General features: G+C 30.4%; 12 protein-coding genes, 1 long non-coding RNA gene and 2 pseudogenes across 18 annotated transcripts; 9 read left to right on the top strand and 6 right to left on the bottom strand.

Annotated features, from left to right (window-relative positions):
• The first annotated feature begins 572 nt into the window (after positions 1–572).
• On the top strand, positions 573–8791 carry LOC112751940 (cellulose synthase A catalytic subunit 2 [UDP-forming]). Its single transcript, XM_025801276.3, has 14 exons — positions 573–1412; positions 1736–1931; positions 2103–2317; positions 2409–2511; positions 2597–2768; positions 2951–3217; positions 4373–4718; positions 4817–4954; positions 5065–5190; positions 5294–5506; positions 5621–5891; positions 5990–6186; positions 6288–6638; positions 6785–8791. The coding sequence occupies exons 1-14, from the start codon at positions 1332–1334 to the stop codon at positions 7364–7366; spliced, it is 3258 nt and encodes a 1085-aa protein (XP_025657061.1). The 5' UTR covers positions 573–1331; the 3' UTR covers positions 7367–8791.
• On the bottom strand, positions 7821–8735 carry LOC112751942 (chlorophyll a-b binding protein, chloroplastic). Its single transcript, XM_025801277.2, has one exon. It carries the CDS (start codon positions 8733–8735, stop codon positions 7941–7943), a length of 795 nt encoding a protein of 264 aa, XP_025657062.1. The 3' UTR covers positions 7821–7940.
• A 5030-nt stretch (positions 8792–13821) lies between the features above and the next one.
• LOC112747296 (peroxidase 12) lies at positions 13822–17592 on the bottom strand. The gene is made up of 3 exons (XM_025795247.2): positions 17311–17592; positions 15665–15850; positions 13822–14553 (listed from the first exon to the last, which is right to left on the bottom strand). The coding sequence occupies exons 1-3, from the start codon at positions 17584–17586 to the stop codon at positions 13927–13929; spliced, it is 1089 nt and encodes a 362-aa protein (XP_025651032.1). The 5' UTR covers positions 17587–17592; the 3' UTR covers positions 13822–13926.
• A 5787-nt stretch (positions 17593–23379) lies between these two features.
• On the top strand, positions 23380–28016 carry LOC112751943 (protein S-acyltransferase 8). The gene is made up of 5 exons (XM_025801278.3): positions 23380–24001; positions 25536–25721; positions 26243–26542; positions 26711–26944; positions 27154–28016. Exons 1-5 carry the CDS (start codon positions 23960–23962, stop codon positions 27649–27651), a joined length of 1260 nt encoding a protein of 419 aa, XP_025657063.1. The 5' UTR covers positions 23380–23959; the 3' UTR covers positions 27652–28016.
• Positions 28017–28715: 699 nt separating this feature from the next.
• Positions 28716–29593, top strand: LOC112751944 (uncharacterized). The gene has a single exon (XM_025801279.3). The coding sequence runs from the start codon at positions 28856–28858 to the stop codon at positions 29375–29377; it is 522 nt and encodes a 173-aa protein (XP_025657064.1). The 5' UTR covers positions 28716–28855; the 3' UTR covers positions 29378–29593.
• A 739-nt stretch (positions 29594–30332) lies between these two features.
• LOC112751945 (mitochondrial import inner membrane translocase subunit PAM16 like 2) lies at positions 30333–33648 on the top strand. Its single transcript, XM_025801281.2, has 4 exons — positions 30333–31154; positions 31732–31819; positions 32984–33117; positions 33208–33648. Exons 1-4 carry the CDS (start codon positions 31152–31154, stop codon positions 33349–33351), a joined length of 369 nt encoding a protein of 122 aa, XP_025657066.1. The 5' UTR covers positions 30333–31151; the 3' UTR covers positions 33352–33648.
• Positions 33649–42186: 8538 nt separating this feature from the next.
• LOC112751946 (uncharacterized) lies at positions 42187–45399 on the bottom strand. Of its 2 annotated transcripts, none has more exons than XM_025801283.3 (2): positions 44106–45399; positions 42187–43244 (listed from the first exon to the last, which is right to left on the bottom strand). In XM_025801283.3, the coding sequence occupies exons 1-2, from the start codon at positions 44710–44712 to the stop codon at positions 42412–42414; spliced, it is 1440 nt and encodes a 479-aa protein (XP_025657068.1). In that variant the 5' UTR covers positions 44713–45399; the 3' UTR covers positions 42187–42411. The 2 variants fall into 2 exon arrangements, with proteins under 2 accessions (XP_025657068.1, XP_025657067.1); XM_025801282.3 differs by having other exon boundaries at positions 42187–43247; positions 44106–45258.
• Positions 45400–65371: 19972 nt separating this feature from the next.
• On the bottom strand, positions 65372–68282 carry LOC112751947 (5-formyltetrahydrofolate cyclo-ligase-like protein COG0212). The gene is made up of 6 exons (XM_025801284.2): positions 67824–68282; positions 67481–67571; positions 67030–67256; positions 66796–66871; positions 66145–66270; positions 65372–65933 (listed from the first exon to the last, which is right to left on the bottom strand). Exons 1-6 carry the CDS (start codon positions 68208–68210, stop codon positions 65779–65781), a joined length of 1062 nt encoding a protein of 353 aa, XP_025657069.1. The 5' UTR covers positions 68211–68282; the 3' UTR covers positions 65372–65778.
• Positions 68283–70162: 1880 nt separating this feature from the next.
• LOC112751948 (polypyrimidine tract-binding protein homolog 3) lies at positions 70163–74434 on the bottom strand. Of its 3 annotated transcripts, none has more exons than XM_025801285.3 (15): positions 74271–74434; positions 73790–73856; positions 73397–73468; positions 73224–73300; positions 72971–73049; positions 72526–72649; positions 72186–72250; positions 72041–72090; positions 71905–71946; positions 71745–71796; positions 71576–71633; positions 71443–71459; positions 71047–71154; positions 70802–70945; positions 70163–70725 (listed from the first exon to the last, which is right to left on the bottom strand). In XM_025801285.3, the coding sequence occupies exons 2-15, from the start codon at positions 73844–73846 to the stop codon at positions 70336–70338; spliced, it is 1335 nt and encodes a 444-aa protein (XP_025657070.1). In that variant the 5' UTR covers positions 73847–73856; positions 74271–74434; the 3' UTR covers positions 70163–70335. The 3 variants fall into 3 exon arrangements, with proteins under 3 accessions (XP_025657070.1, XP_025657071.1, XP_072074299.1); XM_025801286.3 differs by having other exon boundaries at positions 71585–71633; positions 74271–74427; XM_072218198.1 differs by having other exon boundaries at positions 74143–74325.
• A 693-nt stretch (positions 74435–75127) lies between these two features.
• Positions 75128–79210, top strand: LOC140173093 (uncharacterized). Its single transcript, XR_011872916.1, has 4 exons — positions 75128–75596; positions 76253–76312; positions 76615–77164; positions 77887–79210. It is a non-coding gene; the product is annotated as an uncharacterized lncRNA (long non-coding RNA).
• Positions 79211–79628: 418 nt separating this feature from the next.
• Positions 79629–85108, top strand: LOC112751949 (SPX domain-containing membrane protein At4g22990-like; annotated as a pseudogene). The gene is made up of 7 exons (XR_011872915.1): positions 79629–81732; positions 82331–82612; positions 82713–82814; positions 82923–83420; positions 83537–83817; positions 83976–84178; positions 84427–85108. The product of XR_011872915.1 is annotated as an SPX domain-containing membrane protein At4g22990-like (transcript).
• A 3731-nt stretch (positions 85109–88839) lies between these two features.
• LOC112751950 (uncharacterized) lies at positions 88840–90374 on the top strand. The gene is made up of 2 exons (XM_025801287.3): positions 88840–90029; positions 90132–90374. Exons 1-2 carry the CDS (start codon positions 88940–88942, stop codon positions 90212–90214), a joined length of 1173 nt encoding a protein of 390 aa, XP_025657072.1. The 5' UTR covers positions 88840–88939; the 3' UTR covers positions 90215–90374.
• A 5056-nt stretch (positions 90375–95430) lies between these two features.
• On the top strand, positions 95431–99849 carry LOC112751952 (uncharacterized). 2 transcript variants are annotated; one of them, XR_011872917.1, is made up of 3 exons: positions 95458–96692; positions 96778–97309; positions 99404–99849. XR_011872917.1 is itself a non-coding variant. In XM_025801288.3 (2 exons), exons 1-2 carry the CDS (start codon positions 95570–95572, stop codon positions 97221–97223), a joined length of 1569 nt encoding a protein of 522 aa, XP_025657073.1. In that variant the 5' UTR covers positions 95431–95569; the 3' UTR covers positions 97224–97435. The 2 variants fall into 2 exon arrangements, 1 of the variants encoding a protein (XP_025657073.1); XM_025801288.3 differs by lacking the exon at positions 99404–99849 and having other exon boundaries at positions 95431–96692; positions 96778–97435.
• Positions 99850–101581: 1732 nt separating this feature from the next.
• Positions 101582–103391, top strand: LOC112749450 (uncharacterized). Its single transcript, XM_025797703.3, has 2 exons — positions 101582–102723; positions 102809–103391. The coding sequence occupies exons 1-2, from the start codon at positions 101589–101591 to the stop codon at positions 103303–103305; spliced, it is 1632 nt and encodes a 543-aa protein (XP_025653488.2). The 5' UTR covers positions 101582–101588; the 3' UTR covers positions 103306–103391.
• A 4360-nt stretch (positions 103392–107751) lies between these two features.
• LOC112749451 (thermospermine synthase ACAULIS5-like) overlaps positions 107752–107921 on the bottom strand; it is a 6311-nt pseudogene continuing 6141 nt past the window's right edge.

Below are 107921 nucleotides of genomic sequence, written 5' to 3' on the forward strand. Positions count from 1 at the left end.
CAAAATTCGAAAAAAGATATTCTTACCTAAATATAACAATAAATTAAAGCGGGTATATAATAAACATACTTGGGGCTAATGAGTAATAACTCAAATGACATAGTCTCCCCATACTTAATTAAGAGGTTGCGAGTTCGAGTCTCATATCTTTGGTAAAAAAAAAATAATAAACATACTTGGTTGTTAACCTAATAATATATAGGTTAATTTTCATTTCAAGTTATATATATATATATATATATATTAAAGGTACCAAACGGATCAAAAGAATCTTCTAATTTAATCATTCATCCAAAGCATCATTTTGATCCAAATAATGGAGATGCTGAACTAATTCAAAACAAGCACACTTAATATTTTTGAGTTGACTTAGTTAAGTAAATTATTTACCTGACTGAATTTTACATTCTCAAATAGTTTCAACTCCTCTGCTCCACCAACATCAGCATTCAGCACCATCCACCCAAACAAAACATAGGGACCCACCGAAAGTTCCATCAAGCTTAAAAGTATTAATATTCAAATCTAAAAAATATATATATTTATATATTTTCTTATATACAAATATCATTGAGACAGACACAGTTAGTTAGGCATTGATATTCACGAGTGCATTATTATTATTATTATTCTTTGATAACTATTAAGATGTTTTACCTTGGTTTAATATAATTGGCTAGATTACTTAATATAACATATATTGTGACATATTTTTTTAGTTATTTACAGTATTTTTTAATCTGGCATGTTAAAAATTAATTCGTTGTAAATTTAAGTTCTATTTAAGAGTTTGTCGCTCATCAATGAATTACTGCATGCATAAGTTGAAATTTTCGAATCTTCAATACTTATTTAAGCGGACGAGTGAGTTAACTACTCGACCAACCCAAATTATTAAGATATTATGACATTATTAGAATAAGAAAACACTTGTATATGTATCCAACTAACTACGGTACAGTTGACAACACACATGTACAATTGTACATATACATACGGATACATAATAAGTTGTTGTTTTTGGTCTTGTTCTGTGTGTGTATGATGTTTTCACTTTTTCCTTTTCTCCCTTTTCTTTCTCTACACTCCTCTCTTATAAACGTGTTTTGCTGCAACTTTGTGTGTGTCTCTGAGAGAAAAAAGGGAGAGACTAGTTAAGTTTAGTACTACTAAATTAGTAGTAACATGGCAAATATGTTACAAAACTGGATTCTGCAAGAAAAGAATCGTTTTAACAACTTTCTTTAGTTGTTAACAACCAACTCCTTTTGTTTTTCTATATTTGCACAAGCTGTGTTTGTTATATTGTGTGTGAGAGCTGAGAGGTGTTAATGGATACCAAGGGAAGACTCATTGCAGGGTCTCATAACAGGAATGAGTTTGTTCTTATCAATGCTGATGACACTGCAAGAGTGAGTCTCTTCTCTTTCTTATACATAATAATCTTCCAAAAATGTGTGTCTTTTTTTTATTCTTGTGCACACTTCACAAAGCCACGTGGAGAGTTTGAATAAGAAAAACAAAGATCTCCATTGGGTTTTGTTTTCATGGATTTCTATGCTAAAATTGAGGCCTAACTGATTCTTTTGCAACTAGCTTCTGAAATAAGTGTTGTAATTGAAGGTTATCCTTTTTATACTTTGAAATCTTGTGTCGGTGAAGTCATCAACCATCCAAGTTTTTTTCATGAAACGATGTTGCTTAATTAGCATAACTGCTATCATGATTTATGCAGGTGAATGCTGTTACAGAATTGAGTGGACAAATATGCCAGATCTGTGGTGATGAAGTAGAGGTCACAATTAATGGTGATCCATTTGTTGCTTGCAATGAGTGTGCATTCCCTGTTTGCAAGCCTTGCTATGAGTATGAAAGAAGAGAAGGGAACCAAGTTTGCCCTCAATGCAAAACAAGATACAACCGCATCAAAGGTTTCATCTTTCAACTTTGATCCCTAGTTAGTAACTGTCTCAGAATAGAAATATAGAAATACTAAAACATCCAAGTCAATCTATCTTGATTGTCTCAGTGTCTCTGTATTTTCTGTTCCAAAACACTTACCAAACATATATATGTTTTAACTTCTTTTGTTTATATATCAGGTTGTCCTAGAGTTGAGGGTGATGAAGAAGAGGATGGTGTTGATGATTTGGAGAATGAGTTTGATATTGGCAGCCACCCTCATCATCATCACATTGCTGAAACAATGCTATCTTCTCGCCTTAATGGTGGATTAGGAATCAGTACCACACCTTCAGAGTTTGATGCAGCTTCTGTGGCAGGTTCTGAGATCCCTCTACTAACTTATGGTCAAGAGGTAAAGTAAAATGTAAAGCATAATTCTCTAACTCTTGTAGCTGTTCATTTTTGAGTCTTTTTCTCTAATATTCTTTTGTGTGTCAATTAAGGATGTTGGAATCTCTGCTGATAAACATGCCCTCATTATTCCCCCATTCATGCCTCGTGGAAAACGTGTTCATCCTATGCCTTTTCCTGATTCCTCTGTGCCCGGTAATTTTTTTAAGGTCAAACTTCAAAGTCAAAGTTGTTTGTGTGTATCCATTAATGTGACAAGTTAATGCTGCTGGTGATGCAGTTCAAGCAAGAGCTATGGATCCTAAGAAAGACTTGGCAGTTTATGGATATGGAAGTGTTGCATGGAAGGAAAGAATGGAGGACTGGAAGAAGAAGCAATCTGAAAAACTTCAAGTGGTTAAGCATGAAGGGTGTAAGGATCTTGATGAGTTTGATGACCCTGAGTTACCAAAGTAGGTGAAAAATTCTTATAAAACAGTTTTACACGTGTATCCAACTACGTAACGTCACATCAGCAAAAATAATTATCTTTTATATTGATCGCGTGAATGATTGATGTGATCAAAATTAAACTCTATAACTTTAAATTACATTTCTCTTACAATAAAATTTTCACTTGAATTTCTTCTAATAGAATGGATGAGGGGAGACAACCACTATGGAGAAAGTTGCCAATAAGTTCAAGCAGAATAAATCCATACAGAATAATCATAGTTCTCAGGATTGCAATTCTCTGCCTCTTCTTTCATTATAGAATTCTGCACCCTGTGAATGATGCATATGCATTGTGGCTCACATCAGTCATATGTGAAATCTGGTTTGCTGCTTCATGGATTCTTGATCAGTTCCCAAAATGGTGTCCAATTGAAAGAGAAACATACCTTGATCGTTTATCTTTAAGGTAGTTCTTAACTAGTATGTGTATCTGTGATTATTCATTACTTCATTGCTGTCTCGGTTTCAAAATAAACTAGATTTAGAGAATAAATAATTAATTTTGTATATAAAAAACTGTTTCATAAATAAATTTTTAAAATTAATACTAAATGTATTTTGAATAAGTTAATTTAAGAAGTTGTATTTAATTAAGAGTAAATTTACTTTTACATATATTAACTAATTGTTTACATGTGTGAGTTAAGAGTAACTGCTTATGCTATTGTCCATTGTAACTTATCTTCTAATTGCAATAATAAGTTAATAACATCAATATATGAATGCAATTTGGAAAAGAAATAAAGTCATAGTTGTATTTGAAATTATACATCCAAAACTTGAATAATAAGGTATATAAATTATTACGTGAAACAACTAAATTGTGAATTTAAATATTGTTTTAATCAATATGAATATAATAATAATGATTATTCTCAACCATTGCAGAAGAATACACACTTTCTAAAATCTAAATAAAAACTTAGAACATTTATTGAAAATTATACATTTGTTTGCTTAATGTTTCTAAATTAGTTTTCTCTTATTAAGATTTTATTCTTTACGGTAAAATTTTGAATTTAAAATTTAAAAATATAGTGATAATTTTTATCAAAAGAACATATTAACACATTATAAATAATTCTTTTGAAAAATTTTAAGATCACAATTGTGCTAAATTGTTGTTCTCTTATTTAAGGGTTTTTTTTTCCCTATCTTTATGATCAAATTAAGTTTAATTTTTTTTTTTATAATAATGATTTCTTTTCAGAGGAATAAATTAGCACATATGATTAACTTTTTTATTGTGATTTTTTATAATTTATTTTTAATAACTATCCTTTAAATTAAATTTTAATAAGTATTATTAATTATTGATGGTAGTTTTTCTCATAACCTATTATCATTAAATTATATTAAAAAAAGTAAATGAAAGAAAAGAATCTTAGTATCATAGATTCATAACCTATCATCATTAAAGAATACTATACCAACTAAAAAAACTTATCTTATAAAATAGAGTGACATCAAATATCTAAGAATGATGATGAAACTACTTTAATTTCTTTTGTAATGGAGGGAGTACTGATTATTCTAAAGCTAACGGTTTACAATGTAACAGGTATGAGAAGGAAGGGAAGCCATCAGAATTAGCTTGTGTAGATGTGTTTGTTAGTACTGTTGATCCTATGAAGGAGCCTCCACTTATCACTGCAAACACTGTTCTTTCAATCCTTGCTGTGGATTATCCAGTGGAGAAAGTTGCATGCTATGTCTCTGATGATGGTGCTGCCATGCTTACATTCGAAGCACTTTCAGAGACATCTGAGTTTGCAAGGAAGTGGGTTCCATTCTGCAAGAAGTTCAGCATTGAACCCAGAGCTCCTGAATGGTACTTTGCACAAAAAGTTGACTATCTCAAAGACAAAGTTGATGCAGCATTTATCAGAGAGCGTCGCGCTATTAAGGTTCGAAAAATATCTTTTCATTTTGCTTGTGTTTCAAGTAATCTAAAATATGATCTATTTTATTGAGTTCTAAACATTGTGTGCTGAAAATTTGACAGAGGGAGTATGAAGAATTCAAGGTGAGGATTAATGCATTGGTTGCGACGGCACAGAAGGTTCCTGAGGATGGTTGGACAATGCAGGATGGGACTCTATGGCCTGGAAACAATGTTAGAGACCACCCTGGAATGATTCAGGTGAGTAGTATATATATTGTTTTTCAGTTTCAGTCATAGTTCATAATCACAAGGCTTGTTTGGATGAATTTTGAATTCAATTGTGATGAATGATGATACTCTTTGTGTAGGTTTTCCTTGGTCAAAATGGTGTTCGCGACATTGAGGGAAACGAATTGCCTCGCCTTGTTTATGTTTCTCGTGAGAAAAGACCTGGATATGAGCACCACAAGAAAGCTGGAGCTATGAATGCTTTGGTAGAATCCATTTTTATGTGTCTATCAAAACTTTTTCTCAGCTTTCTTTTGTGTCTTCATTTCTCTAACCAGCTTATATGATGTTTTTTTTTTTTTTCAAAAGGTGAGAGTTTCAGCAATTATCTCCAATGCTCCTTACCTGCTGAATGTTGATTGTGATCACTACATAAACAATAGTAAGGCCCTTCGTGAAGCCATGTGCTTCATGATGGATCCTACATCAGGGAAGAAAATTTGCTATGTACAATTTCCTCAAAGATTTGATGGGATCGATCGTCACGATAGATACTCGAATCGCAATGTTGTGTTCTTTGATGTATGTAACAATTTTAATGTTCTCTTCTTGACCCTTTTTTTTTTTTTGTATGTGTCTCTGATTGTTATTTTGATTTGAAGGAAGAACTAATCTCAGGTTTCAATTTCTGTGTAGATCAATATGAAAGGTTTAGATGGAATCCAAGGACCAATATATGTGGGAACTGGGTGTGTCTTCAGGAGGCATGCACTTTATGGATATGATGCCCCCTCTTCCAAGAAACCACCACGGAGGACGTGTAACTGTTGGCCTAAATGGTGTTGCTGCCTCTGTTGTGGATCTCAGAAGAAGAAGAACAAAGGGAAGTCAAGTATGAAAATGTTAAAGAATAAGGATGATACAAAGCACATGCATACACTAGAAAACATAGAAGAGGGAATTGAAGGTAAGGAACACTTAAAATTTGCAGTGTGTTATTGTTTGGAAATAAGTATTATAAGATACTAAAAATAAGTAAATAACACATACTTTTGTTGCATCTAGGAGTTGAGAGTGAGAAGTCACTATTGATGTCTCAACTGAAATTTGAGAAAAAATTTGGGCAATCTGCTGTGTTCATAGCTGCAACACTTATGGAAGATGGAGGCCTTCCAAAAGCAGCAAGTTCTGCTACACTCTTGAAAGAAGCCATTCATGTAATTAGTTGTGGTTATGAAGATAAGACAGAATGGGGTAAAGAGGTATCTCTTGATTCTCTTCTATACTTAAAGATTTTTCAACTATGGCTTTTTAAGCTTGATAGTGTTATGTGTATTTAATCCTGTGCTAAATTGGGTTTCAGGTTGGGTGGATATATGGCTCAGTTACAGAGGATATTCTAACAGGTTTCAAGATGCACTGTCATGGCTGGAGATCGGTTTATTGCATGCCGAAAAGGCCTGCTTTTAAGGGTTCAGCCCCTATAAATCTTTCTGACCGTCTGCATCAAGTTCTCCGGTGGGCGCTTGGATCGGTTGAGATCCTGTTTAGTAGGCATTGTCCTCTATGGTATGGTTATGGTTGCGGCTTGAAGTGGCTAGAGCGGTTTTCTTACATAAACTCAGTTGTTTATCCTCTCACTTCAATTCCCTTGATTGCCTACTGCACTTTGCCTGCTGTGTGTCTTCTCACTGGGAAGTTCATAGTCCCTGAGGTAGGATTACTTGCGTTACAAGATATTGTATTCTCATGTCGAACGTTGCTAACTTAGTTCTTAAGAGATCAACAAATTAGTCCCCGAAAGAAAGTAGATTTTCTTTTACATAGTTTTTCATTGATGCTTCATTTTCTTGTTCTCAGATTAGCAACTATGCCAGCATAATTTTCATGGCACTCTTCATCTCTATAGCTGCAACTAGCATACTGGAAATGCAATGGGGAGGAGTTGGCATACATGACTGGTGGAGGAATGAGCAGTTTTGGGTGATCGGTGGCGCCTCCTCGCACCTCTTTGCCCTCTTTCAAGGGTTGCTAAAGGTCCTAGCAGGAGTTAACACAAACTTCACTGTGACATCCAAAGCTGCAGATGATGGAGAGTTTGCTGAACTCTACATATTCAAGTGGACATCATTGTTGATTCCTCCATTGACATTGCTCATAATAAACATCATTGGAGTTATTGTTGGTGTCTCTGATGCCATAAACAATGGCTATGATTCTTGGGGTCCTCTCTTTGGGAAGCTGTTCTTTGCACTTTGGGTCATTGTCCATCTTTACCCCTTCCTCAAGGGTGTTATGGGAAAACAAGAAGGTGTTCCTACAATCATTTTGGTTTGGGCTATTCTCCTTGCTTCAATCTTGACACTTCTTTGGGTGAGGATCAACCCTTTTTTGGCCAAAAATGACATTGTTTTGGAACTTTGTGGATTGAAGTGTGATTGATGACTAAGGCACATAAACAAAATCAAAATTTGCATAAACTTTTTTGTCAAATAACATCAGTAGATGCAGAAGAATCTCTTGGTGAGAGACACTGCTACAGAAAGGGTTCATTGTGGTGGATGTTTGTAGATATACAAAAGGGCTGTGCATAAAACAATTTAGAGTTTCATTATTCTTTTTTTATACATGTGCTTTCTGTGGGTTACATAAGCTTGGATTCAAGGTTAGTTTAAATTCCCATAGATGAGGTGAGGAGGTTGTAATTTATAGTTTCTTTCTGAATAAGGCATCTCATATTTGTAACCAAAAGTGATTTTGTTCTAGCTTTTGCACCAAGTGAATAAAACATGATCAGTTCATAGCATCTCAAAATCTATAGTTGTTAAGCTATTGCTTGTTATTATATTAAATATCACTATATAATTAAATTTCATAAAAAGTGCATAAAAACATATTAAAGAACACAAATTAATTCACATTTCACATGTTCCAATAGATACCTCACCATACAACAATATGATCATAAAATAGACACTGGAATTTCACTACATTTCTCTCTATAGTATGAGCATAGTCACTTTCCAGGTACAAAGTTTGTAGCATAGGCCCAAGCATTGTTGTTGACTGGGTCAGCAAGGTGGTCAGCAAGATTCTCTAGTGGGCCCTTTCCAGTGACAATAGCCTGAACAAAGAACCCAAACATAGAGAACATGGCCAGCCTGCCATTCTTGAGCTCCTTTACCTTCAGCTCCGCAAAGGCCTCTGGATCATCAGCTAGGCCCAATGGGTCAAAGCTTCCACCTGGGTATAGTGGGTCAGTCACTTCACCAAGAGGCCCACCAGCAATACGGTAGCCCTCAACTGCGCCCATCAAGATGACCTGGGTGGCCCAAATGGCAAGAATGCTCTGAGCATGGATCAGACTTGGGTTTCCCAGGTAGTCAAGCCCACCCTCGCTAAATATCTGAGACCCGGCCTTGAACCACACCGCCTCGCCGAATTTGACACCGTTGCGGGCCAAGAGCTCGGGGAAGACACAGCCCAGGGCCCCAAGCATGGCCCACCTGCTATGGATTACTTCAAGCTCACGGTTCCTGGCAAATGTTTCTGGGTCAGCGGAAAGCCCAGCAGTGTCCCATCCGTAGTCACCAGGGAATTCACCAGTGAGGTAGGACGGGGGCTCACCCGAGAATGGGCCCAAGTACTTGACACGGTCTGGGCCGTACCATGGGCTTCCAGAGGAAACTTGCTTGGTGGCTGCTTTCCTCATGGTGACTCTTCCAACACCAAGCTCTGGGTTGGAGGGTGAAAGCTTGATTGCTTGGCCAGCCAATGAGGGAGAAGAGAGAGCCATTGTTGAAGCAGCCATTAATGAAGAAAAGAAAACTTGTGAAATGAAAGTGAAGAGTTAAGAGAATGGTTGATGCTTTGATAGGTTAACACTTAACACTATATATATGGCAAACGTCCTTATCTTATGAAATCTATATCCGAGATTCTATTGGCTTGAAAAATCTGTTTTGTTTTATAAGCTCATACCTACAACTTATCATTCATGATTTTTCTTTTATTTTTCCTTGGGAAATATATCAAACATCTTGAGAAATAACTATACCGTCCAATAAGGAATTGCCATTTGTGATTTTGGATATGCTATAATATCTCTAATGTATCTTACATTGGTAACAAAGAAATGTGTATAGTGTTACGTATAGTGTGTCTCATCATTATTAAACACCAAGTTATATTGTAATATTAGATTATGATTTAATTTTGATGCACTGGTATTGTAAAATATTTTATACAATCGTATAATAACATCCATTCTTTTAAATAATTATTTTGTAGTTAGATATTTATTTTTACTATATAGCGTTATATAATTATATAAAATTATTTTAAATTGAGAATGTATCAAAATTGAATTCTTAGATTATTAGTATTTCGCTTCAATCATTATTTTAATCTCAATGTCAATAATAGATAGTCTTATCTTCTTTTTATGGTTCATGCTATGGTTACCAACGGCATAAGAATTGTGATTTGAGATCATGATATCTAAAATCTAAAATTATTATTACAAGTTCCAATAATTGCTTAATTAATAATAAAATCTTTAATTCAGATAACTAAGGCATTATATATTATTGTCTTGCATGCTAAATATTTATTTTTTAAGTAAATTAATATTTAAAAGTTTTATATATATATATATATATATATATATATATATATATTTGCATAGTCCAAAAGGATAACAACAGTTATCAGCGAAAGATATATGAATCACAGATAACAAGCTCAACAAATCATCTCCATTATTGGACCATTAACATTTATTTGTTTATGTCTTGAATAATAATCATCTTATAAAAATAATGTTGATATATATATTTATGTAATTATATCTCTCGCCATAAAATGTTGCTCTATTTGGAGTCGACAACCATTAGTTTAATTTCTATCATAGTCAAAAGAACTCATGCATCTATCTATTCATATTATATAAAAATTAATATTAATATTATCACCATTAATAGTTAACATCTTACCACATAAGAATTGTTGTATAATTTAAATTTAGAATATTTTTATTTTCATTTTGGTAGTTACTCATGCAAAAGTTAAGGAAGGAGACATGCAAAAAGTTTGCGTTACTCCACCATTACAAGCATAAAAAAACAACACAAGAACTCATTCAAATATAATGATAAAAGGATAGAAGATATGTGGTAGATAGGAAGGAAAAAAAAATGAAATGGTGAAATTAATTTGCATTAAATAATTCCATTATATTCAAATGACTATTATTAAATAACAACATTGTTTCAACTAGGGTACTAATTTTTGCATTTAGCCATCGACTGTTTTTTTTTTAGGTACAAATACTTTGATTGGTATTCATTTCGAGTAAATATTATTTTTGTTTCATTATATATAAAATTATGTTTAATGATTTTGTTGGTTTTTATAGTTATTAAATTTTTAATTAAGTCTTTATATATTTTTTTTAATTGAATCCCTAAACTAGTCTTAATTTTGTAATTAGATCTTTCGTAATGTAAAAAATGTTAGAATTAATTGAATATTTTTCCGTAAACTAAAGATATCTACTATTAAAAACTTAATTAGATTTTTAATTAAATAATTTTTGAAAAAATATTTTATTAATTTTAACATTTTTGATATAAAAATGACATAATTATAAAATTAAACGTAATGTAAAGACTCAATTAAAAAAAATACAGAAACTTAATTACAAATTTGATGAAACTATAAAAAGAGAATCATTAATCTATAAAATTATAATATCATATTTATACGTATAAAATATTATTTTATTACAAAAATTAACGCAATTTATAACAAAAAAAATAATGTTATTACAAAATATTAAAATATTTTGTAACAAATTATTATGTTGTTATAAAACATTCTTATTTTGTAATTATAATAATTAATTTTTGTTACAAAAAACAACACTTTGTAACCATTTGAAAATTGATATAAAATTTTTGTTATAAATGCTTCATTTTTTTTTATAGTAATAATCAATGGGTTGACCTCAAATATAGCTCAGAAAAATTAGTATGTCTGATTCTTGAGTATCTTCTTCATGGCTCAGCTAGCTACAAAAGAGACAATAAAAAAAAATATATAAAAGAATTGAATTATACCTTATTTATTTGTTTATATAAAGTTCATTGACCCTACACTAAAGAGAAGGAAATACTCTAATGCTTTTATTTGTATCTATAAAATTTGTGATAAATCAATAAAATTAAGCTATATATAGTATTTTGACTAAATCTTGAGAAACGAGTACCTAGAGAGTAAGTGTGAATTATTAGTATTGCGCAACATTATATATTTGATTAGGTCTCTAATTTTTTAAAAGTTATTTTATTTATTTTAAAATTAACAAAAAATTAGTTAATATTAATTAACTAAAAAATTTAATCATATTAGATATATAAAAAAATAATTATTAAATTAATTATTGATATAAAATATATATTAAAATATAAATATATATTAAAAATAAATTAAAAAATATATATTTATAAACAAATATATAATAACTAAATTGATAATTAATTTGCGTAGCTTGCTCCAAGTCTCAATTATTTATCCATTGATAACTCAGCATCAGCATGAAATTTACAAGGATGCCAACCTAGAGTAATACCTACCATTCAACTTGTATTAACCGTCATAGTAATACTATAAGAATAACAACTCTAATTTCTTTGTCATATTCTCATATATGATACCTTGTGTGTAACCTTTTGAATAATCTTGTTGCAAACTTGCAATTAATTAATAAGTTACTTAAGAAAATCTATTATTGTTTAAATCTATTATTAATGTTGTTAATTTTTTCTTTGTTTCTGATGAAATATATAAATAATTTAATTATACCTATTTAAAGGAACACTACAAAAATGCTTTTATATAAACTTTAGTTATGCTTAAACAGCTAGTAAGAGGAAGAGATACTCTAATACTTTTATAATTAGGGGTGTGTATGGGTCGGATGAAACAGGGTTTGATGTGACCCAAACCCAATTCGAAATATATATCGGGCCTATTTGTTAGACCTAAATCCGGCCCTAGACTCGATGAAACCTATACATTTTCGGGCTACGATTATACCGGGTGAAAACCTAGACATTATATTAACTTGATATCTTCTTGTAAGTTAGCATGTAAAAATATCTAAATTTCCAAAATTTCAACCATTATTTGACATAGTAAAATTCACTTAGAAAAATATAATAAGAACCAACTCTTCTCTAAAATTAAAGCATAACCATAATCAATATTAATATTGCCTAATAACACCAAATATTTAAATCAATACAAATAACACAATATTATGCATTAGTCTAAAGTCTTATGTATTTTAAACATAAAACATTAACTTATAGTCTTATATACAATGACTAATAACACAAAATATTAAGGTTTACAATACTTAAATTCCACGTAATAATAGCCATCATCCATCACTAATAATACAAAATATTAATTGTGTATGATGACCGGGGCCACCGGGCCGATTTCGGGTGACCGAGCTATGGCTCGGACCCGACCCGAAATAATGATCGGGTATATTTTTGAGACCCTTATCCGACCCTAAACCCAATAAAATTACACTAAATTAACCTCTAAAGTGTTCAGGACCGGACCAGATCTTTGGGCCTAACCGGGCCATGCACACCCTAACTTTTATTTTTATCTCTAATGCATTAAGAAGGTGCAATGTAATGTGAAGGCTTGGGCTAAGTAGGTAACCGAAAAATTTGAAGGTTTATATTGGAAAGAGTTTACTTTTATTTAAACATTGGAATTTAGACCAATTCATTCATTTTGGATATTTTTTTTTGTTTTGTAATGGTTGCTTAATAAAACTATTAAACTATAGACAAAAAACTGTATATATCACTCCTTTGTGTATATATATTTTATGTGATTGTTTATCAGTTTCAACGGATCTTGTTCATTAAGGACTGTTATTATTTCAGTTTTAATGATGATTTCCATTTAAAGTGTTGTAATACTTTTCTTTCACATTTTCAATGGATTTTTCTGTGAGAAAAGGTTGCTTCAAATTGAGCGGGAAATAGGGAAAAGATAGTTGTAAAATTAATTCATTTCTTCGGGCAGTGGGATTGGGTTACACAACATCAACAAGACCTAAAAATGACGAGAAGCCTAATTATCCACTCCCCATCGTCGTATCATCATTCTATTGCTTTGTTTTGTCATAACCTCATCCTTGTAACATTGAGGTGTGAATTGATACACTCAAATACTTGGAGAGTTACTTGATTGTTGTCCAAACTTGCCAAAGTAAAAGATATATAGTGAAGCTTATAACACATCTACTCTAAATACACAAGTAGCAAATAAATGAGAAATCTTGATGTTTTGATAAAAAAAAAATTATGAGAAAGTTTAAGTACTAACATTTTTATTAAAATTTAGTCAGTATTTAAGAATTAAAAAATATGAATAATTTTATACTATTAAATATAATTTTACATTATTAAAAATATTAATAATAATTAATTAATAACTATAAATCATAAGACACTCCTCTAATCCTCTTCAAAAAATATATTTGTTTTGAAAAGTATTAGGGGTCAGTAATTTTTGTGATTTGTAGTCATCAAATAGCTATCAATGATGATTTTAATTGTATGAGATTGGTGTGAGATTTTATCTAATGACTCATTTTTCTTTACTGATTACATGCTGACCATCATTTGAAAAAGTTGCTGATTCCTAAACTTTTCCATTTATTAGATAATTATTCACGTTATTAATGTAAAAGGTGGTAATTATTTTTATTGATGTGACATTGTATAATTAAATAATATTTGTATAAAATTACTTTGCCCTATTAATATATTAAAATTAAATTATATTTATTACTGCAAACTCCCATAAATAAATTAGACATTACCAATACATAATTATTGATAAACCAAGATACAAACTAGCTTTAATTTTGGTACTCATTAACAACACACAGAAAATAATTATTAACCAACTTAGATGTTGTTTGTCTCAGCCGAATCCACAACCTCATGGAGCACAGAAGACGAAGAAGAAGAAAAGCCATCATTATTAGGAGCAAAACAAGTCTTACGAATCTCAGCATTAACATCATTCCCAGTCAAAACTTGCAACTGTGAAGCCTTCACAAAAGCATTAGCAAACTTGTCAAAGAAGAGTTTCTGATTAGAAGAAAACTGGTTCACAATCTCCCTCGTCCTAGGATCACTAGCAAGATCTTGGTCCGAGGTAAAAACACCTTGTTGGTTCAACAAATCAATGTAATACATATTGTCGAACTTGTTTGGTGTCCTTATGTCTAGGTCGATCGGGACAGGGCTGTCCTCGTCGGGACATTTTCCGATGAGGCCATTCCTGAACTCCGGATCGATCGGCGGCTGTGTGTCGGTGGTCCGGTTGAAGAGTGATCCACAGTGGGCTAGCCCGTATGTGTGTGCGCCGGAGAGTGCAACCAAATCTGTGGCATCCAAGTTTCTATCGCTGAAGGATTTAACAAGCTCTCCGGTTTTGAAGAAAGGTTTTGGGAGATTTGCGGCTGAGGATTTGTTGAAGAATTTGCTGTCTTTTCTTCCCAATGGCACATCAAAATCAGGGCCTCCAAACTAAATAAACATGCAAGGTTCAAAATAATAGACATCAAATGCATGTGAGATATGGTAAAAAAAAAATCTACGTGGAAACCAAAATAAGTTACTAGAATTAGTCACTGTTATATTTATATATAAATACATGTGAAATTTAATTTATTTTGAATATATATTTATATTTTTAACATGTATATAGTGATTGATTTTGGTGTGCACGTAGTATAATGTAATACAAGGTATGCATCAAATGTTAGGTTTGGTATGGTAAAACTTTTCGAAGAGATGCTTGTGCTGTTTAAAAGCTCAATATTCTCATTTTATGTTTGATAAATAAAAAAGATTATGTGCTTGTACTGCAGTTTTTAAAAAATCAGGGTACTTTTAAAAGCAACTAAGATAGAACTTTTTAAAATTCACTTGTACTTTTCAAAATTTAAAAGTCTAATATAATATTTTTTTTACCAAAGATATAAGATTCGAACCCGCAACCTCTTAATTGAGTATGTGGTGACTATGCGATTTGAGCTATTACTCATTGGCAAAAGTCTAATATAATAACCTCATGTGTTAAGTAATTTTTAAATTTAATGCTTGCATTCATGTCTATTAGAGTATTTTTTAATTTTAAAAGCTATTCTACCAAACGTAATTGTTGTTGCTTGTGTTTATTGAAAAGTATTTTTAATTTGATTTACCAAACATAAATACTACAACTTTTAAAAAATTATCTTCCAACGAAATATAGCCTTAAGAAATAAAAACTTTACCAAACTAAGCCTTAACTCAACAAAAAAAATTATCCTATTTAATATTTATTAATTCTAACAATAATTAATAAATATTAAATAAGACAAATTTTAGTTGTTTTTAGCTATTTTTTTGTTATTAAATATTTCTGCTAACCAATATTCTAAAATACTTATGCTATTAAAATGAAAATTCACGTCTAGTTGTTTTTATATAAAATTAAACGTCAAAAATTATTATACAATAACTTAACCAAATCTATCAAATTATTTAACTATTATAAACTATTAACTTTTCATGAAAAAAGTATTTACCTTCTTTATTAATTACACTTAAAATACGTTACACGTCGAATTAGAGGTTGGTATAGAATATATACCTGGCGAACAGCTTCGCGTGCTGCAATAACAAGGATGTCAGAGCAAGAGACAACCCTAGGGCACTGTTTGCGAACAAGAGCTCTAAGATTTTCAATGGTCTCAATGGCTTCTGGCCTTAGTCCAAAGTTTTCATCTGTGTCCTGTTCTCCACTTGCACCGCTCAAAAATATAGACGCATCGCATCCCTGATTTATTTCAGGGCATAATAATATATATCAATTCAACTTTGCTATATATATTCAATGATGAATTAATTCATCTATATATAGTATTATTTGCATGATTGCATCATTTTATATGTTTATGAAATATATGTTGAAATAATATAAATACACGTAAAAAAAATAAACAACACATATTTATATATCAATATATAAGTGGTTAGTTTTAATATACAAATATCATTTTTATTATAAAGAAAAGTATAGGATACTAACATATTATCTGTTAATTTATTGTCAATAATAATTAATTATTATATTTTAAATACATATAAAGAGACACATCTAGTAAATATATCTATAAAAACACTTTTATTAAATACAGCAATAAAAAAATATTTTTATTAGACACATCCACAAAGACATTTCTATTAAACACAATTATAAATAAAAATTGGCAGAAATTGACAGAAATACTGTTGGTAACGTAGCGGAATTGCTATTATAAATATATACGAATGATCTCGGTGAATGAAATCATATTGATCTGTTTATTTATATTTTTTAATTTATCCAATACCTAAATCAGATTTAATCTCAATAATGCTTCAAATATATCGAACTCGATGCATAATAATAAATTAGTGCATGATGGTCTAATTCATTATATTTTTTAGGTTCAATAATATTGGATCATCGCTCATGCTTCAGACAATACAGTTCAGTCTATATAATACTTTAGTTTACAGATTGTTAACATACATATGTTAAATATTTGAATAAAAAAAGCTTTATGTTAAGGTATATTATGTAAACTAAATAATTTGTTATTGATAAACTCACTAGAAATATAATTAAATTAGCCATTATTGTTTACATGTGTGATTAATTTCTCAAATATATAATAATACATTTGCATATATCAAAATAAAAATATACAAAATATCAAATCAAAATTATCATTTATTTATATATATACATACTTATCCAATTTAATTAATTTATTTTTAATATATATTTTATATTTTAATATAACTAAATAATTGATTTTTTGTATATACATAACATTGTCGATATATAAATTAAATAATATTCAATATGCAACAAGATTAAGGATTATAAATATGAATGCTAAATAACATAGTACTGAGATTAATATTAAGTTTATGAGTTCTGTTAGAGAGCTAATAGAATATTTGTATAATGTGTACAATAGGCTATATGAGTTATAAAATAAACATCACCCATAATATCCATAATAACTATCCGGTCACCAAGGATCGAACTCTTGATCTTTTGGATCTAGAGCTCTGATACTATATCATGATACCACTCATTCCAAAAGCTTATGCTAATGAGAAAAGATAACACTAATGGTTATATTTCTAATACTCCCTAAACTTCTATTATACACATTGTACAAATATTCCATTGGCTCTTCATATTTTTCCTAAGTTTATTAATATGATATATAATAAATGTACCTGAGAAAAGCAATCATGGAAGAAGAGACGAAGAATTCCAGGAGCTTGGCCAGGGTCCTTTTCAAAGACATCTTCAAGATGCTTCCTTATAATTCTTTCAACCCTAGGGCATGATATCCAATAGAAATCATAGGATAGTCCCTTTGCAGTTATGGGAGCCTTTCCTAATTTCCTGTTTGAGGACATGGACCCATTGATTTGGGGAACAAATAGTAATAAGGAAAACAACAAAACAATCAAGAGCCTATTTGCACTACTAATAATAACCCTAACCATATTTTGTTTTTGTATGCTACTGAATTGTGATTTTAGCAAAAGTTGCAACACTTATTTATATAGACACATTGGATTATTAGAGGGGCTTGTGGCTTAGTTGCCTTCTACACATTTCCAATTATTATATGAGTATAATTTTGATGTACTGATAATGATAATGTAAAATATTTTATACAATCGTACAATTACATTCGTTCTTTTATATGACTATTTATATGGTTAATGTGAAAAGTAATTATTTTTACTAATGTAATGTTATATAATTAAATGTATCTGTAAAATTATTTTATAGTGACAATGTATAAAAATTAAATTCTTATAATATTTTATAATAAATTAATTAATGTTGGTAGATGTGTAATTGTGAGATTTAGAATTGAGTAATTATTTTTCATGTTTTGGAACAAATGTAAAAAAAAAATGTATCCAAACTCCAAAAAAACAATTTGGTATAAAATTATTATTATTATTATTATTATTATTATTATTATTATTATTATTATTATTATTAGATATAAAACCCCACTATATTATTTGAGCAATAATACTTTATGTTACTCGTGGATATTCCGTATCTTAGAGGTATGGAGTGGAAAAAAATAACGTGTATTGTTTAGAGGAAAGCTCATCATGAACCCAATAACGTTCCATATTGTGTATGAATTGATAATAATAGAATAGTAACTTTTCAAAATTATATTTTTAAAGGATAATATATAATAACTTTTATGTTACTCAGATTAATCTTCTAGATCTCTAAATTAAATTTTTGTGTCTTTTATTTATATCGTTCTCTCTCTTTTTTGTGTGTCTTTGTTTAATAATTAGCTATCATTTGCAATAAATTAATTCGTGAAAGGCCATGCATGTGGCGAACACATGCTATTATTGAGATTAACATATTCATCTATTTATTTTTAATTCGTCCTCGTGAAACTGACGGAGGTTTATAAAATTATAACAAGATCAGAATATGAGAATAATCTTAATGAAAAAGAAAGAAAACAAGAATAATCTTTTATAGGTGATTGGTGTATATACTCCTGTCTATTGATATTTGAATATCATTTGTATTTTAATTATAAGTAGTTATTGATTTTGAACTTAAAATAAAGTAACAATAATACATAATTAAAATTTTATAACATACATTATTGTGTAGAAATTATATATTAGTGGTTGTTGTATATTTATTTAATTTGTACATTATATTATTATACTTTTATAAAAGGAAATCTTATGTATATATTATATTGAATATTATGCCAACTTTGTATATACACTCACTAGAAATATAATTGAAAACTAATGCGCGCCATATCTGTTGAAATTTATTTTTTTATTGTATTTTTTAACTTAACAAGTTAAAAACTAATATGTTGTGGATCAAATTTTTTTTATAGTATTTTCTAACTCGACAGATTAAAGACTAATTATTACAGATCAAAACTCTCTTTAAAAGTTTGCTGTTGGCCAATAGATTGTTTCGTATATAAAGCGGGATTCGGACTTCCAATATTGGTTTTAGCGGACTCGTGAACTAACTACTAAATTAACCCAATTTAGTTCGTTGACTAATAAATTATTGCATACACAAAATAGAATTCGAACTTCTAACATTTATTTCAATAGATAACTAGTTAAGTGAACTAAGGGTCCGTTTGGGAAACTCTAGAAGTAGTTTTTTTTAACTTTTGACTTATGAAAAGTAGTAGTATTAATGTCTGGTACAATTTTCAAAACCAAATTGCAACTTTCTAAGAAGCTATTTTGGAGCTTATAGAGAAGTTAAAAAAAAAATAACTTTTCTCATAATACTTATACTTTTCATTATATTTCTATAAAATAAGCACTTTTAGAGTTAAAAATCCAAACACAAAATAACTTATTTATAAGTTACTTTTAACAGAGTCATTTATTATTTAAGTTATTTTATCAAAAGGAGCTTAATTAAATTGGTTACCCAAACTGGCCTAAGTAGTTAATTATTTGACCAACTCAAATTTTTTTTTTTTTGTACAACTCAAATTGTTTTTTATCAAACTTGAAAATGAGATGTTCATATTTTATCGTTTTTATAAAAAAATGATCTTGATCCTAACCGTGGGCCAAAGATAAACAATAAGCCCAACAGTTTCAACTTTTCAAGTGGGCTATTATCCACCCACATAAAAACCGAGCCAAATTTCTTCTTCTATATTGAGGTCTGCGCTGGAAGGTTTGATACTTTGATTTAGTGACATCTGTCATCTCATTTTTTGAAAAATGAATAATGCTACGTGTACACTAAAATCAGCTATCAGTATAAAATATATGCTAAAATACAAATATACATTGAAAATAAATGAAATAACACATATATTTATATACAAATATATTAGTAATTAATTTTAGTGATTGATTTTAGTGTACAAATAACATTTCGCTTGAAAAATACACCAACTTTTAATCTTAGCCGACACTAAGAAGTGATTATATATAAACCAGAAAGAGAGAGAATGTATCATATACTGTTAGCTAGGGTATATATATATAGATCTTTTCCACTAAAACATGAAAAGGAATTAAGGAGAGGCTTAGCTCCATTTTTATTTAAAAAAATGAAAAAAAGGATATTTTTCTCCAAATAAATAAATAAATAAAGTTAATTTGTGTTTTAAAAACATATTTTAAGAATATAATATTAGAATTTTTTAAATTTTTTATATATTTAATACTTTAAAAATATAAAAAAATTTACATTTTTAATAACTTTTAATAAAAAATATTTTTATAATATTTTTAACATGTGTCTTTAAATCATATGTTAGCAAAATCATTCCTAAGACATTTTATTTTATTTAAGAATACTAATGTAGTACATTTTGTAGAAGTGATAAGATTTTGAATCTTTTCATGAATACAAATATATTTTTTGTTCGATAAAAAGTTCCACATTAATAAAAAGTATACAACCTAAAAAAGAAAATATAATATAGTACCTGTACTTTATTTGACGTTATAATTATTCTTTTATGACAATTAATGCACAAAGTATAGTCTTTGTCCCTTTGATTTGCTATTGAATTGGGTTTCAGTGGATTACTTATTGGCTTTCATTGTCGTTCATAAATAATTTCTAGCCGTTCATAGGATAATTATGAATTATCCATCCATTTAAATATTCCAACATCAAACTTTACCAGCTTTGGCACAAGTTTTTTTTTTAGTAACGTTTAAAAAAATAAATAAATAATACTATTTGCATTAAATTTAGTTATTAATATATTTGTATATAAAAAAAATTCAAGATCAGTATAATTTATTAATTTTTTGTTAGTATTTTTATTTATCAGTCTAATTTTTTTAGTCTAACAATTTAAATATATTTTTTAGTTCATATTTTTAAATATTATTAGTTAAAAACTATTCAAAAACAATAAATTTTGATAATTTTATAATATTTATTTATTAAATATATGTGTTATCTAATTTAATATTTATATTTAAATATGTATTTTATATTAGTAACTAATTTTGATAATTAATTTTAATGTATACCTAGCTAGTATGATTGAAAAAACAATGATAATTTTTATTTGTATAATAATTTTTTAAATAATCAATTTTAGGGAAATCAATTTATGTTTTGATATTTTAAACAAGTATATACTCTTTTTTTTTCATACGGGAATGTATTTTAGACCTACATTTTCATGTAATCTTTTACCTAGAAAAATTACTAAGCAAGAGCAAAATTCATGATTAAATCAATGCAATTATAATTATGTAATTATAATAATCTATGCATGTTTTTGCATGGTGGCTTAAGAGAAAGGAAGAGTGTCTGTGCTTTTTTGGTCCCAAATTTTCTTGGTTGGTCCAAGCACACATGAAATGAAAGTAAAAGACACAATTTAAGAATCATAGATCTCCCAAGCAAATAAAAAAGCTGACTTTGTTACTTAAGAGAATACCTAGTTCTTGCCAAATGCTTTAATTAAATTGAACAGCCTTGGAAAGGAATATCTAGTTATCTACTTTTATTTAAACAATTTGTTTTTTTGAATATGTTAATATATTCACTTTTAATAAGTTTATGATTTTTTTTTGTTTCCCACGATATCTTTCAGTTCGACAGGTTAAGAATTAATCCGTCGCGGTACTGAACTTCATTTAAGAATTTGCTGTGCTGCACATAAAATATGGAATTCAAACTTGACATTTATTTAAACGGACTAATAAGCTAACCACTAGACCAACCTAATTTAGTTATAAGTTTATGAGTTAAAAAAACTACTTATTTTGAGAAAGATCATCAAAATTCAAAAGCTCAATTATTTGCAACATTTGTATTTGGAGAGAAATGGTATGGAGTCAAAGTATGTTTGAAAACCTACAAAGTAAGAAAAAAGTCTTTTACCAATGAATAGTCATGTTTGATAAAAAATTAAAATTAGATTATAATTAAAGATAGTAATTTCAAGTTAAAAAAATAGCCTATAAACGAAAATAATATTTTGAAGCTTATGAATATAAGCAAAAAAACTATTATTTTTGAGTTATAAGGTTTTTTCAATTTGATATCAAATATCAAATATTAATTCACATAAACAATCATTTCATATTCATTTATGTGATTATACCACTTAAAAATAGATTTTTTAAAGCATTCTAAATATAATAAATTATTTAAATCACTTTTCATCTAAAGTATGGAACATAAATCATTTTAAAAAGATTATAAAAATAAAAATAAATTGAATAAGTTAATTTTTTTAATATTTTAAAACACAATTTTAGTGAAAGTATATATTCTCATTCTCATGGTCAAGGCAAAAGGAAAGCCAGGTTGGCACTTGAGACTTCTCTTTTGGCCAATTCACTAATTTCTTTTTGTATTATTTATGCTAACCTGCTTCTATTATTTCTCTTTTTCCAATTTGAATTTTTCTATTGAATGAGGTGTCAAGGTGAATAATGGTGGATGAATTATAGACAGAGAAAGAATGAATGAAAGAGAGAGAGTGTGAATGGACTATCTCTATCATAAGTCATAACCCTTTCAAAGCAGGTCCACCCTTGTAATTAAAAACCATGATAAACCAATAAAGAAATGTGCAACTCCAAAACTAGGATGGAAATGTTTTATGAAATGTTTTTCTATTTAATGGTAAAGCTAATACTTTCATATTTATGAAATGAATAACAATCACACAGTTTATATAGCAACAATTAACAATCAAATTATATTTTTATAAAATATATATTAACATATAAAATATACATTAAAAATAAATAAATTCATATGCATTTGATTTATATCTTAGTGAATTTTTTTTTGATCTATTTTATTGTTCCAATGAAAATATATTTTCTTATAAAAAAACATGTATATTTATACATAAATATATTATAACTAATTTAATAATTTATTTTTATTACATATAATATTTTTGTATAAATAATAAAAAAAGTTATCAAAAAAGTATCATTTATTACTTTGTTGCTGTCTTCAAATTTAAATTTTGAAACAGAGGGATAAACATAAAAATTAAATAAATTGAGTTAAACAAAGTTAAACTAATTTAGTGATTAAAATTTGTTAAAATTTAAGTATTTTATTAATTTTTTTTAGAAACTGATTTGGTTACTCAAATAAATTTGATCATTTTTTTTATTACAATTATGTTTTTTTATTAAAGATAAGGAGACTCGAGTCCACCACCTCTTAAATGAGTATAGAAAGATTATGCCATTTTTTTTTATTACAGTTATGTTTTTGAGTGGAGAAAAGAGGGTTGAGATCATAAGTTTACAACTAATAACATAACACAAAACAAAACACAACACACCTCACAATTTTTTTTTAATTCATAACACCTCACATTTTAACAACACTACCTTCCTCTTCTCATCATTCTTCAATCTTCAATCTTCTTCTTCAATTACTGCTCCTCACTTTTCTTTTTAATTATATTTTATTTGTTTCCTCTTCATTTCAATTTTATTCTTCTTAAAAATATTAATTAGGGAGAAAAAAATATTTAAAAAAAAAGAAGAAAAAGAAAAGTGAGCTTGCAAATTGGAAACACATAAATCGCTATCTCTGAATCTCGCACCCTTTCTTCGTTTCTCTTTCTTCTTCTTCTTCTTCTGCTTCTTTCTCTCTCCTAATTCTCTCTCTCTGTGTCTCTGGTTGAAGAAAGTTGCTGTTTTTTTTGGGGGTTTTTCAATCACATTCGAAGAAGGAGGCGTAGCATCGTTTTATCCCCAATGAATCGCTGAATCGAGGGATTCGATTCAGTGGTGAGAGACATGAGAAGAAGAAGTTGCATGTTCTAGGTGTGAGAAGCTTCTTCTTCTTCTTCCTCTTTCATATTCCTTTTTCTTCATGGCAGCGAAACGCGTCTACGAAGCATGGAAAGGAAGTAATGTAATGTTCTTCTTCAAATTTCTCTCTGCTGTTTTCTTCATTAATTTTCAGCTTCTAATGCTTAAATTTGTTGTTTTTTTTTTTGTTTGTGAAAGTGTGATTTGCTTGGTTTTCTATATTCAAGGGGTTTTAATGCTGTTTATAATTGTTGATGCTTCAGAGTGAAAAGTTAGGAGTAAAGAGAAAAAATGTTATGAATTTCAAAATTTTGGAAGAGTGTTTATGGTGTGTTAGTTCAGCTGGTAGAATAATGTGAGGTTCTTTGAGATGTGTTAGATGTGAAACTTGTAAATGAGCAATTTCGTGTGGCTTCTGTAACAGTTTATGTCCATTTGTCTAAGGTTTTGTGCAAGAGTTTGTCAGTTTCAAACTGATACTAGCTCGTTTAGTGCTGCTGGGTTTATTTTTCATTTTTATTTCTTTTTTCTAGTTATATAGCGGGAAAGATGATTGTAGAAGCAATAGTTTAGTTTTGTTTCTCTTAACAGTCTTAATTGATTTGGAGCGTTACTCTCAAGTTAGCAAATTGCTCTGAAAGATGCATAATTCGACGGTTCTTTTTTCATGTTTTGGGTTATGGAATTAAGCAAGATAGGAAGATGTATCGCAAGATTTGAGCTGGGGATTTGTGTTATGATAGTTTCCATGTTCAAATAATAAATTGTGTTGATGGTTTCACAATCATTGCCTTGCTTCTTTTCTATGTTCTAGATGTATGGTGAATTGGGATGACATTCAATTCTGATAAAATTTTTCTAATTATGTGCTTGAATGGAGCTACCATGGTTGGAAAATAAAATATAAAAGAAAGGCAAGCATAGGCTTAGGGTGCATTAATAGGTCAGAGCATGGGGAATCTTGCGCACAGCAATTGTTAATGATATGCTGTAGTATCTGCAGTTTAAATGATAACTTTCCTGAATTTTTCTGAATCCCTCCCCCCCCCAAAAAACTTTTCTTTTTTTCCTGTGTTTTATACACTAGGACATGCATTACCCTCTCCCTGGTTGTACATTTCATTGTTATTTTTGTTATAGAGTAGCTTGTGTTGATTTTGGGGCAACCAAACTGGGGATTTTACTGGAGCCTAGTAGTAGAAGCCGCAGGACTAGGTCAATAGGCCTGGGACCAGTTGCTACATTTCATTGAGAGGTCGCTGTCCTTTAAATTCAATACCCTTGTCTTTTATATTTTGTCCCTCACACTATCTTTAGTCATAGAAGTTATCCTTGCTTAATGTGACAAGTAGCTGATCCATCTTGTATGACAAAAGCTAGTTGCAATTGTTTGACAAGTAGACTGATTGAGGCCCTAGTGAGAAAGTGAATCAAACCGAAAAATAGTACAATTTTGAAGCTCCTCTTGATTTTTATTGTTTATTTTATTATTTTTAAAATTTTTTTTGTTGTAATTGTTGATGGCAGACACTTGAATGATGTGGCATCTTCCTAATTTCTTTTGTGCTTTTGGCTAGTTTATCATATTTTCACTTCTATTGAGTTTCACTTCAAACATCTCTCTTATGTTTATGCAGAAATTCTTTTGTGGAGGAAGGTTGATATTTGGACCTGATGCTAGATCTCTGCTTGTCACCTTATTACTGATTATTGGTCCAGTTGTCCTCTTTTGTGTATTTGTAGCAAGGCATCTTCGGCATGAATTTCCTTCATACGATATTGGATATGCTATTTTGGTGCTCGCAGTTCTCTTTAATATTTATGTAAGTTGCATTTTTTTCATTCAACTTTGTTTTTCATATGATGTTTTCATGCGTATATGCATTATGCATAGTTGAAACTTATTATGCTGTAGCTGCATATCCCATACTCCAATTTTAAAAATAGGTGAATGGATATTAGACAGAACTTGCTTTTCACTGTCTCATCTAAATATTGTTTTTGGTTCTCTGTTCGTTTATCCATTTATTGTCCTTCCTTATCTGCCTTTAACCTAAAAAATTGGCAAGAATTTACTGAGAACATCAATGTGATGGTGAATCAGCAAATATATAGCTTTCCCCTTAATTATTTTTATATTGAGTATATCTGGATTTATCCCCCTCTGTTCTTTATCTCACTTTCTGCTTCTTTACCAGTTCATTTTGCTTTTATCATAGTACATAGTAGAAGAAATCAAATATTTGATGGAATAAAACTTTACTGTGTGATTACAAAACTTTAGTTTGGTGCTTTGAGGAGATAATTTAAGGTACCAAAAGAAACTCCTTATGAATGTATGTAGGTGCTGATTCTTCTATTTCTAACTTCCTCGCGTGATCCGGGCATTGTTCCAAGGAATTCCCATCCACCAGAAGAAGAGTTTCGTTATGACTCTTCTGTTGATATTGGGGGACGTCAAACGCCGAGCCTTCAGTTCCCTCGAACAAAAGAAATAATGGTCAATGGCCTCCCTGTAAGGGTGAAGTATTGCGATACTTGCATGTTATATCGTCCCCCTCGTTGCTCACATTGCTCCATTTGCAACAATTGTGTAGAACGTTTTGATCACCATTGCCCTTGGGTGGGCCAATGCATTGGACTGGTATGAAAGTTGATATTCAGAAATGTTCTTGGCTTGTTATTTCTTTCCTTATTCTTTCTTTTATTTTCTCTTTATTTAAAAGAAAAACTATGTTTTTGGTCATTTATTTATTTTGGGCGTTTTTGGTCATTTACTCATTTATTTATTTTGGGCTTTTGCAATGTGCAGAGGAACTACCGTTTCTTCTTTCTGTTTGTGTCTTCCGCAACCATTCTGTGTATCTATGTGTTTTCCTTCTCGGCTTTTTACATCAAAGTTCTAATGAATCATTACGACGGGACAGTTTGGAAGGCAATGAAAGAATCCCCTGCATCTGTGATACTAATGGCATATTGTTTTATCTCTTTATGGTTTGTTGGTGGACTAACTGGCTTTCATTTGTACCTTATTGGCACAAATCAGGTCAGTAAATCCCTTCTGTATATCTGAATCTAATATCTTGCTATTTATTGTATCTGTTGATAGCTCGTTACTATGTTGATAACGATCATTTGTAGAATTATTCTCCATGTAATGAACAATAAGGACTTTGAAAATGCAGAAATTGTTCATAATTGTTCCTTTGTTTAAAGAATGTCTTCACCGGAGGTTATTGTACCTTGTTTTTGCAGACTACCTATGAAAACTTCCGGTATAGAGCTGATAACAGGATGAATGTTTACAATCGGGGTTGTCTTAATAACTTCCTAGAAGTATTCTGTACAAAAGTAAGTCCCTCAAGGAACAATTTCCGGGCTCTCGTTCAAGAGGAGGTACAGAGGCCAACCATTCAAGTCATTTCCCGGGACCCCGAACCAGATTTGAGTGGAGATCGGCGACCTAAGGTTGAAGATGATCTAGATATTGGTGAAGACCTATTAAAGATATCACAGCGTCGGAACATTGAAGAGATTGTTGATGAGGATATCCGAAGCAGAGGGAGCAATGGACCCCCCCACAGTACATCCGAAGTTGATTCAGCTATGGGCTCGGATCGAGCTCCCACAATTCGATCTGAGGCAAGGCACTCAAGTTGGGGAAGAAGTGAAAACTGGGAAATCGCATCTGAGGTCCTTGCCAATAATGCCCCTGAAAGCAGAAGTACTGTTGCTTCGGAGGCACGCCAATGACCAAACCTTGGGGGTTGCCTGTCTGATATTTGCATAGCAACAACATAGATGATGTGGGGAATTCTCCTTGACTAGAGCTTACCATTGTAGGAATGGAAATTGAACTGAATTCAGGATAAAAAACTTGTTTCATCTTTTTGTGGTAATCTTAGCTCTTTTGGAAGGAATAGAACTATAGAAGTGTGTGCATTGTTTGAGAGAATGGAATAGTGTCTTTTTTTTTTCTCTCCTTTTATTTTTATTTTTCCCTTTTTACTATAGTCCAATATGTACTTTGCATCTTTACTTGGGTTTATTCTTTGTGTAAATAACCAGTTGTGATGCTCAAAAGTTTCATCGTATATTGTGATTAGGCATTGTAAAAACTGGTTCATCTGTGAAGTTGCTTCTATCCATGCTATTGATACAATGATATCTCAAGGTGTTGACCACTTAGAACGCTTTGAAGAAAGATTTTGGTTTTAATTCATGATTATGGATATCTTAAGGTGTTGATGACTTACACTTTTTGGAAAATGGAAAATTCGTCCGTTCATTTTGTATTGGTTTCGGTTTATTTTTCATCAAGCAAACGAAACTTACCATTTACTCATGTACCATCTACCATTTGATGAAATGACTTTCCTTCTAAGTTATGTTCACATTTTATTCAACATAAAATCTAGGTGAACAATGGTAAATAAATTATGAGTCCACATGATATTTTAAGAAAATTTAAGGTGGAAATACATGATAAAAAAAAAATCTCTTTTAAAAAACTAAAATATGTGATGGACAACTAGAAATCACCAAGAAAAAAAAAATCACTATTGCTTTGCATAAAAATAACTCTAATTCTTATCACTACCTTAAGAGGCTGATGGTGATTATTCTAATTTCTAAATGATTGCTTGGATACTCAAATGTTGCTTTCTTACAACTACATAAATATTTTAATGCCAAAGCCTCAGAAAAAAAGTGAAAAAAAAAAAATAGCAAAGACATGATAGAGATGCACCTAAACCAATCATTATATAGCTACATTGCTAAAATTACACTCACCATCCTAAAATTAACAAACTTTCCAATGACTATAAAGAAACTCAAACACATTTCAAGAATCCAACCCTCTCCACAAAAACCAATAAGAGAGAGACCTTGAATCCATCATTCTTTGTCTCCACAAAAATAGAAAACAAAAAATTACAAAAAAATAAAATAAAAAATGAATGCCTCAAAGTCCTTGTTGTTCACCCTTTCATTGATCCTTCTGTCTCATGCAGCAACAAGCAGCATCAATTTGTATGAATCTGTGTGCAAAGATGCTGGTGAGGACAGTGAGAAGTGCCTAGTATTTCTTAAAGATGATCCTAAGATTTTAGCAGCAAGGAGCTATAAGAAACTTGCAAAGGTTATATTGGAAATGGGATTGAAGAAGGGAGTGGAAGGACAAAACTTCCTTAAGGAATTGGCCAAGTCAAATCCTAATTCAAAAGCCATTGCACAATGTGCAAATGAACTCTATGATGGTGTGGTTGGATCATTCAAATCCTCATTGGGTGAGTTGGAACAAGATGCGCTAACGGCTAGCTACGACGCCAAGGTGGCCAGCGACGGACCAACCACTTGTGATAGAGCCTTGGCAGCCGAAAACATCAACAATCCTTCCATTGCTAATCTCAACAAAGATGTCTTGTTCCTAAGCAGCCTCTCTTTCTTCGCCGTCAGCAAGCTCCCTGTGCCATAAAGTACTTTCTTTAGGCTGTGTTTGCGAGTTGGAATTTCAGATACTGAAATCAAAACTCGCAAACACAACCTTGATATGATGTGGTAATTGTGATTGTGGGATGGAAAAACCTTTTAGAGTAGTTAACAAAGTTTGTGTGCAATATGAAGTGACACAAAATAAAGAACAATAGTCATATGTATATATATATGTATATATAAACATGGTTTTTATGTAGCCATTGAGTTTTATATTTCATTTACTCTTTTCTTTTGTCTGTTTTTGTTGAATTGCAGAGGAAAGTGTTATTGTTTTCATGATTAGTTAAGGCAAACATAAACGTTAATATCATTTAGAAATCCTAATTGCTAGTTCTTGTAGTAGATGCATGTGTATATCATAATAAGGTGATTAAGAAAATAATGGATTTTATGGCTTAACAAGGTGGTAACAAAGGAAAGGATGAATTCTTTAGCTTATATTAATGCAGACTGTTAAAAGGTGGAAAAATCATAGAGGAGAAATTGAATAATTAAAATGATCATTTTTTTTTAATATAATTATATAATCTCTTCAAAGGATTTGCTTGATTCTCTACTAAGTATTAACTTCAAATTTAGAAATATCATTCAGCTTTTCACATAAGAAAAAGTATAAGTAACTAACAATATTTTTTAACAATGTGTGAACAATGTGAATTAATAGAGTTAAAACAGTAAATTAATTTTAAATTTAATTAGTAGCATTAAATTAGGATGTAATGTATTTTTATTTAAGGCAACTACTCCCATGAAGATGGCAAAAACATCTTCTCATGATGATCCTTGTTCAAAAAGTGTAACTTATTTATTTAGCAACATTTTAAATAAAAGTAACACTTTTACTTCAAATCAAATCAAGCCCTACAATCTATCATCCAATGGTCAAAATGATGTATCTTCACATGATGATAATCATTAAATCTTCATTGGAGTAGCCACCTTTATTTAATTGGTAATTGTTCATATTGTTACACTCCCCTTCACATAAACAATCACTCGCTTCTCTCAGTTTTTTTCTCATAGTTTTTTTTATTTAATACAAATTAAAATTAACCTTAATATCATTTCATAATATATTTTAACATATTTAAAGATTATACTTTTCCTTCATAAGTAATAGTAGCCAATAATAATAATAAAAATAAAATAAATAATAATATTCTTTACTTATTTTAAAAGAAATTGTTCAATAAATAGATTCCAAAGAACTGTGTTATTAAAACAATACAAAAAGAATAAATATTAGTTGTTACTAAAATATTTGTGTAAAAATAATTTCTTCACAAAATTAGTATTTAAAGAAGGATATTGTAAAAATAATTAGGATGATATCCATGAGCCAAACCCTTTTATTATGTTTAAAAAAAAAAACACACTTTTTATTAGCATATGTAATTTTTAAGGATTTGATTATTTTTATATGTCTATAGTAGTAATTACACAATTTCTGGAATATTCTAAAAAACCAATTTTGTTTGTGAATGGTAAGAGACTAGTTCCACAGAACTCATTTTGGAGCCCTAGCTTCCGCCATTGTAGCCGTCGTTTCTTTCTCTACACGTTTCCCTCTTTTACTTGCAAAAAATCGTGCCTTTCCTTGTGGCACTGCATTCATTATCCCTTCTTTGATAAACCCACAATCCAATTTCACCTCCCTCTTAGCTCAATTAGGGGTCACGTAACCCTAAAATTCCCATTCCCTCTGACGAAAAATCTAAGCTCTTGCGGTTCATCGCGTCGTTTGTTATTAAGCTATGGTAACTTCATCTTCTTTCCTCTTCCATTCGATTTTATTATCTGATTTTCTATTGGGATAGAGCAGTAAGGGAATTTTTTATTTTCCATGGTGTTAAATTTGATTTTTTTTTGTTTTGTTTTGTTCTCTATTTTGGAACGTTCTAGGTTTTCCCATAGGTTTTTGCTGTATAATTTCAATCGGGTATGCATATTTTAAGAGGATGTTTCTGATGTATTGTTGGCCAACCTAGAATGATTCTAAAGGAACAACCTGGTGATAGGAGAATTTTCATTGATCGTTGTGTTTGTTGGTATCATATAGCCTTGAACATTTGATGTCTTTAATATGGTGTGATTTGCCTTTAGGTTTATCTCAGTTTGTTTTGGGTATCTAGGGTAACTTTGTGATGTATCATGTATGTGCCAAAAAAATGAACTAAAAGGTGAATGAGAAATACATTGATGATGAGGATGGATCTTGGAAAGTAGTTATAGTCTGCTATCTGTAAATGGTCTTTCAAAAATTCAATTTTTCTGTATGCATTGTTTCCGGCTTCTCGCCTTAGGGTTTTAACGTTACCTGAGCTGTTTATGCAGGCAGCAAAGATTCTTGCAAACTTGATTGTGATGGGAGGGGGCATCTTGGCAAGAGCAGTTGTTCAGGCATATCGCCAAGCGCTTACTAGTATGTTTTATAAGTTTGTGATTGATAGATTTGTGACTTGGGTGAACAGCATATCTGCATTTAGTTTACCATTCAATTCCTGTAATCCTGTGATTTTGTCATATTCTTTATTTATAAGTATTGTTTGTTCCCCTGATATTTACCATATGCTAATATTGCTCAATTATCATCCAGCAGAGAAATTATTTTATCATTTAATTGTTACTCATTCAGTTTCTAACTAGCATTTAAGGGGTACTGATTGGTGTCGAATGATTTATATCTGTGATACCACCCCCCCCCCCCTATGAGCTTTAGTGGGCTATATTGGTGTTCATTGCATCAGAACCTAGTTTTTGTTTCTACACTCTTCCATGGTTCAGTTCAGATTTATCTTTTTGAAGTTCCATGTTTGGAGATTGATGACCTAGTTGTGTTACTGTGCAATATGATTCCTTTTATCTCTCTTTTTAGCCTCCAGATAGATGGATTTTGTTGTTAGACTGATATTGGTTGCCCCAACATGAGTTTTAGGGTGAGGTGCTAGCCATTGGAGCACCACGGGTTGTCTAGAGCATCTGGGGTTGCCCCATTCCCCTTCCCCCCTTTTGTCCCATGGGTGTTGGGTGTGCATTAAAGTAATGGGCACCAAGTTTTCTTGTCAATCAAAAACTACATAGAGAGAAATGCATGTACCAAAACTTAATCTTGAACATTACCTAGCGAGCTCATCTATAATGAATATAAAAGTGATGGCCTTGTTGTTGAGCCCTGATACAAATGTGTCGGAAAGCTGAATTAAATGGCAAAATGCTGAATTGCATAAACGTATGAGTTTCAATGCATATTACATGCCCCTTGTTTTGCAAGAGTTACCAGAGAATGTAAATGCTGTAAGATCTTTCTACAATGGCAACACTGAATATACGACGCTTGACCTATGTCCCCCTACCTAAATCTACGTTATTTCTTTTGTATTCATGGTGTGAACTATATCTACTGATTACTTTGTAAACTGTATGCAGACACAGTTTTCTTTTCCTCTATTTGTTATCTTTTTTATTTTACCGAAATGGTTAGAAGGCTATTGTTCCTTCTTGTCCTTTGCATTCTATGATGCATGAATCAATGGGGCCCTAAATGCCCTTTTTCTTTGACCTAATCTTTGTTATTGTCATGTTCCAGATGCCTCGAAAAATGGTGTTGCGCAAGAGGCAATACAAAATACGATCCGCAGGGCCAGCAAAGCCATGAGCGAGCAAGAGGCTCGGCAGATACTTGGCGTGACCGAAGAAACTCCCTGGGAGGAGATTGTGAGGGTTAGTCATCATTTCTATATCTTCCAAACTATTACTCATTTCTTTTAGTAGATTTGGTTGCTTCAACATTGTTTCTTGCCTGGATCGCAGAAATACGACACATTGTTTGAGAATAACGCGAAGAATGGGAGTTTCTACCTGCAATCAAAAGTTCATCGCGCCAAGGAATGTTTAGAAGCTGTTCATCAAAGCAAGGGTCAGGGTCCCCAGGCTAGTAGTAGTACTCCTAGTTGAGTGACATATTCAGTTTTGTTCCATACACTTTATGTATTAGTTTTGGGCTACTTTGAGATGTGCAAATTCATCAGAGTTGTATACAATTTGTGGAATTGAAGAGTTTTCTGGAAGCTCGGATTTCTTACCATCAAAACTAATCTGTAAATGATTAATTAGATTGGGATTGGCTACAAATAATCAAAGGCTAGCTACATGAAGCACTGAAGATATGTTGTTACTTTATTATGAAGTGTGCACAAAATTATTATATTGATAATAAATATATGGAATCCTAACATGTTATTTTGCTGATCATGTTCATCATGGGACTTTTTTTTTCCAATATAAATAAGTAGAAACATTACACAAGGAGCAAAATCACAATACAAAAGAAGTAGTTGCATTTGAAATAAGTAGTTGTAAGTTCATGAGTTCCAACACATTACTCATGTATTACATATTCACACAACACACTCACACACACTACATGAGTTCCAACACACTCACACACACGAGTTCATTTAAGGGTTCATTTTTCCTCTCATAGGACTTGAACCCGGGTGCAGCTACTTGCGAGGCAGCAGATCCTGCCACTAGCACCAAGCCTCGGCTGCGACCAACTCAAATTGGTTTAAGTTTAGGCAATCAATAAATTCGGGTAATTTGAGATTTTTGTAAATCAACATATGTTTTTTGAACATTGATTTTGGTACTTTTGTTTTTTTTTTTGTAATGTAATTATCCAAATCAGAAGGTTACTTTGGACACATTTTTTTGTAATGTAATAATCCAAAACAGAAGGTTACTATTGGACGATGGAAATCATAAGACAAACAAATACCACGTTTTTTTCAATTTATGCTATCATGGAACGATAACATTTAAATCATCGTCACACAACAACTGATAAAAGAAACATCATATTCATGCTTATCCGTTAACTATTCACATATTTTCAACTTCTTATGACCATTAAAAAAAAAAAAAACTACATTGGTGGAAGTTATATTATCAAAGAATGATCAAGTTGCATATGGTTGATGATGACATTACATTAATGTGACATACAATTTTTAACGAAGAAATCATTTGTACCACATATATCAACTTTAAAATAGACACAAAACACTTGTCTTTCATAGCTTCCTTCCTTACCCAAAATGGTACCCAATCATCCTCATTCCTCAATCCTCATCTCTAATCTCAAAACCAATTATCCAAATCAACCCATCCAATTTCTTCCTTTATTATTATTATTATTTTTTTACACATTACTCTTATTTTATTTTTGGAGGTAATTGTGCTATGACATACCTTAGGATAATATATATAAAGGTGAAATAATGTACATTTTAATCATATTATATATATACTAAAAAATAGCCACTAAATCAATCACACGTATAAAATATATATTATATAAAATATATATTAAAAATAAATTAATAGCTAATTTAGTAGTTAGTTTTTTGTGTTTAGATAGTATTTTCTTAAAAACTTAGGTGAATTTTGTTTGCACTTTAGATAGTTAAATTTGATATTTTATTTTAGGGATACTTCTACAAAACTATCTAAAAGGAACAAATAATTAAAATAAAAATTGTATATTTCTGATTGCAATTGTGGCAAGCCTAACAATTATTCATTAGTTAACGCCAAAGATTGTGAATTTGGGTTTGATTTCTGAATTGAATAATGAATGTAAGTTGAAAGGACAAATTCCAATATATTTTATGTAACATCTAGAGTTTAAAATTATTTTATTGTACTCAAAGACTCAAAGTTAGGTATAGAGTATATTCCACGTGTAAAATATTTTGGTTTTGATCTCTATTCTCTATTCTCTAAGCAGCACATGCTACGTGAGAATGGATCCTTTTAATTGTTAAAAAAAATTAAAAAAATAAAGTGTAATTTATAATTTTTTAATACATTTTTTTTTTATATTTTTTTTTGGTTTTACTTATAACAATTAATAATAAAAAAAAAATAAAGAGGATCCATTTCCATGTTACGTCTTTGTTCTATATCTGTGCTTTACGAATCCTAACGTCACTGTCCTTTTCCTATTGTATGATTATTTTTCTATTTTTAATTAAAACAATAACTCTCATTTATTTTTTTTCCAATTCAAACAAGTTTTAAACCCTGAAATTTACTCAATAAAAGTTCTTTTATTTTTTATACATTAATGACACAAAATTATTTCATAAAATTTAATAATCAATTAATTAAGGTATATAAAAGTACATATTTAATATTTAATAAATTCGTTATTAAATAAATTTGATTTCTGATGGTAAATTTAGTTAAAAAGATATATAAAAATGTATATAAATATATAATAATTAATTTAATAGTAAATTTTAAATATATATTAAATATTTTTTAGTTATATTTAAAATCTAATTTATCCAATAAACATCGACTCATCATGGTAAGATTGCCAAGTATTAAGTGGCCTACGTTATGGACCACGTCATCTATCTTTCACAATACACGTGGAATCAACTTCGGAAAATTCAATAAAAAAAAACGTTAGATGTGAAGATATGAAATAATAATATTAAATTAAATCCAAAATGGACAAAAAAAAAATCATAAAACAATGTTTTATGTAATTTTCCGGGAAAAGTACGTTTGAGATGAGAAAAAAGAAAATGAAGTTTGGTACTTTTAAGAGGGAAGACGTGAACCTTAATGACACGAAATCTCATCTCGTTATCATTATGATCTTGTAATCAAAGATTAGATAAAGATAAATATGAAGACAAACACAAAGCAAAATTAAAATTTTACAGCAACTTGTTTTTCTTGTTACATGTAATTTCTTGTCTTTTTCAATAAGGAGCGAAAATAAAAAATTTTGTACAAATGAAAAGTGTGCTTTAATTAGGATACTTATTAGTGTAAAAATAATTTGTGGTTAGCTGATTAATTTGAATGGTGAGGTATGTTAGGTGTGCAATGTTTGAGTAAATATTTTACAATTATATTTGATAACATGTCACTATATATATTAGTTGACAAATATGAAATTTAATTTTGTCAAAATTGTTAGATAGTATAACAACATATAATTATTTAAAACGAACTTGGTCCTCAGAGAAATTAAAAAAAAAAATGAATTTGGGTTGTATCTGCATCAATAATTTTAATATCATAAATATTTTGGGTTGTATCTGCATCAATAATTTATAAAAAAAAAAAAAAAAACAATTTTTTTGTTCTTCCATCATTTTATTCATTTTACCAGCATATATAAGTAATTATATTGTTTCTTGCATCTAAATCAAAATAATACTTTTACTAATACTAATTTTACCAAGTTCAATGAATATTAAATAAAACCAGTGATGCTTTTTGCACCTAATCCTAGCCCCTTTTCCACAGTCAAAGTGTTTTATTTTAAAGAAATGACGAAAACATTAATTATTTTAGCCAATAATAATGTCTCTCCTTTTATTATTATTTTAAAATGGCATATATAGCTCTAAAATGAAAACAAAGCTTTTGTTAGTTAAATGATAATTTTTTAGGTGCTTTAAGAATAAATTAGAATTTTATTTTACTCTATTATATTAATATTGTGACATATTGGTAGTGTAAATCATTTTTATCATTTAAAATTAAATTTCAAAAACCACTTAAAAATATATTAGTCGTAATTAATTTAAAAAATAATAATTCAAAGGTGGGTGGGATCAACAATGTACACCGTACATGGACCAACATATGGTACTTTAAATAGAAAAAATATTAACTAAATGACATAAAACAATTAATTAACATATATATATGCATGATACTAGCTATAACTACCGACCAAAAATAAAGAAGCATAATACATAATTGATGATGAAATGAGTGACATACATGGATTCATTTTTAGGCATAGCTCACCGAAAACGAAAATAATGTTTCAAACAAATTTTAATATTATATCATTTTGCACGTTTTTTTATGCACAACAAATCTTTTTTATTCTATATATCTATATATTTAAAGGAAAATAGAAACAAAGTTAGGTTTGTTAGGAATGGGAGTAAACGGGAGAATGTGACTCCAATATATGAAACATTGCAGGTTTTAATTGGACTAATGATTTATATAGGGGTAGCAATATGTACGGGTACTTAATTCGATTCCATTGGATCGGATAGGGTTGCTAATCTGATTCGTAGCGGGTAGAGCAGGATGTAGATAGGGTTTTTGTGTGGGTCAGGTAGGGTGCGGGTTGAGCCTCAATCCTATTCGATCAACACGCACTCTATATATGTTTATGTTATATACTTATATAAAAATATGTTTTAAGTAGATGTTGAATCAAATATCTCTCACTAAATGCAAAAGATCCTTAACCATTAAAAGAAAATCATTAATTGATAATTTAATATTTTTTTTACATAAAAATCAGTTCTATTTTAAATTAGAGTGAATACCCCATCCGGCCCCTGACAATTATCTCGAAAGGACAACGAGGCCCTCAAGAAAAAAAAACACCCAATCCGGCCCCTGATAATTTTTTTTTGGGACTGATTAGCCCCTGTGCCAAAAAAAATAACATTAATTTTTTTTGGCACAGGGACCTCGTTGTCCTTTCGAAGTAATTGTTAGGGGCCGAGTTGGGTTTTATTTTTTTGTCAGGGGCCGGGTTGGAATTTTTTTTTTGTCAGGGACCTCGTTGTCTTTCGAGGTAATTGTCAGGGGCTGATTTGGGTTTTTCTCTTTAAATTATCATCAAGTTATATAATAATGTTGTATATTTTTTGTAACCCGCGGGTAGGGTCGGGTACCCGCGAATTAAGAGCGGGTAGGGTTAGGGTTGAGATATTCTCAACCCGCAGGTAAGGTAGGGTTGAGTTTATATAAAAATCTCAACCCGCGGGTAGAGTTAGAATTGGATCCAAACCCTACCCTACCCTACCCATTGACACTCCTATATATATATAGTTTCCGCTAATATGTGTTTTGTAGTTTGCACAATGTTCAAGAAGTATATAATATAAGAAGAGTTTTAAGTATACTGGAAACATCGGTGTTCCAGTTGTTTTGATCGTTCATCTGAATTATAAAAAATATATATAATATATATTAATTGAAATCAACGGTTAAAATAACTGAAATATCGGTATTTTCTGGTACACTTAAAATTTTTCTTATAATATAATATATAGTAAAATAAAATAAATAAAATAAAATAAATAGAGAACACAATAGTTTTAAATAATTAATAACTATTGCGTTTTTTTTTAATTGAAAGACGGGATTAAACTCACTAAAGTCCAGACAAAAGAAAACTAAGCTACAAGACAAAAGAGAAATTCCTCTTAAACTTAACACGAGTTAAGAGGATTTTAATTTGAGTAAAACCCATCTAATTTTTTGATTTAGACAACTCATACCTTATCGATTAAAAATGACAATAAAAATTTTATTTTTTTTTTGTTAGACGCATAAGTTTTTTTTTATGAGAATATCTAACAAAAAATAATAAAAAAAATACTTACGTATGACATTAGTTTATATAATCTAACTTTTATCTATTTTACATAAATAATAATTTGACATTAATTTATAAATAATATTTTTTGTTTGAAAAAAATATTGAATTTGAGAGTTTGGTAATGATTATGAGAAAAAAATGATGAAAATTTAATTTTACTATATTTTAATAGACTTACTTAAAATACATTATCTTAATTATTATAAATTAAATAATATTTATACTTTCATATTGAGACAATATATTAAAATGAAATAATATTTTTACAAAATTAATGAAGAGTTTAAGGACAAAAGAGTTTAATTGAATTTTGTTTGGTTTTATTTTTATTTTATATTTTTATGTGGATTAAAAAATAATATTACTAATATATGAATAATGTTAAAATATATTAAACTAATTTTGTAAAGAAAAAAAAATTTAGTTGCTATAAAAGACGGGTGCATAAATAAGTACTAACATACCTGTTAATATAATTTTTTTAAAATATGTATAATAATAAATAAAATATTAATTAATATGATGATTATTTCATATTTTGATTGAGAGAATTTGAAATTGAGTTTTAGAAAGAAAAAAATGTACCTTTTTATAAGTTATATATAATTAAGGTTATTTTAGGAAAAAAAATTATTTTAAAATAGTAAAAATATTTGAGATAAATCATAGAAAGATATAAATAATATTTTTATACTAAATGCAAAAAATTTTAATAAACATTTGAAAACTGATGCACTTTCAAACAGAATTTACAAATGATATTATTTTCGTCTCAAATTTGTTGGAAAGAATTTTGGCTACTTCGAAGGCTTAGCTATGGTAAAAGCATTTAAGATTAATTATAGACAAATTTAGGATAGAATTAATATTTTTCGAAATTCCCAAATCTGTATGAATACAGATGAATTATAATTTTTGTCCAAAATGTGTTGCTAATCTGTATGAAAATTTTGGCGTCATCCAGAAAAAATTTGACGCCAAAATTTGGGACAAAATTTAGACCAATTTAGGACATAATATATTCTTTCATAACATCCACTAAAAGTTGTTCAACATTTGTCTCAAATTTGTTTAAAATTAAAAAGTCATTTAGAATAAAGTAGAGCATTATTATATAATTTGATAATAATTTAAAGTAGAACTGACTTTTTATAAAAAAAAACGTATTAAATTATTAATTAATAGAACTGATTTTTTTTAGTGGTTAAAATTTTTTTGCATTTATTGAGAAGTTCTTAGTGCAACATTTATATCAATCCGTAACTATTCTATCCGTTGCGAATCGAGTTAACAACCTTACCCGACCGAATTAGATTGGATTGAATTTTAGAATGAGAGTTGTATACAAGTGAAGATCGGCTCATTAAGAGGCAATAAAATATACTAGAGCCATAGAGTTAAGTTGGAAGGAATTTTTATAACAAAATTTTGTTGCAATTTTAAACTTAGATCTATCATTTGAATGTGTATTTTTCTGTTGAATCTTCTTTTTTAAACCAATTTCATACCCTGAAAAGTTTGTTCAAATTTGATAATTTCATAAAGAAACCTTGAAACCTAAGCTAACTTTAAATTTTAGATAAGCCTACCTTTTGACAAGGTGATTGTTTGAACAAATATAATAATAATGCATAAAGTCCTTCATGTTCTTAAACTAAATTTGGTTTGACTGGTCTGTATCTCTTGAACTTCTCATCTTAGAAATTAACACAAAAATCAGTTACATTTTCATACCATCAATCAGCCAAAGTTAATAACTAACTACCCACTTCAATGGTGGGGTGGTCTTGGATTATTTTAGCCAACTATTGAAATTCAAATTCCATGCATGCCTTTGGCAAATGGCAAGTGGAAGATGCATGTGTTGTGACAGAGAACTAGGAGTGGAAAAAGTAAAGTTGACCTAGTAGAAGTATGCAGTTTGACCTGTATTTAATCTGATAATTAATTTAAGTTTAAAATTGTTTTAAAAATTTAATAATGATTTGAATTTGTTTTTATGCTATTTAAATATTTTTATCATTATATTATGTATCCATTAAAATTAACCATTAAAATCAGCTATCAGTATAAAATATATATTAAAATATAAATATGTATTAAAAATAAATTAAATCAGATATATATATACACAAATACATTGATGATTGATTTCAATAATTAATTTTGGTGTAGGAATAGTGTTTTTGATATTTTTATTTGCCAAACTACTTATTTCTTTATTATATAACAGTTTTATGTTTTAATATCTTTAATTTTATTTTATTTTATTTGTTTATTTTGCTATTTTAATTTCTTTAAATTATGAGACATTTTATTAGGTAAGTATTCTTTAAATGTGAAGTGACCTGTTTGGCTATTTCTACTCCTGTAGGAAATAATTTACATACATTGCCTTCAATTTAATTAATTAATATATACCAGAATTTCGTATTTATTAAATAATACATAATTTGGCGTTAAAAGATTAACTATTATTAACTGATAAAATCCATTCTCTTATATAAGAATTAAAATTGTGAATATAAAAATATAATTACTTTTGTTAATATAACTTCTTAAACATCATATAATTATACATTATAATATTAATAAACTACTATTCAATTTTACATTAATCATTATTTAATTTTTCAGTGTAAGATGAGTTAATCCAAACAGTATTGATTGTAACAAATGTATATAGTATCACTCTTAATCAGTAAGATTAGAATATATCAAATGTATCACTATAACACAGAAAGATAAAGAATAATCATCATGATGATAACTAAGTCACAACCAAATATATTACTAAACAAAAAAAGATTTTAAAGTATACAAATAATTTTTTTTAATAAAATATCTATGGCTGTAGAGTGGATAGCAGACAAGGTTATATAAAAAGCTATGGGTTTCTACATCTTTCTACGGATAATGAGAAAAAATGTTAACAACTTGACATCATATATTCATATCCATCTTATACAATACACAGAATCAAATTAACACCTTTGAACCCAAGTGCTGCTTTGTCTTTTCCTTCAAACTCTTTATCATACAAATACAAATACCCAAGTACTTTAACGATAAGAAATTCGCCAATGAATTATAGTTCAAATGGTATAATCTTTCCAAACTCAATTAAGAGATTGTGAGTTTAAATTTCCTATTTTTAATAAAAAAAAAAATAAATTTTATACTTCATATTTTTATTTTTTATTTATTTATTTATTTATTTATTTATTGTTTGCTGTATTATTTAATCTACAAATCATATCTCTATCTCCAACCTAATTTGTAAAAGTAAGGTGGCAAACAACAAATATATTAAGAAAATAAAATTAAAAAAAAAACTCTTAATAACCTTATAATAATCCCATCTCATATTTTTTCAATAAATTAAAAATTAAAAAACTCTAAACCTAAAAGCAATTGTTCAAGGAATTTATGGTCAATTTTTTTTTTCTCAAAAATAAGGAAAGAAAAAGGAAAAAGAAAAACAAATACAAAGTTATATATTTTAATAAACAAAGTTTAAAATTAAAAAAAAAAAAAAAAAACAGAGAGAGAGAGTAACAAGAGATTCTATATCAACCAGGTGGTGGTGGATAGCCACTGGTATCTGACCAAGTTGAAGGGAGAAAGTTTAACCCGCCGGAACTGTCTCCGCCGCCGTGAGGTTGGTTTCCCGGTGGCCGGAAAAACACCATTTGCTGACTAGGAAACAGGGGAAGTGAAGCAGAGGAAGGTTGAGCAGAAGCTGAAAACACCGAAGCTGGTGGCACAACTGAAGAAGAAGAAGATGATGATGAAGAAGATTGAAGCGCCGCCAATTGTGAATTATAGTACAACTGTTGTAACAAATTCGAAGGTGGTTGATTAATTTGTTGTTGTTGATGTTGTTGAAAATCACCAGAACTCTGAAGAAGCAGAGAATATTCCAAATAGTCTCTGATCTCATTGTTTCCCTGAAACTGTGGCTGCTGCTGATGAACCAATGGTGGTGGTGGTGGTGGTTCTGGATGGTACATCTGCGGCGGAGGGTGGCGGAAATGTGTGGTGGCGGTGGTTGTGGCGGCGGAGGCAGAGAAAGGTGGTTGAATTGGGCGTGGCACTGCTCTTACATTCTCTGGAAAATTGAGTTTTGCTCTGTTTCCTCTGAATCTCAATGCGGCTTCGTCGTAAGCTCTTGCGGCGGCTTCCGCCGTGTCGAATGTTCCGAGCCACACTCTTGCCGCCTTGTGTGGATCTCGAATCTCCGCTGCCCATTTTCCCCATGGCCTTTGCCTAACTCCTCTGTACCTTCTCCTTCTCTCCCCTGTTTCTTCATAGGATGCCGCTTCGCTCGACGGCGTTGCCGGTGTCATGGTGGTTACGGTGGCTGCCGTGGCCGCCGTGGTGATGGAAGAAGCTTCTTCTGTCACTGCTTTATAAGAAAAAAAAATATATAAGATTATCCAATTTTTTCCTTAAAATTAATTTTTTTAGAATTATTAATTAATAATTTAGTCAAATTATTTATGAATTGGCTCGAGTTTAAGTTTAATAAAGTGATCATGAAATTGCACCACTATATGTAAATTATATTTTTAATAAAACGTGTATGAAATGAATTAATGAAGTGAGGGAAGTGTGAAAGGTGATTAACATGCAGCACCACTAACTTCATTAGCAACTAATGTTAATCTTAACGAAATTTCTCAGAAAATGCCATTGTTCAATTAGTTGCATAATCATGTTCTATAGTTCATTAATCTATTCCCAGTATTAAAAAATGGAAGAAAACAATTCATGAGAAAAGTGTTTATGCATGCAATATAAAATAAGTCATTGTAGTCCCATGACCTAAATGGGAGACAGAATTGCAATATATATAACCCAGTAGTGTTATCCTTCAAGTATCCCTAATATTAAATACACAATATCTAAAATTACATAATATTAAATTATTTCAAGTATTCTAATGCTAATTAATAAATATTAGATAAAATAACTTTAAACGGTGTAAGCTAATTTTTTATTATTTCCAAACATTATTGTTCATATATATATATATATATATATATATATATATATATATATATATTAATGGTGCAATAATTTTTTTGAACAAGTTGGCAAGTCTTTTAATTTTCTTTAAAATATTAAAAAATGATTAAAATATGAACTAAAAGAGAGTGTATCTTTATACTCAATTAAGAGGTTGCATGTTCGAGTCTCTGGTTAAAAAAAAAAAAAAAAACTTAGTTTTGATAAGAAAAGAAGTGAAGGAAGTGAATTGCACCTGAAGATGATTCTGGTTGATGAGAAGGTAGCACCTTGAAGTCACCAAGATTGGTTCCAAAGAATCTAGGAACAGGATGCTGAACCAAATTATGATGATGTTGATGTTGATGTTGATATTGATAAGATTGAGAAGAGGAAGAAGAAGATGATGAAGAAGCACCAATCATGTGGTGTTGTTCTTCACGCCCTCTCTTTTGGCCAACCCATGAAGAGGAAGCAGAAGCAGAAGATGATGATGAAGAAGTAAAAGAAGACAAAGACGACACGTGTCCAAAATCTGACGTCATCATAGGATGATGCTGAGAAGCAGCAGCAAACCAGTCGGTGCCGCTTTGATGAGATTGAGAAGAAGAAGAACCCGATGACACAACATTATTTGTCAGAGCCGAAAGCATGATCTCACTCAATTCCATTGAACCTTGCATTGTTATTCTTTCCACCTCATCTTCTTTCTTCGTACCTACTTCTTGTTCATATGATCTGCTTCTTCTTCCACCACCGCCGCCGCCGTGTTCCTCATCTCCGCCGTCACCGCCACGCTGCGCCGTGAACCGGATGAACTCACCTGACCCCCTTTGATGCGCCACCGTTGTTACTAAGCACATGTAAAAATAATATGTTCTTATTTTTTTTTGTTGTACTTTTCTTCTTTTTTTTTTTCTATTTTTGGTGATGAATATTTACCCTAATAAGGTCCACCAAGAAATTTATGATTTTGATTAGTTTCTCGGAGACCCTTTGAGATGTTTTGAAGAATGAAACGGTTTTTATATAAATAAGGTGTGTTAAGCTAAGAGAAAATCAAACGTGGGAGTTACATAGCCCCCAATTAAATAGTACTATACGTACTACTAGCTACTACTTCCTGGTCCAATTAATTATTTTCTTTTCTTTTCTTTTTTAATTAATTTAATAATATATATTCTCGGTTCATCAAATTCTCTTTGCTATTCTAAAATACAAAAAAGGAAAAGATCAGATATGTATTGGGGGTACTATAACAAATACATGAACCCAAGCTTTTATTTAATTTAAAAACAAAAAAAAAAACAAAAAAGGGAAGAGAGTAGTAGTATATAAGGTTGCTTAGCTTCCTTGGTATGTATGTGTATGTTCACACCTAAACAAAGGATTTTAATTTGACTGAAATAAAAAGATTGAAGATATGCAAATTAAAATGGAAGTAAGAAGTAACTAGTTAACACCTATAGCGGCAGTCTTTTCATTTTTGCATCTCCTAGCATTGTCGGCGTACTTTTTTGATAGAGAGAGAAACATAAAAGACATAAGAGTTCATGTTTGAATTTGATTACTAAGAATTTTGATTACTATACTAGTCTATAAGCAGTCAAATTTTATTTTCTTGCGTATAAAAAGCTAGTTTTAACTTTTAAGTTTTAACCGACTTGGCTACTTAGGAATAATGGGTTAATGCTTAATAATATTATTTTGGGCTCTAGGCATGTTGATTAGCCCATGATTAAGATTAATGGGTCCGGCATGTGTAGTTTCAACATACATTATTATTATTATTACAACTAACACAAGTTGATTATATTGAGTTTATATTACAACTTACATTGATGGGATTTAGGACGCGTTTGGCAAGTTTTAAAAGTAATTTTTTTTAGTTTTTGACTTATGAAAATTAGTAGTATTAATGTCTGATGTAATTTTTAAAATTAAATTGTGACTTTCTAAGAAGCTATTTAGGAGCTTATAGAGAAGTTAAAAAAAAATAACTTCTCTCATAATACTACTACTTTTTACTATATTTTTATAAAATAAACACTTTTAGAACTAAAAATCTAAATACAAAATAACTTATTTATAAGCTACTTTTAATATAATCATTTATTATTTAAACTATTTTTTTAAAAGGAACTTAATTAAGTTGTTTATCCAAACTGGCCTTAATTTAATTGATATCTAAAAGGCATAAGCTATGAATCAATTGTGGGTTAGGCTTGGAATCATTCATGAGGAGGTGTAAAGGTGTAAATTCACATAGTATCTAATAAAGGCAATTTGCCTAATTATTTTCTAGAAACATGCATCATATACCTTTTTCATTTTGAAATGTTACATTATATTATGAAATGAACTTGGAAGAGAATAGAATAGAATAGTTTGATCTGGAATTTATTTCGGAATATAATCAATGTGCTTGTTATTATTATTATTATTAGATGGGTGAGAAAAATTAAAAATGAATTCATGTGAATGTATATGGTCAAAGCACGTCTCTGATATAGGTATGTAGTTGCCAAATTGAGAAGAGTGTGTTTTTTGTGCTCATCACGAACAAGAACACTAGACCCATAAATGTAAAATGATTTTGAATTCTTCAAATTCAGTGGAATGTTAATGTTGATTATTTTGTACACTTGATAATAATTTTTTAGTTACGCCTATTCTGAATTTTGACTCTTCTAAAATGTACAAAATAATAAAATATCATATGCAATTAAATCAAGTTATTATATGTGATATTTATTAAACAATTTAATGGTACTTTAACATTAATCTCTCATTTTCCCATTTTTTACAATTTTATATATATATGTGAATAATATTATTCACCCTTTGAAGACTATCACATAGGTCAAATAGTTTACTGGGTCACCCATTCAGTCGCCACCTTCCATAATGAATGAATGAAGACGAACGTGGGGGGTGATTCCTTTCACATTGTTGAATAATATTCTATTTTTAACATTAGTCTTATTTAACTCGTTCATATAAAAACGAAGGAAATGAATAAAATGATTATAGTTAAAGGGGAAAATTCAAGTGTAGTTGACTTCACGTGAAGTTGATAATTGAAAGTCGTTAGATAATTTAACTGATTTGACTAAATTTTCATCTAACGGCTTTCAACTATCAACTTCACGTGAAGTCGACGGTGTCTAAGTTTTCATCTATAGTTAAATAATAATGTTCACTTGTGTTTGTTTGTACCGTGCCCTAATTATTAGTAGGGTAAAGTCAATTTTATCAATAATTTTTAAAATATTTTTAAATTTTATTTTGTTTCTAAAATTTTCGATTTATATCAAATCTATATCTGATAGTTAAATTTTAAAAAAATTAAGACTAATTCAGTAATAATGTATAATAATTATGTCTAATTTATTAATATTAAAAGTTGTTATTATAAATTGTTATTGAATTATTTCTATGTTATGCAATTTAAAAATTTTTGAAATAAAATTTAATTTTTTTTAATTTGTAACAAATTTTAAAGTAAAAAAATACTTCATTTCTATTATTATTATTATTATTATTATTATTATTATTATTAACTAGAATATAAATATATAGCCTCAGCATCCAAACTTTTTGTAAGTAGAAACTAGATAAAGAGAGATTAAAAAAAAAAAGTGAATAGAGGCTCAAGCATGAGATAATGACATCGCAAATCCTAGAAACTTTAAAAGAAGAATGAAAATGTCAACGTGGCCGTGAGTCAGATCATGAAATGATACACGTGTGGTTAGAAGACAAATGACAAATAACAATATTATACATAGACTTTATTAATACAAATTAAATTTTGAAAAAAAAATCAAAATTTCTTCTTAAAAAAAATTATTATACACATACATACGAAATATATTTCCCAAAGTAAAATTTGATTTTTGTTTTTTATGTTATAATGACTTCTCATAATTTTTAAAAGATACTAATTACTTTTTTTTTTTTACCAAATATAGGAAACTCGAATCCGCAACCTCTTAATTGAGTATGGGGAGACTATACCATTTGAGTTATTACTCATTGGCAAAGATACTAATTACTTAGTGATGTTATATGTATAAAAGTGTATTAATTGTTAAATTTATAAAATTTAAATTATGATGTGTTTCTAACTTCTTTGGTGAAAATGAAGATGAAGAAGAATATGAAAAGTATAGGTCCACTTAATTAACATCCGTTAATGAATTTCGAGTGGGAATTCCCATCCGTTATTAATTGTGCCAACGTTTTTGGCATTCACGGTTGATGTTTCTAATTCTAAATAGAGTATATATGTATTACACTTAATGAATAAAACAATATGATTTGTGTATAATAATTATATGAATTATTAGGTTAAATTTAACAACAACAATATTATATGTATGTTAAAATCAGTTATTAAAATTAATTATTAATATATAATATATATAAAAATATAAATTATATATTAAAAATAAATTAAATTACGTATGTATTTATATATAGATATATAATACTTAATTTTAGTAATTAATTTTACTATATAAATAATATTTTTTTATAAATCTAATTAATTTAACTGTTATATTATGTTTAGAGTTATGGAAAATAAAAAAGAGCTAGCTCATCATCTTCATCATCATTAAATAATAAGATTGTAACTTAAAATTAAATTTTAAACTAATTGATTAGATCTAAAAATAATACAATATTTGACTGATTAATATAGTTATGACTTGGATTTAAAAACGTTGGCATAGTAAAAAATCAAGGTCAATATTATAATTTTCAAAGACATTTTTCATAAATAATTAATAAGTCTAATAAATGGTGTGGAAATATATATATATATATATATATATATATATATATATATATATATATATATGATAAATTAAATAAAACGGCTTAGAAATTAAATAACGGGTCATGGAGTATATAGTTACTTGCTGCTTGGGGATATTAGATTTTTCATTGTTATACGTAAACATTAAAACAATAATAGATTGGTTAGCGGGGGATAAAAAATTCAATTACTTGTAGTTATGGATTTCCTTTCCTTTTCTTTCTTTTTCTCCCATCTATATCTCTCCTTTTAATTAAATGAGTAAAAAAAGTTGTTCTCATAAATCATAACCAATATCCAACCACTTTAATTTGCCTCTTTTCAAGTTTTGTTTCAAAATAATTTGAATTTAGAATTACGATCATTTGATGCCAAAGAAAATGGTATTTGGATTGTCATACTACTAAAAAAATACTTTTAAGTGATTATTTATTTTATTTTTAGTGTCAATAAAAATAATCGCTAATAAATTTATTCAATAATTAAATATTAGTCATTTTATATTTTATCACTAAAAGATTCTAGCGATAATTATACAATTGTCAGTAAAAATATAATTACCAATCATAACATATAATAATAACAAACATATAACTATCGCACAAAATATAAATTAAATAAAATATACTTAACTATTATATTATTTATCACCCAAAATTTGTCACTAAATAATTTTTGTTATAGCGTTATTAAGATAACTTGAACATGGTCTGAAATATTGATCCAAAAACAAAATAAAAAACAAAAATTTTAGAAAATTTTTTAAATATATTCAAAATATTAATATTTTAATAATTTAATAATTAATTTTAATTAATATATATTATATATATTTTTTATAATTAAAATTAATAGTTAAAATTATTAAAATATTAATATACTTGGTAGTTAATACACTTAAAATTCTTCCAAAACTTTATTATTATATAGCAAAATATATGTTGGGGACAATAGGTTTGGTATGTAGCTATGTACGTAGAGGCGTAGAGCTATTCTATTGTCATATTTCAAGGCATAGGTTGGCATAGTAGAAGAGAAGTACTTCCTATTAAACCCTAAACATATCATAGCATTTATTGGGAAGTGTGTCACTTTTTTTTTTTTACTTTTCAAAAAAATGGAAGTATGAGATGATAAAATCTAAAGGTATGTTTAGTTTATGTTTTTATGTTTTTATTTTTATTTTTTGTTTTCATGAAAATTTTATGAGAGAAAGAAAACCTAGTAAAAACGAAAAATATTTCTGTTTTTATCTTTTATTTTTTTTACAAAATTTTAAAAATAAGAAATATAAAAAATAAAAATAGAAAATAAAAACTTAAAACAAACGCATCCTAAATATTTAAAAATGGGGCTTAACATTTGTAAGTTTCAAAAATAGAAAACACAACACACCAAAATTCAAGAATATATAGTACAATAGTGTTGACATATAGAATAGTAGATCAATTGTTTGATTTAAACGTTAATAAAATATTTTTAATAAGGGAAATAATGTAATGTATTTGCATGAATTAAGAGAACAAACAATTAGGCTATTATTAGGTTATGGCAAGGTACATTATATATTATTGTTAGTGTATGTGCCAACCTGCCTTCTATATATGAATTAAGACAAGGATATCTAATTTCTATTGGAATGATGTTGAGATGTATGTTGTCTAAGGAGTTAGAGGTATATATTTTGGGAAGATTTTCAAGTGTACCGTCGTACTGATGTATCAGTGATTTTTAACTGTTGATCTTAATTACTTATATTATATATATTTTTTATAATTAAGATCAACGATTAAAAATTACTGAAACACCGATATGACGGCACACTTGAAAAATTTCTTATATTTTGGAACCAAAATTGATCATAACTATTTGTATCTAGCTTCTTTTTATAATTAATTATAATTGATTAAATACAAATATATATTAGAGTAATTCATCTTCATATAACATATCAGTTATTAAAAATGTGAATATTTGTTTATATATGTCTCTTTATGAAGTAACTTTTTGCAGTATTTGTTTTTTTTAAAATACTCTCTCTTCAACTTATGATAAAAACAATCACATCTTTTTTAAATTTTTAAAATAAAAGACATTTTAACATAATTTTTAATTAAAAATGATCCCAAGTAAGATAATTATCTTCATATGTTCTTCAAATTATCTTGTAACCAAGCTCTATTAAAAGTATTTTAAATATTGTTTGAATTGACATAAATTAAAAATGAAATGAACTAAAAATAAAACTATATGAATATTTGAAAATAAATTTACATAAAGTGAAATTGTGATTTAAATACTTAAAAAAATAAAATAATAAAAGCACACTTAAAAATTATTATGCAAAGCACAAAGTTAGTCATCCTTCACAAACATTTCAATTTTAGTTAGAGGTTATAAATTAATATTTATTTTTATATGCAGAAAAATAAACTTTTTTTTCATATTATGTCACATCCATGGATGGACACACTACTCTTCAAATTACATGGAAAAAACATTCCTTCTTCCAACCAATAATTCTTGAAAAAAAATAAATATAAAAATAAATATAAAACTAATTTTAGAGAATGCTTTCCACTTAAGGTATCTGTCTTTCAAAAAGAATTCTGACCAGCATTTGTTCTTAAATTTCAAAACCAATTGCTAGTCATCAATATATATCGTTGACTCCAAAATATACATTCAAACCAGCACTTTAATGGCACATACACTCCCATATTGTATTTAGCTATATAATCATGGAACATATATATAATATTATTCAACATTCCACACCACTAAAGTTGGTAAAAGAAATAAATTTCTCACATTAATTTCTTGATATATGTTACATGTGGGCTAGGTGAGAACTGAGAAGTGTGATCTAGATGGTTTGTGACAAATATAGTTAAAGGATAATATATATAATGCTTCTAGGGTTGATAAGCTAAGTCGATTGACATACACCAACCTAATAAAATATACTTTTTAGAGAAAAAAAAGTTTCCTAATTTTTTAATTCAAAAGCACATAACTCTTTAACTAATTGAAAATATAAAAATATTTTTAATTTTGTTATTCAAAATATACAAGGATAAATTAGTCCTTCAAAGAGATTTAGATGTTTCACATTTTAAAAACTAAGACTGCGTTTGTTTATAGAAACAGGACACTGAGACAGAGATACAGAAACACAAAATTAAATTGTGTTTGACAAAAGAGACATGGACAGAGACAATATGTCTAGAAATACTGAATTAGTATATATTTTGTGTCCATCTTGACAGAAAAGACATAAAGACACTAACAAGGGATAGAACTTATGTTTTATTTTTTCTGTCATTATTCTTGTTAATTTTTTATAATTATATTTTTTATTATTATATTTTTCATCTCAAAATTTCTGAATGAAACAAATGAGAATAAATTGAATTTTCATAATTTATTTTTATTTTATCACCAAATAGAATATAAGAATACAAAATTTTGTGTCTTTGTCTTTTATGTTTTGTTCTCAGTGTTTTATCTTATCATGTTCTCATAAATAAATCTAACCTAAAAGAAAGGTGCTTTTGTATTTTTAATTAATTGATGACTTATTTATGTTTAAGATAAAAAGTCAGAGACTTATTTATTATTTATTATTTATTCTAGCTAGTTTCTAACTATATGTGTATGTTATTTTTTAAATTTGCCAAGACTTTAGTGTATGTCTCAATATATATACCTTATAAAAATTATAGGGTAAATAAAACCATATACATAATAATAAAATTAAGCTCAAAATCTAATTGCTAAAGCAACAATAATAGAGATCTGGCACAAAAGAGTTTTAATAATTTATAATAAGTCCATGCATAATTTCTTGCTATATAAAGATTGAGACATACACTAATTAAGCGAATTAGAGGTCAACCTCAAACATGATCATCACAGTCAACTTTTTTAAAAGGTAGAAGAGTTGGGTTGGTGTATGTTCATTCAAACACATGCATTCTAAGATATCACTTTGTTGGCTACTATTACAATTTGAAGAAAATTAAAGTATCATGACCTAATTTATGTATAGATCCTATATTATTTTTAACTAACTAGGTCATTGATTGTTTTATTATAGCTAATGTATAGCTACTAAGTACTAATAAGTAGTGAAGCAGAAAGCAAGGGATTTAATTAAGTTACAATTAAATATATATTATTATAATAAGGTGAAAACTCAGGTGAAGTCGTCTTTATGTGAAGTTGATATCTTAGAGCCATTAGATAAAAATTTAGTCAAATCAGTCAAATCATCTAACGTCTCTCAGGTATCAACTTCATGTGAAGTCGACTTCACCTGAGTTTCCACTTTATTATAATTGTTATTCAGAAAAACTTGAACCATTGAAGCATTTCCAAATTTGTTGAGTCAATAACTTCTTTGAAAGACGGTAGCCAAACTATCCTATCCAAATTGAAATAAAGAGGAAACAAAGCATTTGGTATAACTACCATCAAAATTATTGAAACACTCACTGTCTATGGTCATGCATGCATTACTATATTATTTACATCAACCATACTAATATAGGATATATATTAAAATACATATTAAAATATAAAATAAATTAAATATTTAATTAATTTATTAATTGACTTTTTATATACACATAATATTTTTATATTTACATATAATGGAAAAATAATTAAAGTAGTTTAATTTATATATTATATAGAATAAGTATAAAATTTTTTAATTAGTTTATATATATTACTAATTAATATTTTGTTGAAATTTAGGTGCAGTTAATTTCATATAAAATTGATAGCTGAGAGTCGTTCAATAATTTGATAGGTCTAATTAAATTGTCATCTAACGGCTCTCAACTATCAATTTTACATGAAGTTAAGTGCACTTGAATTTTAATTTAATTATTTTATTATAAAAATAGTTTCTAATCCATACTTTTTGAAAAATTTAAAATTTGTGGTTAAAATTTAAAATAAAAAATAATTTTAAAAAATTGACTAAAAATAAGTTAGTTCTTTATTATATTATTCTATATGCGGACTAATACCTACATACACAAATAAATTAAATAAGGTCAATATGTCTCTGACTCTGACCTTTGGAGGCATTAGGGGTTGCCATTTTTTTTTTTTTTGGTTGCCATTTGAACCATCAATATAGTTTCACACTTCACACATATTGCCATTAATCCATTATGGTCTTCTCTATGGCCCTACACAAAAAAAATTCCAATGTTTAATTTAAATTATCTTTCCTTTTATTTGCATGTTACTTCTCTTTCGGAGAAAGATATATAATCGAGTTTGAATTGAACTCATGCATTATGCATGTTTGGAATCCTTCTTCATCGTCAAGTACTCTTTGCAAAAACCTAATAGTAATCAAAGTAATTAATTAAGTGAGTAGTGCATGTTTTGAAATATTAATTAGAATAATATGTCAAAAAATATATTAGGAATTTAGAATATTGTGTTTGAATTAAATAATGGATAATTAATGTATTATTGTATCATTTACATTCTCATAAAATTAACCTATATATAAATTTTAGAAAATATTTGTGTAATTTTAGAATATATTTAATACATCTTCTAAAAGAATATTTTCAGCTAAATTTTAACTATTTAAATTAGTTAAATGTGTCATTATTTTATATTAAATACATGAAAAACAACCCTATTACTATATATATATATATATATGAGAGAAGCAACAAAAAAATTATTTTAAAACTTTTAATTAGCACAATCCTTTAGAATTATTTTCTTCTCTCACGTTAATTATTAAGAGATCTAGTAATAGGATAGCTCATAAATTTAACTCGCTTAAACCTTATTAATTCAATCACTATGTGGATAAAAGAGGCCACTAATAACATCTATAATTTGATTATTCTTTTTGACATTATAAGTTTTATTCATGAATGATTAACTATCACACTTATCTTAACAGAAATATAGAAAGAGAACATAACTTATTTTTTAATTTTTAAAAAGATATCAGAATAATTATTTAAGTTTACACACATGAATAAGCATATATAATAATTTACACATATTATACAAAATCTATACACATATTAATAAAAAAAAATACACATATGAATTATAATTTTTGACAACCGTACCCTTCTATAAGGCTGCGTTTATTTCTAAGAATAGGATAGGACAAGATACTGAGGATAGGACAGGATAAGACACTGATAGATAGAGACACAAAATTTTGTGTTCTTATATTCTGTTTAGTGATAAACTAGAACAAATTATAAAAATTTAATTTATTCTCATTTTTTTCATTCAAAAAATTTGAGATGAAAAATATAATAATAAAAAATATAATTATAAAAAATTAACAAGAATAATGAAAGAAAAAATAAAAAATAAGTTGTGTCATTTGTCTTCGTGTCCATCCTGACACGTGTCATTCCTGTCAGGATGGACACAAAATATACTAATTCAGTGTCTCTGAACACATTGTCTCTGTTTATATCTCATTTGCTAAACACGATTTTGTGTTTCAGTACCCCTGTCTCAGTGTCCTGTCTCTATAAACAACCTAAATATTGGATAAGTAAAAATCCCGTACGATTAAAGCTTCATTCCAAGGCTCCACCTTTGATGTCATCAAACTTCTTTGATCCATAAATCGTTGCTTTTTAATATTTAATTTGTATCATGAAACATGTTTGTTTTTGCATTTATTTTTTTTAATTCATTCATTCTCTTAAAGATACATTGTTATTTTGTTTTGGATAACTCTATTATATATAAAAAATAATAATGTTTTTCTTTTTTTTTTTTTTGTCGGCTGCTTTGATTAGTGGAGGAAATTTTTAAATCTCACACGTGCAGTTGCTAATTAATTAGGGCTTAATATTACATTAATCGTTCCCACCAGAATATTTTATAGTAGTATAGTATGGCATGACCTAAGCAATTGCCATTAGAATATAAATAAATTGTTACACATTGAAAATTGATATAAACATTATGGCTCCAAATTGTAACGTGAATATTTAGGAAAAAACTATGCGTGCATTTGAGTTAAATAATTTTATTTTTTTATGTCACAAAGAAAAAGAATTAAATTCATAATAGATTTTTGTTATTGAAAGAGACTTTTTATATATTTTGATAAAATAATTTTAAGTCAATATTATTAATTTTAGTCAATTATTTTAAAGTTAATTTTTTATCTATTTTTTTCTCTTAACACTAATTTTAACACCACCATATTAATTTTAGTCAATTATTTTAAAATTATCATTTTTTATCTATTTTACTTTTTTCTTCTTAATAATAATTTTAATACCATCATAATTTTATCATTTGCCATAATCACCACACATATCGATCGCTGCTTTTGGTTATTCAACCATCGTTGTCAATCATTCTAAATTCTAAATTTTATACCATAAATTTAAACTTCTAAATTTTAAAATTTAAAATTTAAATTATTTAGTTTATTTTTCTCTTAACCTATTTTAAACTTATGAAAGACAAAAGATTAAACATGTACACATTAAATCTTTCTTCCAAGTTTCCTTTAATTTCCTCTGTTTTAAAATATTCTATTTTATTATACAACTTGTAAATAGACAATAAGTACTAGAGTATAGGACAACATATAAAATAAAAATTCCAATATATAGCAAACAAAAATCCAAAAAAAAGAAAATGAGAATGGAGAGATATAGAGATGTAGATTTGGTGGCTAGAAAGAGAGAGATTGAGGTCAGGTTCAATGCCTTATTATGGCTACTAGATTTGTGGCTACTAGATTTGAAAGGGCCCCAAAATACACAGTTGAAAAGTGAAAGAACATAAGAAAATTTTTTTTTTTCATGGTTCATACTCATTGATAGTGATTAAGAATTTAAGATCTTTCTTGCTTCCGATTTTGACGATCTCGAATTGTTTGGACTATTAAATGGAAAAGTACGGAGAGTTAATGGAATATTTGTACAATGCGGACAATAGAGGTTTAGGGAGTATTAGAGAAATAACCATTAGTGTTATCTTTTTCGATCAGCGTAAGCTTCTGGGATGCGTGGTATCATGACGTGGTATTAGAGCTCTAGATCCGAAAGGTCAAGAATTCAATTCTTGGTACTCATATAACTCATTGTACACATTATACAAATAAGTCATTGGCTCCCTAGCAAGACTCCTATTAAATACTTTTAATAATAAAATATATTTTTAAAACTTTTTAATAATTATCAAATAATATTTTTTTAATTTTTAAAATTAATTTTTTATATATTAATTAATTTTAAAATTTATTTTATATGTTATAAATTATTTTATTATTCATCATTTATCTTATTTTTATAATTTTATTATTAATAATTTAATATTTTATTAATATTTATTTTTAATTTTTTTTTGAGTTTAAAATCCTAAGATTAATAATTTCATAATCTATCATCATGCAATATCTTTTTCAATGGTCGAATTCTATAATTGTAATTGTTTATATTTCATTGTGATTAACGATTTGTTGCGGCGATAGATCCTGATCATCGATTATTAATTGCTAAGTATACATTTTTTGTAGTAAAAAAAATTATAATTTACAAAAAAAAAAAGTTATCGATTTTTTTATTCAAGTAATCGATAGCGAATGAAAATTCTTTTTCTATTATAACTTGTAGAAAAATAATTGATATTTTTATTTAAGTAATTGATTGGTTAGTGAATAATTTTTTTTTTTTACAATAATCAGTTATTTTATGAACAAAAATTCAATTTTTTTTAGACAATTAATTTTATTACCTATCCAATTCATTAGTCGAGAAATTTAATGAACAAAAATATTTAATAACAAAAAAAATCAACTAAAAACCGCCAGAACTTGCCTTTGCGTTGTGTTGCATTATCTTGCATCGGACCAAAAACGTGGCCGCGTGCCAATCACCCAATTCCAAGAAAATGTGAGAAAGAGATCAGAGTGATCTGATGAAAGTGAGTGATTCATTTATTTTCCTAAGCAAACTTGATGAGACTTTTTTTTTTTTTTTTTTGCGGCGGTGGACATGGAATTATAGGAAAATAATCATAATTTCTATGTAGGAAGAAATGCTGAACAAATGTAGAGTTATTTATGCATAATATTATTTATATGTCAAATATTTCTGATCCCTGTATAAAAATATAATTATTATTAATTGATTATTACATATTTTAAATTAATTTTGAATTAATAAAGCAAAAAAGTATGATGATTATTAAAAAAGATATTGATATCAAAATAGTGTCTATTATAAAAATAATTACGTAGATGTAGTAGGCTTGATTATTTATTATTTGTTGTCTTTTGTGTAACTAATATTAATCTTGCTATCTTCAATTAGGTGGAAATTCAGGTACAGTCGACTTTACGTGAAGTTGATAGCTGAAAACCGTTAGATAATTTGATTGATTTGACTAAATTTTCATCTAACAGCTTTCAGCTATCAACTTTACGTGAAGTCGACTGCCCCTGAATTTCCACCCTTCAATTAATATAAGATTTTGAATACATTCGTTTTATGTTAGAACTAAATAAGTAAATATTTGTCATTATGTTATACATATAACTAATAAGTTGTTGTATAGAAATATATACATTTAGTATTTGCAAAAAAAAATTTGATTATACTATGGTTAAAGTTTAATTATTCTAATAATTGATTACTTTTTTTAAAAGTAATATAAAATAATATGTATAAATATATTATATGTAGTTAATTTGCTGATTGATTTTTTATATTTATAAAAGATTTTTAAAATATTTGATGATATAAAATTCATTTGACTACATACATGGGGATAGTCGAACAAACAAATATAAATTAAGAAAATTTGATTTAAATTAACTTCAAAAACTAACTAAAAAATAATGAGAAATGCCTAGTTAATATTTAAAGACCAATTGTTAATATAATTAAGTGAATTATATATATGGATAATGGGTCCCTCATAGGCTCATACCCAACGCAGGATCTAATTTTGATCCTCAAGTGAGTTATGTCATTGTTGTTGGGATTGATCTAAAAAGTGTGCAATTGTTCTGAATAAAAAAACAAAGCAAATATGGAAGGAATCACTTAGCTTTTTCTCTTCTCTCTTTGTCTCAGGCGAAAAATTATAAAAAACTAGATAAAAGAATCAAATTAACAACACATGTTTTTTAATTAAGTCAGGTTGGTTTAGTAGTCAGTTTACTAATCTGCTTAAATAAGTGTCAGTGGTTCGAATCCCATTTTGTACATACAGCAATTTATCGGCCAACGGTAAACCCTTAAATAGAGCTCAGTTCTGTAACAAATTAGTCATTGACTTACTGGACTGAAGAATACTGTAGGAAGCAAAAAACAAACAACACATGTTTTTTAATTTATTATTATTCAAATATTTTTTTTTCTGTTCATTTTGTTTGGTGAATTTCTTGGATTCTTATTATTTTGAGCTTATTTGATTCCTTTCCCTCTCAGTAAACTTGATAAGAAAGCCATATTACAAAAGATAATGGCTACACTTGGTACATCCACTTTATTCCAATCCCCTCCACATAATTTAAGGGATTAAAAAAAAAATATATCCAAAACTATAATATAGGCTTTTAGGATAAAACAAAACTACTACACCCCCCAAAATATAAGATATATATATCTTAGTTTATAATTCATATAGAAAAGAAAAAGAATCATATAGAATTATTTTAGTTCTATTACTACCGTTATATATATATATATAGTTGCATCCCATTCCCATGTGGTGGATGAGAAAGAGCCTCAAGTGATAATCACTATCAAAATTAAATTAATAATATTATCATTTAATTTCCATGAAAGAGAAAATGCAATGCATGATAGGATAAGATACTTTGAAGAAGAATAATAATATTTTTTTTTCCCAATGATGGAATGAAAGGTAATAAAATAGGGTACACGAGTGTGAACTAATAATGTGCACGCGAGAGCATATAACACCGTTGAAGAAGCATGCTTGTGTTTGTGTGTGCCTTTTTTGAGAATAATGAGGAAATAAAATCTTTAGGGATACATACATATCTATCTTAGTATTGACTTCAATCTAGCCGTTGTGTACCACTTTCTACAAAGAAAATGTTCTCTCTTCATTCACTTTAAGATCTTTATCTAGAACAAAATCATAGCAATGGTGAAAGTAAGGTTATATGGATAGATATTAATCAATTTGATGGTATATATGACCCTACGTACGATATTGTTAGTAAGAAAAATTCTTTAATTCAGTTCCTTCATTCATCGGGAAATAATTCTTTATATTTTTTTAACCTCCGTTATTTTATCTATCTACCTTTAACTATGTTAGCTTATAGAAAAAATGTTATACACACTAAAAAATAAAAATCGGTTACCAAATCAATTACTATATATTTATTTATAAATATATTTACAGTAATTAATAAATATTAAATACGATAAATTTTAATTGATTTTGACTAATTTTTTTTTATTATTAAACATTTTCAATTAATAATTAGTCGATCTTATTAATTAAGGTCAAATTAAATTGGAATAATCTAAAATTGTTTGTTTCGGATACCATTAATTTAAACTAAAATGAAAAAAAGAAAATTATAAGATAAATTAAATACAAACACAAACACATGCATATAATAGAGTTCACTTAATCAAGCGTGAAAGTACACTTAAAGAAAGTTAAAAGCAATGTGAATGGAGAACCAAATGTTAATTGATAGTGAGGCTGCAACACATGCATGAACCAAAAAAAAGTGTGAGACACATTAATAAAGAATGGTGATAATGGGTACCAATGCAATTATGCTAACGTAAGTCATATTTGGGTGGAGATTAGAGAATAAAATATAGTTATAGTGATTAGCCTTAAATTAAGAACTAATTTATAGCGAATCAGAACTTTATTTAAAAATTTATCACTAATTAATAAATTATTGTATACATAAAGCTAAATTCGAACATCTGACACTTGTTTAAACAAACTAATAAACTAACCAAAATATCATTGAAAGATTTTTAAGTGTACCGTCATACTGGTATATCAGTGATTTTTAACCGTTGATATTAATTATATATATTATATATATTTTTTATAATTAAAATCAACGGTTAAAAATTACTAAAATACCGGTACAACAGCACACTTTAAAATTTTCCAATATCATTATCATTATTTACTTATATAAATACATGGGCCCTATGAAAGAAGGTACTTGGCGTAAAGGGAAAACATGATGTTAGAACTTGGAAACTACACTCCAAATTTTTGCTGCCCAAATTTCCTAATTTTCGAAGAACGATCGACTTCATCTTGGAGGTTTCTTAATTATAACCTTATTACTTTTATTTTCTTTTTTTGGCATCACGTGGAAGACTGAGTATTAATAATACATGATTTGTGATTCGAAGGCACGTGTTATTTTTTCCGGTTTTCCGGGGACCTTGATTAGTGCTACACTATGTACTGCGACATTAATCATTAGAACAAATAATGCCATAGTAATAAATCTTTTTATATTTAGATTTTCTAATATTTTTGTTCGTGTATATTTTCATAAGTTTAATTTTAATTCCTACATTCATATATAGAAGAGTGAAAAGATCACAAATTTATACTGACAGTTCTTATATAAATGGTTAAAATTATAACAAAAGATTAATGAGATTTCTTCTTAGAATGATCATATAATTAAAAGTTTTCTTCATATAACCACAATTTTTTTCACTGAATATATCCACTAAACACACACTCAAAGGTATAATGAATTACTCAAAGTCTAAGCATATATGTGTATTACTAAATTTTGATATTCAAATAAGATCGATCTTATGCATATCTTTGAAATCTTTTCATGATATAATGGTCCTTTTTTTTTTTTTTATTTTGTGGGCATAATGGTGTTTTCATTTTCATTTTCATTTTCCTTTTTTAAATGGCTAGTAGCCTCATCTAGAAGGAGCTCCTTTCAATTAAGTTCACTCTTTTTTCACTCATGATCTTCAAATTCTAACTTTTTCTATTTTAAATAGCCAAATAACTATCATTCTCCCTCATGTTATGCTAAGCTAATGTGGCCCATGTCTACTTCCACCTAGACCACTAAACACCATATTAAAATCGATTGCATATTCAAACCAAAAAAAAAAAAAAAAAAAAAGATTGCACATGCATCCAAAGAACTTAATCATGCCACTTAATTATAAGAATAAAGTCACAAATAAACCCTAAAGATTTATATTTCAAACAGATTAATACTTAAAAAAAAATATCAATAAAATCTACCAAAATAATAAATGACTAAATGTAAATAAGTTAGTTTAAATTAAATTTTTTTACTCTAATTATAGAAACTAATTTAAAAGTAGTGTATTTACATCTATTATTACTTTGTTTTTAAAGACTAATTTATCACAAATATAATAATTCTTCAAGAATTTATTTGTTACTTTACTCTAATTATTTACTCTAATTATATACTTATAACGTAACCAAACCCCTCTCTCCCTCCCCCCAAAAAAACCCTTTTTTTTTCTCTATAATAATAATAAAGAAAAAAAAAAGAAATCATACCCCTTATAGTTCAAAAGTCCACAAAATGGGCTAGAATGTGACAAATATTGTACAAAATTTGAGTGGAAACCAACCTCGTACACAATAAGAGTCTACTAAGTAATAAATTTACCACTATGATTAGACTAGAGCATACATAATTATATGAAGGTTTCATTTTGTTATATTTAGAAGCGTGCTTCTGGGGATTTTTTACTATGTTTGTCTCATTTCTTTTTCTCATTCAAAGTATCTATCCCTTTTTTTTCTAGAAAGGAGAAAAAAATGTATGTACTATAGTTAACTGTTCTGTCCTATATGTAGAAATGTGCATAAGATAAGGTCAAGCATGAACAAATACAACAAAGATAACAATAATAGTATGAAATATCACAAGATCCTGTCGTGAGACAATTCATATTTTGTTCAAAAATTGTGAGTTTGTACATACGAAGTTATTTAATCATAACATTTTATAAATAAACTATCATATTAAGTTGTTCTTAGAACTTTAAGTGCATTTAACTAATCTTAACAGAAAAAAAGAAGGTTTTGGCTCCATAAACAGAAAATGGAAGATCATAGTGACAGCAATTCAAGATATGCTTCAAACTAGTGGTGGGGTATCCACAAAACTAGAGAGCCAGAAAACAAAACAAGGAGGACAAAAATCAAGTAGCTTTCAAGTTTCAAGTGATCAACCAATACAATGCAAAAGCTCAAATTGAACACTTCAACATCCATGAAAATTCAGTCCACATTATAAAGTCATTCAACTTGTCCTTTTCTGTGTTTTCTTCACATTTTGTCAACTATTCTAACCCTATTTTAAATCCACTTCAAACAAGTACCACAGTAACTACTTTACCCGTTATTATATAATTGAAGGATCACATTCTTCCAAAGGAGCATAGTTTATCATATTCAGAAGGACAAACCTAGTTCGGGGTAAAATATATTAATCCTCCTGTAAACTCAGCATTGAGTTTGAATGATGAAAGGAGATCTACGTGTAAACAGTTTTACTATAGACATCATAGGACTTGATGCGTCGTTTGATCCATGTAACCAACTGCACCTAGTGGATAAGGCTTTGTTGTTGTTGTTGATGAAATAAAATCAAGCTATAATTGAAGTTGGTAGACAGTCACAAATGTAAATAAGGGCTATATTTTTAGTTTAATAGTGAGACGACATTTCATCTGAATAATGATGATGTTACTTGGACACTTCTGTGTAATTATGAATGCAAGGGTAGTTTAAATAGTATAATTCTTATTGACGGCTGTCCATGCGTTTGACCAATATACATGCAATTATTGGTCCCATGCACAGCTCAAGATAACTAATCTAACATCAGCAACAACGACGTTTATAAAAGTGAACAAAATAAAATGTAGAAGTAAAAAAACTAAAGCATAGAGACTCCTATCAGATGATAGTGTTAAATTTTCAGACGAGCAAGTTTCATGGAATATAGTTGAACATTTGACATAGATTTTGCATTTGACATAGATCTTGTATTATTTTGTCAAAAAAAAAAAAAAGGAAAAGAAAAGAGAAAGAGAGAATTATATGAAGCAGTACGTATCATGATAAATACTTATGTGGTGGCTGAGGATTCTCATATGCCCAACAGGATATATTTTGATGACCTACCAATGCTAGAAGTAAATCTCTCTAAAATAGCTCTTACTTAAATTTCAAAAAGAGCAATACTGCAAGGTTAGCACAATTTATTATTTTTGGCCAGCAGTAGTTAGCTAGTAATATTTAAAAGTATGGTGTTGGGCTACTGGGCTAAGAGTATTGAGCTAGTGGCTAAAAGTGTTGGCTAATATAAATTAAAATTGCTGGTCCTTGAGACTTTATCATAAAAAATATGAGTGTTTCACATCAGACTATTGTTACTTCTAACACATGAAAGATGATATCTGAAAAGGACTTGAAGAAGGACCCTCAAGCTTTTGAACTCACAATGTGAAAACGTTTAAATGATTCTCAAGCTCACATGCACACTACATTTGACTACAGCAATAAGAATTTAGAAATCAGATTCCTTGAAAATAAACTAGACAATACTTCGGAGTGGACGTCCGAGTAGAGAAAAAAGCCATCATGTTGAAAGAAGTTCCTGTCATTATCAAATCTTGACGATGTTTGAACCCACCACATGTCTATTTGGAAACCCCCCCCCAAAAAAAAAAAACAAAAGAAGCTAGCAACAAAAAAAAAGCAATTAAAATGAAGGGAAAAGCAACATTTGAAAAAAGCAAAATAGAAAATGGAATATAACATACCTTTCACAGGGGAGAAAGGAACCAAGGAAGAATAGAATTTAATGCATAACTGCCCTCATTTGCGTTCTTGACAAAGCCGCATTCTTCACCAACTGTTCTTGTCCCCCAACTGAAGTTGGGACAGAAATAAATCATGAATTTTTGGCTGCTCTAATTTAAGTCTAAAGCATTCACACTAACCAAATTATTATGATAACCACTATTTCAAGGATAGATTTAGAAAGCTCACTTCATGAAAACAAAGGCTCAGTTATATATCTCATAGCACGCATATAAAGCACAATGAAAAGAAAAACCAAAGAGACAAATAACAAGACAGAAGTAACCAATTAGATGAGATAATAGATACATGATCATGTCTAGGTTACCATTAAAAACTAATAACCACAAATATTAGTTCAAGACATATTAAAGAAGAGAAATAGATGAGTCTTTAAGAGGTAAAAAGAAAAAAAGAATCCTTGTAAAAGAACTGCTATTAGTTATTAGACTGATAACATGACTAAGTATAAAAAAAATTGGTCTGAAAGCTACATATCCAACAAAGAAGCATAGTGAACATCATTAACCATGTTACTGTCATATGACATTGACAAGTGACAACTAACTCTTGAGCAGAAAAAGGAATTTGCATTTAGCGTCTTGTTCTAAGAAAAAGTCAGTATAAAATTTCTTTAATTCCCCCTGAATAAAATACAGCAGAGTTTGCCTTTGCTTTAAAAACATATTAACTCCCACAAACTTAGGTTCTAAATGAGCAGTTCGCTGGTACCATATCATCCCTATGCTACAAACGCAGATACATGCATCAAATATTGCATTTTATAAAACAGTAAGATCTGAGTATGGATGGAAACAATATAAACAAAATAATATATATCATCATACAAAACACCGAAAGGCGTACAAGTCATCATATCATAAACTAAATATAACAGTTGGGGAATTTCAATATTAAGCTAGAAAGAAGAGGAGAAAGTGGTGTTTTGACTTTTGAGTTACCACCTATGAAATAAAAATACAAAGAGGTTTCATATTTGTGATCCCTCTTGCACGTTAATAAGCAACATTTACTAGTAGTTCTTTCTCCCCAAACATCATCAATGATAGAAAACAATACTATTCACCTCAACAATTTCAGGATAATATATTGAACATTTCTTTTTCTTTTCTTTTTTTTCCCCCCTTTATTTATATATAACTTATTGAAAAAATTTCTTATATACATATCCATCAAAAACTCACAATCCCAGTTAACCCCGTTGCCCTCTTCGTGCAGTAGGGGGCAATTTCTCTGAAGGGCCAGTAGGAAGCTTTTGTCCAGTCTCTCTTTCAATCCTCTTCTTGAGCTCTCTTAGTATACGGATTTGTCCCAACTTCTCAGGAGATAATTTATCCCAATAAATTCCTGTAGTGAACATTTTAGTCTGTCTCTTTGAGAAAACGAAAAATTTAAGTTATGCATCCAATAGATAGGAGGAGAAAAAGAAAAACTACGTTGTTCAAGGTTGAACACTAGTACAGATATTACATGTTTTCAATGGCATTACAATGATTAAAAACAAGGCATGGTTAGCAAAATGACAATACTAAATCTGGATGGCACTGTTCTAACCAACCTTGAGGCTTTGGAATAGATGTGTTTGTGAAGATGACTTGGGTTGGTGTGCAAATGATATCCACCGGCACATCATGGATTAACAGCTTTTCAACTGGAATATCATCCACTAATTGGCAATCATGCACTGCAAGGGTAGTTATCACTGATGTTATATCCAAGTATAGATTGTATTTTAACAAAGAGAAATTGTAATCCATAAGTCTTAAGACATCAAGAATAAACTGGTAATGCATACCACTAGACATTATGAAATCATTATCGTAGAACTGAAAAGATTGCATCATAGGGTGAATATAATCTACTTAGCAGTTCAGTGTTTGTGCAATCAAATTACTTCACTAATCAAAGGTGCTTCACCTTCCTTAATGTAACTTCCTCAAAACAATAGGATATCATAGAGGTTAGACAACTATTTAAAAAAATACAAATTATATGCAATTATGTAACTTAGCTCTTATAAAGAAGAGAAATGTTTCCTTTTGTTAAAACAAAAATTTGAGGTTTTACAAACAAGTTTTTGTCATATTCATGCTCGAATCATGAATATGAGCTAAGGATATACATTAATTTACTCTTGTCCTCAATTTGTTTTAGTTTCACAAAATCATATTATGGCAAAGGAAAGTTGAGTAGTAAGAATCAAAATTACCAGAGGTGACAACTGGGGTTGAATCATCAATAGCTCCCATATACCGCAGCATACCATATTCAAGTTCTGCAAATCCCTGCACTTCATACCTTTCCCATTGGAATTCACAATCATATATGTTGCCAAGGAAATATAATTTACTTTTATAGCTCTAGCCTTTAATGGATAAGCAACCCAAATACATGGAAGAATAAACATGACCGTAATAAGAAAGTTAAAAGACATGAGCCGAACCTCTCCTTTCCCCAGTCGAGCACCTGTCTTTGGATCAACAGCAACGGATCCAATAACAATAACATCTACTTTTATCTTTTCATCTAACCCAATTGGCCGTCCGTGCTTGGCAACCCCAACAGAAGTGCAGGCTTCCTTGATGGTACCCGGAGGTAACATATTGGATTCAAGTATAGAGAAAAATCCTGTCCTTAAGCGTGGCTGAGGAGTTAACAACTTCTTTCCATCTGCAAGTGAAGATCCAATTTTTAACTTTGAACTGCTCAATGTCCAACATGACAAGTTCTAAGCTGAGCCATTTTATGCAATCATGTATAATTTTAAAATCCATTGTGCTTTATCACCATTTCTCAGCACCCAATAATATATACCAAGACATCTCAAGCTGGTGAAATTAAGCAACAACGTAAAGAAGACACCAATGAAGCAACTTCTTCTTATGGTATCTAACCTGAGAGAGTGAGAAACCTGACTTGTTTCTGAGGAGAATCTGGATTAACCTTAACACACTGCGCAGCTTGAAACACATCTAGCAACCTCATCTGTCAAAATTGACAATTCAGCTCAACTCATAAGAACACATTCAGTTCTCAATCACTCAAACGGAAAGCACTCATGAAAAGTTTAGAAATTAACCACTACTTCACTTAACTACTCAAAAAAATATGATTTTGGAACTATAAACTAAATGCCAAACAATTGTTATTATCACATTAGGATAATATAGAACACTAAAATTAACATAATTTACCTTACAACAATAAAGTAGAAACGGAAAAGAGAAAATATTAAACCTTATCAGCAGCAGAGGAAGCGCCAACGAAATTGGGAATGCGGTGATGAACAGGTCTTGGATTCTGAGCAAAGTTGTGAGCTTCCATGGAATCCCAAATCCTCTTTCGGATGATCCATTTCCAAGCCTTGGGATCGTTGCTGTCAGAGATGGAAGCTTGGCCTTGTTGAGCCATGGCGGAGCGAGCTTCAGCGTCGAGGGCCAACCTCTCCGCCTCGAAAGCAGCTTCGTCCAAAGCGGCGCCGTTTCTGTTGGTGGCTTCCAGCTTCAACCACCGGCGACTGCGACGATTAAACCCTAAAATTGAGTTGCGGAGAGAGAGAGCGTTGGTGTTGGTGTTGTTGAGAATGAAGAAGGGATGCGATAAACGGAGTGCATGTAAATCCATGTTCGTAAGCTTCTTCACCTTACAGAGCTACACGTTACAACTTTCTATTCTTAGATTTTCATTTTTATCTTCTTTTTCTTTTTTGGTTTATTATATACTTTATTTAGGTTTAATTACTCTGTTGATCTCTATAGTTTCATGAAATTTTCCATTAGATTCCTATATTTTTTTTAATTAGGTCCCTGTACTAATTTTTTTTCAATTAAGTCCCTCTTAGTAGTAATTGACTAATTAGCTTAATTTTATAGAGACCCAACTAAAAAAAATTAGTATAGGAACCTAAATAAAAGAAAAAAAAAGTGTAAATTAAAAAACAAAATTTGTGCAGAGACTAAAAAAGTATAAAGACCTAATTAAAAATTTTGCGAAATTATAAGAACCAACAGAATAATTAAACCATTTATTTAGTTCATTATTGAATTGTGTTAGGCGAATATGTTTTAATTCTTTTTTTTCAGTGGTTTAAAGTTTGAATTCTGAGTATATAAAAAAAAAAAAGAAAAACTTATGTCACTATATTTTCTCAATGTGTACTCATTAATCAACATTGTAACCAAATTGAATTGGTTAAATGATTAGCATATTCGGCTGTTTAAGTAGAGATTCAAATCCTACTTGTGTATACAACTATACATCATCAACATTAGTCCTTGGTTTGTTAGGCTCTATGATCCATGGACATTGACACGGACACGGGACACGACACGATACGGGACACACCGATATGCAAATTTTAATCTTACATGACACGGGGACACACATATATATAAAATATAAAGTATTTTTTAGATAAATCGTAATGATATTTTGATATTTTATTGATATTAAAATATAAATAAAATTTTTTAATTATTTTTAATGTCTTATTTTAATAAATAATAATATATACTATATCTAAATTTATTTTAAGAATATATGTTAAGAATAAGACTGGACATGCTGACACGTGATGGTATTTAGGTGTGTCCAGGCGTGTCCGGAGATGAATTTTTTCTTTTTTATTAAGACACGGTTGGACACAGCAGACACCCGTATCGGACGAGTGTCGGTGAGTGTCGTGTCCAAAATGTGTCTGATACGCGAATACGGCAATTCAGCGAAATGTCTGTGCTTCATAGGTTAGGCTACAAATACTTTGAGAAATTAAAAAAAAATCATTAATCAATCTTGTATCCAACATAATATTTTTCTTAATTATTTCATGACATAATGCATATGTTTTGTTTTAAATTTGGTAAGGTAGTGGTGAGAAGTTTAAGTGTTTAATATCAAACATTGTAATAAGCTCGTTTTCATATAATCCTATGTTGAAATGATAATACATCCATTTTTATTGTATTTCATCATATTTGGAGTTCTTATGACCCAATTCACTTTCTTTTTCTTCTAGTTTTAACAATTATTCACATAATTTAAGATAAAAATGATGGTTGAATAATACCCATTTTGGAAGATGACAAACCAACATCAAAAGTCAAAACTATTGAATTGCATGAAAAAAGGAGCAAAGATAACAGGGTCCAAGCAAAGATTCATTCCTAAATGCTGCTATGTTCTTCATTCTTTAAATGGAGGTTGAGACCTGAGGGTGAAGGAAGATCAGAATATCACACAGAACATAAGATAATATTTGAACATGATCTCAATCCATGTGCATCTAAGGAAGAAAGATGTGGAGGGAAAAGGTAGGAGGAGAAGGAGGAAGAGAGGAAAAGGTTTCTTTCTTTTTCAGTTGTTGGAGAAGGAAAATTGACATGGATTGAGAATACAAAAGGAAGAGGCCTACTTAACATAAATTAAGAACATGTACAACAATAATTTCATAAACATAAGGTAGTAGATTTGCCCCTCTCTATGTAATCACAAATCTATCCCCACTCCCATTATGTCAGAACCTAAAGATCTAGTATTAGAGGAAATGAAGATGAGAAGAGAAATGATTAAAAGTGAAATGAGAAGTGAGAACAGGTTTTATCTGTATATTAATAAGCAATTCGACCATTACAAGACAATGAAAGTGGCATCATCTGCATAAATATTATCCTTCCCAAGTTCAGAATCCTTGTCCCAAATAAGCTTAAGAACCGTAAGACGGTAGCGCTCGAGTCGGTAGCAATAGTCTCGATCAAATGTTCTGCAACTGAGAAAAGGAGATTCGAATCACCGAGCCAGAAAGTGGGCTTGCGTGCTTGCAGACAAGGGCCTCGGTAGCCTGCTCCTCAGTTTCAAACTGAACAAGAGCCTGCTTTTTTCCATTCATCTCAAAGACCTTGCTGTTGACAATGGTTCCGTGCTCCTCCACAAGGCTTACAATGTCCTCTTCAGTGATGTCTTGTGGGAGGGTTGACAAATGGATCATCTTGGTTGGCGAGCAGCAATACCGGTAGTTTTTAGCAGCATTGCGATTGAACCGGTTGAGATTTGAATTCACATACTCGTGTGTTTCGGCACCTTGGGTTATATTCGGATGCTTCGAGAAGTTGACCTCCAATCGCTTCCCGAACAACATAGCTCCCTACATTGGAGAGATAATATTAACCATAAAAATCACAAGAACCTCTAGTAAAGATATAAGCACCTAAGTAACAAACCTTAAGAAAATGTACTGCCAATTCGGCTTGGAAACCATCCCCCATTTGGATAAGCGCATGATCTGGTTTGTTCCTAAGAAGTTTGATTCTGACAATGTTCCCATAAATGGAGAACAAGTTGAACAGTTTATCTTCATCTATTCTCTGAAATAAACAGAGTTTGAGCCAACTTTAAAGAAAAAAGGGGGAAAAGAGGAGAGAGAACTTTATAGCAGAACGCAGAAATTCCAGGACAACATGCTTACATCAGGATTGAGATTTGCAACAAGAATTGTACACCTGTCGTTTGTTCCGGTTATCCCAGGAGGCAAGCCTCCCCCAAAGGCAGCTGCAATTGCTGCAGCATTGGCCATCTATAAAATTCAAAACAAATTGGTAAAAACTCAAATTAATAATAGTTTCAAGATCAGAAAACTCAATCTCCAAAATCAGTTACGAATAATCCAGCAAGCCTGGTGTTTAGTACATTCACCAATGTTTCTTCAAATGCAAAAATAAATAAAAAAAGGAGACATAAACCATTAGGCATTTCAAATACTACTTTGCATGAAATGCCAAAAGGATAATGACTTCCTCATATATTCAATAGTGCATCAAAATTAGCAAATAGTGACTTCGACTTGGCTTGAAAGGTACCCCACCTGTGAATATCCTCCAGCTGTGAAAAAAGAGAAAAAAAAAAAAAAGAAAAATTTTAGCGCATAATATTTAATAAAAACTAGCACATAATACAAACACGACAAACCAACCAAAGCAACTTAAAAGGTTTAGCACCTCCTCTACCTCCAGAACCTTGAACACCATACATGCTTCCTGCATCACCATAGCCAGGCTATTTCGTAGAAGATGAAGGAAGAAAAATATCTTAGAATGGGCTCTCCAAAAGATCAACAAGAAATTTTGGTTGATAAATAGATAAAGAAAAGAGTCACGCGGAGCATACTTGTGAAGATCGGCCTTTCTGCTCCGTTGGAAGATTTGGGTTTGTGAAGTCCCTGCGGAACATTATTAAAAAACACAGAAACAATGAATACGAAATGTAAATAAAAGATATTGAAGTAGGAAAAATTAAATGTTAAAAAAGAAAGAACCAACAAAATCACCTTGATCGATCATTGTTGTAGTTCACTTGTAATTCATCAAGGCTGCAATTAACAATGAATTTAACATCCAAAAGTAGTAAGTTTTAGAACCAGAAACCAATTAATGATGAAATTGCTTGAGATAAATTTAACCTACTTCGAGAACTGAATGTCCAGTTGACAGCAACCATCATATATGTTGCGTCCCTAGAATTTTTCAGAAATATAACCATAATATTAGCAAGCCAATATCAGAATTAACAAGCCAATTAGTGCCTAGCTCCTAGTAAATTGTAAACAACCTGAAGTGTACTTCTAGCGGTAACAGCACTTTGACGTGATTGATACTGGATGAGAGCCTGAAAGCCTACACAGTTTTGCAAATACATGATGAAATTTACAGTAGAATACACAAAAAAGCTAAAAATAAAATAAATTTGCAGAAGCATAAAAAATTTGCTAATATTAATGAACAATCTTCCATCATTTTCCAATGACCTACAAAAAAGAACAACCAAAGTATTTATCTATTCCAAAATACCATTCCCTCATCCACCGAGTTAAAGCCCAAGGCAAAAGAAAAGAGTGGAAAAGCGAATAGGTAAAAGAAAGAAAGAGAGCGAGAATCCAAGAGAATCTAACCAGCTGACTTCTGAAACGTTACAATCTTTTCAACATATCCATGGGGGGAAAACACTTGATGTAGCACATCCACAGTTATAGGATACAGCATGTGGTGAATTGTAACTAAGAGAATTCGATTTGGCTGTGCATCCAGCAGTTCCCAACAGCAGAGAGCATAGAGAAAGAAAGAGAGATAGAGAGAAAGGAGAATAAATAGAGAAGTACATTGAATACGGAAGAAGCCAACCAAAAAAAAAAAGAACGAGAAACTACAGAAGATACTAACTTAACACAACCCACTTCAATGGAACTATATAAATAGTATAGAGGAAAGTCTCGCATTAAAAACTAAGAAATGTGACTGCCAAAATAAAAAAGAAGCTTACTGATGTTTCATATTTTACATAATCAACAAGCCCGGGCATATTTTATCATGTTTAAGAAAATATTATAAAATGCCAACCTCATCTTCACGTCCTTGATTTTGATCCATTGTAGTTAGTTCTTGATGTGAGGAAAACTGGACATAAACATTTCTCCCCCTGGAATGAAACAAAAAGACAATTAGATTATTACGGCAATATTCTAGAACTCAATGCGAACAAGGAGCACCCTTCCGAATCTCTAAACATGATGTCCAAGGTCAAGCTATCAAAATAGCATTCAATGAAATACCATAAAGGATTTAAAAGAGATGTGACATAATATATTTATACCTAATGCTAGGCTGAACATTTGCATAAAATTGTAAAGCACTAATTGCGGACGGAACATCTTGCATTTGGAGAAGAGCCTACAAGGATGATAGATAGTGCAACATAACTAATTCAGCTGAAATTTCAAAAAGCAAGGGAAAAACACATGGTCTAATTTGAAGGCATAAAGAAACCTGATTTTTAGCACGCAACATAACAAGCTTTGTGATGACTCCAAAAGGCTGAAATAGCTGAAGTAAATCATTCTGCAATCAACATTGTAACAATACAATATACATAAATCATTTGAGAGAAATTCAAAACACAGCTTAGAATGAAGTGACTATAATTAGAATCCACAGTTCCACATTAGAGCTAAAGAAAAAACTGTCACTATAAATAACAGAAAATGGAATGTAGAACTGATCAACTGATTACAAGATGGTCTTAAGAAAAGTTACTTCCTTTCAGAAAAAAAGTGAATATCACAATATAGATATGATGATCATGTTACAAAACAATGGAATAATATACACCAAACAAAGTAGTAAGAGATAGAGAGAGAGAGAGAGAGAGAGAGAATATACTTCAGATATCTCATGCCCCACATTTCGAACGTGAATGACCTTGGAAGGTTCAGCCATTGCAAATTACCTATAAAAACAATGAAAAAGGGAATATTTTTTGTTAACATTCTTCCCAATTTAAGAATAGCAACAAACCCCAAAAAGTTCTTTAGTAAAATTTGGGCATGCATTGAATTAAAATGCTAACTCTCGAACTCAACAAAGGTACAAAATATTCACCCATTACAATTTCTTTGCAAAACTCAATTGACAATATTCCAGATTCGAATTCCAAATTGTGTAGATCGCTTTAAAAAAAAAAAAAAAAACCAAACTTTCTGTTGCTCAAGCGAATTAAACAGAAGACCAGATACCCAATTCAAGTCCTGAATCTAGGAAGCAAAAGGGCTTCTCCAATTTCCAACAAAGATCACAAAAAGTTCATCGAAATCGTAGCATGTCAGCTCAGAGTACAAATCGTTCAGAGAGAGAGAGAACTTGCCTGAAGAGAGTGACTGAGAGGAGAGAGAGAGAGAGAGAGCGACGCACTAAGCTGTGAATTTCATGCCCTATTGCTTACGAACATAGACGTTCAGCTACGCAACTGGCTCAACAATGAGTTTTTTTTTTTCTGGACAAAAAAATAAATTATTTCAGCTAAGAAAATATTTTAATATTTTTAAGTTATATTTTAATTGGAGTAAAACTGTAAAAATTAATATTTTTCAGAAAAATATATGTGTATATGATTTTTCTGTATATATAATCTTTTTAAGTTTTAAGTTATACATCTAAAACACAATATATTTTTATAGTTTTTACTTATTTTTTAATTAGAGTAAAACTGTAAAAGTCATTCCATATGCAATATTTTTCAGAAAAATATATGTGTATATGGTTTTTCTGTATATATAATCTTTTTTAAGTTATACATCCAAAACACAATATATTTTTATAGTTTTTACTTATTTATTATAGTTTAGTCTTTTAAGTTATACATTTAGTATAAAACACACAGCATTTTTATATGTAACTTATTTGATTTATCTTTTTTAGAAATTAGCAAAAGAGATAAACTCATATAAATAATTAAATACATATCATATCATCTACTTCTGTTATATATGTGATTTATTTTTTATACACTGATAATAGGAAAAAAAATTACATTGACATCTAATTATTTAATGACATATTAAAAATTATGAAATTAATATTAATTGATATATTAATTTATATCATATGGACCCGGCGTTCAGTCCATATAAGTAGTCTTTGGGCCATATTACCCCCCCCCCAAAAAAAAGGGCCCAATAACGTGACCGATATTATACAAAACCCTAAAAACCCAAACCCCCAACACCACCCCCCCCCCCCCCCAAAAAACCCCGCTCTCTACTCTCACTCTCAGTTTCGCTCTCTACACTCGCTCTCAGTCTCACTCGAAGAAACCTAGGGCCGGCGGCGAACCCATCTTCTTGCAGCACCTCCCCAGCCGGCGAACCCCTTCCTCCCACCACCTCGTAGCGCCGTCGAAGCCTTCCTCCCAGCGCCACCGGACCTTTCTTCCCAGCCCCTCCTCCCGGACAGCACCACCCAGCCCCAGCCAGCACCACCGCGAGGGTCGTAGACACTACACCACCCAGCAGGCCAGCACCATCCAGCGGCACCCCAGCAGTACCAACAGGACCGATCTGGCCACCCGTAGCACCGTTTGTGGCCACCCATAGCAGTACTGCTGCGTTTCTGGCCTGGCCACCCACAACACAGCAGCCACCGGTTGGCCCCCTTCCAGTGCTCTTCCTCCTTCCCATCCACTTGAATTCAGGTTTGATTTTCTCTCCTTCTATGTATCTGAAGCTAATTAGACATATTGGGTTTATAATTATGAAATAGTTAGGGTTTGATTTTGTTAATTATAATTTCTGTGATTCTGAGTTGCTGGATTTGTTTAGGGTTTTGTTAGTTTCTTGTTAATAACTCTGATTCTATGCTTCCGAGATGCTGGGTTCAAACTTGCTTGTTTTGCTTAGTTCAAATTCTCTGATTCTCTGACTATGAATTGGTTTTTGGTTTTCTGCACTTATTTTGTTTGTTTTGAAATTTTGTTAATAATACTGATGAGTTACTGTGCTTGTTTACTGATTTTGTTAATTTGGGTTGTTTGTTTTGAGTTGATTTTGTGATTTAATTTATTAATAACTCTGATTCTGTTATTTTGGTTGTTTTCAGTTGATTTTGTGATTTATTTGTATTCAATTTCTGCTCAATCTATTTGTTCATTGTTGCTGTTGTTCATTGTTGTCCATTATTTATTCATTGTTGCTGATTGTTGTTCATTGTTCATTGTTGCTGAATGCTAGTAATTTTATTTTGTTGTGTTTCTTCTTCTGTTTTTTTAATTATTTGTTCATTGTTGTTCATTGTTCATTGTTGTTGATTCCTAGTATCTGTTGTTCATTATCTGGTGTTGGTCTTTGGCAGGATATAAGAAGAGAACTTGGAATCAATATAATTGATGAACAGAAGGTGCAATTGTCTAAGGTAATTGGTCTTTCTACACATGTCTCAGTTGCGGCTTTTAGTTTTAAGAGAACTAGGTGGGCACAATGTATTTATGTATTGCCTGCATTTTTTTGTGAGTCTTGTGTTATTTTGTGTCATTTAATAGAGTTAGTTCATTTGTTTTACTACATTTAGGAATTCCTTGACATGTTTGTGAAATTGTGATTCTGAGTTTCATTTATTTTGATTTCTTTTGTCGTTCAATTTCATTGAATCAAGATTTTTGTTAGTTATTGCATATTTGTGTTATATGATTTTAATGTTATAATTTTGTGAAATAGTATGGCAGGCTTTTCTTTGAGTTGATTGAAAAAAACGAAACAAACCGAACCAAACCAAAGTTTGGTTTGGTTCGGATGGTCTTAATAACCAAACCGAACCGTAGTTTAATTAAACTATTGGATTGGATGACTTTTCTCTAAAAAACCGAACCGAACCAAACATCACCCCTAATACCCCTAATTCAAAGTGTGCCCAAGTTTCTCAACACCCTAAACCCATTAACCCACACAATCCCTTCGAGCCTAATGCCTTCCTCTCCTTCCAACCCTAATTTCCTCAACGAGGTGAAGGCTGAAGCCAAAAAGAACGCCTCCACTCCACCGTCCTTACCACTATCAGCACCGGCAGTGGCCACCAGCCGTTGCCACCATCGCCACTCAAAGCTTCTGTCACGTCGTCGTCGTCGGGTGGTCCGTTTGAAGCTTCTGTCGCCGTTGTTATCATTGGGTGGTCCGTTTGAAGGTCGGGTCGTAGCTTCTGTAGTTGGTCGCCTCTGTCTTGCCGAGCATCTCTGTGCCACTCTAGGCCGTCTTTGATCTCTCTTCCTCAGTGAGTTTCTTAGTGTTTTAATTTTTTTTAATCTGTTAATGATATGAATTGCTGGAGTTGCGGCAGAGTTCTTCACTTTTTCAATTAATGTATATTCTGTTAATTATATGAATTACTGGCTTGCTGGAGTTGTTGCAGAGTTCTTCAGTTTTCAATTAATATTTTCAATTAATATTTTTTATTCTGTTAATTCTGCTGCAGAATTGCTGTAATGTTGAATGCTGAATAGAATTTTGTTTGTTCAATTTTAGTTGAAAACTTGTATGTTCAATATTAGTTGAAAGCAAGTTTTTCACCAAATGCTGAATAGAATTTTGATATAATTTCCAAAAATAGTAATAGACTTGTTTGTTCAATGTTATTTTTTTATGGTGGAAAATTGTGTTTGTCATTTATGAATGTTTTGATTTTTTTTGGTTATAAACTTTGATGTTTGAAAGTTCACGAGCTCTTAATGATAAATTATGGATCATTTGTTGGGTAAAATTGTCAAATTTTAAATTTTATGAGTTTAGAAATTATGTATTTTTCTTTATAATTTTATTGTATATTTAATTAAACCGGTTTAATTATGGTTTGACTTCAGTTGAACCATTGAACCATTCACTTGACTGGTTTAATGACCGGTCTAGTTCTCACAACCTTGATTCTGAGTTAATTTTATGGATATTGGATTCAAACTGGGATTGATGATTCAAATTGTTTGTTGTTGATGCAACCAGCGTCGATCACCCCACTTACGTTCCTTTGTCTCCGGTTTGTCTACTTCACGGCTCCTCCCCTCCTCGTGTCGCTGCTTGCTTCTTCAATGTCGTCGATGGTAAGCTCTTCTCTTCCCTGACCCCTTGTATTATCACCGTAGGTTATTTCCTATATCGTCGTCGTTGGTTCTTCCGTTAATCCTTAAATTAATTTTGGGTTCATCTTTGTTTCCAATTAATTTTCAAGATTCCGAGCTGAATTTGTGTTCTAAGTTTTGAATTGATTATTTATTTAATTTGTTGAATGCTGATGTGATTCTAAATTCAAATTAATCTGGATTTTGAGTTTGAAATTGGATTCAATTTAAATTTTTTTTGCTGATGTTTTTTTTAGTTTATTTTGGATTCATAGGTTAGAATCAGTTGTTGATTAATTAATTAGAATTCAAACTAAATATAATTATATGTTATGACTCTTTTATATTCAACAAAGTTTAGAAATTTATATACTTTTACTCAAGAATATATGATTTTTGGTTTAAGGATCTCCATTATTCAGTTTATGTGAAACGGAAGTAATGTTTTTATTTTGATTAATTGATTATTAAAAGTTTTTGTTGAATATTTTTGTATGATTGAGTCTTCTCATTTTGTTTGTGTAACTATAATTGATGGAGAAATTTCACGTTTAGTTTTGGACGAACTAACCAAAGTGAGAGAATTTCAATTACATGAATAATCTTGGACAGATTAAAAGGGTCACAATACAAATTTTGGACGGTTTTATTAGATTTTCAACTTTTGAAACAAAGGTGTTAGTTTACCATGCATTAAAGTCTATCATTCTTTATCACAATTTTTTTTATTGTTTTTTAATTGCATGTAAACGAGTAAATTAAATATTGAAAACGACTTGCAAATTAAAATGTTTTGAATTTAACTAAAAGGAAATAATAACAAATTTAGGAATGTAATTTGACTAAACTTAAATGAGCTGGAAAAATAAACTATATTAAAGTAAAGTATGAAATTTAAAATGAGAAAAAAATAAACAGAGGAAAAGAAATGTTTTATCCATATATTTTAACTAAAATATTTTTCTCTTGAGGTTTATGTAAAGTGCCACCTCATATACAATACGAATCCGTAGAAAAGATTCTCGAGCATATTGTATATAGTTTCGGAAAGATTCGTGGCACTAATCTGTTATAATAAAAAATTACGTAATTAAAATAAAATTCAATTTAAAAAAAAAAGAAAACATAAAAAATAGCCAAATCTGACTGACTGAAAAACCTAATCAAGGCCATATTATCCTTTGTATAATTTTGAAACTGAAAAAACACTAATCAATTTGGTTGTTCAACTATTACATGCTTTATAAAAGAGTAAAAACGTTATGATAAACAGATTACGAAAACTTATGTTGCATGTTTTAAAAAACTGATAAACAATTTAAAATAGGAAAGTTTGGATTCAACTAACTAGCAAGGGTCATGTATATCCTGTTTGACCTAGGATCAATAACCAACCGTGGAGTTTTTTCTTTGTACCTTTTACACACGTGAGTGAAATAGGTGATCTAATGTTTCCATCCAAATACCTATTGGCGTTACTTGTTACTAAATTGTAACAAGTAATATTACCATGAGTCTCGTTTGAATTGTAGATTTACCAATCTTATTATAAATTTTCAGGTGGTCTTTTTGAGTCGTACAGTTTAAACCTAAGGTTTTAAATTGTCGTTGGAAAGATTGGACGAAGGTTTTAAATTGTCGTTGGAAAGACAAATTCTGCATATTTTTTTTACAAGAATTATGACAAAAAAATTCGCACTTTATATGAGAGTGAGATAAGAGATTACATAGGACTCAAGGGTTTTCTGGGAATTTATAGTAGGATTAGTAAATCTTTATCAAGTAAACTGGATTTATGGTTATATTAATGGTTACAATTTAGTAACAAGTAATGACAATGGGTTTTTAGGCGAAAACATTGGATCATCTATTTCAGCCATATAAGTAGGATATACTTGATCCCCTTGTTTTTGAAGCACTACAAGTAAGTTTTTGTTTGATCTATTTTATCATAACATTTTACTCTTTTATAGTGCATATAATAATATTTTTACTCTTTAATAATTTTAAGAATTTAATAATACACTATCCGTATATTTTGACTTTAATGGATATGTGTAATTTTCTTATTACTGTACATCTAGATTTTGAAAAACTAGATTATAACTATTTGAGAAAGGCGTTCATATCCTGTAGACATAGGACCGATATCAAAAGAGTTGTTGATGGCGTACTATAGTCAAACAAGCAAACTCTGATTAGTGTTTTTCATTTTCAAAGTCATACCAAGGATAATATAGCCTTGATTAAGTTTGTCGGAAATGTTTGGTTCCATGGAGTAAAAAACAGTCAGGTTAGATTTGGTTATTTTTTTATATATTTTTTTTAAATTAAGTTTTATTTTAATTATATAATTTTTAATTATAACAGATTAGTGCCATAAACTTTTTCGAATCTATATACAATATATTTGAGAATCTTTTCTACAGATTTGTATTGTATATAAGGTGTCACTTCGTACCAACCTCGAGAGAAAAATATTTTAGTTAAATTACATGAATAAAACATTTTTTTCTTTTTATTTTTTTTTCTTTTTAAATTCTACACCTTACTTTAATATAGTTTATTTTTCCAGCAAGTTTGTCAAATTACATTCTGAATTTGTTATCATTTCCTTTTACTTACATTCAAATCATTTTAATTTGCAAGTTTTCAATCTTTAATTTACTCCTTTACTTCAGTTGGTTCGTCTAAAACTAAATGTGAAGTTTCTCCGTCAATCATGTTTACTCTAAAACAAAATAAGAAGACTCAATCATACAAAAATATTCAACAATAATTTTTAATAATCAATTAATCAAAATAAAAACGTTACTTCCGTTTAATATAAACTGAATAATGGAGATCCTTAAAGCAAGAATTATATAATCGTGAGCCAAAGCATATAAATTTCTAAACCTCTTTAATATAAAAGAGCTAAAGCATATAATTAAATTTAGTTTGAATTCTAATCAATTAATCAACAACTAATTTTAAACTATGAATCCAAAATATACTAAAAACACATAAGCATTTAACAAACTTTAATGGATATGCGTAATTTTTACTCTTTAATAACCTTTTTTTTTTAAATTCTGCATTTTATTTTAATGCAGTTTATTTTTCCAGCAATCTAGTTACATTCCTGAATTTGTTATCATTTCTTTTTTGTTAAATTCAAAGCAGTTATGTTTCTATGAAGTTTATTTACATTCAAAGCATTTTAATTTGCAAGTCGTTTTCAATCTTTAATTTACTCGTTTATATGTATATAAAAAACAATAAAAATTTCTTCTTAGTTATAAAGAAGGGTAGACTTTGATGCATGGTCAACTGTTAATCACATAAAGGAATATGTTTTGCTCCTAGATAATAGATTTCGAACCAACCTAAAAACTTCTTGCAAAATTTTTTTAATTTTAATTTGCAGAAGATCTGTTAAACAGCTGTATGTTAATTAGAATTGTATTTATACACAAAAAAAATTTAAAAATAAGGTACTTGGGTTGTTATCAATAATAAATCAACCACTATATATAGCGATACCTGGACTACAGTATTAACACTTGTAATTTTCCATTGTTGTTTCATTGATGACCACAATCACGAGGGTCTACTTTGTCTCAAGATTCTCGTTCAAGCCACATTTATGTTGTGGTTGACGATGTCGCAGTTCTTGCATATGTGAACTATGTTTCTGCTGATATTTGGTGCAAAGACGAGAAGCTTGCACTCCTCGACTTCAAGTCAGGTATTAAACAATCATATATAGATTATTGCAGTTAGGATGATCTAGCTCGTTAGTAGACTATTTTTTTAATTATTGGAGTTGAATTCAAACATGTTCTATGAACTTTGGCTTTTGCAAGTGATTGATAGTTAATACTTGTTTACTTAAATCAAGTTGTTTCTCGTGAATAACTTTTTTTTTTTCAAAAAAAAAAAAACACACACACACACACACACACACACTAGCCCTTTGAGAGCTTTATAATTGAATTAGGTTGTCCAAAATCGATTCCAATTAGTTAGATTCAATTGAATTATCGATATTTACGGTTTTATGACTTTTATCTCAAAGTTAAATATATGATGCGTTCGTTGTGGTTAGTCTTGTTGCAATTTATAGTGTTGGATGAACCAAGCCAGACTCTTATAAAATTTGTAAGTTTCACTCTCCAGAATGCCAGATAATCAGGTTTCTGTTGTTTTCAATTTTTATTACTGCCAATGGTCAACTTAGATTCCAGTTGCGAATGTGATGATTCTAGTTGTGTGTTAACATTGGTTTCAATCACTCTCTAAATGTTACAAATCAGATTGAGAAGATTGTCCTTTTCCTTTTGTAGCAACAAGGGATTTTGGCAAGCAGGATATCGAAGCTTGGAGAGCAACATGATGATATTCTGCCGGAACCTGAAATTCACAAAATGTCTGAACTGCGAGAAGCTTATAGAGAAGTGGGACAAGACCTATTAAAGCTTCTTTTCTTTGTTGAGATGAATGCTATTGGTTTGCGCGAGATATTGAAGAAGTTTGACAAATGTTTTGGCTATAGATTCATTGATTACTATGCTAAAACTCATGTGAATCATCCTTACTCTCGGCTGCAACAAGTGTTCAAGCATGTGGTAATATGTTTTATTCAAAACGAGTCTTCACTTGGACTGTCACATAAATAAATACAGAACTTTGTGAATGGCCATTGACTGATGGATTTGAAATTTGTAGGGAATAGGAGCTGTTGTGGGATTATCTCGCAATCTTCATGAACTTCAGAACCGTCAAGGGATCTATTTATCAATTTATGATCAACCTGCCCTTCCTCTGCAGGTTCCACATCTAATTTGCTTCAAACACTTACTTTGTTTTATCGTAGCTGGCTTTGGAGCATCATAAGATTGGTGTTGATTATCATATTTCCTCGGTCTTTTCATGCAGGATCCTGTCATTGATTCAATAAAAGCAGTGGTTGACAGGTTAACTAACTCAACAAACTTCCTTAAATTTTTGGGGCAACATGCTCTGATTATGCAAGAAGAGCTGCCAACCCCCACGGAGGAACATGTTGATGAAAGATACCATTTCATGTCTCTTATCCTGAACTTGGCAAACACATTTTTGTATATGGTCAATACATATATTATTGTCCCTACAGCAGATGACTACTCTATGAGCCTTGGGGATGCACCAACAGTTTGTGGTATCGTAATTGGGGCGATGGCTGTTGCTCAGGTGTTCTCTTTGGTATATTTTAGTGCCTGGTCAAATAGATCTTACTTCAGGCCTCTTGTCTTCAGTAGCATAACTCTCTTTCTTGGAAATACCTGTGTGCATTGGCATATGATGCTTGTTTGTTATGGATTCTCTTGATTGGTCATGTGTTCTGTGGGCAAGTAGTCTTCTATTCCCGAATTTTCGCATGCCAAGATTTTGATGGTACTTGCAAATAATGTTGTGTGTTTGAGTTGATTAGTACATATTCTGTTTACCATCTTATTAGGAATATTATGAGGTATCTTTTCTTGTTGATAAACACTTGGATATTATTACAGATTGGGTTCTGCCAGAGCTGTTAATAAGCGTTATATCAGTGACTGTGTCCCTCTCAAAATCCGGATGCAAGCATCAGCTGCTTGTGGTCCTGCATTAGCTGGCATATTGCAGACCGATTTTAAGATTTACAAGCTTACATTTAATCAAAATACGTTGCCCGGTTGGGTTATGGGTGTTGCTTGGCTGATATATCTTGTATCATTGTGGATCACTTTCAAGGAACCTTCTCATGAACCCGTAGAGAATGAGAATCACGCGAATAATCATCAACCAAATAATGGTACTAACTGAACTTATACTGCACCAATTTGTTGCTGCTTGTTCAGAATGAATGAAAGTAGTCTTGCACAATTTTCTTTGCAAATATGGATTTTTTTTTTCTCTTGTTTTGTTGAGCCTCAACATGTGAATATAACATGACACGTTTTTCTCATGTAGAAGTGAACGATGCACTTGAACAAGGCCTAAAACAGCCATTGCTGATTACTTCAGATGATAAGGGAGATGAAGAAGCCGATCAAGATTATGATGATAGTGAAGAAGCTTCAGAAGAATCTCGTCTACCAGCGACTTCGATTCGGTCTGCATACAGACTCAAGCCATCTGCAAAGATTTGTGTACAACTCACTGTCTCCCACAGAGTATGGGTTTTCTATCAAGTGCTGAGAATTTCGTTACATGTAGATGTTTGAGATCACTGTTAATGTTAAGATGGAAAAAACTAATTCATTCACCTGAGTGCTCTGAACTGAATATGATGTCATTGCTTATTTCATTTAATTTGCACTTTCTCCTGTTTTTTGTAGTAAATTCCAATGGCAAATGATCATTTAGATAAAATATTGGAAAATTAGACATTTAACCTACCGAATTTGTTTAACATTTTCAGGTTCAGTTATTGATATATTTTATACTCAAATATGTAATGGAGATTTTAGTATCGGAATCTAGTGTCATCACAACATACTACTTTAACTGGTCAACAAGCAGAGTTGCACTTTTTCTCGCTTGCCTCGGATTGACTGTTCTTCCTGTAAACGTTGTTGTTGGAAGCTATATAAGCAACATGTTTGAGGACAGGTATTGATAATTTATGCTCTAGTTGGATTAAGAAAGATGCATGTAAGTTGATAGTAACACATTTCTTCTTCATGCTGAACAAGTGAAGGAAATTGAAACCATCTTATATATTAGATTGAGATCCTCACTTACTCCATCTTTTGCGAGATCATTCAGAACCATGATATTGTTCAAATATTCTCCTCTTGTATCTAAGTGATGGGATGCTTGTGTACTAGGCTATCCTTTATGATGCACATGGAGTATGTCAAATAATTCATGTGTTTAGACATAATTTGCATCAAGATACATTTACATTTCGGATGCACCAATTTTCTCAATCCAACAATTATTATTGGATGAAGTGAGTAATAGTTATCTTAATGTATTGGTTTAATTTAGTATTAAAACATGCTTGATGCTTGATTTAAGCTGATGTAAATTTGTTTAGTTTTTGTTTTTCCTGACAATTACATAATGCTCTTCAGCATGACCTCACCTGTTATCTGTCATTCTTTGTCTCCATTCCATAATTTTGATCAGTTAAGTGATTGTGGCTTCATAAGGTAGAAGTAGTAGCTAGTCTTTCGTTGTGTAGGGTGGCAAAATGTGAATTATTGGCCGAATAGATTCCTTAATTGTCATTAATTTTTCTGTGATAATTAACTTGGTTTAATTTTCTTAGATGTTCTAAACTAAACATGTTGCGCAATGGTGTGCCTTTTTTTATCAAATTTAGTTCATTAGACAGAACTAACATCTTTATTGCATTCGACTAATTTTCACTGAACTAAGAAAGTTCATTTATGTATGTATATATATTTATACATCCACTAAGCTTAAATGTCCTCATATAAAGTTATGGCATCATAGGTGTTTACGATGAGACATTATACTTTACCTTCTAAAGTGAAATCTAAAATTTAGAAGATTGGTTGAAACAACTTTGGCGTAGAATTTAGGGGCACATGATTCGGTATTCCAAAGTCATGGAGTTTTAGTATTCTCTAACTAAAAAAAAGGTTCATAGATGAAGGTTTAGTACTTTGTAATTAAAGAGAGAGAGAAGTACCCCGCAATTAAGAAGAGAGAAAAAAGCATTAAAATTCTGTTTGGGTTAAAAAAATTTATTTTATTATTTTAATTTTAATTTACTTTATATTTTAATTGATATTAAATTATTAGAAAATTATAAAAAAAAAAGAAAAAGATAAAAATATTTTTCTAGGATTAATTTAAAAGACTAAAACATCTTCTAGCATTAAGTTTATTTAATTTGAATTAAAAATTTAAATTAATTATGAAAAAGTAAATCAAGTTTGTAGTTAATTTTTAAAGGACAAAAATTCCCTTTTAAATAAAATCTATTTTGTGTAAGCATATATTTATAAAACAACATTAAAAATTTTTTATATAAATAAAATAGCATAAATCTCTATACCAAAACAAAATACTTAATTAAGTCTAACTAAGTTGTTATAATTGTTTTTTATATTATACGCTTTGTTTTCCGTTTTTTTTTTCTCTTTCTTCGTGTCCTCCTCCTCTTCTTCATTCTTTTTCTCCTTTCTTTTTTCTCCAAGGAAAGAGCCCAAGCTAGCTGGTGGGACGAATCCAAGCAACCCAACAACAGCATTCCAACAAGAATGACTAACTTCAACCTGTTCATGTATGCTTTATTTTATCAGATTTTGAATACTAATGTGTTTATTCCACTATTAAATAAAGTTAGACATGTTAGTAGGATTTCAATGTTCATATATCATTATGTACCTTTTTAGGTTATAATCTTTTTCATTCACAAAATTGAGAAAATATCAAGTTTTAGTCAAAGAGAATAGGTGAATCAATAAGAGCATATGAGTCAATAAAAAAAAAACACAATAAAATATTCATGATACCAGATATTTGTGTTACGGGTCTATCTATGATGATTTTACTTGCTATTGTTCTAAACTTCTAATTCATTTATTATTTCACTTATGAAAGCATTAGTTGTATGTTATTCACTTATATATTTTGGATCTAAACATTCTCATTTAATTTATCCAATTTTGCATATAGAGCAAGATGTTGACAAGTTTATTCGTGATCGTGATCCTAATCAGCAGTAGCTTAAATTTCAGCAGCTCCCAACATTCTATATATATTGTTGATAGCTCAATATTGTTGTTCATTACAGTCAGTGGTTTTAATGGATAATAGCTTACCTAATAGGCTTTAGCCAGGACTAATTAACCTTGAAAATGAGGTTGACTATTCATTTACAAGGCAATTTTTCAGTTCCTCGAACAATTGATTGAAATTTTAAGACTTTTAATTTCTGTTAAAAAATATAAATAATAATAAATAGGGGTGTTGAAAACTAAAAAAAATTGTCTATCGAAATCAAAATATTAAATTATTACACGTGTATCCAATTATATAACGTTACATTAGTAAAAATAACTACCTTTTACATTACATGCGCGAATGATCATCTAAAAGAACGGATGTGATTGCATGATTGTGTAAAATGTAAAAAATAAATTATTTCAGTTTAGAAAATTAATCTAATTGGAGTAAAAGTCATTCCAAATGCAATATTTTTCAGAAAATATATGTGCATATAGTTTTTCTGTATATATAATCTTTTGAGGTTTTAAGTTATACATCTAAAACACAATATATTTCTATAAGTTTTACTTATTTATTATAGTTAGTCTTTTAAGTTTTACATTTAATATAAAACACAACATTTTTATATATAACTTATTTATTTATCTTTTTCAATTTGCAAAAGAAAAAAAAACCTCAAATAAATATCATATCATCTACTTTTGTTATATATGTGATTTAATTTTTATACACTGATAATAGAAAAAAAAAGTTACATTGACATCTAATTATTTATTGTCGTATTAAAAATATTAAATTAATATGAATATTAATTGATATATTTTTTTTGGGCCATATACCCCCCTCCCCCCCAAAAAAGCAAAAGGGTCCAATAAAAAATCTTAACAGAACAAAAAAATGTTCGATCAAAATAAAGAAAGCAAAATAAATTAACTAAGATTAACAAGGAAGAGGAGTCCTTCAGAGAATTCAAAGTGGGCCCAAGTTTGCCACAGTTCATAGATCATAAGCTAAGATCACATTAGCTTTAAGGGCAGATTATATATCCTCCAATTCCAAAGGATATGTCGAAATCATGATGCATCAAGGTTTTAGGGGAGGGGTTCTAAATTTATTGTTTGGATTGTTTACAAAACAAATCTAGGACTAGTTGAATTAGGGGATTCTACTGTGATGAGTGGTTTGGAAGATGCAATGCAGTAGAATTTATACTGCATTGCTTAGAAATTTGTTAAATGAATAATTTATGTCAATTTTTCTTGGATTCATATAAACGGGGTCTCTGCATCCAATCTTCTATAACCGAAAGTCCGAAACCCTAGCCTACGTGCATGTTTGGACGTCATTATTTTGTTAAAAAAAAATCTTTTTTTAATAAAAAAAAATCTTTTTTTATTTTTTAACGTGTTTGGTAAATTTCTAGTAGTAAAAATAAAAGTACTAGTAAAATAAAAAAAAAAAAATCTTTTTTGAGAAGTTATAATTTACATTTTTTTTTAAAAAAATCTTTTTTTCTTAAAAAAAATATGTTTTTCATATAATAATAAACAAAAAAATATTTTTATATTGTTATACCCAAACATAATTGATTGATAAAAAGACCTTTTTACATGAAATACCTAAACATAAAATTACTTTTACTTTTTCATAAGATCTTTTAAAGGGCTTGTTTGGGTGAGCTTTTAAAAAAAGATCATAAAATTACTTTTACTTTTTCATAAGATCTTTTAAAGGACTTGTTTGGGTGAGCTTTTAAAAAAAGATCTTTTTTCGAGTTATCTTTTTTTAAAAGATCTTATAGAGAAGTAAAAGTAATTTTATGTTTGGATATCTCATGTAAAAAGGTCTTTTTATCAATCAATTATGTTTGGATATAACAATATAAAAGTACTTTTTTGTTTATTTATTACATGAAAAACATCTTTTTTTTAAGAAAAAAAAATCTTTTAAAAAAAGATGTAAATTACAGCTTCTCAAAAAATATCTTTTTTTGATTTTACTAGTACTTTTACTTTTATTACTAAAAATTTGCCAAACATATTAAAAAATAAAAAAAAAAATTTTATTAAAAAAAATTTTTTTTAACAAAATAATGACACCACATATACACAAAAAAAGATAACTCAAAAAAAAAATATTTTCTTAGAAGTGAGCCATACAACCTCTACGTCTGCCTTCTATATAACAAACAAATAAATCCTTTCTTCTCTCTGTTCATATTGTTGATGATGGAGTCGGCGGAAACAGGAGCATGCCTGTGGATGGTGACAGACCACAAAATCTTTGGCATCCGCATTGAGAAGTTAGAAAAATTGGGGAAGAATGAGGTTAGGGATTGGAAATCCCATCTTGAGCGGGCTCCCTTTGATTTCCATTTGGAGCTTCCAGAGGTCAACATGTCTCCCTTTATCTTCGCCTCGAAACTTTTCTTAACCACTGAGCCAAACGATTCTGGCACGAAGATCTACCAAATCTCCTATGTCGGCGGCGATACGTTGGAAATATCTGAGGCGGTAGCGACGGGCGCAGTCCCTCCGGTACCGACCGGCTTCCCGAATTACATTGCAAACATTAAAGGTGACGTTTACTTCGTGGGGCAGCTTGACGCACAGGGATTATGTGGTACGGGGTTATGGGTTTTACGTTCCAATTCCAGGGAATGGGTTTCCGTGTCCGCTCCTCCAACCGAATACGACTCTGATAATCTTGGTTGTCCTTTTGGTTTCGTTCTGAAAGACAAGCTGTTCCTGTGTCCCTTGCCCCCACGAGGAATTAGCTATGTTTACGACCCCCCAACTGACGAATGGACTAGACTGGAGTCCACATTTTCTTTTTCTGATCATCATTTTCTCCCATCCTTTGTGTTAGTGTCGCCCCCTGGGGATGTAGGCGATCGCAGCGTGGTGCTGACAGGGAGAATGAAGAGTCTTCCCGGCGGATCTCGTGTGAAATATGACATACACGCTTTGCTGGTGGATAATCAAGATTATCGTGTTCATCGCCGTCAACGCCTTGATGAGTTGTGTGAGGCGATCCAACCATCCTTCTTTAAAGCTTCGGACTCAGACCTCAGCTTGGTTGACCTTGGCAACAGCAAAGTATGCGTTATGATCGGTGGTCTCGCAGAACGCATTCCATCCCTTTGCATTTTAGTAGTTGAATTAGGGTTGGTACAAGAGGAGGAGGAGCAGCAAAGGTTCTTATCTGTGCGTGTACTCGTCAATCGAGTCTTCGATATGGTGCCTGAAGTGCCCTGCACCTCTTTTATTTTCTCGCTCAGCAAGGGAATGCCTCGCAAACATCCATGCTCCCAAGGTATATATAATGTTGCTTTTGTTAGAGATTTGGTGAATAAATTTTCTTTATTTTTTAAAAGACTTGTTATTCTTAAGACCTCACAACAAAATTATGTTACAGATTGCATCTCTCCAAGGAAAGTCCCCAGGCTAGCTGGTGGGACCAATCCAAGCAACCCAACAACATCATTTGAACAAGAATGACTAACTTCACCTTGTTCATGTATGCTTTATTTTATCAGATCTCTCAGTTAGACATTTCTATGTTTGGAGCTTTACCTGTAAATAGATATTAGGAAGAATGCAAATGCCTAAATGGTAATGGATAATTTTAATAATGGATTCCTTTCCCCTTTGTCCATAATTGGGATTCTCTCTACTTGCTTTTAATTAGAAAAATTCTTATTCTATCCTATCTCTCAAATCTTCCTCCTATCATAGTGGTTTTCATATTTTCATATGTTAGGATATACACAAGATCATTGTAGTTAACCTCAATTTTCTACAAAAGCTAAAAATATCAAAGCTTTCTATATTTCCTTTTTTTTATTGGGTGATTAGTTCTTTTCTTTATTAAGTATAAATCCTAATTTAAAAGAATTGTTGAATCACATATTTTTGTCATTATTGCCAAAGGAGTCAACATGTTTTTTTAGAAGATTTTAAGATTGTGGAGTAGCTTAGTGTTTATATGAAAGAAATGTTGAATTTGAATGAGACAGGAACCTACAAGAAGAGACTACATTTGGTATTAATTAAGATGCTAACACTCAAGCCTGAAGATACATAACATTATCTTCAACTCCTTCGCTTGCATTGTATATTGGGTGAGATTGAAATTGAGTTGAAAAAAAAGAAAAAGAATTGAGCTCCTTCATTATTTCTCATTATATTTCAAATAATGTTCTCTTCTGTTCAGCTTCTTTGCTTCTATGAGCAGTCACCACTATGTGAACACTTAGTGCACACTGAGCATAATAATGTCATATTATTGAAAGATAAGAAGCTAATATCAAACCCTTCTAATTGTTGCATAGTTCATGCAGTGAGGGAGGATTCACAGCAACAATTCTATGTTAATATGTTATGATTTGGTTCAAGTGAACTTTGTAGATAAAAAAAATTACTCTATTTGCAAATTAGCTACTTGAAATTTAGCTTATTACTCTTTAAAGCTTTTGTATCTATTGCAGAATATTAATATTTGTTAGTATCTAATAACTGAAAAAAAAGAGCTTATGTTTCTATGAATTTCCTTAGATTTTATATTTGATCGGTTGGTAGTGGTTTGAGTAAAGATGCTTGGTGGACTTTGACTCATGTCAAGTATTGATGTATAATATTGCGATGATGGAATAGCCCTTCCATCTTAGAATGTGTATAAACAAACTTTCACAAGGGTGCTTAACAGCTTAACTAATAACTAACACCTCAACTAACTACACTATCTATATGTCTATACACAAAAAAGTTTAATTATGTATTCCACAAGATATATCAGTGTTATGGTTCAGAAAGATTTAAAAATTTATGACTCGATTATATTCATTATTTTTAAAAATTTACATTTAATAGTATGTAATTAAATAATCTTATAAAACTGTTTCACGAGGAAAATAATCTCTTTAAAGTTATTTTAATTTAGTGACACAGATACTTATTCTATTTTTTTAAAAAGATAAAATGTATTTCTACTTTATAGAAAGTTTTATATATATATATTGAGGCTTTTCAGCCCAAAGAACAAAACAAACTAACTCAATCTGAAAAAAGAAACCCAACTACTACCAGTTTGCAAATTTAAAGAAATCTCAGAAGGAAGATGCTCAAAGCAAAAGGTATCCTGGATGGATTCAAGAACCAAGTTTGCTAACTTATTAGCTACATGATGTACTTCTCTATATAAGTTGCCCATTTACTTGAATCAGCAACTTCGATAGGACATGTTAAAATATAATGAACCACGAGTGATGCGTTAAATGCAATATAATCAATCTTTTTTGATAGGTACATCTGCATCGCAAATAATCACCTAAAAAGTTCGTTATATGATGTTTCTCAATCACCATATATCTTCGTAATTACTCTCTGTTCTGCAAGTCAAAATTTTTTATAAGATGTTTTGTAATCAAAGTGATTTTTAACTGTTCTTTGGAGAACTCTTATATTGATCGTAGGATCTGTCTTCACCATAGAGAATACGTGTTCAGCTACCACCTTCAAATCCAACCTTCTATGGTCTTGGCCTAATGTTGTTTGCATGCAAGAATGAGGACCACTGTATCTCCTAATCTCCCATTTTTCTTGCTTTTGACGATATGCAATGCGTATGTTCCATTGACATCCTGACCTAATCTGAGTGTAGTATATATCATAGTTCAAACTGGTCACTTTCTACTATCTTATACTCCACAGCTCGCCTGATGCATCTTTACCGTCATTACGGCTTCTTTGTTGTCGAACTGTTGCCCAATTTCAAAATTATGCGTTGGATCATCCTCGGAGCCTCCTTGACCAAAAGACCAATCTACATTCATTGTGTCAAGGTTCAACGTCGAATAGTGAGCAAGATGATCGTATGGTCTGGAAATAGCAGGCTGAGTTAGTGCAACTTGTGACACTGTGGAGTTGTTTAACTCCTCATGTTCCTCCTCAGGTATGTCCACTAGTTCAGCATCTACATCTTTATCATCAGACACGGGATGAATTTGATAATGATCTTGCATTGGGTCTCCAACCGCAGAACCATCATGACTTTCATGATCTACTTCCAACACACATCATTATAATCATTAGGATTTGACTCGTCTTGACTCCCTTCCAATGTCATGTTCAAATCAACCATCAACCATCAACCTTCTAATGTTTGTTCTTACTGCTGCAGATGATGCATTCTCATCACCAACTTCCGACAATGTCACTGCACACATATCAACGATTATGCCAACCCCTAATTAGTCGTATGTCTTCGTCATCACGTATTCGATACCTTGGTCAAATAAAATATTGTTAAAAGTCATGTATACATATAAAAATAATATAAACAAAATATCGAGAAAAAATAAGAAAATAAAAAAATAAATATCTTTTATAAATTAAAGTGTTGTTTACTTCTATTGGATATATGTAATAAAAATTTTTCACTCTCTTCATGTTTTGTAATTTTTGAGCATTATCACCTCTCTCACTTCAATTGGTAAGTATATAAAAGTTGGTTGTGCAAAAATAAATACAACAGATCCATCTTCATCAAACGTGATTTCACCATCATAATGAATTGATAATAATGTTATTCCAGACATTATAAAAAATATAATAATGAGAAATATAAAAGAGAAAAAGTGAATATAGATATGAATAAAGAGAAATCAATATATGTGGATATATACTATATGTGGAAAAAAGTTCGTAGTTAATTAACATAAAGTTCACTCCTCCAGGGGATAAACTTTATAAGAATATTAAAGTTTGCTGTTGCAGTGGACAACCTTCATAATAATGAACAAGTTCGTCATTGCATTGAGTGAACTTACTTCAAACTCAAAAAAATATGGAGAGATGAACTTTATAAAAATAAAATATTGAAGTTCGCTGATGCAGTCAGTAAACTTCATAATAATGAACAAGTTCGCTATTGCAGTTACTTTAAATTCTAAAAAATATATATATTCTAAAAATTATAGATAAAATTATTTCTTTTAAAAAATAAATAATTTTTAAATTTATTTCAGAAAATTTTCCGGAACATATTTAATAAAATTTATCTTAATTTTTTTCCGAGTAATACCCCAAATAGGTCCCAAAAAATTTGGCAGTCCGACAGATTTGTCCCCCAGAAAAATTAACTAGGTCCTGAGTCCCAAAGATTACTAGATATATGCCATATAGGTCCCCAAACCAGGTTGAACCGGTTAGCACGACACACTCTCTCTTACGTAGAGGTTGTAGGTGTGACGTGTTAGGTAAAGCAACACGTGTCGTGCTCAAGACAAATTAGTCCCTGGACACGTGGCTAAAACGATGTCTTTTTGGGACAACGCCGTTTTGAGGGGACAAATTCATCCCCACCTTTATTTCCTGGTTCTCAAAACTTTGACGTTCTAAAGTCGAATAGGTCCCTAAAATTTTTGTTATAAGTAAAAAAGGTCCCTGAATTTAAGTAGATACCTTGTATAGAAAAACGTATCTCCTCTCTTTCTCTTTGTAAAATTACAAGTATCCCAAATCCTCACCTAAATTTTACGACCTAACCCTTCATATTCTTCACCCCATTAACGTTTATCCAAGTTCGTAATGGTGCTTTGACAGTGTGTGTACGAGATAAGTTAAGTTAGTTTTTGCCGTATTAAATTGGCAGTAAAGAGTGAAGCGTGATGAACGTGCATGTGATGTACGTTCAGGGTAGATCAAAAATAGTTTGTTATAGGTGTAGCTTAAGTGAGAGTTGTGAAGTGGTTACGGATATATATTTGATAATAACAAAAACAATGTAGATATTTGAATTTTTTATTCTATTATGATGTTGTTGTATTGTGTTGGTTGCTTGGTTAACTTGTGAAAGAGTTTTATCTTTTGGTATTTAGATGAGTAAAGACATAGTACTTGTATTTCACCATGGTAAAAGTTTTGTTGGAGACAACAAAGGGGTACTTCGTACTTGTGCACATTAATGGAAAAGTCCGAAAATTTTTCCTAATAGACATTGACTTGATCTGTTTCTTTGACCTATAGAAATTTTTCTGGAACTTGGGTTATCATGACCACAAGGCAATGTCTTAGTATGATCCTACTTCTGCCAACTTAAAATCTGATATTCACCCAATTAATGAAGATAAAGAGATTAAACTTATGCAAAAGAACAAGATGCTAAATGAGGATACTGACGAATTCTAATTGTTTGACTGTAATTATACTTGAGATATGTCATTACATGTGTTTGGGGTTGTATATTTTGACATACTTTGGATAATTTCATCATGATTTGATTCTAGTTATGGTTCTAGTTGCTTAATTCGAAGGGACCAATTTAATATATATACTATAAATTCAGAGACCTTTTTGACCTATAACAAAAATTTTAGTGACCTATTTGACTTTAGAACGTTAAAGTTTCGAGAACCAGGGAATAAAGGTGGGGACGAATTTGTCCTCTCAAAGCGGCGTCGTTTGGCGTTGTCCCAAAACGACATTGTTTTAGCCACGTGTTTAGGAACTAATCTGTCCTGAACGCGACATGTGGTGCTTTAACTGACACATCATACTTACAACCTCTACGTAGGAGAGAGAATGTCGTGTTAACCGGTTCAACCTAATTTTGGGACTATATGGCATATGTCTAATAAATAATAATCTTGAGAACCTGAGTCCAAATAATTTTTTTGAAGGATAAATCTGTCAGGCTAAATTTTTGGAGACCTGTTTGAAGTATTTTTTTTTTGAACCAAATGATAGGCCCTGTGAGAAAAAACGGGGTTTGCATCCAATCTTCTATAACCGAAACGGGATTTATACGTACATAACAAACAAATAAATCCTTTCTTCTCTGTGTTCATATTGTTGATGATGGAGTCGGCGGAAACAGGAGAATGCCTGTGGATGGTGACAGACGACTACATCTTTGGCATCCGCGTTGAGAAGTTAGAAAAATTGGGGAAGAATGAGGATAGGGATTGGAAATCCCATCTTGAGAAGGCTCCGATTGATTTCCGTTTGATTCTTCCAGAGTCCTGCACGTTGCCTCGCTACTTTATCTTCGACTCGAAACTTTTCTTAGTCGGTAATCAAACCCATTCTGGCACCAAGATCCACCAAATCTCCTATGTCGGCGGCGACACGTTGGGCACATCTGAGGCAGTAGCGACGGGCGCAATCCCTCCGCTACCGATCGGTTTCTTCAGTTTCCTTGCAAACATTAAAGATGACGTTTACTTGTTGGAGCATGGTGCGGCACCACATTTAGCAATTAAGACGGGGTTATGGGTTTTAAGTCCCCGTCTCGGTTCCCCGAACTGGCATTCCATGCCTGCTCCTCCAACCGAAGTCGAGTCTCATAATGAATTGCCTTATGGTTTCGTGCTGAATGACAAGCTCCTCCTGCATCCTTGGACCGCACCAGGAGTTGCCTTTGTCTACTACCCCGAACCTAAAAAATGGATTAAACTGGAGCGCGCACTTTCTCTTCCTGATTATAGTGTTTTCTTGGGTGTGTCGTCCCTTGGGGATGTAGACGATCGCAGTGTGGTGCTGACATGGAACCCGGAGGGTCTTTCCGGACCTGGTGTGAAATATGAGATACACACTTTGCTGGTGGATAATAAAGATTATTGCATTCTTCGCCATCAATTCCTTGATGAGTTGTGTGAGGCGATCCAACCATCCTACTTTGATGATGGGTGCTCAAATCTCGACTTGGTTGACCTTGGCAACAGCAAAGTATGCGTTATCATCGGTGGTCTCGCAGAAGGCATTCCATCCCTTTGCATTTTAGTAGTTGAATTAGGGTTGGTACAAGAGAAGGAGCAGCAAAGGTTCTTATCTGTGCGTCTACTCGTGAATCGAGTCTTCGATATGAGGCCTTATTTCTTAAAGGACCGCGGTGTTCAAGTGCTCTGCACCTCCTTTCTTTTCTCGCTCAGCAACGGAACGTTGGACATAGACAGGGATTCCGTGAAGGATCATATAGGTAAGAAGATTGATAGGGTGTAGTCTTTTCTTTTTTTTTTGTGTGTGTGCTTATGTTGTCATGGTTGTTTGATTTATATTGGTAGGTGAGAAAGTTCCCACCCTGACTTCGGCATCTCTGGAGGCCTTTTCCCGGAAGAGGTCATCCGGGGAGGACGGCCCTTCGACAGAAGGTGATAATGTGGTCAAGGTTGCTCAATCTAAGGGGAGTAGTTTAAAGAGAAGAGAGCTAGAGTCAGGTGTTGTAGGTCTTGATAAGTACGTGGAGGTTTCTCAATTGAAGGATAAGGCTAGAGAATTGGGTATGAAGGACATGACCGAGGCTTTGGAGGCGAAGGAAAAAGAGTCAGAGGAAATGGTAAAACAGATAACTACTTTGCAGTCTCAATTGAAGGGACGCGATGAGAAGATTGAGGCATTAACTCTAAAGGTGTGTGAGCTGGAGAATGCATTAAAGGATGCTAAAAATTCAAAGGAGCCAATGGCTTATGACATGTTTGGAAAAGGGTTTGATCGTGCTAGGACTAGTTGAATTAGGGGATTCTACTGTCATGAGTGGTTTGGAAGATGCAATGGATTTTGGGAAGTAGGATTAATCTAAATCAAACCCTCTTTTAGGTATGCATTGCATTGCATTGTATGATATCATATATGGACAGAATTTTCAGATAGTAGAATTTATACTGCATTGCTTAGAATTTGTTGAATGAATGATTTATGTCAATTTTTCTTGGATTCATAAAACTTCTCATCTTTCTTTTTAATGAAATATTTAGGTGAATGCTAACATGAACTAAGAAAAATGCTGAAAGGATGTCTATAATTTGAGTTAGAAACTGTATACATCATTGTTGGCACATTAAGCTTTAAAGTTTAATGAGAAACTTTAAGAATGCTTTCACTAGAGTCAAGCTAATCAAATACCATACTTTTTAGAGCAATTTATAATCAAGTTGAGGTATTATTCATCATTAATTTTTACTAATTCTGAACTCTGTTTATATGCATATTATACTTTTATTAAACTTAATGCTTCTGGTGTATGCTACTGACTCAACCAACACCACTTTCGGTTTCTTTCTCTCCCAAATTCCAACTCAAAAATCTTCCATTTATTGTTGCTGCATTGTTGAGAGTTCTATTACAGTTTTAACACTTCTAGCGTCTTAATTACATATATATATATATATATATATATATATATATATATATAAGACTTTATTTATTACAAAACACAAGTTTAATTTCCAACAAGCTAAGAAAAATGAAAGTACATGAAAAATTTAAGTTACATAATGCATTACAAGATCTAATGCAGCCCTCATCAGTCATCATAGCCTAGCTTCAAGCTTAGAAAACATGCCTTGCACAGGAGACTAACATGTTTAAGCGTTCCCAACTAAGACTGAAAGAGAGAAGAAACAAATAAGTTAAGAAATTAGTTAAGTCTCCATAGTAAAATTACATATAAAATATAAAATTAAGACGTATAATTATACATAGTAGTCGATTAATTGTGATGCTAGCTATCCTGGCAGTGGTGCTCGAGTTGGTTTTGCTTGTGTTAGCAGAGATTGGAAGGGAAGGTGGCAACGAGGCTGTCTGGGAACAATTGAGAGTCGTAGCATTTTGTAAGGAGAGTTGTTTGCTATTTGGAGAGGCTTTCTTTTAGCATGGGACTCGGGACAAAGAGACATTATATGTGAGACAGACTGTGTGGAGGCTTTTACTATTGTCAATAATTTACAAGATTGCTCTGGGTTTACTAATCCTTTGGTGTTAAAAATCCGAGATATCATGTCTTGGAAATGGCGTGCTGATCTTCGGTTGATCTTGAGAGATGCAAATACAGTAGCAGATATCATGGCAAAGACTGCAATGAGGACTATTTCTCCCCAAGTGGAGCTTCCATTGCCTTGGAAGGAGTTTGAGAGTAGTATTCAGCGGGACTGCCTTTCTTAAGCAGTTTCTTGTCTTTTTTTTTTCTTTCTTAGTTTTTGTTTATTTTCTTTTAAGTCACCAAAAAAAACATAGTAGTCGATTTAATGATCGAGTTCTTATAAAATACTAGAATGAGACCCGCACGATGCGCAGGGCGGTAAACTTCTTCATGTTGATCAGTTCTGTTTAAAATTTTTTTATATTTGTTAAATTTAATAATTAAATAAATTAATTAATTTTTGAGAGGCTTATTAGTTATGAAATACCCATAAGTCAACTGTGCAAATTTTTCAGTTTGTGGATTGATGTTGATTTTTGTACTCGAAATTGTGCTAACCGAATAATCGCCTAAAATATTATAATATAATAGGTTATATAAAATAAAATTGTGTTGTATTTGTCTCATTTAATGTATTATATAAAATATAATTCTTTGAACTAAGGAAAACAATAGATTTAAATTTTTTTGAAAAAGATAGTACCTTTTATTTAGTAACCAATGTTGATATAAGTGCAACAATTTTTTTGCCCTTTATTTGTGTTGTAATTTATTTGTTTATCTGACTTGAGAGATTTCTCTCCAATGTGAAAGGGAATACCTCGCAAACATCCATACTCCCAAGGTATAATGTTGCTTTTGTGAGCATGCATCTTGTTATTCTGTAAGAGTTACCCTTAAATTATACATTGTTAGGGATTTGGTGAATAAATTTTCTTTATTTTTTAAAAGACTTGTTATTCTTAAGATCTGAGAACAAAATTACGTTACAGATTGCATCTCTCCAAGGAAAGAGCCCAAGCTATCTGGTGGGACCAATCCAAGCAACCCAATAACACCATTGGAACAAGAATGACTAACTTCAACCTGTTCATGTATGCTTTATTTTATCAGATTTTGAATACTGATGTGTTTATTCCGCTATTAAATAAAGTTAGACATGTTAGTAGGATTTCAATGTTCATATATCATTTTGTACTTTTTTAGGTTATAATCTTTTTCATTCACAAAATTGAGAAAATATCAAGTTTTAGTCAAAGAGAATAGGTGAATCAATAAGAGCATATGAGTCAATAAAAAAAACGCAATAAAATATTCATGATACCAGATATTTGTGTTACGGATCTTTCTATGATGATTTTACTTGCTATTGTTCTAAACTTCTAAAGGCTTTATTATTTCACTTATGGTGGTATGTTATTCACTTATATATTTTGGATCTAAACTTTCTCATTTAATTTATCCAATTTTGCATATAGAGCAAGATGTTGACAAGTTTATTCGTGATCTTAATCAGCAGTAACTTAAATTTCAGCAGCTCCCAACATCCTATATATATATTGTTGATGGCTCAATATTATTGTTCATTACGGTCAGTGGTTTTAATGGATAATAGCTTACCTAATAGTCTTTAGCCAGAACTAATTAACCTTGAAAATGAGGTTGACTATATTCATTTAGAAGGCATTTTTTGAGTTCCTCGAACAATTGATTGAAATTTTAAGACTTAATTTCTTTTAAAAAATACGGTGTTCAAAAGTCAAAACTAAATTAAATAGATGATCGAAATCAAAAAATTAAATTATTACACGTGCATCCAATTATATAACACTACAACAGTAAAAATAACTATTGTTTACATTTATTGTATGATTGTAGGATTGTGAAAAACACAAAAAATAAATTATTTCAGTTTAAAAAAATTAAACTAATTGGAATAAAAGTCATTCCATATGCAATATTTTTAGAAAATATATGTGCATATGGTTTTTCTGTATATATAATCTTTTAAATTTTAAGTTATACTTATACACCTAAAACACAATATAATTTTTTACACTTGAGGCTTTTCAGCCCAAAGAACAAAACAAACTAAATCTGAAAAGAGAAACCCCACTACTATGAGCTTGCAAATTTAAAGAAATCTCAGAAGGAAGATGCTCAAAGCAAAAGGTATCCTGGTTGGATTCAAGAACCAAGTTTGCCAACTTATCAGCCACATGATGTACTTCTCTATATAAGTTGCCCATGTACTTGAATCAGTAACTTCTTTAGGACATGTTAAAATATAATGAATCACAAGTGATGCGTTAAATGCAATATAATCATTCTTACCTGGTAGGTACTTGTGAATCCCAAATAACCACCTAAAAAGCTTGATATAAGTAAGAAGATTGATAGGGTGTAGTGTTTGTTTGTTTTTCTTTTTTTTTGTTATTTTGTGTGCTTATAGTCTCATGGTTGTTTGATTTATATTGCTAGGTGAGAAAGTTCCCACCCTGTTGTAAATTAAAGTGTCGTTCATTTCCATTGAATGTGTGTAATAGATTTTTTTCATTCTCTTTATGTTTTGTAATTTTTCAGCGTTACCACAATACTACCCCTCTCAATTCAATGGCAAGTATACAAATGTTGGTTGTACAAAAATAAATATAACGGATTCATCTTCATCAAAAGCAATTCCACTGTCATAATGAATTGATAATAATAGTATTTCATATATTATAAAAAATATAGTAACTAGAAGTGTAAAAAAGAAAAGATAAATATAAATATGAATAAAGAGTAATCAGATATATACTATGTGCAGGAAAAAGTTCACAGTTGATTAACATAAAGTTTGCCGTTTGAGTGAGCCAATTTTATAAAAATATTAAAGTTCGTCATTACATTGGACGACCTTGTTTCAAACTCCCAAAAAAAATTGTATTCTAAAACTTATGGATAAAATTATTTGTTTTGAAAAATAAATAATTTTTTTTAAATTTATTTCAAAAGAATTTTCGGAACAAGATTTATCTTGAGTTATTTTTTTTTTTTCGCAGACCAAAGGATTGGCTCCGTGAGAAAAAGCGGGGTTTGCATACGATCTTTCAATAACTGAAACCCTAGCCTACGTCTGCCTTCTATATACAAACAAATAAATCCTTTCTTCTCTGTGTTCAGTTCATATTGTTGATGATGGAGTCGGCGGAAACAGGAGAATGCCTGTGGATGGTGACAGACGAATACATCTTTGGCTTCCGCGTTGAGAAGTTAGAAAAATTGGGGAAGAATGACGATGGGGATTGGAAATCCCTTCTTGAGCCGGATCGGTTTGATTTCCTTTTGAAACTTCCAGAGTCCGGCACGTGGAATCACTTTATCTTCGACGGGAAACTTTTCCTAGTCGATGATAAACCCGTTTCTGGCACCAAGATCTACCAAATCTCCTATGTCGGCGGCGACACGTTGGGCATATCTGACGCAGTAGCGACGGGCGCAATCCCTCCGCCACCGACCAGCTCCCACAGTTTCCTTGCAAACATTAAAGATGAAGTTTACTTGATGGAGCATACTGTGGTACCACCGCCAAGAAGAAAGAGGGGGTTATGGGTTTTACGTTCGGGTTCCAGTCCCCCGAACTGGCATTCCTTGGCCGCTCCTCCAACCGAACTCGCCTCTAGTTATTCGATTCATGGTTTCGTGTTAAATGATAAACTTCTCTTCCGTGGCGGGTCCGCACGAGGAATTGCCCATGTCTACCACCCACAACGTGACGCATGGTCGGCATGGATTAAACAGAAGCGCGTACCTTCTCTTTCTCTTCCTGATTATGATGTTTTCTGGCCTGTGTCGTTCCTTGGAGATGTAGGCGATCGCTGTGTGGTGCTGACATGGTACCTGAATGGTCTTCCCGGACCTTATGGGAAATATGAGATACACGCTTTGCTGGTGGATAATAAAGATTATTGCATTCTTCGCCATCAACGCCTTGATGAGTTGTGTGAGGCGATCGAACCATCCTTGTTTTATGATTCGTGCTTACATCTCAACTTGTTTGACCTTGGCAACAGCAAAGTATGCGTTATCATGGTTGGTCTCGCAGAAGGCATTCCATCCCTTTTCATTGTAGTAGTTGAATTAGGGTTGGTACAAGAGGAGGAGCAGCAAAGGTTCTTATCTGTGCGTGTACTCGTCAATCGAGTCTTCCAGTTCCATATGAAGCGCCATCTCTCAGAGCACTTCTGTCAATCGCCCTGGACCTCCTTTCTTTTCTCGCTCAGAAAGGGAACGTCGGACATAGACAGGGATGCCGTGAAGGATCATATAGGTAAGAAGATTGATAAAGTGTAGTCTTTGTTTTTTTTTTTTTTTGTGTGCTTATGTTGTCATGGTTGTTTGATTTATATTGCTAGGTGAGAAAGTTCACACCCTGACTTCGGCATCTCTGGAGGCCTTTTCCAGCAAGAGGTCATCCGGGAAGGACGACCCTTCGACAGAAGGTGATAAAGATAATGTGGTCAAGGTTGCTCAATCTAAGGAGATTAGTTTAAAGAGAAGAAAGCTAGAGTCAGGTGTTGTAGGTCTTGATAAGTACCTGGAGGTTTCTCAATTGAAGGATAAGGCTAGAGAATTGGGTATGAAGGACATGACCGAGGCTTTGAAGCCGAAGGAAAAAGAGTCAGGGGTAATGGAGAATATTGAGGCATTAACTCTAAAGGTGGGTGAGCTGGAGAATGCATTAAAGGATGCTAAAAATTCAAAGGAGACAATGGCTTTTGAGATGTTTCGGAAAGGGTTTGATCGTGCTGTAAGTCAAGTTAAGGCTCTTGCGCCGGATGTTAATGTGGATGATATGGATGTATCCAAGATTGTGGTAAATGGAGTATTAGTGGATGCTGACATCCCGTAGGAAGGTTGTGATGTCAAAGAGAATGAATGAATGATATACTTGACATTTTTCAAAACAAAGAATGAATAATTAGTTACCTAACATAACCCTCTATATATACTTGACACTTTTCAAAACAAAGAACAAAACAAACTTACTCAGGCTTGGTTTGGTAAAGCTTTTCGAAGAGGTGCTTGTGCTTTTTAAAAGCTCAAGCTCCTCATTTTGTGTTTGGTAAATTAAAAAGATCATATGCTTGTGCTTGCAGCTTTTAAAAGATCGGAGTACTTTTGAAAGCACCTAAGGTAGAGCTTTTCAAAGTTGGCTTGTGCTTTTCAAAATTTAAAAGTCTAATATAACCTCATATGTTAACTAATTTTCAAATTTAATGCTTGCATTTATGTCTATTATAGTATTTTTAAATTTTAAAAGCTATTTTACCAAACACAATTGTTGTTGCTTGTATTTATTAAAAGCTATTTTTAATTTAATTTACCAAACATAAATGCAACAACTTTTAAAAAGCCATCTTTTAAAAGTTAGCTTTTATAAGCTACTTTTGAAAAGTAAAAACTTTACCAAACTAAGCCTCAATCTGAGAAAAGAAACTCCACTGCAATGACAAAAAAAAAAAAATTTTCCACTACTATCAGCTAGCAAATTTAAAGAAATCTCAGAAGGAGGATGCTCAAAGCAAATAGTATCCTGGTTGGATTCAAGAATCAAGTTTGCCAACTTATCAGCCACATGATGTATTTTTTTATATAAGTTGCACCCATGTATCTGAATCAGTAATTTCATTAGGACATATTAAAATATAATGAATTATAAGTGATGCGTTAAATGTGATATAATCAATCTTATTTAGTAGGTACATCTGCATCGCAAAAAACCACCTAAAATACTCGTTATACGATGTTTTCTAATTATTATATATCTTCGCAATTACTCTCTACTCTGCAAGTGAAACTTTTTTATAAGATGTCTTGTAATTAAAGTGATTCTCAACTGCTCTTTGGAGAACTCTTATGCTGATCGTAGGATCTGTCTTTACTAGAGAGAATACGTGTTCAGTTACTACCTTCGAATCCAACCTTCTATAGTTCTGGTCTAATGTTATTTGCATGCAAGAATGAATACCACCATATCTCCTAACCTCCCATTTCTCTTGTTTTTTACGATATACAATGCGTATGTTCCATTTCTCTGAGTGCAGTGTACATCATACTTCAACTGGTCACTCTCTACTATCATATACTCCACAGCTCGCTTGAGGCTATACATCTTTACCGCTATCACGGCTTCTTTGTTGTCAAACTGTTGCCCAATCTCAAGCTCATGCGTTGGATCATCCTCGGACCTTCGTTGACCAAAAGACCAATCTACATTCATTGCGTCAAGGTTCAACGTCGAATAGTGAGCAAAATGATCGTATGGTCTGAAAATAGCAGGCTGGATTAGCGCAACTTGTGACACTGTGAAGTTGTTTAACTCCTCATCTTCTTCCTCGGGTATGTCTATTGGTTTGGTATCTACATCTTCATGATCAGACACAAGATGAGCTTGATAATGATCTTGTTTTGGGTCTCCAACCACAGAACCATTATGACTTTCATGATCTACTTCTAACACACATCATTATAATCATCAGAATTTGACTCGTCTTGACTCTTGACTCTCCTCCGATGGCATATTCAAATCAACCTTCTTATGTTTGTTCTTATTGCTGCAGATGATGCATTCTCATCACCAACTTTCGACGATGTCGTTGTACACATATTAAAGAGAAACAAAAATAACTCTAACAATGGATGTTTGGAAAATGATTATGCCAATCCCTAATTAATCGTATATCTTCTTCATCACATATTCGATACTTGGCCAAATGAAACATTGTTAAAAGTCATGTTTACATATAAAAATAATATAAACAAAATATCAAGCAAAAAATAAGAAATTAAAAGAATAAATACTTTTTGTAAATTAAAGTGCCGTTCACTTCCATCGGATGTGTGTAATAGATTTTTTTCACTTTTTTCATGTTTTGTAATTTTTCAGCGTTATCATCTCTTTCACTTCAATCGACAAGTATATAAATGTTGGTTGTACAAAAATAAATATAACGGATCCATCTTCATCAAAAGTAATTTCACCATCATAATGAATTGATAATAATGGTATTTCAGATATTATAAAAAAATATAATAACAAGAAGTGTAAAAGAGAAAAAATGAATGTAGATGTGAATAAAAAGCAATCAGTATATGCGGATATATACTATGTGTAGAAAAAAGTTCACCGCTAATTAAAATAAAATTTACCGTTTCAAAGAGTGAATTTTATAAAAATATTAAAGTTCGTCATTACGGTAGACCATGTTGTTTTAAACTCCAAAAAAATGTTTAGTAAATTAAGATTCATAGCAACATTCACAAACCTGAGAATCAGTAAATCAACTTGCTCATTGTATGCCGCTCCATTTATTCACTCATGTCTAACCGAATTATAGCTGCCTCCTGAAAATATAATCAAACAATTTCAAGTGATGAAATAGTAACCACAAGTCCACAAAACAATAGTTGTAGACCAATGAAAATAATAATAAAGATGCATAGTATAAGGAGAAAATGAAATTAAAAACTCTCCTACGATAGATAACATTTTAGATAAAATAAATCATTCACATAACATCAGGAAAAAATAAATAAAGAAATAACCAAGACGAAAAACAAAACAAAATAACATTAAATAGAAAAGAAACCCAGCAAAACAAATGTCTCAATGAAACTAAACTTTTTTAAGCAGCACGTAAAAGAGGACTAGAAGTAAACATGTACTTTTACTTATCATCAAAAAATAAATATTATAAACCACATAAAAGAAAATAAATTCAACATAATTTATATAAAACAATCATCTCAATAGAATAAATTTAACTTATCATCGTAGTATTTGATTTGATTCTCATAACACAGTGTTCATTCTTTAGCAATCAAAGGCCACAAAAAAGAATCGAAACAAAAGGTTCCAATTAATCTTTTCACAAGTAGAACAAAATTTCAAGCCAAAACTATTTATAGCTAAAAATCAATAAAACAAAAGGTAATAATACAAACAAATATCTAAAAAAAAATCACAAACAGAACAAAATTTCAACCCAAATCTATCCGTGTTTTAAAAAAAACCACATGAATATCATGCTCAGGATATTCTACAAAATACAATCATGAACTTCCATTATAATTTTTCACATTTCAGGTAGCTTTTTCTAAATATGAAAAATTTTCTATTCAAATTTCTATTTCAGTTCAAAACGAAAACAAAATCAAATAAACTCAATATGACCCCAGAAAGTAAATTTCTAAATACAAACATAAAAAATAAACATTTTCTGCAAGGAAATATATTTTTTATGTATATAATAAATTAGCACTCAGCCTGTCAACAAAATTATAATTTTATGTAATTTAATACACATCCAAAAAATCCTAAAAAAACCACAATTGATAAATAAATGTAATCATATACTAATAGATTGCAATTAAAATAACAGTAATTTATAACACATAATTTTATATAGAAGGAGAAAAATTAAAAAAAAGGCAAAAAAGCTAAATTTGATTGTCAATTTCTTTTCGTGCAAAAAATTCAGATAAAGATAAATATAAAAAATGTTTATAACACCATAATCCAAAATTTTTAAAAAAAATTATATATGGAGAGCAAGATTTATCCAATACATTATTAAATAAATAAATTAATATAAGAGAAAGAAATTACTGAAATCAGAATTGAAGAGTATTTACAACAAATTCTAATACAACATTAGTTTTTGAGAATTCAATATGATAAAGAAAAAAATTATATGTAAATAAAAACTGAGACCTCTACCAAAACTCTAAAAACATGAAGTTTAAGAACCAATCAAAACCAAAGCTTTTATAATCATAATAATAAAAAAAATTAAGACCTTTGCTTTTGATAGCAACCTCATGGTCCTTGAAAGTCTTTTTTTAATCATTGGCAGAGCAAATGTACCCAAAATAGCCACATTTTACTTTTTTCCAAAACTCATGGTGAACTAAAAATTGCTTTGAGAATCCAAATACTGCTAATAATAGTAAAAACTTATACCAAAGAATTTGGTAGAAATAAAAAATAAAATTTAAGAGAATTGCAAAAGTAGGAGAGAAGAATAAAAATAAATAAATAAATAAAAGTGAGGCAAAGTATGATGTAAAAATTTTAAAGTATCAATAGAAGAACACTTACAATTTATAAGATCAGATCACTATGAAAAACAAATTAAACCAAGATATTAAAAAAAAAATTAACCCTATATAAAAGAGATAATTTTCTCATAATAGTGTTTATTTAACTCATTTTGTGCACTCTAATGAACTTCCTTATTCTTGAATTGATTCTGAATTTTTCATTGAATAAGCTAAAAGTAGTAATTAAATAAGTTTAGAGACAAAAATACTATATTGATCTCATTGGTTTCAAAAGAATCCTAAAAAATATTAGCATAATACTAAATTACATTAATTAAGTCATTATCATAAACTAACTAATGATAACAATGTAAAATGAGAAAATGACTAAACAAACTAATCTATATTTTAAGTTACTCCCTT

The sequence above is a fragment of the Arachis hypogaea genome, chromosome 15 (genome assembly GCF_003086295.3).
Source record: "Arachis hypogaea cultivar Tifrunner chromosome 15, arahy.Tifrunner.gnm2.J5K5, whole genome shotgun sequence".
In the NCBI taxonomy this organism is placed as follows: Eukaryota; Viridiplantae; Streptophyta; class Magnoliopsida; order Fabales; family Fabaceae; genus Arachis; species Arachis hypogaea.

What these genes read in the sequence shown, in the direction of transcription:
- LOC112749450 (XM_025797703.3), top strand. Translation starts at nt 101,589, where the DNA reads ATGATGGAGTCGGCGGAAACAGGAGAATGCCTGTGGATGGTGACAGAC. An exon ending in TGCCGTGAAGGATCATATAG is followed by an intron (nt 102,724 to 102,808) that starts GTAAGAAGATTG and finishes TTATATTGCTAG; the next exon opens with GTGAGAAAGTTCACACCCTG.
- LOC112751950 (XM_025801287.3), top strand. Translation starts at nt 88,940, where the DNA reads ATGATGGAGTCGGCGGAAACAGGAGCATGCCTGTGGATGGTGACAGAC. An exon ending in CAAACATCCATGCTCCCAAG is followed by an intron (nt 90,030 to 90,131) that starts GTATATATAATG and finishes ATTATGTTACAG; the next exon opens with ATTGCATCTCTCCAAGGAAA.
- LOC112751947 (XM_025801284.2), bottom strand. Translation starts at nt 68,210, where the DNA reads ATGGATTTACATGCACTCCGTTTATCGCATCCCTTCTTCATTCTCAAC. An exon ending in CAGGTTTCTCACTCTCTCAG is followed by an intron (nt 67,257 to 67,480) that starts GTTAGATACCAT and finishes CTTCACTTGCAG; the next exon opens with ATGGAAAGAAGTTGTTAACT. An exon ending in CTCGACTGGGGAAAGGAGAG is followed by an intron (nt 66,872 to 67,029) that starts GTTCGGCTCATG and finishes TATGAAGTGCAG; the next exon opens with GGATTTGCAGAACTTGAATA.
- LOC112751944 (XM_025801279.3), top strand. Translation starts at nt 28,856, where the DNA reads ATGAATGCCTCAAAGTCCTTGTTGTTCACCCTTTCATTGATCCTTCTG.
- LOC112751943 (XM_025801278.3), top strand. Translation starts at nt 23,960, where the DNA reads ATGGCAGCGAAACGCGTCTACGAAGCATGGAAAGGAAGTAAT. An exon ending in AAGCATGGAAAGGAAGTAAT is followed by an intron (nt 24,002 to 25,535) that starts GTAATGTTCTTC and finishes ATGTTTATGCAG; the next exon opens with AAATTCTTTTGTGGAGGAAG. An exon ending in TGGGCCAATGCATTGGACTG is followed by an intron (nt 26,543 to 26,710) that starts GTATGAAAGTTG and finishes TGCAATGTGCAG; the next exon opens with AGGAACTACCGTTTCTTCTT.
- LOC112751942 (XM_025801277.2), bottom strand. Translation starts at nt 8,735, where the DNA reads ATGGCTGCTTCAACAATGGCTCTCTCTTCTCCCTCATTGGCTGGCCAA.
- LOC112751945 (XM_025801281.2), top strand. An exon ending in ATATCGCCAAGCGCTTACTA is followed by an intron (nt 31,820 to 32,983) that starts GTATGTTTTATA and finishes GTCATGTTCCAG; the next exon opens with ATGCCTCGAAAAATGGTGTT. An exon ending in CCTGGGAGGAGATTGTGAGG is followed by an intron (nt 33,118 to 33,207) that starts GTTAGTCATCAT and finishes CCTGGATCGCAG; the next exon opens with AAATACGACACATTGTTTGA.
- LOC112751946 (XM_025801282.3), bottom strand. Translation starts at nt 44,712, where the DNA reads ATGTGCTTAGTAACAACGGTGGCGCATCAAAGGGGGTCAGGTGAGTTC. An exon ending in TCAACCAGAATCATCTTCAG is followed by an intron (nt 43,248 to 44,105) that starts GTGCAATTCACT and finishes TTTCTTATAAAG; the next exon opens with CAGTGACAGAAGAAGCTTCT.
- LOC112751948 (XM_025801285.3), bottom strand. Translation starts at nt 73,846, where the DNA reads ATGGCTGAACCTTCCAAGGTCATTCACGTTCGAAATGTGGGGCATGAG. An exon ending in TGTTGCGTGCTAAAAATCAG is followed by an intron (nt 73,301 to 73,396) that starts GTTTCTTTATGC and finishes TCATCCTTGTAG; the next exon opens with GCTCTTCTCCAAATGCAAGA. An exon ending in TACAACAATGATCGATCAAG is followed by an intron (nt 71,797 to 71,904) that starts GTGATTTTGTTG and finishes AATGTTCCGCAG; the next exon opens with GGACTTCACAAACCCAAATC.
- LOC112751952 (XM_025801288.3), top strand. Translation starts at nt 95,570, where the DNA reads ATGATGGAGTCGGCGGAAACAGGAGAATGCCTGTGGATGGTGACAGAC. An exon ending in TTCCGTGAAGGATCATATAG is followed by an intron (nt 96,693 to 96,777) that starts GTAAGAAGATTG and finishes TTATATTGGTAG; the next exon opens with GTGAGAAAGTTCCCACCCTG.
- LOC112751940 (XM_025801276.3), top strand. Translation starts at nt 1,332, where the DNA reads ATGGATACCAAGGGAAGACTCATTGCAGGGTCTCATAACAGGAATGAG. An exon ending in TCCTGATTCCTCTGTGCCCG is followed by an intron (nt 2,512 to 2,596) that starts GTAATTTTTTTA and finishes CTGGTGATGCAG; the next exon opens with TTCAAGCAAGAGCTATGGAT. An exon ending in GAGAGCGTCGCGCTATTAAG is followed by an intron (nt 4,719 to 4,816) that starts GTTCGAAAAATA and finishes AAAATTTGACAG; the next exon opens with AGGGAGTATGAAGAATTCAA.
- LOC112747296 (XM_025795247.2), bottom strand. Translation starts at nt 17,586, where the DNA reads ATGGTTAGGGTTATTATTAGTAGTGCAAATAGGCTCTTGATTGTTTTG. An exon ending in TCCATGATTGCTTTTCTCAG is followed by an intron (nt 15,851 to 17,310) that starts GTACATTTATTA and finishes GAAATAAATCAG; the next exon opens with GGATGCGATGCGTCTATATT. An exon ending in CACGCGAAGCTGTTCGCCAG is followed by an intron (nt 14,554 to 15,664) that starts GTATATATTCTA and finishes ATGTTTATTTAG; the next exon opens with TTTGGAGGCCCTGATTTTGA.